The sequence below is a fragment of the Labrus mixtus genome, chromosome 16, assembly GCF_963584025.1.
Source record: "Labrus mixtus chromosome 16, fLabMix1.1, whole genome shotgun sequence".
NCBI lineage: Eukaryota > Metazoa > Chordata > Actinopteri > Labriformes > Labridae > Labrus > Labrus mixtus.
Window position 1 is genome coordinate 16,010,827 of NC_083627.1, and position 144,179 is coordinate 16,155,005.

The 144,179-nt window shown below is 39.8% G+C and overlaps 2 long non-coding RNA genes across 3 annotated transcripts; one reads left to right on the top strand and one right to left on the bottom strand.

Annotated features, from left to right (window-relative positions):
- Nucleotides 1-786: 786 nt before the first annotated feature.
- On the top strand, nucleotides 787-46,719 carry LOC132990713 (uncharacterized). The gene is made up of 3 exons (XR_009676091.1): nucleotides 787-915; nucleotides 45,933-45,982; nucleotides 46,278-46,719. It is a non-coding gene; the product is annotated as an uncharacterized LOC132990713 (long non-coding RNA).
- Nucleotides 46,720-57,243: 10,524 nt separating this feature from the next.
- LOC132991580 (uncharacterized) lies at nucleotides 57,244-59,382 on the bottom strand. 2 transcript variants are annotated; one of them, XR_009676203.1, is made up of 3 exons: nucleotides 58,952-59,382; nucleotides 57,881-58,149; nucleotides 57,244-57,571 (listed from the first exon to the last, which is right to left on the bottom strand). It is a non-coding gene; the product is annotated as an uncharacterized LOC132991580 (long non-coding RNA). The 2 variants fall into 2 exon arrangements; XR_009676204.1 differs by lacking the exon at nucleotides 58,952-59,382 and adding an exon at nucleotides 58,808-58,896 and having other exon boundaries at nucleotides 57,881-58,145.
- Nucleotides 59,383-144,179: the final 84,797 nt, after the last annotated feature.

A 144,179-nucleotide genomic window follows, 5' to 3' on the forward strand; every position in this document is an offset into this window, starting at 1 on the left:
CATACAGATAAAGCAGTGGTTATTTTTGACGTCTGTAACCATCACATCAGGTCAGTGTCAGACAAGGCCGAGCAATGGCTGGAAGTGCCTGTATTTACAAAGATGCACTATGAGTAGTTTGAAGACAGCAGGAAAATTAATCTTCTTATGGCAGCTTCACACAAGCTGTGTGAGCAGTGGTGACAACTGAAGAACCTCTTCATGTTCATTTCAGCTTGCGTGTTAACAGATAACCACCTTCACACTGCTTACATTAGTAGTGCAGCTCACGTGCCAAAAACAAAGAGAATAGAAAGAGTCTTGCTGTGTAGAGAGCCATTATAGAGACCTTATACAATGTGTTGAAGGAATATTAAAAATCCATTTTGTTAACACTTCAGGCAAGTTTTTCTCAATCAGTCATTTCTGTGGAGAGACTCCACTTGTTTGAGCATGATGCTGCTATATGTAACACACAAATTGCTTATTGAATGAAGTCAACTGCAGGGCTTCTTATTGTAGTCCCTGCCTTTTTCTTGTTACCTTTTTGTTATATTATTTGATTTAAAAAAAAAAAAAAAAGTGGTAAGCTTCTTACATTAGCATTAAATGCATCTTGGCTTCTCCTAATAGTTAACTGTTGTTGGAAGTGTGTTGCCATGACCACAGAGTTAATATTTTCTGGCTTTGCGTGGATTTTTTTGTGTAGGAACCTACATATTTTAAAAAGCACACTCATTACCCATCCTGGCATGGCAGAGTCAGTAATTGAAAGAGCTCCTTCATATTTGGATATTTTTCCAGAGGAGTTGGTCTTTAGGAGTAATGCAGCATGGTCATGTGTTCCTGAACCTTGTACAGGGCTCCATGCAGGCAGGTCATTGCTTTTCCATCCATAGTACCCACCGCTGGACAAATGATGGACAATCTTCAATGGTAAGACTGAAATTACATCTGACATGCTGAGTTTTTAACGTGATGTCTAATGTTAACAGGCTGCTGGTTAGGTATTTGTTATAACACTTTGTTGGTGTCTTTTTTCGGGATTTTAGTTGGCTATCGTAATCTGAAAATTTATAGTATGTAGGTATGTAAAGCTAAGGGCTGTAAGTGCAACTGACTGTATGTGTGTTAGGATCAACTGATCACACATTGCATAATATTTGTTTGTTTAAAGGACAAATGTGTGACATTTTGATCTAGTAGATGTCGCCCCTTGAGCACCAGCATTAAACCAAAACAAACTTCTGTTTGGCAACACCGCCGCTATTCTGAAGCCTCCGCTCTCCTCCAGCGACACACCTCCAACCCCTCTCCAATCGCGTTCGCACAAAGGAGCTATGAATTAGAACGCACCATAATTAAGCACCGTTAAGTGGAAGTGGCTCATTGGCCTTTGCTCGAGCTGAAATTGCCTGTTGCCTGCACTGTTGTGTTGGCAAGTTAATGTTAGCACACTTTAGTTCACGTGTAGCTTCATATTGCACATAAATTCATCTAAAGACACGTACGTGACATCCAAATAAGCAGTGAGTAGGCTGTGTCACTCTTCTTTTTTCTAGTCCTTGACTAAAACAGCTTTATACCCAAGGCAGTTCCGACCATGTTAACATCATGTGAACTCAATGTAGACAGTCATGAATCAGAGAGACATTTACAGAGGATTTACTTGATTTCTGCTGTATCCAGTTTAAAATGTTGCACATACTTCCTTTAAACAATGCTCCAGTTTACCCTTACGAAGAGGGTGTGAAAGCAGCCCCACTCTCCAATCCTGATTACAAACCCTGACAGCAGTAATCTGCACGCCTCAACAGATCTGCATGTAAAAGGAGAATGTTATCCTTTTTCCAACTGCAGCAGTGAAATAGCCAAAATGATATTTCTTACATACTTTGCTGACTTAGACAGCTCAAGATAGCAGGGGATAGCTTCCACCACAATCCAAACATCAAGCCAGTAGTTGCTAAATCCTCCATTTTAGACTTTTCACAGCTTCCACTCCACACCCTTTCAAGAATAAGGCCAGCCAGCACAGCAACAGTTCAATTACCTAGGGTTAAAAAAAGTTATTCATATTTCCATATTTTACTGATTCATTGTCTTTTTCTAATAATAAAGTTTGTATTTTTAATTCATTGTTTTGGAATTGGATGTGAGAGATCGCAAAAAGAGACTTTTTGTGAAATTTTGTGTGCTCAAGTTATTATCATGTGTGCACTGTTACCTGCTTTCTTGGACCAATCTGGTATTTGCTCAGCAGTGTCACCTTGACTCAGGCAGGGTCTATCTCCCCTCACCCGGAGTCAAACGATACTGGTGATATAGCAAAAATAGTTTTTTTTAAAAAAAGGGACACTTGTGGCCCTGTGGTTAGTTTGCACGCCCCATAAAGAGAAGGCGTTGTCCTTGAAGAAGGCAGGCTGGGTTCATATCCAACTTATGGCTCCATGTAATTCCCTACTCACTAAATAGAAATAACTAATTCTCAAAGGAAGATTGTATTAAAATACCAGGTTACTTAAACATTGAGAGTGAGTGACAGAGAGGACTGTGCACCTTTAAAACTGCCTACAGTAAATTAAAAAAATTGATTTAAGATTGTTTACAATTTGACAAAGACAGTTGGCTTCATGATATAAAGAGTACCAATCTGACTACAGGGGTCGTTAAAATGAACACAGAGTTCCTTACAGTAGCTTAGACCTTTCATTTGAAGTAAGATTTCAGAAAAAGGTCAGTTTTTCTTCAGTGACCTTTGATGTCTGAATGAATCTGAGGCAATCTACTAGACCTTCTTGTGCAACAAATCTAGTGAAGGGAATGATGTGACTTTGCTTGGGGTTAGTTTAAGGCTTTATGAAATAACCAATATCGTACCAGTGCAACCAAGCAGTACGCGTAAAGAAACACTGCTGGGTGTAGCTTAGTGACCTGTGACTTGACCCCTTCTATTGGCCTGCTACAGTCATTCCGAATATCGATAAGCAATGGAAGTCTTCATTAGGTTGAAATACTCAAATGTTGATCTTGAAAAATTAGCCAGTTTGGAGCAGTGATCTGACGTTTGTTCTATGTCCTGTTTAAGGTCAAAATATGAATGCATGGAAACAGTGACTGTTAGGAAACCTTGAAGTAGATTTCCAGCTGAAACATAAGTACTATTTTTTTTGTCTGATTTTAGCGAAACAAGATTTTCAAAACACAACAGGAGTCCAGCAATATGAATTCAAAAGCCCAAAATATCTGTAGTTAACTTACAAAATAACCTATTGTTGATCTCAATCATTATGTTCATGAAACAGTTGGAGCTTTCTGCATTTCATATTTGCACATTTCTTATATTCTGACAGTATCTGTACGCCTCCAGAACTACATTTCCAGTTGAATCAATAACACCAGCTACAAATGCCTTGCAGACCAATTTTGTAGAAGAACTCATAGCCTGCTGAGAAAATGCCTTGATGTTATCTTTTATACAGATATGGAGAAGTCCCTTGTTTCTTCTTCAGGTCATTTTTTTAATGGGTTTGTTTGATTAATCCAGTTCACCGTAGAAATGTCCTGTGTTGCAAAAAAAAAAAAAAACTGCCCGGTGGTTTCTAGAGAGCACTTTATAGCACACATAATATTTAATGACAACTCCTGCTGGTGCAAGGGAGTGAGTGTCCGTGTGTGTGTTTTTGGCTGTGTGTCGCCAAGGTAAGAGCCTTTTCTTGATTGATTAAATCAACAGCCATACATGGGTCATTAGTCACTCCTGTTCTCGACCAGGTTTCCCACGGTGATTAATCAAACCTTGTCAAGTTGCTGACCCCAGAGTGTTCCTTCACAGCCGCCTGTTAGCCCCTCCATCCTCAGGACCAGACTTGAAAAAATGTTCATGGCCTTAGTGTTTTTTGGTCGCAAGTCAATGTGGAGGATTAACATAATGGCCGCTCCACTTTATCACCAACTGACGATGCAGATCAAAAAGAAGCCATTGATTTTGTTTCCAGGCAGATAAATCAAACATGCTGCCATCTAATGAACTCAAGGCGTTCTCTATGATTGCCTCCTCATCAGATTAAAATCAGATTCTGCTCAATTTGCACTGAATAATGGTTTATCCTCATCAGAGGGTCATTTTTAATACCAAGTGGAATGCTGTGTTTGGTTTCTCTCTGCGTTAGGTCTTGAACTGCTTAAAAGAGGCTTGCTGATCCAGCTCACTGAGCAATCTCTTTATGTGCATCGTTGCTTCTGTGAATTCCGGTAAATTCTCCGATCAGATTGCAGATACTCCATCATTGCGCCCATGAGTCGATGTGATAGCAAGCTAATTTTTCTTAACTAAATCTGAGTCGCTCGTATTTTCCCAGCCAGTGTAACGTCAACATCAGTTTTACTCCTGTTCTCCTCTACTCTGCCACCCAAATGTCTCCCTCAGGCCTTTTTAATATCAAAGGGGAGAAGTTCTGAAGAAAGGATGGAAGAGAAGAGCTTTTTTACAGGTCTCTGGAGTTTCTTTGAGCTTGAGGATTCGAGACGACAATTAGCTTTGTCACTTTTATCACCATGCAGTCTGACACATCACACTGACAGCTGAACGCTCAGCCGTCTTTACCTCAAATGACAGCTTTCCCCAATTACCAAGGTGTCCGGCAGCCATGTTCCTGCTTTTGATAATGAAGAAGCTTACTACGCTGCAGAAAAAAAATCAGTATGGAACAGCTTATTGCAAAGATCATTTGGGACTAACCATGTCCCCATCTCAATTTAGTTTATGAGCAAACAATTTCCTGGACTTTCTGTCAGAGAGGCAGTGTGCATTGAGAAATACGAGATGTAGTCATTACACGTTGAGCAGGTTGATGTGGTGTTAAATCAGGAAAAATATGAATGTCTTGGTTTTTGCTTTTTGCAAGAATGCTCCTGTTTGTGTGTTACTCATAAGGGTAGTATCCCGCACTTAATACATTTATTTTTATCATAACCCAGAGATTAGATTGAATTGTTTTTTTTACCCCTTGAGTAATTACTGCCCCTGTATGTGTTGGTAGCAAGGTCAGAAGGGTAACTCTTTTGGATCACTCCACTCAATTGCATGCTGTTCCTTGTTTTACTGTGTCAAGCTGGGATATTTGAGGAGACATCAAAGCAAGAGGTTTACCCTCGCAAATCCCCCCAGTGTACTGGCCTGGGCCTTGGCTAATATCTGGCAAAATCCACCCTCTGCTGTCCCAGAAGACCTTGGACCAAGGATGAAGGGATTGAATGATGAGAGGAAGTGTATATTTGCTCTGTCAGTTGAATTTGTCAGCAGGGGGCTGGCTTACTTACTTCAGTGGAAGCACCACAGAAAGGCCAGCTCACTATAATTATGGGAAAATATCACAGGGGTTTCTTTAGGACATGCTCTTTAGCCTGCAGGAATTCTGTTTTTTTATGAGCCATGCAAAAATGGAGATACACTCAAATCAACATAAAATTATTCCATGCATCTTCGTTTTAAGTCATGACACTTCTTAAATTTCAAACTTGTACTGATAAAAAAACAAAATTAAGAGTGCTAATCCCTTCAGCCCGTCTTTATGCTTTTATAAACCAAGAAAGCAAAGAAATAACAGACTGATAATGTCCTTTGAGTCTCAGAATGAGGAAAAAAAACTTCTCATTATCTTACATAATGGATGAGTAAAAAGAAAATCCAAGCTCTGTGATAACGATCAACTGTGAATCTCCAATTACTGCCGTGCTTGGCTCATAACAATGGGACAATAACTAATAGGGAACTGTCAGGGCTCTGTGGCATGATGGGATAATAATAACCAGCGCTCATCAGGAGGAGATGCACAAGCGTAGAAACCGAATCAGAGTCAACACTTCCTCTTTCCCTATTACTCCTTTTGTAGTCGACTTGAATGGATCAAGCAGGCTTCCCATGTGTGACTGTCAAATTGATTAATTAGCACATTTGTGTTTTTATTTGGGTAATTAATAACAAATCAGTGGACAAGGAGTCGCTGATGAGGCAGTGAAATGTTTATATTTTCATTATTTCATACTAAACATATTTTGAACAGGCATTTATATTTTCATGTCTGATATATGCAGTCCTTCTGTTGTCCTTGTTCTATCATACTTTAAGTTTTACATTGGGGGACTGAGGTCCAACAGTGGAAAAAAATGTAAGCCTCATGTCACACCCCTCAAAGCATAATAGTTGTTCATATTAATAGGGTATCAAATGTGGTGGTGAAGAACCAAATCATCATCATATCTACAGCTCTGCTTCTGTTTCAGCTTGTTTTAACTGACTAGCTCACAACTCTGTTTATTTCTCATCACTCTCTAACCGTTATTCTGCACTCGGCAATTTTCTAGCATAAAAATAAAGAAATAAAAGCTCTGGGGAACACACGGTAGACTTTGTGCAATAGCATAGTGAATGAAATATAGCTTTAAGCAGCTAAAGGGCCAGATATGTCACTCAATATAATACGGACCCAAAATAGGACTTCAGACTAATTCTTGAAAAGGGTTTATTTTTTTTTACAGCAAATGCTGATATTTCAAATAGCAAGAGGTGACATTTTTCCCTAACTTAGTGACACATTTGCAACTTTAAGTCTTCTTTTTTAGTAGATACCAATTATTAAAGGAGATCAGCCTAATACAGAGCCACTGAAATATGCCTGATCTAGAACTGACTGACGCGCCATCAAAGCAGGTAGCAGACAACATTAGATAGGCTGCCAGAATGATTTGCATTCAAAATAGTTAATTTTATTCATCTCCCAATGTCAACAATGTCTTCAACAATGACAGGGAATAAACATAAAACTGCCCATTACCTATACACCTCGCGCTTTGTGGTCAGAAACCTTTCGCTGGATCACACACCTGACCTGGACAGTGATATAACTGAGCTTCATTCATACAGCGACACCTATCAATAGACAGTACCAAAACAAATGACACTTAAATGGTCATATACAAGACTGAACATTTTGGCTCCCACATACCAGCCCCTAGTTGTGCATGTCAGGGCAGACATGACAATTTATTACACAGAGAAAAGTGTCAAAATATTGTCACCATTTAAGGGCAAAGTTCAACATTTAAATCCATGTACCAAACAGTTTTGTAACTGGCCTTTCCATGATGCTTCATTTAGTTGAGATATCTGTGGTCGTGTCCCAAAATGGTGGTCATGTGTTGTTTTTAAATCTAAAATGAAAGACGTGGAATCAGATTCTATAGGATGTCGATGTTTTAGCTTGGCTGTTTGAACAACTGAGTCCCAGATATGACTCATGGATGGTTCTATTTTAATCCAAAATGTTGTGCTTTGTAAATTGTACTGTGTCTCTCTTTGTATTTCCGTCTGTAACTTTGTGTTTTTGCTGCTGCCTGTCTTGGCCAGGTCTCCCGTAGGTTTTTAATCTCAATGGGACCAACCTGGTTAAATAAAGGTTGAATAAAAAAAAAAACTGTGAGAGAGGATCAAAGATGACTGATCTCACATTCATGCGACTGCATGTTCAATGATATCAACTTAGGAAGATTATCTCACAATGTGAAATATTTGACGATCTATGACAACTACCAACCAATACAAATGCAGCATGAATCGATGCACCAATCAGAGCAACTGCACAGGCACCAAAGCTGTCGAAAATGTATGCTAACAATAACGTTACTTCAAGCTCTCTTTGCAACACTGGACCCTTTTTCTTAACCAAAACCATGTCCGCATTTTCTCTTGCTCCTCTTTTTTTATTTTTTTATTTGCACATGAACGCCACTATGGCCCGAGCTCGCTTTCTGCTGACCACCATGGCAACCTCAGGCTCACACTGATGATGCTAATGACACAGTGTGTTCCTTGCAGCATGCAGTTCACAGGCATGTACATGCCTGCTGTATCAAACATTATGATATTTCTGTTGCACAGTTTGGCTTGCAATAATCTTAGAAGATTGCAACAATTGCATAGTCTGTAGGAGGCATAAAACAGGCTTTACTAAAGGGCGTGATTAGCAATTTTAAGGAGTGCAGACCCATTTAGACAGTTTCTTCAATCAACTGTTGATTTTGAAGCACCATCAGGCTTGTAAGAACTTGTTTTCATTATGTTTATTTGCTAATTTTGGGGAGAACTTACCAAGTTATCCCATCAGCAGCCACTCTGGTAAGTCTTTTTATGTTTATGATTGATCCCTGGTCTTGGGACTACACTTATCAGTAAAAATAATTCACCATATATGACCCTCCTGAGTGTTTGAGTTGATCTCATAAGTTCCACAATATATACTTAGTTTTAAAGAAATGTATCTTAAGACAGAAATGTTATGGTGTTGTACTGTGGTTTTGACTCAAAGTAGTCATAATGTTTAGTCCACATCCATCCTTAGCTGTTCTCCTTTTAGCGTTGAGACCCAAGCAGCAGGTTTCAAACCCTCTTATGGCTCATCCTGCCCAGGATGCATAGTTAGCCAACGGGATGTGGCTCTGTCCTAGATCTATCATCTCTAACTGGTGGAGTCAGTCCTTGGACAGGGCACCTTTGGCACTGTCACAAAAATGTAAATGTACAGTTGCAAAGATAGTTTCCATCAAGGAATTGTATTAAAGCCTGCAATTCTAATGGATTCTTCACGTGGATAAAATACAAATTGAAACCTGCTCCTTGTCATGTCTCCCCAGGTGAACTCCCTATTGAAACGTTCTGTGCTTGACCTGGACAAGGGCAACTTATTTTGATGGCACAAAGCTTTTTTTGACAGGGTATATTTTTGACTGGAGTTGAACATCTGGACAAAAGTTGTTTTTTTTACTCCATGATGGAAAGATATTTCCAACCTTGTTTCCTTCTGCAGGAGATTAGACCATTGTCCAGCAGGTATGTTGATATAAACTTATGAAAATCTTAAAGGCTTTATTATTTTTTTGATCCAGCAGATGTCGCTCTTAAGCACCAGCATGAAACCAAAACAACTCACGGTGCATTGTTGTGTTAGCATGCTAATGCTAGCAATCTTTATCATGCTCGTATCTTCACACTGCATGTAAATTTACCCGAAATGACTGTGATCTGGAGACACAGTTAAGCAGTGAGTACAGTATGTTATTCTTATTTTCTCTAGTCCCTCAATTAAACAACTTTTATACGCGAGGGGATGAGCTGGCCGGCCGTCCTGGCGATGTCAACAAACTGAAGATAGGACTCGGAAAGCATCATAGACAGTGGGACTCAGGTGTCACACCCATTGTAGACAGTCATGACTCAGAGTTATTGTTAAAATATAATACTCAAATAACTTTTCAGCTCACCAACACACTGGATCCATTGAAGACTGTTGGTGTGATAAAGCTCGATTTGTAGAACATAAACCCCAACCGTATTTGATGTTTGTATTGGAGGCTTAACCAGACCCACTGTCTTTGTGAGAGGATTTAATGTTAGCCAAGGCAAGGTACAGCAAGTTTATTTATGTAGAACATTTCAGCAACAAGGAAATTCAAAGTGCTTCACACAAGACATCTCAAGCATCATGAAAAAGTATAACTGGAGTAGTTGTAGAGCTTCTGAGTGATGCAGATACCTGTCAAAATATTTGAAATTGTCTTTGAGGTTTTGTTATCATGGATGTTTGTCCTCTCCCAGGTCTACAGAGATTGAATTGGGGCTTCTGTATAAAGTGGTCTCTGGGTTGCATTGTGGCTTCGTTTATCTCGGCAGTCTACTCCATCCTGGCAGGAGTAAATAAGATATGGTACTTGAAGTTTGCTATTTATTGTTTACTAAGTATTGCATTTCATGTTTATTAAATATATATTGATTTACTTGTACTAGTACATAGTTATACAATTATATTCAACATCTTGTATTTCATAGTTCCAAATGTGTCTCTCTTAACAAAGGTCAGGATGATATTTAATGGTCATGGTAAGCATGGTTTAAAATAGTATATCAATTATTCACTTGAATTCATGTACTGTACATGGACTCCGAGTGTTACTTATTGTGTTGCATCTTCAGATGAGGTACATCGTAGATACTCAGGGTTCAGCAACCAGACAGTCTGCTCCACCAAGGACTCATGACACACTGTCTTTTTTTCTTCTTCCAGAAACTCTACACCCTCTAAACAGTCTCTGAGTCTCTGGACAATCAGGGTGCGTACCATTTCACTTTCACGCACCCACACGTTACCAAGCACGCATGTGTATGTGTGAGCATACAAACGGTATACATGCATGAGCACATAGCTTGAAATTATTGAAGTGAATTGCAAAGTGTGTGACTGTTCTTATCCCTGCTATTCATGACATCTCTCGTAGCTTTTAGCACTCCATTCATCCACCTTTAAAGCACTGCAAAACATACACAGTAATCTTGAAATATTTGTTCAATAGGTTTTTTTTTTTTTACCAATATTTTAATTCGAAATCAAATGTTTCAATATAATGTTTTAGTGTATAAGATAAAACATGTAAAATATACAGACAAAAGAGGGAATTGTTTGCTGATTAATCCATCTCAAGTAGCAACCATTAGTTGGTTAATCCACAGTAGATTGTTCAGCAACCACTGTGATAATAATTTCATAATTTGTGTCATTTTTATAGTCTTATAGTTTTATAGTCTTAAAATGCTAAAAACTGAATGTTCCAAGGTTGTGGAGTGATGCTTGGGAAACAAGTTATATTAAATTGTTGTGAAGGCAGTTTAGGTGTCATGTAACCAGAAAGAGGATGATGTGTCAATATTGACTCACAACATCTACAACTCAGTTTTGACATTAGCCAAAATGCATTGGGGATGCCCGTCGCCTAGTGGTTAGTCAACCGCCCCATGTACAGAGGCCTTGGTCCTCCAAGTGCGCTGCCTGGGTTCAAATCCGACCTGTGGCTACTTTCCAGCATGTTATTCCACGCTCACTCTCCCAAATTCTGAGTCTATCCACTGCCGTGTCTATAAATAAATGCACAAGAAGCCCAAAAATCAACATTTAAAAAATAAATTGATAAAGTGCATGAATGCAATGGATCACTAATTGATACAGATATTGTAACATTTGTCTTGCTATTCTCACACATAGAACAGTTAATAGCATCACAAACCGTCAGATGTTGCAGAGCTAACAGGGACATGTCAACATTACAGGAAACTTTTGGACAGGTTCATTGTTGTCATCAAATGGCCTGACCCAGCAGCTACACTACTTGTGACTTTTCTGACATAGTGAGGGCCTGTTCAGTCAGTCAGGTAAAAAAAAAAACGCTCGACAGGGAGGCTCCACTACAAACTGCTACACCCCACTTCACAGCCAGATTGGAAAAGAGCTCTGCAAACAACCCTGTTTCTAAAGACACGTTGCCATGGCAACAGGAGCACTCTGCTCCCTAATTTTAACCCTGAGTGGTTAACAAACTTTTATTCTGCCATGCCCCTCTTTGCGAGAGGAATATACTTTGCACCCCTTAATCTGAACAACATGATGACTAATGGTGCCAGATTTAACAGGGCATCTTGGTTAATGGCATTAAAAGTGATCAATTTGCTGTTTAATAGTCGCCCCCACCAGGTTAGACCAGGGGGGTCTGAAAGTCACCCCAGAACATTTTTAAAACCAAACATTTACTTTCCTGCATTTGGTTCAATTATTATGCACCAATTTGTGCTTTTCTGCACAACCTTGATTATGGAGCTAGACTTTTTTGTCCCTTTTGTCATTTTCAAATCTCTTTTAGTGTTGATCACACAAGAATAGTGTGCCCGCAGTTTTCTGCATATTCTACAAGTACACTATAGCTGTGCCGAATGTCTTAAGCTGTAGCTTTGTTTTTACACTGGTAACAGGGAAAAACCATAAAAAATGTAAACAGTTACTGGGTCTTAAACTTAAACAAGAGGGTCGTAATAGTTCAATACACTGAACAAGAGAGATAGCGCTGATATGCTGCAACTGACATCGTCCTCAATATTCTGTTATATAACTCTGATTTTTTAATAGTATCAGCCGAAGTATGGATCTCATTGAGCTCACAGATTTGTTAATGATTTCCTTGCCCACAGATTGCATATCTGCATGGATTTTGCAAACCGTGGATTTCGGATTTTCAAACTTACTTGTATTTTTTTTTCTAAACTGAGCCTTCAATGGCTTTGTACAACACAGCAATTATCACATCATGTGCTTGTTATCAAGATACAGCAAAACCAGGAGCAGACATCTCTCTCTTTTTCTCTCTCTTTCTGGTCACCTGCAGAGTATACAGACCTGTAACATGTATGTGAGGGTACAGAGCGAGGGACAAATCGATCACCTACTGGTTCATTGGTTTTAAATGCTGATCATGCTGGGAAATTACAAGGGCGGGTGGATAATATACTGTATACCAGGGCAGTCCGTCTAGCTGAGAAACACTGCGTTCTACAGTACATGTTGGCCACACATCTGTAATGCCTCTGTGCTCCCCCAGGGGGGCCTTCCCCATACTTTGAGAAGTACTTGGCTAAATGAACAATAAACCAAAACAAATTCTGCTTACATTTTATGCAAAATCAGATTAAGTTTCAGTTTAAATCCAAAGTGACCCTTTCTTCCTTCACACTCTGTCACTGGAGGCTCTCTGAATTAAATCATATAACAAAATGATTGGCTCTAATGATATGCCCCTTGTACACAGCCTGTTCAAGACAGGACTTTTTCCCAGTCTTTACGAAAAGGTACAGAGGTTGAATGGTTTGGTAGCAATCTCAGAACCCATCAGCATTCATTGTCTGACGACGATATAGTCCTCTGGAAACAGATACCAACATCTTGTGAATTCTGGAGTAGCTCTGGGTTAGCATTAAATTACTTCTAGCAAATACTTCCTTTCCCATGTAGCATTAACATTGCAGACGTATATACGCTGTCATCTCTTGTTCCAAAACATCCCCCATTGTAGCATCCTTCATCATTTTATCATGAGTCTTAGTTTAACATGTCTCTTTTGCTTGTACCACTGGGGAATGTCGCATGAAATCACACACGGGAACAGCATATCAGGCAATCATGGGTTTAAGTTTAGAAATACATATGGTCAGTAGTGTAACTAGGGCTAAAGGCTATCTTATCTTTATCAGTACATATATTTATTTAAATATTGGACTATGCACTGTATCTACATGCTAATCTACTCTTGTCTAGGAGAAGTTACATTTGCTTACACATTTCCTAAGCAGACTTTAACTTTGTCAAACTCTAACTCAAACTGATATTTATGCTTTATTTAAGCTCTAGAATTTAAACACAAAACCCTAACTATAAATGTATTACTTTAACATGCACCTTGAACCCAATCATTTAAAAACACCTGCTATTGTCTCCTGCTCAGTTTGAACTTATAACCCTATAATTTCAGTTAGAATTCAGCTCATGTTTTTTCCACACAGTACACGACTTAGAGGAAATGAGACGGCGTCCAAGGGAAGTAATCAGCTTTGTGTGAGGTCAATAACATGACAGATGAGCCCATTGTTAATTCTTGATGAGGATTTTCAGTACTTGTTATCCCTCCCTCCCTCCCTTGAAGTTGGGGGGCAGATAAATTATAAATAAGGAATCCATAAAACATGCACTTATTTATGGAGATTAGGGTATATTTAAGACATCTTTAATTAAATTCAGCTGATCCAAGGTATTTTGCCAGAAATCCCTGTAGCTAAGTCTTATTTGAGTTATTGTAATGAAAGAACAGTGGGGAGAGACTCAAAAAGTAGCACAAAAAAAAGGTTTCATGTAAAAAACATGTTGGCCCCTGGTGGTATCAAAGACCCCTTTAACCCCAATGCAGAATTAGTTATTTTGCCTTCATTCATTTTGACTATCAAGGTCAATATCAACTGACATTTTTTCCTCGGGTTGCTGTCCATCACTAGGATTCCCTCCAAGGAACAATTCAATGAACGTACAGTTTTGAGAATGCTTTCAGGCAGACTATATTGATTTGTTTTTCATGAATATTTTCGCATGTATTGGCATTTCTTGCAATGTGAGACTTTATCGCCATTGTTCAATAATAATGTGAGGTAATTAATTGTGCTTGTCCATGTATTCACCATGTTTGCTCTTACATTTTTTTTTATCGGGAACTGTATGTTTTTCAGTACTGTACACAGTGTGCTCATCCATTAATCTTTAAAAGCAAAGTGGAGAAACACTGCGGGGCTTGCTCCCTGTCAAAGACATAGATGGTGAAGTGTAACAGAGACACCAGATGTTCTTTGGGCGAGGGTGGCGGTAACTCAGTCTGTACGGACTTGGGTTGGGAGCTAGAGAGTCGCCTGTCCCTGACAGACCAAGCATGGAATTGGGACTTGAGGCTGTAGAGGTTCAGGTTCACACCCGGGTTACTGCCAAATTACCATCGAGCAATGCACTGAACCCCAAATTCCTTGGGCGCCATTCTCTGTGAAGCCCCTTCATTGTGACATGAATGCAGGTCCTGTCTGTGCTTTCAGGCCTATGTGTTTGTGAACTGTGTCTCAAAATGAATCTGAGTAAGGAGATTGAACATGTTTTATGACCTGCAATTTCAAGATTTAGCTTAAATGCAAACCGAGGAACCTCAATATGCAGCTGAACTGTCCTCCATTCTCTCATTTCCTGTCTGAATTTGCACTCTGGCGTATATTACATTTGATAAGCAGAAGTAGTAACTTAGAGAGACGCAGCTCGATGTGTTCACACTGCTCTCACATGGCCATAGCCACATCAATAAAGCCATACATTTGATTTCTCAATTGCCTTCAAACTGTGATTACTTGTCTCTCTCTTCGCTGCTCTGGCATCTAAATGTTGATGACAGATTGAGTGCAGTCCAGACACTACTGAGAGATGTTAGATGTTAGAGAAATACTTTAAAGTTTTTTATAAGTAGGTCTTAAAAAGTAGATGGTTGGTTCGAGATTTTGAAATGTTCCGTCTCAAAATTGATAGGCTTTAGGGAGACTTGTAGCAGCATCTAGTGTTGGCTATGAGGCGATGACTACAGTTCCATTTAGGCACTTCAGAGAGTGCTGGAGAAAATGCAATCAACTACACTCTCTTTAATGAAATAGCTCCCAGCCAGCTGTTTTTTTTTTTTTTTTTGCACTGGTCAAATAAACACGCAACACCAATCCCAGAGGGTTTGACGCCCGCTGGATTCAGTGCTTTGTTCAGCTTCTCAGACATTTGTAAAATCAAACTATTCGTCATTCCACTTCAATCACACCAGTCAGCCCCAGAGTGGATGAAGCAGCAGCAGCAGCAGCACACCCACTCAAATTCGGCACAAGTGTGAGTGAACACCCCTTCAATCCACCCAGTTGCCTCAGGCACGTTTTAAGAGTATGGTCTACTCCTGCTCTATATGAAAAGTGCCCTGGGATAACTTCTGCTATGATTTGGGGCTCTATAAATAAAATTGACTTGACAAGACTTGACATTTCATCATTATTTTCCCTAAATGAAATTGTAGGTCTGCAGAAAGGATAGGCACAGAGGCGGTCAGGATTTCCAGTAGCAGAAAAGTCTTGTTTTTTTTTCCTTCTAGACATTGCTCAACACTTGCTCAATATTTAATCAGAGAATCTTAGCCAACAGAAAAAAAATTATAAGAAACTCTATCTTTGTTCCATTTTGTTTCTGGCTTAATGAGTACCAGAGCAGCAACAAAATTGTAATTGATAAAGGTTCTTTGTTTACGTTACTTGCCATGTTCGTTGCTATTTTTGCATGAAGCATTAAGACAGCTTTAAAAAAAAACAAGAGATAATGACGTATTTGAGGCACTATGCATGAAGGAAAGAAATAATCCTACTCACCTGTTAAAGTCGCAGTTTAATTGTGGTGGCATAAAATGAATCCACACAGTATTTTATTGTGCTCGTGAAATGATTGCGGACCGTCAGTTGATTTACTCCACAGCACCTCTTGAAACACTTAAACCTGATGAGCCAACAGCTTTGCTTTCCAAGCCTTTTTATTGTACTGTATAATTGTAAGGCTACATGACACCCCTCTGTGATATTCTAATTAAAGCTAGTGGTCAGTGACTGCTTCTTAATCTGCTAGGAAAAAAATTCCAACCAGGCTCAGGGAAGAAAAGTTTTTAAATGCAGCAGCATCTCTTTCTCATGAAACTTTAGCTACTATAGTTTCCCAATCAAAAGTCGTCACCCAGAGGACACTAATGTAGTTGATTATTTTACTACCCGCCACACTGCGAGATTTAATAATGCATTAAAAGAGACTGGGAAGGGGAAGATTATAGAGCAACCTTTTATATAGAACATGTGGGTCACATATTTTACCACTAAAAGACTACACATGCAAACCAAACATTTTATACAATAATCAATAAATATATTTCTAACCACCTACAATCTTGACCTTTGACTTCAATGATCCTACAGAGTGTGGGCAAATACAGCCAGCTTTGTGGCCAAGATGAGGAATTTATAGCACTTCGGAGTCCACTGCTCCAGAAAAAAAAAAAAATATATATATATATATGTTTAAGGTGGCATCATTTCTAACTTTTGGATCAAGCTCTGCACTGGTTTATTGTTGCATTATAAATATTACACAATGGGTGCTTTTCGTGTCTCTTAAGTAGCATCCTCGTTTCCTCCACTTGCTTCTTGGTCCCTCCCACCAGGGATACATGGAGAGACACGAGGAAACGAAGCAGAGGAGAGAGGAAATATGTTTTAAGAGACATTCGACCACCGTTTTTGAGGATGCCATCAGCTGATCATCGCTCAGCTGTTGTGTCCATTTATTGTCTTTTTAATGTCCGTCTCTTCTCCGTTATTATACTCCTCTAATGTAGATACATTTTACTGAAGTACGATCGGCTGCATCGTCCAATCAATGATTGATATTCGATAGAGGGGCATTTCTATCAGTAAAAATACTTACAGGAAGGCTGATGTCATGTTTCCTCGATCCTCGCTCCTCAGAGCTGAGACTTGAGACGTCCTTCAACATGGTGGAATGGAACGACACCTCTTTGAAGCGAGGATCCAGGAGTGAGGAATCGATAATAAGACACATGAGGAGCAGCCCATGAGTAAACAATGAAAAATATATTGGTTGTCAAAATGGTCAAAGACTAAAGGTTTATATTACGTAATGAGAACAACTATCTATGATTGCTCATTGAGGTCAAAGGCTCAGCTAAGTCCATTTCATCTATTTCATCATTCACCAGCTTTTCCTTCAAACTGTACATAACACTCAGCTTGTAATGGCCTCTGGAGTTTATGTTATAAAAAAAGGTGTTGGGTGAGTTATGTGAATAATCACAGAGTAAAAGACCAGACTGCTCTTTAATCTTAGTCTTTACTTTAGACCATGGTTCTCCAACCTTTTTTCATCTGAGAGCTACTTTCAAAAAATGAAAGTGGCCAAGGGCTACTTGCATCAAATCGCTTGCATTTATTTACACAGCTCAGCTGAATTAAGCTACTGTTTGTACATGTGTGAAATTGCAATAAGCCAATGCTTATCAATAATCTTAAATTCACATCAATGTCCAAGAAAGCATTAGTACTTCATACTTGTTTTTATGGGCCAAATATATGAATAGTGGGAAGAGGTGCATTTACCGTCGTCAGATTTTTATTTTTATTTTTAACACAGTCGGTCAACCTATAGGCGAGCTACTGAAAACCTGCCCGCGAGCTACCAGTAGCTCCCGAGCTACCTGTTGGAGACCCCTGCTTTAGACTGATGTATTCACTGTTGTATTCTACTGTACATGTAGCAAAGCTGTGCAGATAATGAAGTATCCCTGCTCAGAGGTGCTACGCTAAATAGAAGTTTGGTGACATTTACCTTTTGGTAAACAAGAAACTTTAAATCAACACACTTTGTTATAAACATATGAAAATCGTTGACTTTGAACATGTCGGAATTAGCTTTTCTTTCATCTTAGTCTGTAGGCAGTTCTTTAAAAGTTTATAGGTACGCGTTTGTGCCCGCTAGCAGAGAGCAGATAGAACACAACAGTCAAACACACACAATGAAAGAAGTAATTGCAGCCGTTCTTCCTCCTCCTCCTCTCTTCACTCCTCTCCTGGAGGCTTCCAGCTTCCTGTGGTGCTGAGGGTTTCCTTGTCCTGCTCTCGGGAGCTCCCTCACTGAGTTGAAACCACAGACTTGCCTAAGGCCTGTGTCATCTCCAACTGTTCAGTGTCTACTCCTCCACGGATGACAAAGGCAACCAACAGAGAAAATACTGGGAGTAAGCAATGTGAAAGCTATACGCTGGACCACTTAACCAAATCAGCCCACAACAGAACAGATTAGTCCCTCAGAAAGCCAGAGTTGAAACTACAGTTTGGAAAGCATGTATTCATTAAAAAGGTGTCAGAGACCAACGCTTTCCCGCCACCATAACTATCTCATAAAGACAAACTAAACACTTTATGTGCCTGCACAGAATGCAACTGCCTGAATAGTGTCATCTTAACCTTCCTCAGCAGTATAAATCACTGAACAAAACTGTGTGTGGTTACGTTTAAAGTTGGTTAAAGTCTACTTTAGATGCAGGGGGTATCAACCCTGTAAGTATCAAAAAACTGAACCTGACATTGTTGACTATACCCTTTGATGCTTTCCTGAACTATAAGCATGTCATTTTCTCTGTGCCTTAACCTAACAAACACATACTTACATACAGACTGGAAGAAAACAGACACTTTTATGTGCATATGTATGACACTGTCCAAACCTAAATCACAAAGATGCAAAATGGTTGTGACAAATCATTGGTAATTGATGATTTGAGATAAAAACCCATTAAATTGCACTGGCAAAGGCTGGCTCAAAGTATGGCCGTACAAAACCTAAAAGGAAACCTGTGAAGTACGAGGAAATAAATCACATACTCTTTTGATTGAACTAAACCCTCGTGGTTCACTGCCTGTCCGATGAACTTGGAGTTCCCTGAAACCCCACATCACTCTTGAGGGTGAAGTCATCATCGAGAGATTGCATATGGGATGGCTTGGACAAGAGGTCAACATAAGGTTGGCACCTTACATAGCAGCCTTTGCCATCAGTATACGAGTGTGTGCATATAGTGTAAGGTGCTATGAGTGGAAATAAGACTAGAAAGGTAATGTTAAAGTGCAGTCTGCTTACCTATTAGTAGGGCTGTCAAACAATTATAATTTTGAATCTGGATTGATTGCTACATTTCAATAGTTAATTGTGATTTAGCACATTTTTAATGGCATGTCTGAAATTCCATTATTTCACATTTAAAAGTAAAACTTGTTATGCTTTTATTTTGAAATAGAGAAAGGACCTTCTGATAGATTGAAGGTTAAGTCATTAACTAAACCATGAAAAGGGAACTCGTTACAGATCAAAAACTAAATGAAAATAGCTCAACGACTGATTAAAAAAGGATTTGTCTGATGTCATAAGGTGGATATTACCTATATAACTATAAAGTGTTTTTTAAATGAAATGAGACATTCAAAGATGAAGCAGTGTCGTTCTTTCCCATCACTGTCTACATGGAGACATTGCAATGGCTTACCCATGATGCACCTTAAGGGACAAAATAGCATCAATCATGATTAAAAAATGAATGCATTAATTTCTGATGTTCACGATACGAACTAGTCAATGCTGACATCGCTACTTATCAGCCAAGGAAGCAAAATCAGTGAGTAAGTAAATGTCCCATTTCTGCTTCTGGTGGTCCTTGCTGATTTTGCAAGGTCAGTCGTGTTCACTGGCGAGGCTGGGATCTGTAAGAGTACAAGATGTTCTTTATGTTAATATTTAGGCTAATTTTAGCTACTTGACGGATGGAGCTTTTAGTACATTGCAGTTTGGTGAAGGCCATGTAGCCCTGTAGGTGCTCAAGAGTTCAGGTTGGTTGAGTGTTGAAAGGGCAATCTGTTCCAAGTTTTACAGATTAGCTTTAGTGGATACATGCTGTGATAGTTTTTTTTTCTGGCTTCATTATGCTTTTGTAAAGACTTTTTGTATTCAGTCTTTATCTGCTTATTTTATCTTTTTAGATGTCAACCTGTTGAAACACTGACAACAGCTGTTTTCTTGGCTGCTTCTGGAATCTGATCTGCCACCTGTCCTTCAAGACAGAATCCATAAAAAGCCTCTGTCCACTGAGGTTCAAGAATCAAACTGATAGATGCTCCTTTTATGTCAACACACTTCACATCTCCTCCAATGCCCTTTTCCCATCTTCTCCTGTGATATGGTCGCCATTGTCAAGCCCCCCCTCTTCAATCTCAGAGCGCCTATATATTTCTGACCTGTCTCCTAAAGGTACAAAATGTTGCATTCCTGCCTTCCATTTCACCTCCCTGTTTTCCTCGTCTAAGATCAGCATCTCATGCGATTGTCTCACCCCTTCCTCTCTGTGCCACCATTTCTTATCATCTTTGGCCTCTAGATTAGATTTCCCACCTATTGGGATGCCATGGATGCCAGAGGGGAGCATTTAGATGAAACTCGGATAGCTCTGACACACACATATATTCTGAAGACACACAGATACACACAAACCTGTCATTTTTTTTACACAGACATCCTTTGCCAGGAATAAATGCGTCATCCATGTCTCACTATGCTGCCAGGGGCCAAACTGTTTAGGTGCCTTAGCTCTGCACTTCGTCTGGGAATCTGACACTCTCAAACACAAAAACACACACCGTGTATGCATTCTCACACACACTCACTTCCATGGCCTTTATCTTCCATTCCTCCTTCAAATTGTCTTTCAAAACTTAAAAGTGTCCCAGCTATAAAAGAATCAATCACAATGATGAAACCTGGTTGTAACACCTCGATCAGTGTGGCTGTTGTCATTCAACAAAGCAGACAATAATTAGGTTTTTGTCCTTCCTTTTATCAGTCTTGTACGCTAACAGCAGTTACTTTTATCTGAAGCCGCGGCACAAATGGACAAAAGACCAAACCGGCAGAGCTATAACAAATATTGTACTCAAACATGCAAGCGGAGGAAACTAATTCCACCAAAAATCCCCAGATGGACCAAGTTCGGTTGGCATAACTTTGGAATACGGTGCAAAATGACATTGTGAAGGTGTAGCTGGATGTGGAGCTGGTTGGTGATGAGGTAGCCCGACTCCATGTGAACCAAATGTTTCATTTCACAGTAAGGATTCATTTGGCAAGTGTGGAGCTGCTATGCATGAGTCCATCCCCAGCTGCTCTGCAGAGCATCAGAGGGAAGGAGCCACATCAGTCTCTCAGGTGATAGATTGGAAATCAAAGTTTTAATCATACACTCTGGGCTGTTGCCTGGCAACAAGACCTCTCCTCACTGAACTTGTCTGTTGGCTGAAGAGACACAAAGATGAGAAGACGATGGTGAGGCGAAAGGGAGGGAAGTGTTAACTGAAGGGGCACGCACATATTAAATGAGACACAGTTGATATGTTTCCTATTTAATTAGCAACAAACCTTAAAGTACAATTAACAAACATGCAGCTCTACCTTTCTTTTATATGTATGAGGATCATGTGACATCCAGTTAACTCCCTCCTCAGCACTACTTTAATTTTTCTTATTATTTTATAGAAAGGATACTTTAAGAGTCATCATTTTACCATTTCAGAGGAGAGCAGCTAAAAAGCATTACCTCTGTGAACAATAGAGAGCTGTGCTTGGAACAGCGTCTTAGAAACTGCACATCAGCAGCACAAGCCAAACACAGAGCCGTGCATTAATATGCATAATGCTGCCAACGTATTTCTGTGCATATTTCCTTCTGTCTGTTTAACTAATAAAGTGAGCAGCTAACTGCGCACACTGCACAGTCCATCTGTGAAGTGAAATCACAAATAAGTAGAGTGAAAACATCTGCTAACCTTTGAAACCAATAGTTGAGACAAAGGTTCTCTCCTACCTTTCATATGTTGTACATCTTTTATCGGTAGCGATTTGTAGTATTAATTAAATGCATGGGTTGTTGTTATTTTATGTGTCGCACCCTTTGCCAAAGTGGCCCAGCTGTCTCATGATCATTAATCCTCATCACTGGAACAAGAGCTGTCAGGGAAGACATCATCTTGGGGATGCTTTTGAAGCAGTTACTTCATTTCTTGCTTGATCAGTGAATAAGGATATAGTCTCTTATTTTGCTGCAGACTTCCCTTCTACAACGAGAAGAGACTGTCTCACTAATATTTCATTTTGATGCGGATGTACTGTTTGATGTATTATGGAGGATTGTAGTTAAAAAAAAAAGCTGTTTACTGCTTTGATTTGCATTTCAGACATGTTTTTGATGATGGGCAGGGATCCTGATAGCAGGGCCTTTTTTGACAGCTAAGTCAGTTTTAATGGATGTGTGTTTTCTGACAGGAAATTGAACATTTATTAAAATATGTACCTGATATGTATTTGCTGCACTGATTGTCCAGCCTAAGAAAGGTGATATCAATGAATGTCAGTTTAGTCAGTTTGTCCTTACAACATTCTCTCTGGAGCATGATGTCCATACAATTACATTAAAGAGTATAATTAAGTTTGGGTATTCATGGTCTCTTGCATGAAACCTAATGCTTTCAGACCCATTGATCCTTTATGCACCACCGTCAGGTAAAATTTTGCAACTCTTTCATTTTCGGTTTGGTTTTATCCATAAAGATTCACTTCACTTGCCTACTATCTACAAACATTTTGAAAAGGAGGTTTCCTGAGAACTTTTTTTTTTTGGCTTCAGTAAAAGCGTCTTGAGTAAAAGTTGTTTTTGGCCTTTTATGTGGGATGCTTTTTTTGTTGGATGTTCGTTTAGTTCTACATAATCCAACAGGATTAACAGCCAGTCATAATATGAGCAATACCGACCTACTTACCAAGTGTGACAATACTTTCAATTCAATCACTGAATTATTCAATGACAATGATTTTAACAAATCACTGCCAACTCTTTTTTGCTACATTCCTCCTGCAACAACACGCCTGAGGGTAATGCATGTGGTTAAATTGTCGGATTGAGTTTAGGAAAGAACTGGAGCATATTTGAGGAAGTCAGCTACTTCACTTTTGCTACAGCAGAAAAATCCCATGTTACCTTGTTTGACTTCAAATGTTCTTAGTTATTGTCAATCATATAAAGCAGCTTTCTAATTGTATAGGAACTTTAACCAGTCTTTGGATCATACGCCATGCATTACATGACAGCCAACATTAGTGATGAATGTTACACCTTTGTCCCTTTGTTTGGCCTTGACCAGCTTGTTTGTGTGAAATGTTTCCAAATAGCACAATAATGGCATAGGCAGATCATTTACAAAGATTTTCATTTGTGATTCAGTCTTGTCAATTTGGTAATTATTCTGAAACACCTTTTTGACTTTCCATTTGAAGCTGAGATCCTAATAGAATTCTTGTCAGACATGAGTTTTCAAAACTATTTTTCATTTCTAAGGGGTCTCTAACCCTTGAATTGGTTTGATCGCCTTGATAATAAAGACACTTTCTAGCTGCGTGCCTCAAACCAAAGGAAAAGGATAAAGATCTGATCATGAATGATAATTCCATGTCCATTTATAAACCATTGCCTTAGCTTGCCTATAGTTCTGATCAATACATGCGTTTCGATATCCTAGCGGTTATGCTGCGCGCCCCATGTACAAAAGAGTTTGGTCATCTTTGCAGCAACCTTGGTTCAACTCCGACCTTGGCCCTGTGCTGCTTGTCATCCCCCACTCTCTCCCTACACTTCCTGTCTTCAGCTGTCTGATCTAATAAAAGCAAAAACATATCTTAAACAATAAAATAAATAAATACATGCTGTTCATGTGGATAAGCAATTCACGTTCCCCTGACACGCGAGATGTTCCTTTCCCGACTACTTAAAAAAACATATATATATATATATCCTGCTTCTAATTTAGTTCAGGCTCCTTTCTGTAATATTTTACTCTGCACTTGCAGTTAAAGTCAACCACTGTCATTATGGAGAGGTTGAAGGATGAGCAGCTCGACGTTGGAGCCTGTAATGTGCTCTGCAAATGGGTTCGTGTGGACACAGACGGATGTCGGTACGACCCAAATGGAGAGTCGACACCTGCAGTGAAGACTCGAGCAGTTTTGAAGAACGGCGGATCTCTGCATCTGTGTTGCATTCAAAACACCCCCGAAATGACTGTCAAGAGTTCATGCAAAGTGTTTATGGCCTTCAAAATATGAGTCATCTTCAGAATTGTCTGTCTTGGCTACACAAAAGCTGAACTCACATCTACTCCCTGAGAAAAACAGCAGCTCCCAAAGTAGTCAGGGAGTGTGTTGAGGGCAAAGACGGATCAATGTTTCTTTGAACACGATAACAAACAGCCTGTTTTCATTGCTTACTAGTTGTTATTTCTGACAACAAAACATCTCGATATGTGCATCAGTAAGAGTTCAGCCTTTCTATACTTACTACAACAGATTTTTATTCAGTAATTTAGATTTAAATTCTGATGTTTTGATAATCTTATACTAATGTCCGCTACATTGTAATGTAACAACTGCCCTATACTTAATTATCAGCAAATAATGCGAAATATTTGGCTCTGACTGCTCTGTCTATGAAGTATTACACAGCAGAGATGCTGGATGACTCAGGCCTGAGAAGTTAGACCTGTCGTCGGCCCTGTTTTTTTGCACACATCCCTTACATCGACAGAAAACTGACAGGATTGGAAAAGGGGCTGTAGATGAAAGTGCAGATGCAGCAGCCGGAGTTGACGTCCTCATTTCTTCTCCCCCAGTCTGTTTGATTACAGTGGTGTCAGGGCTGAGCCTTCTTAATTGTATTCAAGATCACCATGTCACCCTTTGATGATGTGAATGTAGGAAACAGAGGGAGAATCAATCACAGGGCACCCTGCTCGCTCTCTGCCATCCGAAAAGGCAAAAACACAAACCCTGTCTCTGCATCATATTCTCCCTTTTTTCATTCTGCCTCTACCTCACATGTGATCACACACACACACACACACACACACACACACTCTCATATTTACAGCTGTCCCAATCTCATCCCTGGCATGATGTGAGCAGAGAGCTTGAATTCATCCGCCATAAGTACCCCTCCCTACCTCCTGTTTTTCCACACACCATCCAGTAAACATGTATTATGTGTCTGTTTTTTTCCAGTTTGAGCCACAGTGGAAATGAATCAGCTGTGCTGACATGCTCCATCTTCTTTGTGTTCAAGTGAGGCATGTGTCAAATGTGAAGTCTTCTGCTTGAGGAAAAAAAAAAAAAGGTAATGAAGGTGGCCCTGCCGGCAGTAAAAAGGATTCAGTGCAGGGAGGAGGCACAGATTCAATTAGCTTTGTGGGCGCCATGAAATGGTGATAATACAGGCTGGTAATGTCAACAAGCATCAAATCTTTCTTCTTCTTTTTTTTTTTTTTCAGAGTGAGCGCTCCTCTCTCCCTCTTCACTTTTTTTTCCTGCAGCCTGCATGCTTTGTCCTTCAAGTATGGTGATAGTTAGGGTCACTGAGGCTGTAAATCGCTGGTAGCGGGACACGCAGCCAATGCCATTCATCAATGTAATTAGCGTTGGGCATACGACCCTGCTGCTACGGACATGGCTGCCTGCCTCCTGACAGGCTACTCTACCAGTCCCTCATCCTCCCACTCCTTTTTCTTTCCTTCCATCTCTCAGTTTGAAGCCAAAAAAAGAGGTGTGTGTATCTGTCAAAGCTTTCACCTGCTCTGCCTTCTGTCAATACAACTTGGTATGTTTGGATAGGAGAGAGAGAGAGAGGGAGAGAGAGAGAGAGGGAAAGAGAGAGAGGACTTTTTGGCCCTTGTGTGTGTGTTTGTGTGAAAGGCTGGTTGAGCAAAGAGGGAGTGAGCAGGCCGTGGTTTTGTGACGCTTGTTCATTTGTCATTTCGCTTGAGTGGCGCAGTAATTACTGCCACCGGGGTCTCGCTCTCTTGTTTGGGGCTCAACTGGGGAGCAAAGAGCGCTGTCAACAGGGAAAACTTCAGCAGGAGGTTTCAATAGAACGCAGGGTCCCTGGAGGAGCAGCTTTGATTACTTCCCCAGCGTCGAAAAGCTTGAGAAGTTGCCAAAATTACAACATGTTTTAGCATATATTAAGGTGAAATTTGAATCTGTGTCTCTCCTATTTGTAATGCATTAGGCAGGCTTATTCTCGGATGCCCACACGAATCCAAATCAACACAGTGCATGTGGTAACACGCAGAGAATTGCACAAAGATGGAAATCAAGGAAGACAAAAAGGGGAACAAAAGCTGCGGAGGATTAGAGCACAGGCACACAGGGACATAGTATCAATTCTTCCCATGCTCTCCTTCCACAAAGCCCCTTTTATAAGGTTGCATAATGACATGACGCTTGTTCCCTCATTCATCCATTTCCTCCCACGTCCTCATCCATTACCTCTTTCTTCTTCTAAGTAGGTGCTTGTTAATTGCCTCTGGTCTTGGCTGGAGAGGTTACGAGTGTTCCAGCCCTCTGCTGTGAATATGTGTGGCTTGTTGACTCCAAATCGTGCTAGAGTGTGCATTCAGAATACCAGAATGCCAAGTCCATTAAAGTGAGAAGGGTTCATTTGTCACAGTTTCCATTGGTGATGCTGTAATGACCAGGTATGTGGCTGATGAATGGCCTGACCTTTTCCTCCCCCTTATCAAGTGGTCCTGGTGGATTCCCATGCTTAATTGTGGATGCCAGGGGGATGCTCACATAGTCCAGTAGGCACTGCTAAGAGAAAGAAAACAAATACACTGTAGGTGTGAAGATCATGCTAACTATAAAAAAAGCTTTGTTCATTAAAATACCTGATGTCTTTGTTCCTAATAGGGATTTGGTGACAAAGAACAGAAAGTCGAACTAATGGCCCATTTCTTTGTATTCCGTTGGAGCTTTAGTTTAGCAAAAGTAAGAAAAAAAAAAATGAAAGCATGGGTCTTACTGCCTATTTTAGTTGTCTTTAAAAAATATTAAATAATAGCAAATGTTTAAAGAAATGGACCAAGTGTTCCCTGTCCTAACAAAAGCAATAACTTCAGCATTTATTCGACCACACTTGCTACTTTTGGTCGTCATCAGGTACAATAATGAAGAATAGAAGCATTGGATAAGCCAGAGGTACATTATCTTTCTACAGTCTGTGTCTAATACATCAACTGCTTGGAGTTAGTCATCGATGCTATTAAAAAGCCACGTATAATCTTCCATTCAAACTTCTTTCATGATTCATCATTAGCTCATCGCTCCATTTCTCAAAGCCCTTTCTATTCTCAAGGTAAACCTCCCTGTTAAAAATATTTATGTTACCTCGAAGTTGCTTGCAAAAGAACATTTTCCTATTGTTCTCATCCAAACAAAGATTAGACTGTTTACATTTTCATTTAAATAATTCTGTACTGAAAGACTACCCAGGGCTAATTGACTAGCGCTAACCTGCGAAATGACAACACTGTATGCTTCTTCAATTACGCCTACATACTACATGCTGAAAATGAACTGATGAGGATACTGCTGTTTTGTTTGGGCAATCAATCTTCAGGGTAATTCTTTTAGCCTGATTCTTACATGTAGCCCTCCCTTGCTCTTACAGCCTGGACATAGCAAGAAGAAGATGAAGTGACTTTCTCTAAACACAGTATTGCAGAACAATTAACCCATAATACAAATTTGCAAAAGTTGCCTTTTGTGGTATAGTTTTATGTTTGTACTTTTGAGAACTTTTGAATCAGGTAAGGCAATAGGATTTCATTTGTGTTGAGCCCAGGCAATTTTGGTTGTGACTATTGATTTAAGGAGTTAAAACTATTTACCATCGAGGTGCTGGATAGCCTCGCGTTTACAGAATGTTGCACACCTCATGTACTGAGGCATGTTGTACGGAGTTTGGTTGTTGTTTTTTTTGCATTTATTGATCCATAGTCTCATTTGAGTTTAATCTCATCCTTAAATTATTTGTATTCTGATATTGGAATATATTTTTGTCTATGATAAGTCATTGTTTTTCTCACTCATTAAGTCTGCATTAATGTGAGCTTTTAACAATATTACACTTGTCCAAAACAGCAGGCACACACACTAAAAGCCCAGTTTGTGCAGGTCAGACCACCGACAAACAAACATCTTCTAAAGTGCCATTTAAAGATTAACCGAACTCTCATGAAAATAATAATCCACCAAAATTAGTCTCCACGGTTTCAATCCAGTGAAAGATTTAATCCAAACACATTACATCCATAAAGTTCCACGACTCTGTTGAAAAAACTTCACTACTCTGCTGACCTTTTGATGACAGCCTATAACAGCCAATGAGAGCTTTTGCTGAAAGGAGGCCCCCTGTTCTGGCGTAAAAAATTGCACCCAACTGTGCCAATGAAATGCTCTTAACATGGATAACTGCTTCTATCAATACTTCTTCATGCACACACTTAAGAGATAGATTTTGAGTATGAGTTGTTTTCACTACTGCATTTAAAGTATTAGTAAGGTGATATTTCTACCAAGATAGGCTATGAGCCTTGAATCATTTGGATAAAACTGGCAAATCTTTATAAAATTAGACATTAAACACCCCCATGTAGCTGGAATGGAATGATCCTTGTGATCGACTATGAGACTGGCAGTCAAGTTTATTTCCTGCTGGTGTTGACCAATTATACATCCAACACTGTCTTTTTTGTTTTATTCATCATTAAAAAAAAGGACATTTTTTGTAATGATCAGGATAAATTATTATTCAATCACATCGATCAGATTGCTCGTTGCTGGTCAAGCTACACTGACTTATAATTAGAGAGAAGGAGAGAGAGAGAGAGAAAGCAATGTAATATCCCAGGCTCAGAAGAGCCTCACATGAACCCACACCTGTTTGATATGCAGGACATATTCCATATTGTTTTTACTCAAAGACATTAACAAATTAGATGAATGTAGCTATACTTTTGTTCTGAGCACTTCTCCCAGTATTGAAACAAGGGCTTTTATGATAATACATTCAAAGAAAGCTTTTAAGAATGTGTTAACGCTCACTATTTATTTTTTTCTTTCTTGAAAAGCTGCTTGAAACATTTAGAAAATGCTTTCATGCTGTGTGTGTTAACTCCAGGAAGACGTCTGTGTATACACGAGCTGTGTCTTCGGCTTTTTAGCTTGAGCTCTCAGATCTGATGTTAATATCAGCAGCACAAACGCATGAAAGAGGAGCATGAAACAGTTTCTCATTACTACAGTGCACAAGTCATGCATCACCTCTACATCGCTCCATCACTGACCCATGTTATACAGTATATCGATTCTGCAGCTGTGCATGACTTGCAGTGATGGTTGAACCAGTCAGTGCATGTTATGGAGTAAGTTATGCTGGCAGTTACCAAGGTGGAGGAGAGCTGCCATGCAAAAGAGGGTAAACAAACAGAAATAGCTAGGGGGTGAAAAGTAAGTTTCAGTAGCATCTGAAGACACACACTCCATGTTTTTCAAAGTTACGAGGCTTCTCCTCTGCCCTGCAGACACTGTGGTGTGCCATGTTCCTCTTCAATTCTGTCTTTCAGACAAGCTGAAAGCAAAACATGCAGAATTTTGCCCCCGTGTTTGATTGAAAACGAGTAAAAAACAAAACAAGGATTCAGCATGTGTACTGGCTGAATCCTTGTTTTGGGACGAAAAGAACTTGGCAACAGCACAAAAATGAATGATATCACCCAAAAAAAAATCATGAGCGAGGAGTGTCCGTCGATGCGATAAGGGTCTGCAGGAGAAAGTGGAAATCAAGAGGACATAATAGAGTCCATCCTTCTCTTTGCATTTAAATGTAGGTAATCTCTCTGACTGTGACACTGCGATGAGGTTCACGTCAGTCCAACCTGTTCTGTTTTTTGTGTTTGTTTAATCTTAAATGCACAGACACAGCACATACAGAGACATGCACACAGTGGTGGGGGTGGGGGGGGCAAGGAAAGAGGCAGGAGAATGTGCTGACAGGTTTGGGTGAGATAAGGAAAGAGGAGGGAGGAGTACTGAAAATTGAAGAGACAAAAATAGGACAATGGAAGGTGTACACAAAACTAAGATTCTCTTCTCCTCATAAAAAGAGCTGACTCAAAATCTTTTTTCCAAGCGCTCAATGCTAGGAGAAGAAAAAACTATTTGCATTTCATTTCAATAATATCTTGAAAGCTTTCCCATACTAAGTTATGCCGAGGCACTCATAAATAATTAAATCATTACACTAATGACTTCAAATACTTCAGATAGCATTCATCTTTTCTCTACTTGCTTTACGAATAATTAGAACGGAGCACAAATATTTCTTTTTTATATGTCTTTTTTTCTTTTCATTAAAATAAGAATGCAGGGCAGCTAAAGGGAACTTCAAGAGGAGTAACGCTGAATCTCTAATAACATCAAAACAGACCTGTTAAAACTTCACAAGGTGCTCATTATCATGGGCCGAGAGCCAAACAATATGACTTTGCAACGTGCTTTTCAAATGTCATTTATTCCTGTGCTGTGATGTGAATAGCTAAAGCATGGATCCAATTTCAGACAAAGCACCGCTACTTCCCACGTCAACCCTCTCTCAACCTCTTATGAAACACACACACACACACACACTTCCACACATACACACCTTCTTGCAGATATTGTACAGCAGAGCAGGTGACCTGCTGATTTGCTCCCAAGTGCATACAGAGGGCTGAAATGAGTTGCAGAAACATGTCTATTAATAATCAGAGAACTGTTTCTAGCAAAATCATATTATTTCTTAAACAGTAATTACTCAAAGGAGACGTTCCAGGTCAGTCAATTATCATTAAGGGAAGTTATACGGAAAGCCTTTCATTTGGAGAAACAGGCTGCACATGTAGAAACTATGCACGTTTAAAAACACATGTAAATGTCAAATACAAATGCAATGGCTGAAATGACTGCAACAAAAGCATGCTGCAAAATGCTGAAACACATGCCAGAACCGCATGAATAATGTAATGTTGAAAAAAAAAAAAAAAAACACTTGCAAAGGTAAAATTCTTCAAATCCAGTCATCACAGTGAAAGGGATTCATGTAATGGTGCTCAGTATAAAATGTTATTATTGACGGGAGACACTGGAAGAAGATGTGGGGAATTTATTGATTGATTTATTGATTATTAAATTACATAATAGTAGACGCCACTGAAGATTTACCGAGGGCCGTGAACACACACGTTTTCCACTTAATGCTCATTCAGGCCTGGAACACCTCCATTATGATGGCTGGATTTGAAGAGTTTTTCTTTGCATGTGTGTTTTTTCTCTCTGGAAGCCTTTCGCGGGAAGAACGCTGCAGAGTTACCGTGACAGGGCGGCTCTCCAGTGCTATAAAAAGAGCTTCTGTAAACAGCTTCAAAGACGTAGAGTCTTGAAGCTGTCTCGTGAAATTCTGTCTTTCATATCAGGGACCTTGTGTGATTTTTCCGGACAAGCCTGGCTAGCACACTCAGACTTTCCCTGGCATTACTCCAATATACATTTACCTCATGAGCTGAAACATTGCCCATATTTAAGTATCCAGCATTGTAACACTAAAAGTGAGTCTTAAAATGGGGATCAGCATGATAGGTCAACTTTTATTTATTTGTTTTGGCTTTCTCTCCAAGTTGCAGCATGCTTACAGCATTGCATTTTTTCTCGAATTTTCAAGTTGAATTTACTGCCGACTTCTCCTAATGGAAATTATTTCAGCTGTTGCACTTGTAGGCCACCGTAGCGTTTGACTTACTGGTAGTCGTTTAGGGGAGTCGTTTATGTGTTGGTCAGTGAGTATATCTGAACAGATGGAATGAGCATTTTGCACAGACATCAACCATACAAAAAGGGTAAACCTACTCAGTGTGACAATATCCAAAGATCTGCCTCTCATGCTCCAAACAGTTTGACATTTTAGGCTTTTAGTGACCAGTAAATCATTACAAATATTGGACTGCTGCCAATAAAGATGTGGACGATGAACTCTTCATTTTGTTGAATACTTCTACTTGTGTGGCATAATAGCTGTAGAACTCAAAGAGCCCTAACTACAGGCTAGGTAACTATAAAGACACAGATGATGCTGGAATATGTGAACTTTTCTGCTTTATGCTGCATCATTGTCCAAAGACCATTGCACAGATCATGAAAAACAGCATGGCATGCTGTTACCTTTTAAAATCTTTAAAATTACAATTCTAATTCAATTATAAAGAAATTGTGGTATACAATGTCATTATTCGAAGCCATTAGAGTTGTGTGACAGGAGATGCTGTTGCTAGCTCTATTCCAGAGCCTGAGTTCTTTTGTCAGGTTCAGTTTTCATTGTAGTTGTTGTTTCTACCTAGAGGTGAGATATCCAGAGTGGTCTTCTTTAACAAAACAAACCCATGTGATCTTTTAAACTAGTTAAAAAAAGAAGCTGTTATAAATCAGTTTCACTGGAACTCTTCAGTAGGGCTTTTATCTGTTTAAATAGTTGAAAAAATAGGAACACAAGCATCTTGATGCAGACTTTGTTGCTTCCCCCCCCCCCCCAGCCCCCCCCCCGTCTGACAGTCATCATCTCCAGCTGTGTGGAGCATATGTGAACAGCCAGGCTGGGAGAATATCCGGAGCAGTCCTCCTGTAATTATCTAGATATTTTCCGGTGAAAACGGCCTGTGATTGCATTGTCATGAACTGGTTGCCATGCTAACATTAACATCTTGCTAAAGGCAACACTTTGCTAAAGACCAACCTGTGCTGTCTGGCAACTAGCGTGGCTGAATACACTTATTCAAACATCCCTCAAAATATATATTTTTCATCCTCTTTTTTAACTGATGTGAAATAAATTCAATGTTCTCTGTTGCAGCCTCTAGCTTTCCATATCACCACATTTCCTTTCCTTTCACGTTTCTTTTTCCTTTGCCAAAGCAAGCAGAGGTTTGGATATGGTACTGACTTGCCGCAGGGCACTTACCACACATGCTGACCTCTGCTATCCATGCTCCACAGGCTGCTTTGCCAAGCCCTTGTGACCCCACACAGAGACCCCCCACTCTAGGGGAGGAAAGGGGCTAGCTCTCTGGCTCTCTCGACCTGGCAATGCAAAGCTGGCACAGAAGGACAGGGGAGGGTTGGGGGCCTGGACAGACCTTGGTCCACCATTTTGCCCATCTGCTGTTTCAAAGTCCATGATAGCAGATCAGCATATAAATGTCTGTCCTCAGTGGTATGCATTCACCTGCTTGCAGTTTTAAAATTATGAGCAACAAATCATAGAATGAGGAACTAAAAATGTAGAAAACACACAAACTATGGTAGTTTTGTGAATATGAAACTTTAATTAAACAGTAGATATTGATTATAGAAAGTTTCCTTGGTTGACGCAGCGTAAACAAACCAATATTATTAAATAAATTATATCCTGAACAAAAATAATTGTATACTACTTTGTTATACAGTTGAAGCGTAAGGTCTGACTTACTTAAAGTCTCAGGTCTTCAAGATGATGAAAATGACCTTCTCTTTAAGAAATAAACACCATTAATTTGTTATAAAGCAAGATGTTTCCAGACAAAAGTAAAGAGGATTTATTTTCACATTACTCGTGCAGGTTTGACCTCTCTTTTTTCAAAATCAAGTTACAAAGTGCTTTACAAGGACAATTATAACAAAACAAACATACAATAAAACAGGCAGGAAATACAAATCATAGGCATGAGCAGAAAATAAAATTCAGGATAACATTAAACTAAAATCAGGAAAGGCTTGCCGGTAAAATAATGTCTCATAAAGGGACACAAGATTCACATGTGCTTATTTGTGTTTTATAAATACAACCTCAGAGAATGCCCCTGCAGGTATATTTGAAAACTAAAAGCCTATACATGTTTGTGTTCATTACATAATTCTGAGTTGAACACATCTTGGTCTATTTCTCTGCCTTTTCTATAGATCAGGTCAGGTCAGGTCAGATTAACTGTCTTCCTGCAAGGCCAAGCAAACGTTTTGTCTAGAACTTTGATGTGTACATCCCAAACACAAAATAGGCCCAGCTTTCTGTCAGAATACACAGTAACACGTTCCAATAACTTGGATTAATATATATTGCTAATATCATAATTGTAAACTTTTACCCATTCATTTCAAATTCCTAATGTCATTTCAGTGAATATTTGTTTTCTGTTTTTAAAGGCATATTTTTTTGTATTTCTGCAGTACTGTATGCTAAGCTATGCTAACCACCTTCTCTCTATAGCATGATTCCAAAGAGACAGACCCAAAGTAGTTATGTTCTCCTCATCTAATTTCCTGCAAAAGTACAAGTGATGTTTTAAAATGCCTTTTATCAACCTAAACAACCAGCATGACCTAAGCGATGTCTCTCAGACATCAAGGTGATCGGGGAAACTTGAACTGATGATTATGTTGGACTAAAGTATTAAAAATCATGAACGTTTAAACTTTCTGTACATTGTGTTTTTATCCTTTACCTGTTGATATACTTTCACCTGTATGAATCTGTATACATCGAGTAAACATCTGTTGTTGAATTTCACACTCCCTGAATAGCATTTACATTATAATTAATAGGCCTACATGTATTCTGTATTAACACCCAACAAAAACAAACAATGCTACACCATACTGTACATAACATTTATATCTGCTCTCTGTTTATTTAACATTTAAGTTACGTCTCTGTGTTCATGTCAAAGTGAGTCCCATGCTCTCAGGTCTGTCACAGCACAATAAGAGACTGGGCAAAGGGAAAATAAGACAAAGTAGAATTTGCATTACACGAGTCATACATTAAATATTCATATGGAGAAGCTTTATGGACCCAGAGCATATAGCTGCTTGTAGGGGATTTGTTGAAGGGTGTGTGTGTGTGTGTGTGTGTGTGTGTGTGTGTGTGTGTGTGGGGGGGGGGGGGTTACATGCAATTGCCTTCCTCCCATGTAATGCATTTTCATAAAAATCTATTGTGTCGTCTTATTATCTTCTGGAGGTACATTTGATGCATAAACGAGCATTTAAAACATGAAGTACCGGGGTTCAATTGGCCTTGTCCCATTGGTGATGGTGGAGAATCACTCTGCAATGTACTGTTCAAGATACGCTGCCTCCATTCACTCACACACACACACACACACACACACACATTTACATGCTGGTCACTGAAGTAAAGGCTGACACAGGAATAAAACGCGTCATGTTCGAGAGCATTTAAATGTAACAATGACTCAATGGGCTTTCAAATAGCTGTTAACCTGCTGGCATACCATAAAAGGCTTTTGCAGAGAGTGTCTCTGGTGCCTTTTAAAAGCAGCCAGCAGGAAAATCATGGCACACCATAAAACTCAGAGATACTTGCTGAATCATTAGACTATTTATTAGTTTAATTAATGACTATAAATGAAACCACTGTGAGTATCGGGATCTGCATTAGAGAAGAAGAAGTCTGATCAATTTTAGAAATTGCTTCCTCTAACTTAGGCTTCATTTCTATTATAAGCTTTACAGTATTTATGATAGAGACAGCACAACAGTGTTTAACATAAACAACCATTAGGAGCCAGACATTTGATTTGCTGTACAATGTTATTTTTGTATTGTAAAACCCACAAACCTAAATGAAATGAGTAACAGCTATTTTACTATCAAATTCAGGAGAAATTACTGTGAAAAATTGCTTTGGTATAATTGTCACCTTTCACAATTCGAGAGGTAAGCGTTGCAGTATTTTTCTTAAAAATCAACAACTTTAATACCTCCAATACTTCTCCATATAATAATTATCTTAGCTCCACAGACACCAATAACTTTTTTTCTGTGCCCGTGTGCAAGTGTTCAATGTGTGTGTAAATGTGTGTATGTGTGCGTAATACCTCGCCCTTCAGTAGCAGGTGTGTTTTAGCAAGCTAATCAAACTGTGTCCACCTGTTTTTAATTCGAGCGAGACATATCTGAAAGGCCTGTGGGCAGCTGGTAAAGGCCGAGGATTACAATCAGCAACTGTAGAACACATGGCTACGCCACGGCGGACGCACACCGACTCATACCCACAGATGTGCACAAGTAGACACACGAGCAGTATAATTGTTTTTGCATTACGCTGCAATCCAGCAGGTTCACAGGGGCTGTAATAAGCTGAGCTGTTGCTTTAGGAATGCTAATCACTATTTATTTTTGAATAACTGACTTTTCTTCCGAGTATTTTGATCCAAAATATGCATCGAATTAGGAGGCCTGAATATAAAAAGGCAAATCATGATCAAACTTCTTCATTATCACAACAGCAAAAGTTTTTCAGTTTGCTTGAAGCAGAAATGCATTTGGCAGTGGCATTAAAAATACATTTGCTGAATTGTTATTCATTCGGCAATGCTCATCACGACCTTGTCATTCAGGGTGTGTGCTGTCAGATGTACTGAGGTTCCATTCATCGTAATTACGTTGAACAGTCTGTGCATTTGGAATCTGCCATGTTCATTTTTTAAATGAAGGCAGCCTCTGATAGTTGACATTGAAGAGCTCTAAAATTAGAAATCAGTTAAGAAATGTCTTTCATTCAAGCCATTAGAGATGCATTTCCTGCTGATATTTAATTTTTTTCATATTTCAAAAGCTCACTTTGCTGCATTTGCAGTATTTGATGTATTTTTTATAATGATATACATGGGTTTGATTGTTTGGACAGGCTTGCCCATCATGTAATTCAGTGTTGCTGCTCTGCCAAGCCATCTCTTTCTGTCTACGGTATTGATTCATTCATTTCTTTTGCACTTGTTCCTCCATTCTTCCTGCCCTCCTTCTTGGCCAACCCATTCTTATTATTTTAATGATGACAGACTTATGCATTGCCCTGGCGCATGTAGAGTAATTATGGGGAAATGAACCTGCGGGATGCATGGGCCATTGACCAGCATATTGACTTTGACTGCCACCACAAGCAATTAAACTTAAGATGCTCTGCGTCCATAGAAGCCCCCACCTTTCTTTATTACCAACCTCCTCCACACACAGTCACACAAACACACCGAAACTAGATGCAAGGTCGCCAGGGAACAGTTAGTCAGCATGTTTTCTTTCCAGGGTTCTAAACAAAAAAGATTTTGCTTTCTAAGAATAAAAAAGCAACATCAATCGCATGCAGAAGTTTGAGTCGTCCTGTCTCTTTTCTCTCAACGCCTCAAGTGAATGCACAAAATTCCTTTTCCATGCATGACACAGCATCAAGGCTGACATGATCCTGCCATCACCCTTCCCTGTGTGGAAGTCTTATTCTAAGAACTTTAAAGCTGTTTTAACATGCCGTTATCAAATACTTCTGCCATTTGGCCGGAAGCGCGACCCTGCAACATGGACATAATCCATCTGTCGAGCAATCTGAGTCACACACTGCTCATCCTTTGAGATGGGGATGAGTCTGAAACCATGGTTGTTGTCTTGAATTAGTCTTAGGAGCTGAGTTGTTTAGAAGTGAGTCAACCTTAAACTGGAGGCACTGAATGTTGAAAATGGTGGTAAAAAAGGGGCAAACAACAAAGTGGAAGAGCTCAACAGTGGACACCAGCGATGAAGGGAAAATCAGACTTAAGAAGGAGGCCTTTCAAGTTTGTTGAGCGGTGGAAGGAACACTTTGACGAACTCCTGAACCCAAACAACGATTTTGGAGGCAGAGTCTGATGACCCAAGGGAGGCCTCACCAAATCCTTGGCAGAGGTTGCTGAGGTGGTCAAAAGTCTCCTCAGTGGCAGAGTAACAGGTGTAGATGAGATTTGCCCTGAGATGCTTAAGACATTGGGGGGCTGTCGTGGCTGACATGCCTTTTCAGTGACTTTGCTTTGCTTTCTGCAGATGGTGTTGTCTTTTGTCAGGCTGCGACCTCTGGCAGGCAAGAGAAGTGTGCATCTGAGTGCGAAGCGGTTGAGATTAGGGTCAGCACCTCCAAGTCCGAGGTCACGGTTCTCTGGTAATAAAACGATGGATTGCTCCTTCTCGGATGGAGAGTGAGTCCCTGACTAAAGAGAAGGAGTTCTAGGGGGTCTTAGAATGGAGTCTGAGATGTAGAGACAGATTGGTGCAGCCTCAGAAGTATTGAGGGCATTGTGCCGGACCATCATGGGGAAGAGGGAGCTAAGTCCAAAGACAAAGCTTTCAGTTTACCTGTCGTTATATGTTCCAACCCAATGACCTTTTGGTAGTGACCAAAAGAGTTAGATACCGGATACAAGCAGTTGAAATTAGTTTTCTCTCAAGGGTGGCTGGGCTCAGCCTGAGAGAAAGTGTGAGGAGCTCAGACATCGGAGGGAGCTCAGAGGAGAGCCACTTCTGCAGATTATGTTCTTCTGTTGTCTTCTTCAGACTTGTACTTCCAGCGGTCATCGGGGTAGTTTGCAGACAAGTCCAAAGTGGTCAGGATGATTGTTAGCACCTCCAAGTCCAATGCCATGGTTCTCTGCCAGGAAAACTATGGATTGCTCCCTCTGGATTGTGAATGAGTCCCTGCCTGAAGTATAGTTCAAGTATCAAGGGGTTTTAAAATATAGTGTGAGACGTACAGACAGATTGGTGCAGCATTAGCAGTATTCACAGGGTTGTGCTGAACTTGGGGAAGAGGGAGCTAAGTCCAAAGGCAAAGCTTTCAATTTTCAACCCTCACCTACAGTATGGTTGTGAACTTTGGGTAGCGACCAAAATAATGAGATCACAGATACAAGTAGATGAAATGAGTTTTCCTCCAAAGCGTGGCTGGGCTCAGCCTGAGAGATAGGATGAGGAGCTCAGACATCGAAAAGGAGATCTGAGAAGTGCTGCTGCTCCCTCACATCGAAAGGAGCCAGTTGAGGTGGTTTGTGCATCTGATTGGGATGCCTCCTGGTCACCTGCCTTTGGAGGTCTTCTGTTTAGACCTCACTCTACTCACTGGAGGGATTATATGTCCCTTCTGGCCTAGAAACTACTTGGGATCCCCCAGGAGGAGCTAGAAAAAGTTGCTTGGGAGGGGGGCGTCTGGTTCAACTGGCTTAGCCTGCTGCTACCATGACCCAACCCTGGATAAGCAGAAGAAAATGGATGGTCGATGGATGGATTGAGATTCAACGGATTCACTTAACCATTTGCACAATTTATCTATATTAACTGATTTTCCGTGTTTTTTTTAATTGTGTTCTCCTTTTTTTATAGAATACTTATCTGTAATGCATGGTAGGAAAAGGTGTTCATAACAACTGTAAGTAGTTAAATTAACTAAGTATTTTGTTGCATAATACATCTTATACATGAATTGCTTAAGATGCTTCAGACTCAGGGTATTAGGTGTGTTGGCTTGGGGTAATGGCTTACTGAGACACTTGGAAATGTGTAAAGATATTGTTCATGTTTGAAGGGAATATCTGAGCTGTGCATAGTAATTTATTTGAAATGTGCTTGGAGTACTGTTTGACAAGAACCTTCCTGAAAAAGCAGGCGAATGTCATTATGTGCCACATTCCCATTCTTATCATACTTACTTCATTTCCAATTATCTTCTGTTTTGGCTCTCAAGAATTGTGCCATAGAGCTTCATTTAATTTACCGAATGGAAGCAACATTTCCTGTGGTTTAGTGGACAATCATGCCATTCTTTCATGTCTTTGGTAAAAAAATAAAAAGGCTATTCCCCCTGCTGGGTTTGCATAAAAGATGTAAAATGCATGAAAATCTGGACTGTCGCGTCATTTTTGTGTTCGCAATTATCAGATATGACAGCTGACAGGGAGCTTTAGAAATCTGAAAGCTCAAAATCAAAGCCCCCTGTTCCGCTCTCTCTGTTTCATCCATCCAACTGGGCATCAAAACATAATGTTTATTTAATACCTACACATTATGTGTTGTCAAGATGTTTGTGTGTGTTTGTGTATGGGTCTGTATGTACAAGTGGCGACATGTTTTCGCATTGGTACATGTGTTTCTGATAAAAAATAGCATCTCAGTGGAACAATATGTGTGCAGGGTTGCATATTTTTTCCAAGTACGCCCTCCAGCCATTTCTATCCCTCTCCCCTTCTGAGAGGGTTTCAGAGCAGTGGATTAGTGTTGGGTTGACTGTCAAACAAACAGGCGCTCTGCTAGACCGGCGTTGTGGCTGTAACAGACCTCCTCTGTGCCGTGGGGACTGTGAGCACATATTGACTAAATACCTGTAGGCTGAGATTTTAAATGGCTTCTGACACTGTGGGAGAGGATTTTAGGCTTTTGCAGCACCCGCATGTGAGCTGCGGTGCAGGGTCTGCCAATCAAAAAATTATTTATGGCAGTGATTACTTTCAAGTTTTTGTGTCCCTATTTTGAAGCATTTCAGTCACTAAAAATGGTTATGGCAAAGAGTTAATAAATGTTTACATCTCTAATGTAAAACAAATGTAATTTAAAGACAAAGAACTTCAACAGTAAATAATAATATATTTTATTTATAAAGGGCTTTTACTCAAAAAAAACGTTACATTAAAAAAGATATAGATCATAACAACATAGAGTTAAAATTCTGAAATTCTTAACCCAAAGGATATTTTCCTCATCAGAGGATCCAAAGTTCCAGAACTTCAGACAGATTCTGAGAAAGCTTTCTCACTTAACAACAATACCAGTGAGGAGCACAAACCTCTGACTTTCTAATTCTAATGGGTGTGTTAGCTTTCACTTTATCAGAGTAATTCTAGTTTGGCCTTCTCCTATTGTGTGGAATAATTGTCTTTGATACATCTTTAAGGCAGCCCATTTATATTGATATGTTTTCTCTGGGCTTTTTGTTGTGTTCTGGTTTACCTGGTCTTGATTGAACTCTCTTCTTCCCCATTCCCCTTTGAGTTGAACATTTTCTTCTCAGTTTTTGTATGGCAGGAGGCGTGGCTGGCTCGCTCTCTCCTCTGAAGCTGCAGCACAGGAACACCTATTCTCAATCACCAATGATCACCCGTTCCATAAAGGCCTGGTCAAGACTCCACCACTCTGCCAAATAATTTAGTCTTGCTTGGCTGTGCTTTTTACTAGTTCCATAGATTTCTAGTGCTTTTTTTCCAGCATGTTTTTTGATGTTCAGTTTTGCAGTTACTTGCAGTGTGGTGTGCCTAGCTGCCACTCTGGACTTCCTTCCTATAATTTTTCCCTTTTTGCCTTTTTGTTGTCATTCATATTTTTGCCTGCTTTTTTATTAAATACATAAAACTGCTTTTTTTTTGTCTGTCTCCTGCTCCAGTAGTCAAAACTGACAGAGCCATCACACCCGAAAGTATGGATTCTTAGTAACAACATGCACTTTATGAGAATGACCAAGCCAAAGACAGCTTAAATTAGTTGGATTTGCTTTCTGATAAAGGCACTTGGAAATCATTTTTCACATTAGTTAATTAATAATAATATTAATATTAAAAATAATTCATTTTATGTGTAAAACACTTTACATTTGAAGCAAATCTCAAAGTGCTAGAGTTGAAAAAAGAAGCACAAAAACTATTTAGTGGGTCAGGAAAGGCATTCCACAGGTGTGGGGCAACAGAGTGGAAGGACTGATCTCCTATTGTGCAAAGCTTAGTCCTGGGGGTGTGGAGACAAGCGGCATAAGCATGAGTTTCTTGTGGCAGTTTGTGATGTTCCTTTGAGGATAATACAGTTTTTTTTTTTACTCAATCTTGAGTGAGATGGCAAGCCAGTGAAGTGAATGTAGGCAGGGTGAGTGTTATGTGTTCATTCTGGACTCTCACCAGGATCCTAGCAGGGTTTTTTTTGGATTTACTGGACCTTCAAGTTATAGGGAAGTTTTTCCGATGAGAACAGTTTCAAATCAATGTAGCTGTCGTTGTTAGCTGAGCTCATGAATACCTAAATTCTCGCTGTGTTGTTGCTATCATTAATAATAAATAGAATGTTACAGCATGCTGTTATTGCGGAGAAGTACCCAACGTTGAAAAAATATCGCCATTATTGCCATATTGAATTTTTGGGGTCTTCTCGCTGGTTCCAGCCTCCAAAAGCCAGCTATTCCATATGGCTAATATTATATCTATTTCTAGGACTGAGGTAGCATGTCAGAGAATAATCACATTTGAAGAGTAATTAAAGTTGAGTCCTGGGCTAAAAGCACTTATAATTGATTACCCTGGATTTTCTCTGAAATAGGTTAAATACTCCCCTAAAATGAGTTCCATTAGTCTTCCGCTCACTATTTATATTCTCTCGCTCCTCTCTTATTACCCAGCCAAAATGGCTGTGATTAAATTGCCCCATGCTGTACCTCCCTTAGACTGTGCATCTCTCTCCTCTCCTTTTAGCTCATATCCCCTCACGCTCTCGCTCTCTCCCTCCTCTGCTTGATGTAGCCCATTGATCAGATACCGAGAGTCATAGAGTCTCCCTCTTTCATGTATTACTCTGATGATAATACAGTTGCTGTAATGTGTTGGCTGGCTGAGTCCATGTCTGCAGCACAAGTTACCGCATCATGTACTGATGACTATGAACGAGGACCTTCACTGCTTTGTGCTCACTGTGGTAAGTCCTGATCTGCTTATTGACTCTTTTCCCGACAGGCCCACTTCTTTTCTTGCTTTTATGTAAGAAATGACTCATGATTTGTCGAACCAACTCTGGTACACACTGGTCCTAACTTTAAAGCAAGTCCAACAATCCAATAAAAGCCAATACTTAAATATCAACCGACCCTATAGGCATCCATTTCCAATTTGCCATTGGCAGCCCTTTTTGGAGGAATTTATTTCTATCGTTCTACTCGTACCTGGCACTGTTACCAGCATAAAATTCCCATTCATCATAATAACCAGTGTTGAGTGTCCATTTATCAAGCCCTGAATGCCAGTACTTTACTGTTGCAAGTTGAGCCAGGGGGATTTACCTTCTAATGACCGTTAGAAAACCTTGCAGTTATGAGACAAATTAGACGACAAAGGAGGGGATAACAAGATCGCCGGTAAACAAAAAATCCACCTCCAACTCCCCTGTGGGAATTTCAGAAAGCCTTGAACAGTATTCCTAACAAGCAAGGCGCTGCTTTTCTGCACTTGATTGCCATACATTCATATCAGACAATCTCTCCAAAGAGAAAAGGTTCACAAATCAGCACGTTTGAAATTCTCTGAATCAATTTATTCTATCTAAAATTGCCTTTTATTCTTCTCCAACAAGCATTCATAGATCCTTGGTAGATTTTCTTCTTCTGTTCATCTTCTGTATTCCTTCTATCATTTCATCACCACCAATGCAGTATCTGTCTTTCTTTCTTTCTTTCTCTTTTCAGACCTTGTGATGGGAGTAATATATTAATGCCATGAGCCCCTGGTGAGGCACATCCACCAGAAGACTAATCTGTAACGCAAGGCTGTTTGAGCTTTATGCAAGCCAACATGATTTTGCCCAAAATATGATTAATACAATCTCTGTATCCCACAAGGTACCTTTGATGAATTAACAAATCGGGTGTGAATGTCTCCCGTTTAATCACCCTGAGAGATGAAATGCTGGACTAGTGAGGCAGGCTGGTTGAGTGTATCCACACTAATCTTTTTCCATCCATAACCCGGCTTAGATGAAGAGGAAGCGATGACTCAACACTTACTTCCGCTTGATGGAAATCCAAACAGTGAAGGTCTAGAGAAAATCATAATGAACTGCAAAATGTTCAAACGTCTGTCCTGAACGTGGTAATCTGTTTTCTGCCAAGCTCAAGAACTGTGTTACTGTCAGTCTGTACTTTTACACATACAGGAGAGTTGGTTATGCGGTACATGAAAGGAAACATTTATTATCACAAGATTTGCATTGGTTCAGAGCTTGTTTTATTGGGACTTGAGATGGAAAAGGGAAACAGGAATTTAATGCTATTTGTGGTGGATATTTTTTTTAGTTATAGATACATTAGACGTTTAATTGACCAAAGTAATGGGAAAAAAAGGGAATAGGAGATGCTGAAGAAATTGAGTTCAAACTATATAGTAATAAGGGTGGATAGATGGGATGCAAGTGGAAGTATTGAAAGAGCCTAGCTCGAGAACAAAAATTAAAAGTGCATGAAATACTAATTTAGTTTTAAGTCGAGGGTCAACAAGAATTTGAAGAGTAAGATCCCAAACTATACAGTATGGTGGAAATACTGAAAAAGAGGTGATAAAAGTAACGCAAGAGGAAGTACATTAGAAAATGAAAAGAGGAGTTGGAAACGAACAAGTAGTAGAAGGAAAAAGAAACAGACTAAAGTTCTTGGAATAGTTTGAAGGTAGGGACTTTGAAGAGATGATGGAAGCAGAACGTATTAGAAAGTGATCATGAGGAAAATGAAATGAAGACAAGTACCAAGTAAGAGCAGAAAAGACAAAATGGTGAAACCGAAGTGAAGGGAGAAGAGAAGGAAAACAGAAGGTGGAAGTGGGAGATGAACAAGATGTGCTGGAAGAATGTCCTTTAACCAATCACACAGTGGCTAGTGGGTAGAGTCGGCCATCTCTTAACCAGAAGGTCGGGGAACGATCCCCAGCTCCTGCAGCTTTATGTTAACATGTCCTTGGGCAAATTGCTCCTTCCGCTAAATCAGCAGTGTGTGAATGAGTATGAATAAGGATTAGTTAATACTATTTAACATTGCAGTCTCCATCAGTATTGATTCTAAATAATTGATTGATGCTAATGATTATATGGGCAGCGTCACTTTCAAGAACTCTAAAAAAAAGTGTAATTCAGTCTAACCTCACATGGCACTATAAAAGTTTTTCAAGTAAGCTGCCGTGACATTCCCCAAATGTGTGTGAGCAAGTGAAAAATGTAATTTATTTGGAGAAGAGAGTAAGTATCCAAGTTCATCCTCCCTTTTACTCGCAGCTCCTCTCTAACAAGCTCCATGCAACTAAAGGTTATGTGTCTACAATAGCTGGAGCCCCCTGAGTTAGCATGGGGAAAGACATCCCAATTAGTTTGTGTGTGTGTGTGTGTGTGTGTGTGTGTGTGTGTGTGAGAGTGTGTGTCCTAGTATTGTGTGTTCAGAGGGGGACAGACCTCCCTCCCAGGATCTAAGCTGTGTTGAAGTAGCAGGAAACTTGTTGACTCCTTCTGTAGCTTTAACAAATCATCCTCTGCCGTTTCTCTGGATGGTGTAATGTTATCACTCTTTTTCTTTGTATTCCTTGAAAATAACTTTACAAAGACTAACGGCGCGGTCACACTGGCAGTCTGTACCGTGCCGTACTCAAGCCTGATTGCCAGTGTGACCACGCCCTAAGATACAATCTAAAAGAACACAAGGCAGCAGAGAGACTTGTGGTACACGAAACATGCTCAGGACTCAAATGTTTGGCTTTGAAAATCCACCATTTTTATTCATAGTCATTAGATGTTGCAGGCTAGCTAAACTAGTGTAGCTAGAAGAAGTGCAAACCCAAGCGAAAACCGATGGTACTAAAAGATCAACACAGCTGAACAGAAAGTGCACGTTGTTGTCCTTAGAACAAACAGGAAGACAGTTTAAACCTTTTTTCTTTTTGGGAAACCCCCCAAAACAGGCTCCGTCTTATTTACTGGTGCGATATTCTGGATTTCACGGTAGAATCAAGGACACTGCACATTGCTGGTTTTATTCAATCTTTAAGAGGGAACTTTTGTAGTCACACTGGGTAATCACTTATCTTCAACCGCCACTATTGCCTGTGGTGTACCACAAGGTTCAGTTTGATTTTATTCTTTATTAAATGCTGCCCCTCTCCAAAATATTACAGCACTAAAATGTCTCCTGATTGTACGGTGATAACTTTAGCAGCTGAAATTGTTAAGAATGAACCTAAAACACGCATTTTTCTTTGTTAAGATACTGTCTAAAACTTTGGGCTAAAATACTGCAGAGATCAAACTCAATTTCCCTGTTTCTGCTTGCTTCAGGAAAGGTAACCTAGTCACGACCAAATCATCTAAATGGAACGGCTCTCAAAGTGAGTATATCTGTAATTTATTCAGTAGCCTCTCTCATGTCTCATATACTCTTGTATATGTTCTTGCACATTTGTTACATTTTACACCAATTATTTTAGTGTGTGTTTGTCACTGCATGATAAATTAGGGCCCTATTCTGTGGAAATACAATTTTCTATTACTGGCTTTCAAAGCAGATTAATATTAATAATGTATCCATACAGAGCTGCTTTAACTATGAATATATTCAATCTGTTTCTGTATAGAATAGTATCTCTGCTTGAGTGTATTGGGATCTTTCTTTCCTTTTCTTAGATGTCTGTGGTTGGAATTAAAGGAGTCTGTGCGCTGTTGGCTGCTCGCGGTAGATACTTCTCCTAATGCTTGGCTATCTCTCCACACACTATGGGTATTTTTAGTGGCCCTTATCTCTTTATGAAACATGAGGCGCACTGCAGAGGCTTACGTTACACACCTTGGATGCTTTGGCTTAGGATAATGCAGGCATGTGGAGTGTGTGTGTGTGTGTGTGTGTGAGTGAGTGGAGGGGTTTGGTGAACTAAGAAGAAAGAAATAGAATTATTTCCTCCCTTTTCCGGAGAGATTTTGGCTGAGTCAAATCCAGAGTTTTTTTGTTTTTTTCCCCCATCAAACTGTTTCAACTGGCTGTGAAAGAGGGGTGAAGTGTGAATGGGCACTGTGGCAGTGGAAATGGTGAGGAAGAGGAGAGCAGTTGAAAGGGAAGGAAAGGTGGACAGATGGACAGGGAGGTTGGATCTTTGCAAAAGAAAAGCATCCAGGGCAGACTCAACTGACACCTGTGGTGTTCCAAACTGGAGCTCAGCGCTTTATTCATCAAGGCAAAGTTTTTTCAAACTTTAACAGCTTAAGATCAAATTTAAACTTGCTGCACAAACTGTTACTGTACTAAAAATTATATAGAGTATACAGTATGCATATTCCGGTTGTTACTGCTGTTTTATTCCACACTAAATGGAAAATGTGCCTGCCTTGGCTACATGCAAAACTAAGGCTGTGAAGATAGTGTACTGAAAGTTTCTATGATTCAGATGCTTGTAAAATGCCTTGCAGTTTAAGGCTGATATATCCGAAAGCAGCATAAAGAACGCAAGCTTATTATTTATAAATACTCATATCTGAGAACCAAAAATCCTGTGGAGCCTTTCAGAATAAAAGATTCCCTCAATAACCCCATCCCATAATCAGCGTGCGTCGCCTGACCTCGTGTCTCTTGCACAGTGTGGGCTGATATCTGAACTGACTTTCTTTACCCAAGATTTTAGAAGATTGATCCGTCTAATTACAGTCTGTTGTGAGTCAAGCTACTATCTTTGAGGAATTCTGATCTGTTTTAAAATACTTTCACAGTCTGCCCTCCAAAGAGTGACCAACAACCTTCTTTAAGCAGCAGATGTGCATGCTGCATTTTGATTATGTTAGATGCCACAGCAGTAGGATTTGTTAGAATGGACTGATGGAGAAGCAGCGGTTGTTGCTGTGAAAGCTTTTCTTTTTTCCTCTCTCATTTAAAAAAAAAAAATAGTTATTTGACAGAAAGCCTCACACAACTATACATATTAAAATATTGCTGCATAACAAAAAAGCTGGAGTACAAAGACTTGTGACCGGGAAAGAACATTTTCCATCTCACTCTTAATGTAATGTTTTATGGATGTGTTGAATGTATTAAGCTGACATTTATTGCAGGTATTAAATTAAGTCAATGTCATTGGAAGGTCAGACTAAAATATGATGTATATGTCTCTAAATTTTAAAGGAAAGTAACTTTTCAAATAGAAGAAATTCTAATGAATGAGGTGACTTTTCCTCTCACACTAAGTTTGAAATTAGCAAATGATAACATGCTAACATCCTTAGCCAAGACAGTGAAAGTATGTTAGTATTAGCATAGCATAGGGCCACTAGCATGGTTATTTACACAGCAGATTTCAGCCATTTTTCTTCAGTAGACTGGACTTTGTGTCACTGTCAGTTGGGAGTTTTTGTCCTGTGCAAGGCTGGAGAAAGAATATGAGGTGATGTTAGCGTGGGAGCAGGCAGCATCAAACATGTCGCCTGTCATCACTGAAATGGATACACAATGCCAAAAGCTGTACAATAATGTCAGAACACTGCAGGAATAGAAGGTTGTCCTCTCCCAGTCCACTGCGCTATCAATTGTCTTAGCTTGACTGCATATCAGCAAATACAAAGGTTTTATGTGAGGTGTGGGAGCGCTACCATGCATCCTTATGCATGTTTCAAACAAAGAAATGGGAACCCACTTACTTAAACCCCATCAGGAAAATGTACCCTCTAATTATAGACTACTGCAACAATGATATTATACCTTTTTTTTGTTTGTCAATTGCACATTTGCTCTTTGCTGCATTAAAATAATAAGCTAAGTTTTCTTCTTGGACTATGTTGGCAACTGGTTTCTCAATGACAACTGCATTGGTACAAAAATAGTAATAACGTGTACTGTGCAATGCTGTGCACAGATTTGTGCAGATTGTAAGAAAAGGCCATTAGTCTCTTTTTAGATTAGCAAGTGGAGCTACTGTTTTATTAGCATACTTTCGAAAACTGTATGTCTTAAGGAACCTACCCAACACACAACACAAACAGCAAAGTGTTTTTATTCTTTTGATCTATTATAGAACCAGCAAAACAGATACTGAATAATTTGCCTTTTAATGGTCTAGCATAATTAGTATCATGATCAGATTAAATTTAACTCTCAAAATTATACATTTTAGTTAACAATATTAAGTGAAATAGATCATTTCAGAGGTCAAGAGATGCTAGGATACTTCCTTCGCATCATTACAGTCTTTTATGCTACAGTTTTGCAGTTGAAAATCAGTGGCCTGGTGGCGGTGCCATGACACCTGTCACTTATTTACACCACAGACGTGACTGGAGGAGGATGCTACATCTCTTGGGCTATAAAAAAAAAGAAGCCCAGATATATTTCGTTTTTTCTTGTAACTATTCAGTTCGGTTGCTACTCAAGGATGAGGCTTATCTAACACAAAAAAACTGGGACCACTGCCTCTTTCTTCCAGCAGTAGCACAATTTATTTTTCATCAACCTGAAGAAAGGAACAACACTTCTGGCCAAATTTTCCACTACTAGTGGGGCTTATTTTTACGGTTTCATCTCAGATGTGATCTGCCCACCCTTATTCGGCATGCACATCTACGCTGCAGGAAGCCAAATGAGGCAGTGAGCAGGGCTCCCTGCTGTCTCCTTTTGGCAGTGCCGTTGATGCAGCTGAGCTGAAGAGGACCCTGGGGCAGACCAGGACACACTGGAGAGAGAACATCTTTCAGCTGACCTGGAAGAGCTTGGCTGTCCCCCAGGAGGAAGCCACTGTGCAGAAGGAAAGGATGTGTGTGTTTCTCAGCTTACCCTGTTAGCATTGCAGCTCATTGCTAAATAAGCAGGTAGAAAAGGGATTGGTTGCAGGATGAATTACTCTCTGTAGTTGCAAAATCCCACAAAATCTCTCCTATATGATCTTTTAAGAGAGATTTTATCAGTTTCTAGTGATGATTTCCATTCACATGTTGAATGAGATGTACAATAAACTGAATCTAAAAAGATGTAATCTGAATTTTTGCATTTATGCGCTTAAACAAATACAACTAAAATAACAAAAGTTGTGCATGAAGGTCTTTTCTTTACCCTCAAAACACCTATTTGAGAAAAGAGAATTCTCAACAAAAGAGCCAAAAGCTTATTTCCAAAGCTTCTAACCAAATCTCATGGAGATAAAACAACTAAAAGATTAGGGCTAGTCACATTTATCAAACTGAAGCAACTTAAAAAGTTGGAACCACCTCAATAAGAATAACTTGATTTAAAGTAGTAGCTGCAGTGAACGGTTTTTGGGTCTGTGTTTTGTTAGCACATGCATGAAGAGGCAACAAATTCAATTCACACTCTTGCCAATCACTTCAACCAGAGTGTTGAAAAACCCTTACAGGCAGCTGCAGAAAGAGGCCGTGATGGAAAAGATGAAGCTTCATGCAATGAAAAACTCAAGATTTCCTTTCAAGGACTTATTTTTCATGACAAGAAATTAATTTGACATGGTAATATATTGATTTTGGTTGAACCACTCAATGTATAAATACAGTAAATCCTGTTACATTACAAGAAGAATGACGGTAAGAACCTTATCTTATCTGAATAATAATCTGATGTCAATACATATTTGTTTAATGCCCAGTTTGTTTTTAATTTAAACTTTATTTAAGCAGGTAATTAACCCATTGAGATCAAGATCTCTTTCACAAGGGTGACCTGGCAAAGCGGGCAACAGCACACGTCATAATAAATATTACATGATTAAGAAACGGTTTACGAACAATAAGTTAAGAGAAAAAAACAATTTGCAATTTGGTTCACAGATTAAGTGCAGAGTCATGATCACAGATCACAATTCAGAAACATGGGCACTGTCCAATTGTCTTGCATTGTTTGGCTTTTAAAGACAAAAAACTGCATTGCAGTTACCATTGGAGCTATGCCACTTTATTTCCACCTCTTGCCTTATAATAAAGTGAAGCTTAATTTTAGAAATGAAAGCCCCTCTGAGGGATGAGCTCTCGGCAGGTGGATGGATGGACAGGTCAACACATGATGTGCCATTTAACCATTTCAGATAAGTATTTCCCTTCTCATTCAAAAAAGTTTTTCTTCTCCAAAATACAATGTTTTCATTATAACCAACACGATTTGTGTCTGAAATTAAATAAATGAATAAATAAATAAAAAGCTGTTTTGTTTGGAATAAATTGAAACACATTGTCCCTTTGCCGATAACGGTGTCAGCTCAAAGAACATTCATATTTTGTCATGCAAGGAATTGACAAATGACTTGTTTTCTTCTTCACCTTGTAGTTCTTTGAAGGTGCGCGCATGTTCTTAGTTGTTTCTTCAAGGGCAGCAGATATTCGAAGGTAGATTTTGTACAGTATAGTTAATGTTTTTATAAAGTAAATAACTGTACAAAGGGCACTTTTTTGGAAAAAAATATACACTTTTCTTAAAATAAATTACCCTTGTGTTTATCATTAGTGATGTTATGTTCTTCCTGCCCCATACCGCACTTTGACTTCATTATTTAAAGCCACTATAAGGTTGACTGTTAATCAGGGTTTTGAGTCCACATTCCCCTTTCAAGTGGAGGGCAAAGAGTCCCGTAGTAGGAGCAGCTTAACTGCTCCTCAAAGACCTGGATGTTTGGGCTAGGAGGCAGGAGATCAATGGTGTAAAATAGGAGAGAATTAACAATGGTTTCAGAGCGAGGGGAGGACAGGCTGCTTTGACCTGTTGTGTGATTAGACGAAAAAGCATCACCCTGTCGCCCTGATTATCGCTCCACTGGAGAGTGATAAGGCCAAACAAGAATGGGCTGTGATAAAGTAAATGTGTCTCAAGAATCCAAGAAAAGCTACGGTTATTATTAGTACTTTTTAAAATTATGTGAGACACCAATCTATTGCTTAAAGGAAAGCCTTAGACAAGGTGTTTTTTTTTTTTTTTTTTGTAACCAATTAAATAAGTTAGTTGTAATAACTTTCTTTCTTTTATGATCAATTAACAGCTGAACTTCCTATGCAAGCTCTTCTTTCTGCTCTGTCTGCTTCTGACTTGCTTTCTTCTCTTTTTTCCCCCTCCAACTCCTTCATTAGATTAACATTGATATTCATTAACACCTGATCTACCCTGCGCGCCTGTGCATCAGGTCTGGCACTGTGCCTTCATAGGAAATCAATGGTATTTTCATTCATCCAGATGGGGGGGCCTAGGTCTCTTTGCTTCCACATGCAGTGCCAGCAGTAGTGATTAACAGGCCAGTAAAGGAGAGTATACAGTGATTCTTAAGTAAAAACTTTGACTGTGGGATTTAGGACTCCTCAAACATCCATGCTGTGATGAGTGAACATACCTAAAATTAATACAGAAGGGTTTTAATCTAAGGATTGGTGAAGGGGGAAAGAAGAAGGGATGACATGAGAGGGAGACAGATCATCATCTCTCATCTCTCCTCTCTTACATTATGGATCAGGGAGTGAAGGATGGTGACAAGTTGGCCAATTTCCCCAAACTCCCAGTGGATGCCCTTGAAAGTGACAAATTGCCAGGTTAATTGTGTTGGGGTCATGGCCATTCAGAGGGAATGAGCCACTTTATTTGGTGCAAAAATCCATAAAGGGACTTCGTTCCCAATCTACACTGTCTCCGTGTGGATCCTGTGAGATATGGCCCCAGTCCTCATGGGACGGGTCCTAAACCATCCCAGAGTATGGTAGAAATGACTAGCAGGTTAGCTGAGAAGTCAAGTTAATTTCCTGCAATCTAGATCCATGACAACAGCACTTCCTGCCAGCTGCCTGATGAGAAAGATGCAATGTTTAGCGCTAACTATCTACCCAAGGGATCGGTTGCACTTACATTTCTGTCTGATGGAATGGGCACGGGTCATGTCCACTTGAGGACTCTTGACTTTCCTGTAACAGCACTCATTCCTGAATGCAACAACCTGCTACTCCCTATTTTCTCTCAAATCCACCTCTTAGCAGCCTGGTGCAATTCCAGGAATCTCTTTCAAAAGTGCTGAAGGGAAGCCAGACAAAACAAATTATATTTTACATCTCAATGAGAACAAGCAAGGGTCAGACACGACCGATAAACGGGACATCATTGAGCTGGAGGGAAGCAGATGTTGGCATACTGTCAGTGGTAACCATGAGTAGAGATTTTTTCTAGGCAGAGGCAAATGAGAGGGGGTCTGTGTATCTGAGCAAAGCCAGCTCCAGCCTCTCTGCCACGCTGAGATTAAGGGAGAAGAGGAGGCTTTCATATAACTGACTCTCCCCGTGGTACGACTGCAGAGAGAGGAGGCAGAAAAGCAGGAAGTCAGCCTGGCGTCTGCTTGGAAGGTGGAGGCAAGGGGTTTAAGAGAACAACATGGGAACCAGTGCAAAGGAAGAAACTGAGAGTGGGCTTTCTTTTTTTGTCTCAAACTGTACAGAGAGAGGCATGTATTGGGGGTAAGAGCATCCTCCAGGACTCCGCTAATAGGTTGTGGAGAGCTGACAGACCTCATTCTCTACCTCCGCCCATTCCCTATCTGTGTTCCTTTTCTCCCCCCCCCCCCCCCCCCCGTCTCTTTCTTGCTCACTCACCCTCTCTTGCCCTCTTTCTATTTATCTAGCTCAGTTTCTATGGGAGCAGCCAGCCAGAGGAGCCTTGAAGTCGATGGAAAGGAGGAAGTAAAGCCAGGTGTGCAAGGGAGGAACATGACGGGCCCCAAGGTTGGGCTGAGAGGTGAGGGACAGACACCGGAGTGTGTGACAAAAGGATGAGCTTCACTGCTAATGACTCCCACAGGGGAGACCAGCTGCTCGGTTTGCAAAGGCTTGACACATGCACGGCTACCAAGTAGGATTGCCACTGTTGTGTGATGGGGCGTGCACACAAGAAGACAAACTTCACAAGACTTGGACATCGGAAAACATGCACACACATAGTCACATATCACTATTTATTTTGTGCATCCACATACACACTAATGACTTTCCTGAAAAACAATCCTTCCCTTTGTTCTTTTCAACCTACTTTCCCCATATTCAAAATTCTTCAAAAATTCTGGGAAATCCTCCGCCTGAGCAAGTGATGTCCTCAATTTGCACTCTGGTGTCATGAGACTTGATGCAGTGTTGCTTATGAATTCAGATGTAACGTTCTATTTTCTCAGCAGTTTTTTGTCCGTGAATAGAAAAGGGATGTTTGGGCACAATAAAGTGTAATCAATAATACATTGGACAGTCGTCTGTGTGATAGCGGGAGATTTCTAACAACCTCCCCAAATGCTGAAACATAGAGGAGCTCTATTGAATGGCAATGCATGTGAGCCCTCTAGTGTTAAGCTGTCTAGTTTCATGTACTTGGAGGACGAGAAAATAAAAGCTGCTAAGAAGGGCTTAGTGCCACACTCATGGGCTTTTTTTCATACATTGTACATGCATGTGTTTAAATGAAGAGTGTCCCATACAATCCCTGTAGATGTTACTTTCAATGCTAGACACAATTTGCAAAACAAAATTTTAATCATCTAGGATGATATCTTTTGAAGTGAAACCTCAAGGCAAAAAACACACATTTCTTTCCATTCATTCAGCACTCTGAGAAGGATGCTTGAAATGGCACAAAGTCCATGATGTTCAATATACAAATTACCATTCAGGTGGCATTTTCTGCAGATTTTCATGGGAGGGAATTATTCTCCGCTTTGGAAGGCTTGAAAAACATTTAAAGGGCCGCACTCTATCTGGTGAATAATGTGATATTAAATAGATGTGACATTTTAAAAGAGGCTTTAAAATCCGAGCATTGATCAAATGCAGGGTGACAAGCATCATAGCTCAGTTAATGGCTCTCTCCACGAGACTTTCCAAAGGTTCACTTATGAACTGACGATATTTCATGGCAAGCTGCCATGGATTTCTCTATATCTTTACTCACATGAAGAATTAGTGGACCCTAATTTAGCTATTTATTGTCGTGTTTGTATTGCGGGAACATGAGCAATGGCCCAACACATTGTAAACAAATCACCCTTGCCCTTATTGCTAAGGGTCAAAGCAATGTATCAACAGTCCCATAGCTAATGTCCTCTCTGACAAAACAGTTTACTCTATAATAATGGGCTTATGATGGATCTGACTGCTGTGATTATTCAAAGGGAAGCTCTTCAAAAGAGGAGGCATGAACTATTATCTTGATGTTAAACAACTGACCTTGGTTTCACGCACTGTGTCCACCCTACATATTAAAGTTACCTGTTGTTTTGTGCAGCACTTACCATCTTTGCATTCATCTGATTAATGTGTTGATTCAACACATTTTACTGGTATTTGAATGAATGAATCAAAGTACAAGCTTTGCTTGTTTAAAGCTTTATACTTAGTTAACCTTGTGGGCTGCTGTGTTTCCTTGGCAGTGCCACCTTCTCATTTTACTCTTGGCACTAAAGTAATAACAAAAATATGGAATAGTTTCTTTATTCAGAGCAGTTAAAGACTGAGTCAGTTGAGAATGATATATTATTTAAGTCTCATTTAGAAACGTATTTTATCAGAGTAAAAAGATTTGTGTAGCTAGGGCTACATGTTGAATGTTTGCTAACTCATGCAGAAGACAAATCATTTTTTTCCGTGTAATGCTGCATTATTTCAACTCCTATCCCAAAATGTTTAAAGAGTACATGGTTATGTTCCAAATTTGGTTTGTCAGATTATCATTTTAAATGTAACTTGTTGCTCACTGATGTCAAATAATGTTAAAATCAGAGTTCAAGTTATTCTACCATGTTTCACGCTACAGTTGGTAGAACATTTTACAACAAGGCCGTTTTGGCAGACATTCTTACAAATATTCTCATGAGCGTGCCATTGTGTTTGCACACATGCATAAAGCCATGTGGGGGGGTGGGGGGATCAGTCCTAGTTAGAAAAGCAGCCTTTACAAGAGTGATCCCACCGAGACCTGATCATCAATCTATGTTTATGAGAATGTATAGATGTGCATGTATAGATTAGCTAGTACCTGCCTGCAAAAATGTGTTTTTCTCTGTGCATAGACTGAGGTTTTTTTTTTTTTTTACTGCAGTCAGTATAAATGAGTTTAAAAACAGGAATGTAATTGATGGACTGGACAAAAGGTCAGAATACAAGGGTATGCTGGAAGTGCGCCGGAAAAAGACAGTTTCACCTCTCAATGTCTCTGCTGCTGACATACAAATCGATCAATATGACAAAATGCTAAAATGCATGATTAATCAGGGTCTCCCACATAACAAGGATGCAGACAATTTATTATGTTTTTTAATACAATTTTAAGATTGAAGGGTTGTTAAATTAAATCCAATATGACCAGTGTATGTAAAATATATTGCATTTTTGGATAAATAGGATTGACTAGGAATGATTGACTTTTACATTAAAGATAGATAGATAGATTTACCTTTTTGATCCCAAACTGGGAAATTGTGGCATTACAGCAGCAGGTTATCAAACACACAATATTAGAAAATAAAACAAATTGATATTAAATACAAAGTAAATAAGCACTAAAACCAAGAAGAAATATATACATCCAGGATTTAAGTCAACATAACTTCTAGTTTAAAATATGAAAAATTAATTTAACAAAAATGACTTCCATGCAAGAAGACAACACTTACAACACTTAAGATATCTGTTTATAGAACAGTATTGTGGACCCTTCATGTTCATCTACTTTTGATCCCTGTCTGAAGTTCCTGGTTGGAGGTGTTTCTTGTGGGGTTTGGAGTTTTAAGCTCCGATCGTGTTGGCATCCATCTAAAGAGCTGGCCAACTGACCACAATTAGTGGCATGTCCAGACCTCCTGCTCTGATTGGTTGGCTGGCAAATAAAACATTTTGTGTGTGCTAAAAAGCCTAATGAGAGACACCGAGGAAAACTGCAATGTGTGGGAGGAGGGAGGGCAACTTGAAATAATCCCCAACTGTGAAATCAACCAATCTTTTGATAATCTGAATTTTGAAAGGAGATGCCCTCCCGTGCAATATATCTTCATACCAAATGTGGAGGCTCTCGTGCAGTTTTTGTAAAATAAAATGGAGAATTCTGCAGCTAGCTGAGTGTGTTTGACTCTCTGGACAGTTTGTCTGGCCAGGCTGTGTTGTGTGAGCATTGTCCTAGAGCTGCTGTGGGCCTCTGCTGCCCACATCTTTCTCCATTGAGACAGGCCTCCTCTTTGCTTCCTTGGACCGTTGCTGGCAGCCGGTCTGAGCGCTCAGTGGATGTGGAGAGAGACATAACAGGCAGCAATTCCCCAACTCCCACCAGGAAAGTCACTCTAAGATTAATGAGTGTTGTGATGTCTGCCGGCTACATGCTTGGCCATCAAAAACTTGTAGCAATGGGCAAGAGATAACTTCAGGGGACGTGTAGGGGCTTGTTGAAGTTTTTCGGATGGACTTTTTCAATCTGTGTGTACTTTTTCCATTCCTTATTTGGTTATCATTAAAACAAATGTGTTTTAGTCACATAATGTCAATAATATATTGAAGAACAGTGACAACCAGGGTCAGTTGGAGGACACAATATCTCAGCGAAAGCCTAACACAGGGCAGATGGGGTAAAGAAATAATGAGCAGGCTGAATTTGCTAGAAGAACAGGGCTGTCATTGATCAGTTTGCTGGTTTATTTCTTTCCCTGAAACAATCTTGTAGATATGACTTTTCTTTTTTTTTGTATTCCTCATTAGGGAATCAAGGCAAAAGAAACACATTTCCTTTTCACAAGAAGACACCCGACAAGTGTCTGGCAGGAAATGAAATAAATATGGAAGGAGTGGCAGCAGTGGGTGGCTTAGCTGACATTTACTGTCATTTGAGTTTGTAGTGCCGAGTGCATTTCTGTCATCTTTTCACACGCAATCTTTGTCTTTTCTTCCACAGTGATCTCTCACGTTCAACTTTACATGCCGCATGTAGATGTCCGTGACCTTTTGCTTTCCTGGATGAAAAATAATGATAGAAGAAAGGAAAGAAAACTCATCGAAGAACACAGGTGCAGCACAAATAAGCAGGACTGGGTAATATACCGGGGCTGGTGCCAGCTGTGACTATTTCTAAATGCAGCCAAAATAGGTGGAAAAAAGTACTTTTTATATAGTGGAATTTAGCTGCCTAACTGGGATACAATTTACTTAATGTGGACTCATGAATTTGAAAACAGTGAAAAAAAGTCCTTAAAGAGGCCATCTACATGAATTATGTGAATTTGAGTCTCTCCACATCTGCATAACTGTGCCTTCTCACACACCTGCTTGCTGTTCAGTCTGCAGGTTTGAAGCACACCGTGAACCCTTTCGCTCTCCTCCAGAAAACATCCAGAGTTCCCCTCGATCAAGGGCATAATGGTGCGATCGGTCGACTGATAATGTTGGTGGGATCCACAGGTCGGCCGGCCCGGCGCCAGAGCAGAACAGCCTCTCTCATGGCCCATTACTGTCTGCTTAATGACCACACTGATGACCCAAACTCTGCAGCAGGCTGTCCTCACGCTGCCTGTTTAAAACAACATTTCACTCCCTGGGCAGACACAAAATGGTGAATTTGGTTTGTTCCCTTCAGCTGCTATCACAGTATTCTAAAACCCCATATTCCTTTGTTTTTCTCGTACAAACGTATCTCTATAATTGTAGGAAGCAACAAGTGACTATTGGTGCTTAAAAAGCAATTTGGATATGTACATATGTGTGATTTTATGTTAATGCCATGTTATATATGAATGCAACAAGGCAGGACTCGCACACAGAGAACAAAGCAGTACAGACTGGCGGCTTGACTGAAATATTCAAATCATAATAGGGCATAAAGGTACAATATTTGAAATTTTATGATAATGTTTACATTAAAATATGGACAGTAAATTAATTTAAAATGGACTAAACCTATTTCAGTAATTACATTACCTCAAATATTTCCAACAGTTATCAAAGCCAGAGAAATACTTAATTTTAAAGTCTCAACATGTTTATCGTTACCAAGGAAACACCTGATGTTACAGCAAAGACCGATGCATGGAAGTGGGAATTGCTACAGAAAGCTGCCGTAATGGTGCTTATTGAGAGGCCCCCTTTTGGTGGAAATCACACACTGTGCATTTAACAGACAAAAACATATATTGCAAGCATTTCAGAAGATCTTTTTTTTCTTTCTTCACTGCAAAGAGAAGCATGCATGGAACCTATCTGCAATCAGTGTCTGTCGACGATATTTGTTTCTAGGATTTGATGCCAATTTCTACGTAATTCTGGTGAAGCCATTGGTAAATGACTTCCATGAGGTCTTCACATCTGAAACGTTAGTGGCATCACCCTGGCTCACTTACCTGGTATTAGCCCGAAAAAAAAACATTTCTTGCAACATCATGATGCTGATTGGTAAGAAGTAAAACACCAATCTTAGTCAGGTCTGTTCTCAAGAGGAGAAGAAAACAACTTTGAGTGTGTTTGTTTGTTGAATAGGGGTCTAATGAATCACTCCTGAAGCGTTTCAGGTAATAAGAGAATCTAAACGCTTTTGTGATGTAATGTCAAGCAAATGTGTGGTGCAAAGTGAAGTGTTTGAAAGTTAAGTGATTGTTAGCTGCACTTTTCTGCAGATCTATTATAGAGAGAAATAATTCATTGTTAGAAAAGAGTTTAGAATAGTTTTTTTGTCCTGCATTCACCAAAGCTTGCTGATACGCAGTCGATCAATACAGCTCTGACTACAAATGGAAACAAGAGCACATATCATGCTGACACATGACTTGACAATAAAGTGCCATAGTGTTGGAAGGCTGCATTGCACAGGTGCTCAATCAAGTCCCTAATCAGTGATCAGATGCACCTGTGGAGTAATCCACATGTAGAAGAACTTTACATGCACGCTTCACTTTGCACTGAAGAAGGTCCATCGTTGACTGAAATGTCTGAAATATATATATTTTGTTTGTCAGGGGAGCCCTGTTATGATGCAAAATGAGTATATCATTCAAAACTCTTCAGAAGTGCTTCAGAAGAAGACAAATATGGAGGACAATCTTGGTTGTTGGCTGGCTGTCCAGCTGTATGTTCTGTTTTGCAGCACAAAAACTGAAAATGAGAAAAACAATATGGATGCAATCCTGGCTGAGAAGACAGATTTTGTGCGTCTTTGTACAATTTGCAGCGCGATCTGAGGGTGAGTTGCCTAAACAATATAAAAGAAAGCTATCAACTCAAAAATAAAGAGCTCCACCATCTCTCCAAAATACAAATTCACACTATTGGAAAGGAAAACAAATCCATACTTTGAATATGGGCAAAAATGAAATAAAATCTGTTGCTTAATTAGAATGTTATTTTTTTAACTGAAAAGAAAGTAATCATTGGTTAAATATATTTTAAGTGTTAAACCCTTCAAAGAAGACCCATACTAACAATGTACAGACTCAGTGACCAGAAATTAGAAATTAAACATAGGCTGTCATAAAAATTGGAGAAGAAAATTTTTTAATAAATGTAAATTAGAAGAAGTAGAAACAGAGGTTCACTTTCTCGTCTGCCTGCTGTATGAAGCTGTCAGAATGAGCTTCCTTGACCAGGTAACATCAGCAGAGCCACACGAGGATGTAATAAGGACCATAATTTACGCTTTCAGTTGCACAATTGTAAATGATCGCCACTTTTTAAGAAAAACAGGTAGTTAGTTCACTCTTGTTATTTTAGTAATAATATAATTGTAATTGATTGTATTATATTGAATGTGTTTTTGCATAGATGTATCTATTCAAAATGTATATAATAATATATAACATAATTGTCAAATGTTTTACATGTTATATTTTTGTTGATTGTTTTGGTCATAGCGGTTGTTAGCATTCATGCCAATAAAGCATCCTGAACTATGAACCATGTCAGAGTATGCAACGTCAGGCTACCAAGTGTGCTCACTCTCATTGGCTGCTGTGGGTATTCTGTCGGAGGCAGTCCAACCAGGAATAGATTTATGATTTTATTTATTTATTTTTTTTTTTACTCACCTCACTTCTGCTGCTCATTTCTAGCTGGCCATGCCCATCTAATAAGCAAACTCAGTTCACATGTATATTCCTACTGTATGTCCAATCAAGCCAGTATTCTCTCACTCTTTGCCAGATTTTCCTCAACATCCACATTCAAGACTTTCCAGCGTTTGTCTTTTGACTCGACCCTGCCTGCGCTTGTCAAGTTTGTCCATGTCATAATCCTGGAAATCAGCTCATCCCTCTGTCCCAGCCATGAGTCTCATGTGCTGTATGGTGCGCCCCATGGCAGCATTTCTGAGTGAGTAACCATATTTCCCTAAAACCTGTATCTCTGAGACCTTCACTGTGAAGCCAACGTGTGAACACTTACCTGTTGGCCCACTGACCCTTCTGCCTGCTCCTGCCTCACTTTCTTCCTTATACCCTCTCTGGACTGTTTGTTGTACAGGTCCCTTACTTTGCTCTGGGACAGCAGCCACCTGCACTGTTCCAAGAGTCTGTTGTCAAACCTGGAAACTGAATCTGAATTTCTCATCTATTTATTCCTGTACTTGCTGAACTTAAAATTAAAAAAAATATTATGGGGCCGTGGCCTACATGGGCTTTCTCACACTAATATCTGATTTCCCTGATAAAATGACTATGTTGATTAATATGTCCCTGAGTCTTCTTGTGGCCAATTACCTATGGTCTTTGATTCTTGAGGCCCGTAAGGCCAGAGGAAGAGCATATCAGGAAAAATAGTTTCTATAACGTCCAATCCTATTTCCCGTCTCAATATGCTGCTGTCAACCTTGAATGACACAAGTGGTTGTTAAGGTTCCATTGACTTCCATCTGAGCTTCTGCTCAGATGGAAGTCAATGGCAGCTAAAGTGCGTTGTCCCTTGAATGAGGTTTTAAGGCCCTTGGATCTGAACTGATGCTAATTCTGCTTCTTGGGAGGACATTCTGCTCTATTCCTACACAGGTAGTCATTTTTCCCAACCACACACTGTCACTTCCACTGCTGCCCCGCTGATATGATGTCGCAGAGACATCAATGTCAAACTGCTGGCTGTCTTGGTGTGTGCGCACCAGATTACAGTGAACGCTCTGATCTCTTGACAGAGGCGGCTTCACTCAGTCAAGGCAGCAAATACAGACATAAATGCATGCACGACTGACGGATGTATGTTGATACTGTGTGTGCATTTCCAGACTTGGTATACACACACATATATATATATATATATATCCAAAATGGATGGTCATGGAGAGTGATGTACTCTGAGCACATCCTTCATGTCTGTGGAGACAGCTGTATTTCAGATAGTAGAGAGCAGAATGATATCAAGTCATTATGTCTAGGATGTGGGGGCTGACTGAGGCGCAGAGGATGTTAATAAAACATGCTGGATGTTTTCACACAGATTGGAATATGGCTTCATGTTGCATTTCAGACTCTGAAATCATAATTTCAAGAACAGTCCAATAACATGACATGACTTGTTAATTACTGGTGTTTCTTGGCATTCAATTGGAAAAAGAAATACTGTTTTTTTGTGACCCATATGTATTTTACCAGAATATTTTTTTCATTGGCTTTTAATCATCTTTTAAAATTATTACCTTAATTTGGAGGATGCAACAGTAGAGTGATCCTCAGATATGAATTCAATTTTCACTCTCTCTTGAAACATTTCCAATTTTTTCCTCACTCTTTTATCTCTCTGTCCCGCCTTCCTCCCTCTCTCATTCCAGGTCCGTCATGATATGCAGTCATGTTGTACGATGACTGGAAATGACGGATGATCACTCTGAATGAGTAATACAATCAGAGCTATGGGGCATTGAAGTGGAAAGAGAGGGGTGGGGGATAGATCAGTCTGAGATATGGGACTGAATCTGGGTGTCTTAATTTAGTGGGCCATAATTAAAAATCTGTTTCCCTTTTTTTTCCCTCTCCCTGCTCTGCGGTCCCGCCTCCCCTTGACAATTAAAGATTTAATCACCATCTGCAAAATAGGGGGGCTGGGAAAGTAGGTCTGACCCAAAACTTAAAATTCAAGATGATGCTGTTGAGGGATAACTTTCGGTTGGACTTGGACACTGTTCATTTGCTGTCCCTTCTCATCTGAATGGAAATTTGTTTACTGACAAAATTACTGGTGAAATGAGCTGCTGGAAGCCAACATCTGTGACAGCTCTTCATGTTTTAATTTGGTTACTTCCTGATGATAAGAGCACGATTTAAGACTTAGTAAAAAACTTGGAAAAACAATTAACTATTAAAAAATGACAGTTAAACCTGTGATTCACGTACATATTTAGTGTAAAACAATTATGTAATGGCTCTCTATTGAGAGTTAAGTCATAAAAGCCTGACATCATTCTTAATTTAAGGCTTACAAGCACATTCTGTGTCCAACAAAACAATCTGTCCACAAGCCCAACAACTAGAATATGAAATATGCTTAGTGTAGTTCGCACTGGGAACGCTGTGTTCCACATCCTGCTCCAATTTTATTTTTTTATTTTTCTAAAACATCTAGTCACTGAGTGCAAACCTGAAAATTTAACAACACACCAACACATACTTTTTCAGTCTCAGGTTTTCATGCAGATAATGATCATATCATGAGAGAAGTCTTTCTATCAAAATAAGTAAGAGCTTTATTATGTGTAGAGTATTGGAAGGGAAATCTGTTTCTTTCAGTCAGACATCTTCAATCTCATTGTGTCTTAATCTCAAGTACTTGTTTCTGTATGATCAACCTCCTGCTGTGTGTGTGTGTGTGTGTGTGTATGCAAGTGATGAATCTTTTTGGCAATTACATTTCCAAGGAGGAAATGGCTCTTCTGGATAAACATGTTCAACAACACAGCAGAAATCTTTTTAGTTTGAAAATCCTGTGATAGTACTTTGTATCCCTAAGCAGTGCTTCTGTATGATTGCTAAGAAACCCTAAAGAAAATAAAAGAAGAAAGAGAAAAACGAGAATATAGATATAGCAAAGTATGTTTCTGATGTTTGTAGGCAGTAGATTAGATGAAGTAAGAGCAACAAGGGGAGTTTTGAACATATACTGTCTTCTGCAGGGTTTTACTGGGAGAACACAGTTGTGATTTTTCTGTGCAAATAGGATACATTTTAGAATCAAGTGTTTATTTTCACCAAAAACGGGGTTTTAAAACTATGATCTTTGTCCCCTTTATGTTTTGTTGTCTCAGCATTAAACTGATTCAGATGCTCCACCACTAGGATTCAAACTGAAATATACGACTGGATGGGTTGTGAGAGAAAAAGCTGTCCCTAGTCCCAAAAGGATGAATTGAACCAACGTTGATAAAACCTTGACTCCTGAAACCACACAGGATTGACAACCTGATTGACACATTTTCATTTTTAGTCAGAGTTCAACAACTATATAATTTGATGCAAATAGCCATAATGCCCAGAGGAGTCATTCGTTTCTGCAGTTTGTACCTTTACAGCAACCAGCAGGTACTTAGATGTAGATATTCATGGTTTCAAGGGATTTGTCTTAAAGTTGAATTATAAACAAATTAGCGTCGGCATTCTGACAAAATCATAATTTTCAGGGAGGTTTTGGACCGTTTGAATGTACCTGATAAGATTTGCTTCACAATATAATACACATATTATGACTCAAGCTTTTCTTACTGTGGCATTGTGGGAAACGTATGTATTATTTATCAAGTTAGTGGATGACAAACTGGGATTATCATGGTCAATTTAAGAAAATGTTTTTTTTTCTTATCAAGGAAATTGAAAAAATCAATAGGTACGTTCAATATTTGCTCTGACCTATTTTGGTGCTTTAAGTCCAGGACAAAAGAAATCCCTCAGTACAAGCTGACTTTATCTCAGACTTACCACAGTCTGTAATTAAGTCACAAAGTAGAACTGTCTGGAGTTATCTATGGGGACAAGGTGGGCAGGGAAACTTTGAGACGGTGGCATATCATGAATTACAACTCAAGTCTATTTCCTTGCCAGCTCTTATCAGGTTCAGAGACCTGCTCCAAAGGGGAGCTTTAGTTTTGTGTATCAGGCCAGTACTTAATGGAATTGATGGCTCTGTATCAACTTTGGCCCGGCAGAGGAGGGTAGATTGGAACTGGTGGGAGCTGTGCCAAATAATCAGAAAGTCTCCTAAACCATTATGACAAAGGTGACTAATGTCAGTTATGGAGTAAAGTAGCTAAATTATGTGGTTTCTGAGTGTGTCATTAAACTGGAACATTACAGTTTAATCATAAACTGAATAGGGAATGTAGCCCAAGTAACATCACCAATTGGTTTGTTGATTTACTTTTTAAATGTACACTTTTTCAGGGCTATTATGTTGTTTTTCTGGAGCCAGAAGTAATCATATTTGGAGGACAGGGTGGTGCTTGAGAGAAGTGAGGGGTTGACAATGCCAATATATCAAAACTGCGCAGTCCATTTGGAAGCTTGTAAATAAGCTCATTAACAATCAAGTCATTACAGAATAAGGTTCTATATGTGGTGGTAGAAGAGCAGGGTTGTTTTTCAATTGTCTAAAGCCACTATAAATGTTCCAGAACACAGCAGACTTGCTGCTTGCGCCTCTCAATATCGGCCGGGCAGTAGTTGAAAGACACATACTGGGTAATGTTACGGCCTCCTTGACGTACATTAAATTAAAACATAAATGATTTGTAAAAAGAGGAGACCAGAACATGTAAAAAGGGACGCCACACAATGTTAACTGTTTGAACCTCAAGCTTTATTTAAAGGATCTTATGCCCCACCCGTCTGTAGACCTAAATAATCTAAATGAGAAAACAAACAAACAAAAAGGACTGGAGATCCGGCTAAACAGAACAAAAGATGGGAAAGTGCCGAGCCAACCACATAATGGGCCGTCGCTCTCGGCACCTCCCCCTAAACTACCTAATCACAAAACTACAAAATCTATAAGAAAGGAAGGAATCGAAAATAGGACTACCGGTCTCTCCAGCCCCAACTAAAATAACAAAACCCAGCAATCTAAACAAGCATGGATAAAAACAAAACAAGCCTGGTTGGGAGAAAGCAACAGGGAAATAATGAAACGAGAAGGTGTGGGTGTGGGTGCGTTCGAATTGTCACTGTTGCTTAGGAAGGTTCCTAAATGAGTGAAAGGACCCGGAAGCATTTAAGTGGCGGCCATGATAAGAGCCGTTCGAATTCTCTAAAACCTAAGGAAAGGTGGGTCAATGCTTCTTTTATAACGTCCTTTAGCATAGGATTACACTGGACCATACTTTCCGAAAGGAGATGAGATATGCCGCCCCACAATTCTTTTCGGCCGCAACATTTAAAGCGAGTCGCGCATCCGAAATGAAAGATGATCGTAAAGTGACACAGATCAAGGGATAAAAAAAATAAAATACATTTTTAGCCAGATGATGTTTTATTCAACGTATTTCATTCACTTAAGGATGCTATGTGCAGTTGTACATTTGTATGCTTAAAACATTATGTGTAGGCTATATTTTACATAAATGTAAGAATTAATTTCATACAATCATACTTAGTTTGATGTTGATTTCTGAGTGGACAGGAAGCTGATGATTTCACTTTTCTTACTTGTAGCCTGGTAGTCTATGTTGCTTTTATTTCAATCCCAACTTTGTGGTAATTAAGATTATTTCACCGGCAAGAAGGCACAGGGAAAGTTTTTTAGATGCGCTTTTTGTAGTCCATTTTTGGAAGATTGTAGTTTCAACACGGCGGACCAACGTCATTAACCTCCGCCGGCCCGTCGCATTTAATTACGTTGCCTAGTGGAAATGCGGTCGGATTGTCAGAGCAACGCGATCCCCTTTCCCTAAGTCCTTTATGAATTCTCCTAATATCTTTCCTTAACCTCATGACGTTTTCCCCGGGGGTTAAGGTAAAGTGGATAGTGAAAGGAGATAGGAGGGACAATTCGAACGCACCCTGTGTGTCTGCCAACCCCCGTTCTCCTCCACATGGCTCCCCTAAATCCCCCTCCTCCTCCCTGATCGCAGATTGATCTCAGCTGCGCCACAGGTAGGGGGAGGAGGGAGACCAGAAATGCACAGGGGGAGAGAACCAGGGCCGCACGTGACAGGTAACTTAAAACAACTGGTCTTCTCATCACCAACAATCCAACACCAATGGACTTGCCACCATAAATACCTTATTATTATATACACTGATACCAATACCAGTTTATTTGTTCTAACATATAACAGTTATGACACATTTTATTTCTCACTACAGAGGTGAGCTTAGGTGCCACCCATCGCCATATTGGAAATGCCATCTCAACCTAACCTTATATCAATCAAGCAACAAGCAAAGCAGTGTAGCTGAGGCGGGTCTTAAGCCTCCTGGCAAACAGCTTCATTGGCCCAATTGTCAGTTAACCCAGCTGCATTTCTAACTCATGATATAATCAAAATGGATGAGCTATAAAAAAAAATCATCAAACCTTTCTGCTGTAAAAGATAATCATTTTAAAATGAAAATCAATTTCTCATTCACTTGATGTTGCATGTAAAACATTGGCTTAAAATACAGCTATTTAGTCATGTATCTACATTTAAGAACTGAGACGATGAACAAAGATGGATTTAGTGGTGTATGCTTGGATAAAAACTAAAACTGAGAGTAGGCAATTAAAATTTTAAAGTGACAATGTCAACTATAGTGACCTGCTACTTTCTCTCACAGGAAGGAGGAAGTCAGATCGGGTAAAGAGAAGCAAATTATATCCCTGTACAGCCACAGGCTGGGGTCCTTCTGATGCCTTGCATAAAACTCTCATAAATGTTTCATTCTGTTTACTGGGGTAGCATAGCATTAAAAACAAGTCTCATCACTCTGACAAAAGGCTTGTTGCCTACCGAGAGCCTCGGGACAGGCTTCCAATAGCTCAGTTTTGACAAGAAGAATGAGGAGCAGTTGGAAAACACCATGAAGAATGATGGGAAGGAGGTTTTTGCTTGAACACCATTGTTTTTGAAAAGACAATATGAGTCTGGGAGTGAAGTAATCACATTCACAGATCAAACTGGAGAAGCTGGGGAATCCTAGCTTCAGGTAGTCTAGAAGAAGGCATTCTCGTCATTTGACCAAAAGTCTTGCATCAAAGGAACACAAAACATTGGCTGAAGAGAGGACTCATGTAGGACAATGAGAAGCTTTTCAAAACTTGGGAAGTCTTGTGCATTTTTCCCTAGGAGGCGAATATTTTGTATGAGAGGTAGATAAATTATACACAACATATGAAACATATTGGAAAATAGTTGTATTCATTTCATAGTGTTCTAACCTTAAGAAAAATGTCACAAGTGTTTCTCAATATAATTGACTTTCTAGCATCACCCATGCCACCTTCGCTGTTATTGTTTTACACTCTCACTTCTGTGCTTGTGTGAAATTCCAGACTCAACTGCTGGCGGCTACAAACAGTATGAAGTTCAAAAAAGTTGTACAACAAGATTTAATTGCAAGTCAAAACTGACACAGCGGAGACCCGATTCAGCTCCTCAGCAGCAGCGCCTTTGGGAAGGTTATTCTGTTGTACAGAGAAGGAGGTGAAACTATGCAAATAAATCAATAAAGTGAGTAGGAATGGTCAAATGCACAGAAAAATTTGAATAAAACATACAGTATTTACATCAATTCATTATAATTATTGATTTGAGGCAGGTCAGTACACTTGAATACTCAAGCAGTGATTAAGTACAACTAATTCTTCTCTAATAAACTTGGATAATTACCTTGCACCATAAAGGGATACATTTGTTACAGCAGTAACCTAAATAAAACTCAAGTTATTCCACTTGTCACTAAAACAGCTGTTATTATTGCTTTACTCATAATCATGTTCTAATTATATTGTTTTTATATTTACACTTAAAACAGAATCTGATGGATTTAGTGCCGATTAAAAACACATTTTTTAAACCAGAAAACATTTGTTTCCCAGCGTTCTTCTTTGTATTAAATTAAATGTACTTATTATCATTGTAACTCTCTCTTCTAATGCCGTCAGTTTCATGTGAAAATTACATTCACGTTTTCATCGGCACCACAAAAGAAATATAAAAGTGTTTTTTATTACATCAAGTCATTGTGATTATGAGTTCTAACCCCATTCAAACAAAAGCAAGACCTCGAAATTAGAACAAACTCTTAGAATAATTTGTCTATTGCCACTAGAGTTGTCCAACCTACTGCTGTGGTGGTGTTAAGGAGGCCGTTGTGTGTCTCTGGCTGTTTTTGCTGCAGCTGACCTTCAACATGGCCTTAGATTCTGCTGGGGCTTTCATTCATTGTCAGTGTCTGCATTCAATTTATCTAAGCTCTTTAAGGAGCACTTCTATTAGTCCTGTGTGTATTTTCTTCTGTCTAACATTAGTTAACCTGACTTGTTTCCCCACATTAGAACTTGAGAAGTTTAACCCCTTATGAATGACACACTGTGTGTGAAGACACAACAGTGCATGCCATGCAGACCATGGACTGTAAATATTAATGGATGAAGCCTCAGTGACGTCACCCATGTGTTACTGCAGGGGGCTTTGGAGTCCCATCGACCACAAAATGCTCAACCTAACTTTAACTTAAGCCAAGGGCAGGCTAAGAGCTGGAGCTGAGTTACATTGCGCCCGCCTGTTGATCAGGTCACCTACTCGCCTTATTGTGATTAAAGCCTCCTGCAGTGTGCGCTTATTGAGACATGGGCTAATCAGACCAATTTAGTTTTTTGAACCAAGCTGTAAACATGTGAATTTCTGCTGTTGCTAGAGCCATTCATGTACACTTTATAACATAGGATGCTATGTTTCCAATCACAATGTAAGAACGAGAAATTTTCAATGCAAAAAAATCTTAAAATATTTTCTGTGTCATTTACCAGAAGCAAAGCTGCTGTGCCTTAATCTAGTTGAAGTAGTCACATGTAGCAGACTCTTGACTATTTCATGCTAGCTTCAGTTACATCACACCTCCTGTCATTCACTGGGACTAGCATAGAAGGACAATTAAGGCCATGTCATTCTGATCTTTATACCAGTTGTCAGCTACTTGATGTTACACACATTACCATATCATGGCCCCAGTTGGATTAGTATGTGCTGTGTGAACGTATCATGGAAGCACATTACTGGGGTATCCGTAGGTGTCATGAATAAGTCGTCAGTAAAATGGGTAAAGATAGTACCATGGAAATAGGTGTTTGAGCAGTAAAAACAAATGTTAGTCATAGACTTCTATGTGCATTCCCAACAAGTATAGGCAGTATGAAAAATTAAACACAAGCACTTCAGCGACCTGAGCCAAGAAAGGACATTCAGTACAAGCCATTAAGCTTTCAGATTCTGCTGAAGATCGCACATAAGTCCGACTTAAGCAGACCACATGATCCAGTCCGCTGTGAATGTGTGGACGCCTCAATACTTATATGGGATGAGCCACTTTTTGGGCAGAACATTAGTTATTAAATGATAAAGTTGAAGATATGCCATAAGAGAATGAAAAAATATGATTACACTTACTCTGTGAGGCAAGTTGTACTGAAAGGCCTTTTTTTTTTTTTTTCTTTTTTCAAGGGGAGCACAGTGTCATGCCGTGCAGCACAAGACTCACTAGTGCGTGAAGAGATGGATATTGTCAAGTCTCCCATCATAACTCTCATGGTAGGCCAAGTGAAAGAGGTGACCAAGCAGTACAGCTGGAATGCAGTCAACAAGATAACGTTTCAAATGGACATGGATTGCTTTTGTTTGGGAGCCTTAAGGCACAGAGGCTCGGCCTGAGTTGAGTGTGTCAAACTCTGAATCCACTGAAACTGACATTTGTACGTGCATTGGAGTGGATTTAAAAAAAACAAAACACATAAAACATAGTCACAGCATGCCCTGCGTCTGTGTTTGGTACAGTGAAGTGGTAATTCATGACCTGTGATATCAGAAAAATGTAACCTCCCAAACAAACAGTCCCACAATGGTCCATAATAGTATTCGAACAGCAGCTGTATTGTTTATTTCCTCCAGCAAGGTTATTTTTTTTTTGTGTGTTTGTCAGTGGCGTTTTAATGGGAAAGTGAGGAGCACACAACATTTTTGTCCTGGTCTGGATGCTTTAATGACCATACAGAGTTTTTAGGATTTTGGGAAAAATATAAACCAATATGCAATGGACTGGGATAATAATTCAGGCCAGGAGTTTGACTCCATGCCAGTGTAACCTGTCCACATCCAATAATTGTGTAAGCCAACTCTCCTGCCCAATTATTTTCCAAAAAATAAAAATTTCAATATTACTACATGAAATATCCAAAAATCACAAGAACCAGCAATTATATGATGTTGGTGAATGTGTCATAACACTGCATTATAATGGCATTTTGTGCTGCAGAGTTGCTAAGGTTGTCAGTGTCCATTGAGAAGCAGCTGGTTGACAGGTGCTATGTGCGCTACAAAGGACGATATGACGTAATTTTTTTCTGACACTACGGCAACTCGCTGAGTACAACAAACCAACCATGAGAGTCGCCTTTAGGAAAATGCATGCATTCACATATTTCTGCTGCTCACATTGACAGCTCACAGCAGGCCAAATGCTCCAGATGTGCAATCTGCGCCTACAGTATCAATATAGTACTTACACATACTGACCATATTATAGAAGACTGGTATATTAGTCCCCTATCTGTTTCCACTCTTGTGAAACATTCTAGTCTTCTTCTGTCATAACCTATGCTAGTTTGACCCCAAGTATACCAATTTACCAGCTCCAACTAATTCACCCCAGACTTGAATATTTCAATGATTATTAGTTTAACTGTTTTAAAAAGAGGATTTTCTGGCACAAACTTCACCAACTGACAAGGTGCATGAAGAGTGAAAAGCTTAGAAGAGGTCAAAATGCTCCAGCAACACTTGTAGTAGGAAAATCAACTTTATTAACAATTTAGACCGACGCGTTTCGGCTTGTGGCCTTCATCAGCTTCATAGTTTAACTGTTTTGAAATAATTGGAGACATTCATTCATTCAGCAGGCCAATGTGCTCACTTATCCAGCGAAATATCCTGCTAGTTGTTAATTGAAGCAGGAGCAGAACATTAGTTCATTACAAACATTGGTAGAAACAATGCATCCTAAGGAATGGGGTCCTTGTATTCTGAAAAGACACTCCTAGTCATTCGGCAAATTGTCAGGAAGAGGGGGCCCCTGCCAGCAGTTAATGTTTTGACCTTAGGAATAAATTCATACTTATTCCAGGACTTAATGTACCACACACAGTAAACTTGAGAATTAAAACCAAGAGACTATCAGGAAAACTTGGCATGATCCAGAGAATAATAATAATAATAATAATAATCCTTGTGGCGACACTGGTACAGTTGTCTTTTATAATATTGGTGATGTTTTGTCTGTCTGTATGTGTATTTACCCTGTATTTTTATTTTGCTTGTTGTTTATGTCTTCTAATGGACTCCTGAGTCTGGCAATAAAGATGACGATGATGATGAATAAGGTGTAGAAAGATCAGTCAGAGGCTCAGCGGAACATAAACACAGGCATGCATCTGTTGCTAGCTCTATTGCTAACTACCTTGCAGCTCATGATCAGGTGATGGCTACTTGGCTTTGCCTGAGGGCCAAAATGTTCAGTTGACATTAAACACAATTTGATTTGCCTTATTCTGTCTGGAAACATTTTGATGTTAACACAAATTCTTTCTCGCCCTTTGTATGACCGTAAAACTATGGAACCCCCCTGAATTCTCAAAGATATATTTGAGTATTTATCTTTCTGATGACTAAAAATCCAATAGGTTGTTGACAAGCAGCAACTTAAAAGCTTACACAATGAAGTATGATCATGAACAGGTTGACATTATCCATGCTAAATACTCCAATCTCTAATTATTATCTGGAGACAATGTTACAGAGATTATTCAGCTTAAAGTACCATTATGTTTCAAAACAGGCTTGGACAGCTTTTAGCATGGCTGTAGCACTTTTTCCAAGGCTCAAGTTAGAAAACTGGGCTAACCTCAAAGTAGTGGGTGTCTTGCCACATAACACAACGTGGAGAGAGGGTCTGATCAGCTTTCAAACAGGGAACTCTGCTGCACCACAGGGTTTGTGCTGCCATCTTAGAGCTGAGGTATGTAGCCAAGGCTTGGGTTGGCAGAGAGAGTGCTGCCCCAAGTACACAGAGTTGTTGCTGTGTTGTTGTTTTTTTTTGCTGTTGACTCCTATCTCATTTCTTGTTTCAGGCACACATTGGAACTTGACAGTGTGGGCGCATGAGTCTGCAAATGATACCTTCAGGGGTTTGGACTGGAATATTGTCAATCACAGTGAGAGAGGAGGAGAAAAGCTATGGGGTGTTGTGTATGTGTTGTGCAGAACACATCTCCATGCCTGAGCTTGTAATATATTATGCATAGGGTGTATACTGTCCAAGTATCCATCTCTGTACTTGTGTATGTTTATACATGCAATATACATGTGGTGTATATGCAACTGTCAAGTTTAAAATATGGAGCATCTAATTGAGGAACCCAGTAGGACAAAGCAAGAGAAGAAGAGAGGAATAGCTTTGGCAATCTTACCTGGAATGATCCGTTGCCTCCTGTTGGGATTTCATTTCATGGTTGAATCTGAAAATAATGGACAGTCTTCAGTGTCCGTAACCCAAGCCTCCATTAGTCCCTGTAGCATTAAAAAAGAGCACTACCTTCCTTAAGCAGCATAGCAACAACAGCATGATTTTATGAAGGCTTGTTTTCCTCAAGACACAATTTATTAATTACTGAACTTCTTTAAACTCAAGTTTATGCTTTTATTTGATAAAATAACACAAAGTACTTGTGCCAGTTTTCAATACCAAGATCAATACAATGCTTTGTAGACATCCAAAATCTTTAATCTTGCTAAAAGTTTCTGGGTTTTATAGATTGCTGTTAAGTGCAAAACTAAAAAATAGACTATTTTGCTATGAGAACAGAGAAAAACAGTAATTGAGTACAAATATGATGTGAATAATCGTGAGGGATGCCTGTGAGACATTTCCAAAAATACAACAGCTCTAGGTTTATTTTTGTATCATTATACCTTAGATTTCCAAGAGCAATGTACAATGTATCCACACTTCTCATCTATAGGTTTTTAGATTGTATTAGTCTCCATGAGTAGTGGGCTGTTCCAGCTTTTTGAAAAGTACATTTTGGTTTACATGCTTGCCATTCTCATAACCTGTCTGTAGAAAATTATACAGCCAGTTGCTGGTTAGCTAAACTAAACCTCATGGCTGGAAACAGGGGTAAAGCACTAGACTAGCTCAGTCTGAAAGGTTAGCATACTTAATCCACAAGCAAAATAATGTTCATGCTATGGTATGACACCAAGTTTCTGTTTTCAGGTTTATAGCCTCCAGGGCTAGTTATGTACGTTAAGATGTGCTGCAGATCTCGTTTCCTTCAGACAAAGCTACAATAACTGTTAAACACCAAGCTAATCATGACAAACTGAATGAGACAACAGGAGAACAAAACTAAAAGGACAACACATAGCCTCAGACAGCACACACTCACTCTGCCATCTCTACAACCGTCTCCCCTCAGGCCACAGATACAGATCTCTCACTTTCCGGACTAATCGAGCCATGTCAAGCTTTGCTCCCACATCCATCAGGCTCATGAACAAATGATCTATTTCTTATTTATTTTTAAGACCACTCATTTAACCGCTCATAACAATTATTTATGACCTATCTATCATGCTTTTAATAGAGCCACTTGTATGTGTGTTTCATGCGTACTGATGCTCTTTTACACAAATGAAGTCCCTAACGGATAAAAAAAAATATTTGATTTGATTTGATTGAGAGTGATATCGATCTCATCTAGCTCTGCGACAGAGAACATATTCTTTTGAACTCCACCATTATTACAGATCAAAGTCAGTATACAAGTCTTTGGGAGAACTACTGCACATGTGCAGAGCCTTTGTGACTCCAGGGTGTCAAGTGTGTTAAATTGCCTCAAGTGATGTCAGATTTGTTTTACATCAAAAGTTATGGTTTTTGAGCAGCAACCAACTCTGCCTCAGAAGTTGGACAATAGTGAGCTTACTAGACATTTTTAGCTCTTTCGTCATTTCTGTTTGATGTTAGCACCATAAAGCTATACTTGCCGCTAATACCATGACACACCTAAATCTCACACGGTGTCAGCAGCTGAGTTTCATTTGAAAACATTTCCACACAACTTTTTTCTTTGACAAGAAACACAAGTTGCCAAAAAGGCAACAGTTCTGCTGACCTGTTATCCTGACCTAACCTGGACTAACGCATATAGCTAATATACCAAAATGTATTTATTTGTTATTTAACATAAATAGATCAATGTTTGATTCAGACAGACATATGGCTTGTAAAATCTAACATATTTCACCTTAAAGTGTATATTTCTGACCTATACAGACTCAATTGAGATGGTTACCAGCACAAAAGACCAGAACCTATAATAGACAATTAACATTCCTTGTCTGCAGCAAACTAAGAACACACTCAGCTACAGCTTCTCATAATTTTAAACCATCTGCTGTAGCCTATCTGTCATGATTTGGTTTCTTATTGTCAGAGTTTAGGTTTTCTTGTTGTTTTTAGTTCTCATTCTTCCCTGATGGTGTTGTTTCCCTTGTGTGTTTTCTACGTTAGTGTTTCATGTGTTATTTTGTAACTTCATATCCTAGTGTTTCTTTATGTTCTAGTGTGTTTTGTTTCATTCTTGAGTTCTGTGTGTCTTTAGTGTTTCATGATTTAGTTTTGTAGTTGTCCTCAGTGTTTCTTGTCTTGTGTTCATTCCTTCCTCTGTGTGTTTTCCTCCAGTGTGATTGCCTTCATTGTCTTCACCTGTGTCATTAGTCTCACCTGTGTTTGATTACCCCTGTGTCTATTTAGTCTCTGTGTTTCTTCCCTTCTGTGTCAGTTCATTATATGTTGTAAGTTGCCAGTGTTGTTTGTCGTATGTTGGAGTGTCAGTGTTTCCTAGTGTTTCTCAGTGCTTGTCAATTTTTGGATTTTCTCAGTTTGGACATTTTGATAGAAAGTTTTAGTTTTTGCCTTTTTGTTTAAATAAATAGTTTTATTAGTTTATTCTGCACTTGGGTCCACCTCCTTGTTATCCCACAGCCGTGACACTATCTGTTGTTCTGAATAAAGCCCTACTTTACCTTTTCTTCATGTGACACTTTGAACTCCATCAAAAGTTTACTTTTCTAAAATTCAAAATCCAGAGAGATATCCACATGCACGATCAAGGCTCAAGTCAGTTATCTTCCTTTATACCTTCTAGTTAGTTTTTGCTTTATTCATCCACCACTGACTGATAGCTTGACATGCTAAAACAACACATCAGATTGTCTTTGATGAACCTGACAAGCGCCCAAGGCAACAAATTGGTCTGAACGTGCCAATTGCCAAAAAAAAATCCAGTGAATACGCTTGGCCCACTTCCATCAAATTGCTTGACTGTAATATATTCACAAATTATGAAGGGAAAGCTCGGTAAGCACTTTGAGCTTCCCCACTGTGACTCGTCTAATCTCATCACATGCTGTAGTCACCCCCAGGTAGAACACATGTACAGTATCTGCTTTTTAAAGGAAAACTTAAAAGATTTATTCTCACGATTTTAATCAGCAAAGCGGGGCAGCATTTGTGCATTTAAATGAGCAATGCGATTGCAGAAATGGTTACAAGCAGCAATCAGTTACTGATATAGTTGCTTTGAGGGACGATGTGTTAGTGGTACACATACAATCCAGACATTGTCGGTGGAGAAAAAAGTTGGTAATAGTGTGATAAGTTAATAGACAGAGGCAGTGAAAGCTGTGGGCAAGAAAAAGGTTAATATGACAAACAATTGGAGAGTGCTACATCCAGAAGCAGTGTTATTAAATTGAATCAGTTGTGGATGTTGGTTAGATAAAAAAAAGAAGATGATGGGGTATTTTTTAAATGGATACCAAATACACAGCACTTTGTTTCAAGGGAACGGTAGGTATCTTGACCAAATAACTTCAGCAAGGGCTCTGGCATCTATTGTGCCTCGTGTTCCATTTCTTTCCCAACACGGTGAGAGCACTCCAGAGTATGAGAGGACAGGATCCTGAATTAGATATGGAGAATTAATAATTGATGGTGCCGCAGTCGCACACAGACACAGATGCCCGAAGCACACACTCCAACACTTGCATACGGTATCTTAAGTATTAAGGATCTGCATTCAAAAGGTCAAGAAGAAGTGAAGGTTTCCCTCTTGTCAGTTAGTCATGGTCAAATATAATCTTGAGTTTTGAGCGATTTTTCGTTTACTGCAGTCAGGACTAAATTGGCAACTCTCAAAGAAATGACATAACTGCTGGGTAACAGTCCTTCTGCATGATGACTAATACAACCCATATATTAAATCAATTTGAACATTTTAAGTTAACCAATAAGCAATTCAGGAGTGTGGAAAAGTTCAAATATGTTTTCAACACTGAGGCTTGGTACAGAACATTCCTGCATATGACGAATGCCACTCCAAGGCCTGGAGTTTATCCATCATACAGATCATAAATCCAGTGCCAGTTTGGAGTGCTGTGATTTAGTTGGCCATGGTTTACCCAGCTCTGCATATAATAACGTTCCTTAAAGAGCTTTAAGTAGACCACAGAAATCCAGCGAGAGCGCAGCCCGTCTCTCATCCTTGTCATCTCAGCCGGGACGAGGTGTGACTGATTGCGCAGACTTGATCGACTACTTTGCATGACGTACAATCAGATAAAATGGCCATCACTTGAGCTCTATCACGCCATAAATCACCACTGAGATATGGAGGAATATGTATTCTCTTTCTCCATAAATCATGGTTATCACTCATCTAAGAGTCAATTATCTAACGCGCAACAAATGGCTCGGCAATAACCTTGAAGATAGGGGATACATGCAGGGAGGCCAGCCTGCTGGGTTCTTGAATCTTTTATTTGCTGAAAGCATCAGCCATAACACTGTATTATCTAGGAACTTTTCAACAATGGATTTATGTCGAATGAGGAATCTTTTTATTTGAGATGATCTATCAAAGTCTGATAATTTACCAATAGATGTGTTTTACCCTGTGAGAAATGTATATCAGTAGTACTGGGTAAAAGCATGCTTTTTCATCCTTTATGATCCTGTAATGATGACTGGGTACTTTATTTTCTCAATAGGGAACTAACTTTGACATGAAGGCACACTTTGATCAGAAGCCACACTTGGACATCACTGCAGATCTTGTACTTCAAAGACAAACACATTATCTTATGTAAACCAGCCTTGTCTGTTGTTAGTGGAGTACAGAAGAGAAACAAGTTATATCACAGTATATATGTGTCTGCCTCTGTGATCCGTATAATTGCAAATACATAAAAGGAGTCACAGGAAAAGAGATTGTCTTTGCTCTGTTACACCACATTTGTTTCATTTGAACTTTGCAGCATATTAGAAGTCCACTGACGGTCCCTGGCAATAATTGGGTGCTTGGGCTGAGGAACTTCATACAGGCTGGAAACCAATGTAACAAAAAGGAAAAAAAAAAAAAAACATACTGTCAACAGTTGTGTTACAGGAGTTGCTACACACAATTATTCTAGTCCAGTTGCCTGGAGATTTTTCAGTGCAGAGAAAAGCTTTTTTTTTTTTTTTGCTCTGACAATCCGACCACATTTTCCACTAGGCGACGTCATTAAATGCGACGGCCCGGCGGAGGTTAATGACGTGAGTCTGCCGTGTTGAAACTACAATGTTCCGAAAATGGACTACAAAAAACGCATCTAAAAAACTTTCCCCTGTGCCTTCTTACCGGTGAAATAATCTTAATTACCACAAGGTTGGGATTGAAATAAAAGCAATATAGACTACCAGGCTACAAGTAAGAAAAGTAAAATCATCAGCTTCCTGTCCACTCAGAAATCAACATCAACATAAATATGATTGTATGAAATTAATTGTTACATTAATGTAAGATATAACCTACACATGATGTTTTAAGCATACAAATGTACAACTGCACAAAGCATTCTTAAGTGAATTAAATATGTTGAATAAAACATCATCTGGATAAAAATGTCTCTTATCTTTTATCCCTTACATGATCTGTGTCACTTTACGATCATCGTTGATGCGCAAAGCGTTGCGCAACTCGCTTTAAATGTTGCGGCCGCAAGGAATTGTGGGGCGGCATATCTCATCTCCTTTGGTAAAGGATGGTCCAGTGTAATCCTATGCTAAAGGACGTTATAAAAGAAGCATTGACCCACCTTTCCTTAACTTTTAGAGAATTCGAACGGCTCTTATCATGGCCGCCTCTTAAATGCTTCCGGGGTTAAGGTAAAGTGGATAGTGAAAGGAGATAGGAGGGACAATTCGAACGCACCCCATGTTCTGAGATCAGCCAACGACTTTGAACACAGCTTAGATTACAAAGAGGCTGCTGGGAACTTTGACGAAAGGATTTATAGATTGTAATTGTCAAAAGGTTTACTCACTCATGACGAATTGGTAAATGACTGGTGAGTCTGACCAACAGAGTCTACTGCAGGTCAGGAGAAGATTTGGGAGAATACCATCTCAGCAACATTTGATTATTCTCAGTACAGACACAATTTTTTTTCTGACCATCTCGTGTCTCTCTTTAAGGGATTGAAATATATTTTATTCTGTTTTCCTCTTATTCCGGTAGGCACTGCGCGCCGCTCTCAAGCCCATTCATTGTCAATGTGTTGCGCAGCGCTGAAAGTCACAACAATTTCAACTTGGGCGCACTGCTCCATGACGACAGCTCACCGCGTCCAGTAGGAGGGAAGAACATCACAAAAAATGATGTCCCACTTTCCTGAGCTCTTGTTTAAAAGATCTACCGGGACATCAGCAAGAGAGCTCTAGTTTGAAAATACATTTCCAACAGTTTGGGCGTAACAGATGTGTTTAAAAAAGCAGCAGTAATGTGTGTCGTGCTTGTGAGACGGGCATTATTGAGCTGCAGCTCCTGGATGAACCTAAACTCTTACCAATCCCGTTGTTCCCTTAAGATTTAATGAACTCACACCATCTTCTTTACTGCTCGTCTCCTCCTCCACTGCAGAAGACAGACCAGGACTTTCTACTGAATAGTGGACAGACATACATTGTGCATCCAAAAAGTAGCTGTTTTCACTACTATTGTTTCAGTCACCTAGCAACTTGAGCCGATGATCTGCGGATGTGCGCCCTACTCTCCGGCTCTGCGCCCAACCCTGCGGCGACTGCAGCGCACATTGCATGCTATCTGAAAGGCCCTTTACTCTGCAGCAACAGAGCAGTTTTTGAAATTAAAATGCTGTGGTATTTTTTTAAATAGCATTAAGCCCCTGATTTAAATGACAAGGACATTGAGATGATATATGGTACAAAAACCTAAATACTGGTCATTGGTGTTTAGCTTAGACTTGAAAGACAGGCAGCTGAATAGTCCTACAGTTGGTCTAATTCACATGGTGGCAGATATTTATTTTTTTAACTGAGGTTTTCCTCCTCCATTCAAAAAAAATAATCCCGTCCAAACACGGTAAATTCTTAAAAACATCTTTATCCACATGAATGACACCAAACAGAGAAGAAACCCCCACAAAGTGTAAAGTTATGTCCTAAAAACTCTGTTTTCCCCGTCTACACATAAACACCTGAAACTAAGTTTCTAAAAAATCTTCACTCTGAAAGGAGTTCTCCAAAAGGGGCCTTTTGCATTCATTAAAAAGCAGTTAGCATGTGAATGAAAGGGCAGGACGCACAGACAAACCTACATATTCAATAATACGATTAAGACTATTGTCTGATCTACTGTTAAGAAAGCTTTTGGTGTGTCAATGGAAAAGCAACACAATGCTTTTGTTGTCCACAACAATCAATACAGCTGAGATAGCACTATGCATGGGTCTGAAATCAGATTGATTTGTTGAGATATCTTTAAATTAGCTGATTTCCTCTGATTGTTTTTGTTTTTTTTGCTAGACAGAGAAGTTTGAGTATTGGGTAACATCTATAAGGATTGCTGTTGTTTGCTTCCTTCCTTGGCAGTATGTGCTACTGTCAAGATTTTGCTGAATTTGAATAAGAACACTGAATTTAACGTTTTGGTATGGATTGTGTGCCTCTGTCCGCTAAATCCAATGTTCAAGTTAAGCCAATGGGATGGGTTTCCCTGGGAATCTAGCAAGACACCTTGCTCTCTTGCTTGATTTGAATAGATTTGATAGTTGGGGGAACCAAGGATGTAACCTGTCTTTTATTCTGAGCTTTCTGAAAGGTGCATGTTTTTTTTCTCAATTGCAAGAAAGTTCTTTGACAGTATTCAAATGCCATGTCAACACCAAGGATTTATAAGTAGATTTATAAATGTAGAATGTCACTATGATAAAGGTCAGTAATAAATGCTGATTCATTCAAGGGTTTTGTAATCATTTTGTAAAAAAAATCTTAATGGCCTTTTCTACTTATCAGAAAAACATCCGAAGTAACAGTTTCACTGCCTCTCTTGATCAGGAAACGTTATATTTATATGGATCTGTTTGGATGTTTTGGACGGGGGGCTGGTAGGCTCAGTGATCGCAAGTGATATGTTCAGATTACTGCATAATTCTGAAGATGTTCAGAGGCATATCTATCTAATCAAGAATAAAGTCACCAAGGATGATCATTTCTGGGTAAGCATAATCATGAAAGTTGCTCATACTGGAGGCATGAAGAATACTAAAACAACATTAAAATTACTTTGATATTCAGGGAAAGGTGAGAAATATTAGATTAAAAAAGTAGGCTGAAATTGAAAAGTTTGTTGAGTCTTTGTCATGGGATTATTTTTGGATTATTTTTCAATGGTCAACCCTCATTTTTATTTAGTATCTTGGAAACAGCGTCATCCCAAGTTTCTGATACATAGTCCTTAGTTACAGGTTGAATCATTTCAATAGAGAAGTGTTTTTCCATTACCTTTTTTATAGGACTTTTTTTCCCCTCCACTTGCACTCGTCTGAATTTATCAGTCACCATCTCTACTTCTCTAATGGAGATTTATGACCGGTTCAAAACTGTTTTCCGGTCATAATGTCAGGATCATCTGAGGTCAACATTCCATTTCGCCTCTGGCTTTCTATTTGGGGAATTCAGCAAAACAAGTTGCTCCTTCAGAATATGGTTTACTGGGCAAGTTGTGGCGTCATTAAGAGAGTTTTCTACCAAAATCTTGTATAGGTGAGTTCTAATAATTTAACACACTTGCAGAAGACATCTACAGAGTACTGTGGAGACTTCCCCAGTCTTCAGTATATTTCCTTGTATTAAGTGCAGAATCCTTCCATTACAAATTATACCATTCTATGAACTTAATTCTGATCAGCAGTAAGGCATAATTAAGTCTAATGCACAAGTTACCCATTAGCCCAATGTGTGGGTGATGTTAACATTGTGGGCAGCAAAAGGCCATACAAAGTATTTACACAATCAATTCATCATACATGTTAACTCAGTACTCTGCGTTATATTATGTAGTATATTATGTAGTATATTATTATTATTTACAAAGATCCAACATTAATCCACCATGAGCAAAGCACTTAGCAAACACTGAGCAGAGTTACAATGGCAAGAAAATAGAAAAAAAAAACCTTTGCACATCCATTTCACAAGACAGGTGCGTAGGAGAGAATGTGTCAAACAAACATTTATTGGCAACGTTTTCTTACTAGACAGGTCGGGGGTTTACCTTACAGTGGCAAGAAAGCACTATCTTTAAGAGACAGAAACCTCAAACAGAATCAGACTCATGATGGACAGTCATCTGCCAAAACTGTGTTGGGCATGGAAAGTGGTGATAGAGGGAGATGCAGAAAGAGAGGGATGGATAGAGACAAACAGAGCAACAACAACACCTATGAATAAGAGTTATAGCTACAGTGTCAGTAATAATGGTAAGAGCAAGTGTTAGCAGTAACATCTTAAAATGGTAATCTATGATCTGTTTTATATTAACTTTAGCAACTGATATAGCAAACCAGTAGGTACATATATGAACCTCGCATTGATTTAAATGTCATAGAAAAAAACCTCAGACATTTATCTCCTGAGACAAGAAGGGAATATAGAAGAGTTTCTGTTTTGCAGTAATTTAGTGGCATGATTCAGAAGGCACAGGTCGCTGTTTTCTCATTTCCAACTGTAGTCCATTTTATCTCTCTCCTTTGTACATTGAAATAGATTTCTGTGACTCTTACTGGTGAACTGCCAACTAATGTCAGTGACCCTCCAATCAATTATGAATACCTGACTAAACGACTTCCTGTTGTGTTTTTTCTGTTGTTTTAGTCAGCCTTGACTGACGGGGAACGAGTACTGAAATGACACAGACTGATTTCCAGGACAACAAAGAAGTGTACTCTGTTGCACGGGTTACAGATGGATGGCGGCCAGAATGAGAGAAAACGGAGAAGCTGGGAAGTTGTAGAAGAGAGAAGGAGTTGGGTAGATTTGTTGTGCATCAGTGAGGTGAGAAATTGCAGAAGCTGCACAGATGGCGTGCTCTCACCTTCATCAAGCTCTTCCTCCATCAGTCTTCTCTGCCCTGGCACCAATGTCACATCACATGACCTACTACATGCACCCTTCAAATGAGCATCTATTGTTAATCTTTAGCATGTTTTGCTCTTCGAGTACATGCGCTCTCCGGGGTAAGATCTTTGTAAGATGATGTGGGTGAACAAAAGTTCAATATTTTTTCAAAGAAAGAAATACAGATCAGTTTGGTTCAGGTTCAAAAGGAGGACCCTTTTGACAAACACACTTGCCAAACCCATCACATCAGACACTGTCTACAGTGTATATTCAATGCAAAGAAAGCCATAGATTAGCTGGTTTCACTCGTCCTCCACTCTTGTCCTTCTCTCCTTCTCCCCAGGAGAAGAAACAGATGCGTTGGTGGCACTAAAGCAGCAGCTGATTGTATTTGTGATGTTTATCGCTCCCCTAGCTGTTGAAGATTTACAGTAAATATCTCTTTTATTGCTCACACAGGGCCCCGCATTTACACCGATGCACCAGCACCCCCACCCCCACCCTCACCCCGTATACCTTTGGCCACCCACAGTCGACTCGAGGCCCGTAACCACAGCTTGTATCCTCTGCCATATGCGGAGCTTGCATTTAACGAGGCCTCCTGCATATTTCGTCATATCATTAAACACGGAATCTCATAATGACTCGTAAAATTCACTGTAAATGTACACAGCAGTAAATACAGAAGCTTTTTTTTTTTTAATTAGTTTTTGCCTCCTGGGAACACATTTTAGAGGGAGAAAAATCAGGGAGAAAATCTTAAATTGTCATTTTGTTTTCCTTCATTTTTGAGGAAACCATCCCCTCAGATCTTGCTTGCATTAATCCACTACCATCAATAATGGTGTTTCTTCAAAATACTCTTATTTGTATTCTGGAGAGGAGGCACCTTTCACTACTATTTGCAAACAGAAATGGAATGCTTAAGTATCAAGGAGCACCGTAGAGCATGAAGAAGGTTGAAAAATGAGTCAGGCTTGTTTGCACGTGGGTTTCTATGTAAATATTGCTCTTAATTCTATATTTTGTATTCACACAGAGTATGTAAGGCAAGATGGACTTTGGAGAATAAATGATGTGCATGCTTTTGTGTGTCATTCCTACTTTGTGTCTAGAATGTTAATACACAGACTGCCAGCTATTTAAGGACAGGATCTCATAATCAGGGAAAAGTGGTGGAATTGAGGATTTTCTCAGAGAAACCAAGGTGCTCATTTATCTCTTGGCATCAGTTCCGAGATTGATTTCCTTCCGTGGATCATCCGTGTTTTCATTTCATGCTTGTGGTCATGCTTCCACTCACCATCACCCTCTCAGCCAGTCAGTTATCAAACCTTGTGGAGAGTAAGGGAGGGGGGGGTAAGGCAAGGAAGAGGGAGAGGGAGGGTTGTTCACATAAAGGTGAATGATACGGAAACTATCCGTCCCGAGCGGAAGAGAGATGGTAGGATTTGCTGATGAAGAAAAGGATGTAGGGTGATGGAGGGGTGATGGAGGGACGAAGCGATAAAAGAATGCAAGTTGGTCAGAGAGGGGCGGTGTGATGGAATGGCGGGACTCCTGGAGTCCGGGTCAAACGGTGAACTCTAAAAGCACCCGTTTGATCATGACATGTCAAGGATGTATGTAGAGAGAGAGAGAGAGCGAGGGACGGAGAAAGATGGCACAACAGGCAGAACAAAATGCTCATCGTTTGGCACCAGATTGAGTGATCCGTTTCAGGGGTGTGTGTGTGTGTGTGTGTGTGTGTGTGTGTGTGTGTGTGTTACCTTCATTTCATGCACTGTCTCGCGCCCATCACTCCTTAAGGGTAGGTGGCGTATTGCTTAGCCCACGGATTTGACGGACGGCACATCAGTGAGCCGCATCGACCTGGGAGGTTCGGTGGGAGGGCGGTGTTTGGCGGGGGGGGGGGGAGTTGGAGTTTGGTTGTCACAGACAGGGAGATGGAGGATAGTATCAGGCGTGCAATCTCGCAGCCGGGGACCCTGGCATGGAGGGATAGGTCGGGGCCATCTATCTCTCTGCATTACCCTCTGCCGCAAGGACATTAAGCCAGAGGGAAAAGGGTCTGTCTGGTGGTGTTTAAAGCTACGCCCGGTTATCTCTCTGCAGGGACCACACGCCTAGTACCAGGGCTACACCCAGCAGATGGACACTTGTCTCTGCATTGATGTGTCAAAGTATAGGAAAAGGAGGAAAGGTGGGCGATGCATGCTTACAAGGCTTTTTCAGTTTTTCCTCTGTTACTGTGGGATCTCCTATTCCCACTTTATGCTCAGATAACTCCAGAGTATATGTAAAGAGTCCCTCTTAAGAGAGATAACAAGCACTGATCTCTGGAGCTATGGCTATATGAATTACTCTATGCATTAAATATTTTATCTAAAAGATCTTACAGAGGAAAATGAGTGGTGATGGATTTGAACTTTTAAGTTCATGAAACTGCTGAGGATATGAGATGTATTGATGAGATGCAGACTGATTTCTGCTTGGCAGCTAATAAGACAATCTAGTCAAAAAGTGTCAGTTGAGGTATAAGAACTGTTGAAGTATAGTACGAGCTTTTTAACTTGAGATAAATCTACTGTTTCAAAATATATTAATATATGAATCTGAGACACTGCTTCTGACAATAGGATATATTCCAGTGCTTTTCTTTCACTTCTTTCACTCAAAGCTCATAGAACATTAAAGCTATGATTCCATATCACCCGTCTGCGCTGCGCCCTCTGACTCTGATTACGTCCATTCTAGTCAAACCTCGTGTTTCCACTGGACGTCCGTCTCAGGAGCGTCCCAGTGGGCAACCGCTCCACGATAAATACACACCTAGACAATGACAGATGCACATCCAGCAGGCACCAAGCTGAACAGAGCAGAAGTCAGACATGGAAACGGCTTAAAGTAAAAAGAACATGTGCAGACACTCAATCATGTATCTTATCACTAAACATATTAAACCTCAAAACCAGTGGCACCAGGCACTAGACTGTATACCACATGGAGGTTGTCGCAGTGAAGTCTCCCATTGGATTCTAAAGAGCCGTTGTTGGGCCACAGTAGCTGTTGCCATGTTGAAAATCCTGACCCCAACTTTAGCTTGTACATTCCAAACAGTGAAACCAACACAAACACATACGAGAAAGATTTAGCTAAAAGGAAGCCTAGCCTCCTGACTAACAGCTACAACAATTAAGTCAAATCAGCCACGCCCGTCATTGTCTTATTATGAAAACAGGAACTCTTAGCTTAATATTACCAACTCGAAAGAAGGAGAAAAATACCCTCGTATAGTGTTCACCAATAAAGAAATGGGCTGTAGAGACCAAGACTAGGTCTGCACTAGACATTAGACATGTTAAGTTCTGCTGTTAAATGGACATCTTAGCATTGGAACTATTGGGGATTTCCTCAAGTGGACACTTAATGAGCTGCAGTTTTTTGTGCTTCTGCAATGGATTCACTTTTCCAAACGGGAGTTTGCAGCTTGTTATTCTGCAAACCAATGCAGGTTTTTTTTTTTTTTTTTTAACTAATCCAAATAGCAGACTTCCTATTGAGTTTTGACTTTTTGTAACTCAAAAATACTTTAGGGCCTCCATACCTTTAGTAACTTTTTTTTGCTGACAACAAAAATAATTATGAGGTGAATGCAAATGAGCAGATTCAAAGTAGGGACACAAACACATTTTGTTCAACAAAGAAAAGCTCATCCTGTCACATGACTTCGATCAGGCAACTCCCATCTGCCAGCATTTAATAGCTGCCGACATGCAGCTCTCCCCAGCTGACAAAGACTGTGCAGACAAACGGATGATCAAGTAAAACTGTGTGGTGTCCTTGGCACAAAGGAGTCTGAGGCCAGTCTGGTGAGATAAAAAAAAAAGCCACCACTGATGGGGCCTTCAGGACCCTAAATGAGACAGAGATACAAGTGTGATATGCACATTGTTAAAGACTGTCTGTCGATCCGTGCTGTCTGGCTGGACACTCCCCTGGTGACATAGTGTGGGACATCTCCGATCATTATTCCATGCTATCCGGCTTGGTTTTTACTGAATAACAGACACACAGAATACAGCCACCTGCATTACTTTAAAAAAAAAATCCTTGTCAATCTAAGAGAAAGGCTGAAAGAAACAGATTTTTCTTTTAATGACTCTCAAATGCATCTCATCAGTTACAGGAGTTGCATGTTGGTGTTTCCTACCATGCGTTTAAATTGCTGTGTACAGCAGACACTATATATATATATTTTACAATTAACTTTCTTTTAAAGATTTTATTTTTGTGCTTTTGTGTCTTTATTGGAGTGATAGGACAGTGGATAGAGCCAGAAATCAGGTAGAGAGAAAGTGGGGAATGACATGCAGGAAAGGAGCCAAGAGTTGGATTCGAACCTGGGCCACCCGCTTGGAGAACTAATAGCCTCAATACATGGGATGCATACACTAACCACTGTTCCACCAGTGCCTCTACAATGAGTATTTTATACAAATATAGGGGTACATGTTAATATTGGCACATCAATATCAGGTCATGATTTTCCATCAGTATCGTCCCCCCAAAAAATGTTCTGCCAATACCACGGTTGAGTAAGATGACACTTAATGATGCCTAACTATGATCATTTAATAATTTTACCAATCAGATGACTCTCAGTTCCATTAGAGTTTCTTTATGTCACACAGCCAACATTTGCATTTCTGTTTTCAAGACAGTGTACTGTGTAATTTGTTCTGTAGTTGCTTACATTACTGCATGTACAAAACGATGCTTGAAACACATGTGCATCTAGTTACCACTGAAGAACTAGTGGTTTATTTAATTGAGTCTACTCTGCATTATGGAGCATACAATACCAGTCAATCATTTTTTAAATTATAACTGTTGTTTAAGTAAATTTATGAACTTTTTCCATTTGCAAATCTTGTTTCTCAGACTTTTAAACATCATGATTAACCTCCCATTGTCACTACAACCTACTGAGAATGTTAAGACATCCATAATAACCAGCAGATGTTGATTCAGTTTTAATTGTGATGATACAAGTTACAATGGCACACAGGCAACAGCTGATCATTTTTATTTAGCTAACAATAAAAAAAAAATGAATTCATCTACATGTGGTTCGCCTGAGTGGCTGAGATGATACTCTTAAGCTTGGTAACATTTTTCAACAGATTGAATTCCTTTTCAAAACCCAGCTGCTAACAGATGGGTTAGGAGACTGTTCCGTCATCTTTTCTGTTGAGTCAGTCAAATGTGCTTTGCAAAGGTTTGTGTGTATCTCAGAGGCATTTTTTTTTGTAAGACTCAGAATGAAATCATTAGACATGTCTGAATGCTAAACTTTCATATTTTCTGTTGTTTTGGCAGCAACACAGAGCAGCTTGAAAATATGTGTTCTCTCTAAGTTGTGAAAAACATCCCTTTCACAGCGCCATCCCCGACACTGTCATGTTTTTCAGATACACACATACGCAAGCCCACCCCCCCCCCCCCCCCCCCCTCCCAACATGAATGAGTACACTCCCCATTCATTCACACACACTGGCTGCATGCACACACGGTGAGACCAACGAGTGGAACAGCAGCCCATCCATTTCATTTCACGGTGAATTCTTCTTGCTGTGAAAGGCACTGAGTGTTCACCCTTGTAAGTACTTTATGTGCAATTTTGTGGGTTTTTTGTCCTTGCAGCAAGTTTGTGTGTGTGCCTGCTGGGCGCATTTACTTACATCACACAGTCTCAGAATGTATATGTTCACACAGCTGCCTGTATTGCACTGCTCAGCTCTGTGTGATTCAACATGCAGCTTCATATTTTTAATATTCTTTCAGAACAACACAAGGGGATAGTTGGCTGTCAGGAGACCCACACAAAGCCGGCAGCAGACCTCCTCGGTAGGTGGATGTGTTGTTTGAATAAAGCAGACAGCCACTGCATCCTTCAAAAAAAAAATGTGTGTCTGCATATTCATGTGCAAGTTCTTCTGTTTGCCCTCACAGCGGCAAGGATCTCTGCCATGTCAATAACAATGAGAGGAGCCAAGATTTTAATGGGAATATAATCTCCTGCCTATTTGTTCTTTCTTTGGCACTCAATATATTTAGCTTGCCTGCTGTGATTCAGTGCGCAGAGGAGCAGGGAAGAAAAAAAAGTAGCGCTATGAATTCGATCAACTCCTGACCTGCTTATAGGTGGGAAATTCAGAAGTAGGGAAAAGAAAGAAGGGTAAAATCAAAGAAAAGGGCATGACAAGGAGCCAGATATATAAAAGAGACAAGCAAGGAGTTAGAGGGGAAAAAAATCTCACACATTTAAAAGGTTCTACAGGTTATCTCTGGCTCTCTTGACGTTGTATTTCATCCTAGTCCAGCCCTTCAGCTTTCCACTTGCGCTTTATATAATGGAATCACACCATTCCTTTTCAGACACTCAGATGACACACACAACCAGAACCAATGATCCTTCCCTTGGCCTCTGTGAGACCAAAGACCTCTCTGCGAGGAGATAACGAGTTCCTCTCCAGGAGTGAGCGAGACAGGGTGGAAGTGAGATACAGAGAGATGAGGCCACTGATAGGAGGGAAAGAAATAACAGTCGCCAGTGCATGACTCGCCCAGGTTTCCTGTGACTAATAATGTTGTCCTTAAGGTGGCAGGGGGTATTCTTCCTTGAGCTCGTCTTCCCTCCTTTCTACCTTTTTTGACCTTTGGACACATCCAGCATATACCTGTGCTCAAGAGTGTGCATAATAGTGTGTGTGTGTGTTTGCAGAAGTGATCACTCCCATCATGGCAGGTCTGTAGGAGTACAACCTTCAATGAAGTAATCAAATCAAAAATAACTGAAAAGTGCATATAAGGAGTGTGACCCTCCAGATAGCAATCCTATAACTTAGAGCTGAAAGAGTTGATGTAGTTATAGATTAGTATAGAGTGAAGTTAGTCTTGCTAATTGATAAATGATGTTTTGTTGTTGACTTTAATATTGTCAGGGACTTCCAAAAAAACTCAGCAGATTATACACATAGTGAATTCAAAAGACACCAAAAATGATATGGTGTACTCTGTCATTATGCAAATGTTTTTAATGACTTTGTGTAACTGTTTATGAAACCATGGTTACAGAAAGTAACCTCCTGTTTCCACAGAAGTGAAGGGGATCGTGTTGCTGAATCTAATCCCTCTACCTTAATGAAGGGTGCTCCATCCAGCTCTGACTGGGTCTTGAAATGGAGTTCACTCCGTGACAGAGTGGAGGTAGGTGCAGTTTGAGAACGGCCCAAGGGTCCCTTAGGTGTTCCCTTCTTTTCCAATCAGCACATAGTTGAAGGTGTTTGCTTTTTTTTTTCTTCTAGTTAGATAGCTCTACCTGTTTCCTTGAGCCACTGCTGCCTGTACCAGCCTGCCTCTGGAAATACAGGGACTTAAATTTTGTGATAAAATCATTGATCTAAACCGGCCTATGCTACATTGTCTGCTTCTGAGTCCTTATCCTGTGTCCAGCATATAGCAGCATGACAGGCTTGAGCTCTGGAAATATGAAGGACATTCACAATGTTCTTAAAATGTGTAAAAATAACAACTAAACTCATAAAAAAACAGGCAACCATTTTACACCTTTTCAAAGCACTTGAAAGTAGCAGCTCCACAGAGCATTTTTACCAACATTTGCAAACTTTGAAACCGTCCAATCAGGAGAGATTGGAACAGAGCACTTTCTTAAAATAGTACTTGATTAACAAAAACAACAATCCTCAAAAAGCAACAAGAAAAAATCTATTTTCTTCCACTGTATTTACCAGCAACATATAACTGCAGAAAATAACATATAACAACCATATATACTGTAGCAGGAATGAACCCTCTGCTTGTTTAAATTCTCAGCAGTGAAACCCAGACGCACATGAAGTCTGATTTGGCTCTGATGTTATAAAATCTGCAGTAATCAATGTCTTCTGCTTGTACAGTATATACTATGGAATCAGTCTGTGTGTCTGAAGTGTCATCCTCAACTCTGCTAGTGGACTGAGCCGATGTGATTCTCCTGATTAAGGATCCCATGGAGCCACAGACTGGAATACAAAACATGCGTCTCAATGTGGGGGGATTCTGTCAGCAGCTTGCAGCAAAATTTACAGAAGACATAAACTTGTCCTGCTGCAGTGATACAGAGCAGAAACAAGTGGATGATCAGTCAGCCGTCAAATACATTGGCTTTTATTTATACTACCCTCACATGCATGTTTTCGCGTGGGACTTTATGTTCACTCCTTTACACTCATTAATCTCCTCAAATAGTTAAACGTGTGCAATTGTACTGGAGAAGCCTGATTCCATATAAAGGTGTAGTTAATTTGGTGCTGTTGATCTGGGAACAGTTGTTTAATCGATAGTTAGCTTTAATAATATAATTAAATTCATAGCTTTCAGTCGCGTGAGTAGCGCTGAGGCTTGGAGGGAAAAAGAAGCTGAGGAAAGCGGCAGCCACCATTGAACATACTGTTGAGCTACAGCACGGGCTTGTTAATTTACCCTCTCTTCAAAACGGTGCATGTTTATATCACCCAACAACCACAGAAAAACAGAGATGTTAAGATAAACTGCAAGTTTTGGGCACTTGAGAGCCCTTTTCACCACCTCTAATTTTTCTTTAGTGGTGAAACCTTCCCCGTTATACACTGTAGGATGAAAGTCTGCAATGGTGCTGAGTAAAAGGGTTTTCAATAGTGCTGACAGCATTTTGTGTTTTTGATATGGCTAAGTCAATAATGCTGCCGTTTGAGAAATGAAGGGCAAGAAATTCTTCATCACCAAAGCATAAGTGAGTGCCTATTGGCTAGATAACATTATGCCCTACTAATAAGTTACATAACCTACCTTATGGCCCTTAGCTTTCACCGCAACCAAAACAGCATTGCCAGCTTCAACAAACTCAGGCTTAGTTTATACACGCTAACCAGGTAGTGAAGTCAAATACATTACGTTCCCTACAACATGACCCCTTCTTGCTCCCATAACTCATGTGTAGACCGATGGGCTGCCAAGGCACTGACATCACTGGGTTGTCAAGTGGAAACCTCCCTTCACCTGTGTCCTAAACCTCGGTGAAGCCTGCCACGGAGCTCCGGTGTCCTAGAGTCACCTCCCTCCATGCTAGCTCTCACCGCCCACCATACCCACGCGCATGACTTCTATATAAGGTTAGAGCAACTTAAAACAACGAGTTTGTTAAAACACTCGTTCAGGTTGTAATGAAGACATTACCAAGGGGGGTCAAAATGTTAATGGCACAGGAGCTCATCTCGAACATCAGCTGAACATCTGTATCTGCAGTGTCAGATACAAGTGTCTCTTTTTTTCTTGGTAGAGACTGTGAATCACTCTGTGATGCGGATGAAGTGTTTTCATGCACTGAGGAAAGGTCGCTTTAAACCATCAATAGATCCCTTGTATCAGAATCATTGCAGTAAAGCTTTCAAGCATCAGTCACATTTCCTTTCATATGCTGAGTCATTGTAGACATTTTCTTAAGGCACCTCAGGAAAATGAACTGAATATTATACTGATTCGTCATATCACAGCTGAATCAGTGCATTTACACAAATATATGACTGCGGTGTTTGCAATATGATGGCACAAAAAAACACTCAGAAAAGTCATAATAAAGTATAATATCACAAGATATTCGTCATGATATAAACTACCCTCCTCATTAGCTACACATATACAATCTAATGTTGTCGAGTACAACACCTCTAATATAGATGCTGCCAAGAGAAATAATAAGCGATGCAGTTTGGGTTAATATCTTCAGTTATAGTTAATAATGTATTAATATCAGGGTTGTAGTTTGTAGTTGTATTAAATATTGAGAGCTGTTCTAAACATCTTTCCCAACTTGTTTACACACATCAGAGTGGGAATTCTAGTAAAAAATAAATAAATCACCCATTACAGCCTTTATTATGATCATTACAAAAATCATTATAACCTGAGAATATTAATACAATAATAATAATAATAATTGATTACTGGAATTAACTGTAGACCTGTTTAATAAATCACAAAAGTACCTTCTGAAGTTGCCAGTAAGTGTTCTTATGCCAAAGTTACAATATGAAATGTACATGAGGTCATATAGTAGAGCTTTTCCCTTTATGACATCACAAAGGGCAGTAACCCCTCCCCCAGATTGGTACCGCTCCCACAGCTAGGTGTTTGTTCTGCCCTTTGAGTCTGCCTTCTGACTTTAAACAATAGGGCATGGTGCGAGAAAGCCCAACACACCCAAGCCCTTCCAGAGAGGGGCGTGGTTGAACACAGCTCTCTTACATTTAAAGCTACAGACACAGAAACAGCCTGTTCTGAGCAGGGCTGAAATAGAGGGGTTTATAGGCATGACAAATAAAGGATCAGAGTGGATGTCTGATAAGAAACTTAACAGATATGTTTTGGGAGACTTATTTAAACTGGTGGAAAAGGAGGATAATATGTGTCCTTTAAGGGGAACCATAGTCGACACCTGATATTGCGTCAGCAGCGGAATAAGAGCTCTGCCAACAGATGAGACTAGAACAATGAAGGAGTGAAATTTAAATGTTCCACCCACAGCTCAGATAGGATGATTCAGATGCATATTTTTATATGCAGTAAATATTAATGCATGGCTGGAGTTAGCAGTTTCAGGCAGAACAAAAATACAGAATTAGAAAAGATCCAGCCTGCTGCGTGGGCACATGGCTCAAAACGGACGTGGAATTTGCAGCTTTAAGGGGTTTTAAACTTGTAAATGCTCACTCTGTGCTACAGATTAATCAGAGTCGTGATAAGCCGAGTTGTAACTTTTAAAATAATTAAAATCCTTGGGATTGCGAGGCTCATCCCTGAGAAATGTAAAACCTTGATTTATATCTGAATATGAGGTCACTACGTCCTATCACGCTCTTCTTTCAAGCATCTGCTGCACTTCAGGGGGGGAAATGACTGCATCTATTATTAGTCCTTGGGGGTGAATAAAGTTAGTTGTAAGTGATATTGCACAGATATTAAACCTCTTTTCTTACCCTAAAGTTAGATTTTATATTCTTACCTCCTTATTTGTAGAGTCTCAGCTGCACACTTCTAGTTTTCAGGGGGTCACACCTTGGGCTGGGCCTTCGGGAACTGAGTTTTCCTTTTGTCTTTGTTATGATGGTTGCTATTTTTTTCGGGTTCTAAAATTATCTACACCTCCGAGATAGCAGGACCGAGGGAAATCAAATTCTGTGGATAATTTCAAATCTCCCTCACTCCTCAGGCAAAAAGATTACATAGATCAGCCAGATGGTAGCACTAGAAGAAAAAGTGTGAAAAAAAACCCAAAAAACGAGACAAGGTGACCATTTTTATGGTGTTAATACAGACTAGCATGGACATGGAGCAATTCTCAAAGTAAATCTTAAGCTTCGGAGAGTTGTTGAGAAATGCAGGGTCAAAGTCACAGAATCCCAGAGGCATGAATCTACACCTCTTCCAATTTATAGTGTTTCTGAAAGTGGTCCGAACTTTAAACCTCTTATAGAACTCAAGAGGGACTGTTTCAGACTGAAAACAAGCTATGCCATCAGGATCAGGTGTTCTGTTATTTGTAGATTAACAGGTTTTGTATCTAAGGGTCATTTGAGGTTGGATAAGGCAGTGAGATTCCAACAGCATGTGGAAAATGAACTTCAGTCCGAAGGTCAACAGCTTCATGAGCTTGAAGCTGAGCTGTTTTGGGCTTTTTAATGAGAAACCAGAGAGAAACATTTAGTATTTAATGTGTATTATTTTTTAATTAAACTCCTTAAACATCCTAAGGACCAGAGCTGCCACATCCTTTCCACACAGTTGTTAACCTTAGTGCCCCGTAGATCGACTGTTTAGCACCACCTGGGAACTCCTTGGTCTACGAGATCTTGTGGTAATGATATTCTGGCATTTAGCTCACTTATTGCATCTAAATTAAATTTGGAGAGTGTAAGGGAGTGCAGGAAACTGAGAATATAAACTTCATTTACGGAGCTCCGAGTGGTGAACATAGTTCTTCAGTATTTCCTCAAGCAATCACTCATTTTAATTGGGTAACTATAGGCCTTAATGAGCTTTTCATGTTGGGAATGGCTGTGCTGGCTCGAGCACCTCTCAGCTGTCATGCGAGCACGGAGAAGGGTTTATCTCCCTCTTCAAACTGTTTATGTCACCTTCAGAGAGGTTGCATTTTCACACGTTAAGTCACAGTGTGTACTAGCTGCTGTGCTGATATTATATACATACTCTCCCAAATATATTGATTTTCTTTAAAAAGTAGAGCTGTTCTGTTACCCTTTTTCTTTCTTGTTACAGATTCAGATATTTAGAGTTAAGTTATGGCTGATTAGAAATACTCCTCTAATTCCAGTGCAGAGTTTCCAACACACAGACTATACCAGGGCGGGATGCACAGGTATGTTTAACCCTGCCAGAGTACATTTGCCAACCATAAAAGCTTTTTTTCTCCGATCAACTACGTTGTCCAAAGCTTGCATACTTGTCTTTTGTATACCTTATGCCAATTTGAGTTATCAGTGAGAGGGACAGCATGTCCCTCCTGTTAAACACTGATGAGGGTCTTATCTTATGATTGGAATCAATAAATCAATCAATCAATCAATCTTAATTTGTATAGCGTCAATTCATAGCAAGTGTTATCTCAAGACGCTTTACAAAAAGCAGGTAAAAGACCTTACTGGTTGCTATATTACAAAGACCCAGCTTAATCCATCATGAGCGTAGCACTTTAGCAACATTTAGCAAAAGTTACAGTGGTAAGAAAAAATATGAACCTTCATATGCTGTTTAATAGTTTAATAGGATGCTGCCAGTGTTATTGTGCACCATCTTAAGTGCAGACACACACAGACAGCCTCTTGTGGACACTCAAGGAACTGCAGGTTTTTTTTAGTTCAACAAACAAGCTGCAGGATAAAGGTGTTCACAGCTTTAAGCCACACCTTTGCACCAATCAGATGAAATCAATATGTGTGTAATCCTTCAGTGTAAAAATCTGTGCAATGTTCGGTTAAATTCAATAATAAAAATATACTAAATCAAACTAAGGCAGTGAATTGTTTGTGTGTTGGAGCTTGAGTCATCATTCTATAAAAAAAAACCTTCATTTTTTTAAAGGAAATTAAAATTGGCTGATTGTTATGTTTGGAAGGTTTGTTTATAGGGTGATGTGCTTCTTGAAATGATGTCACAATATGACACCTCTCTTTTCCCTGATAGATCACTGTACCAGGTACACCGTCATTTTGTTGTGGTTAGGTTGCGCGCCCCATGCACAGGGACTATATTCCTCCAAGCGAGCAGTCTGGGTTTGAATCTGACCTGTGGATGTCATTCCCCACTCTCTCTCTCCCTGATTTCCAGGGGGCAGGGACTCTCTGTGTGGAGTTTGCATGTACTCCTGCCCACAGTCCAAAGACATGCTCATCAGGTCAATTGGTGACTCTAAATTGCCCATTGGAGTGAATGTTGGTGTGGATGGTCATCTGTCTGTATATGTAAGTCCTGTGATTGCTAGCGAACAGTCCAGGGTGTACCCCGACTGTCGCCCAATGACAGCTGGGATTGGCTCCAATCCCCCCACAACCCCGAATGGGAAAAGTGGTGTAGATAATGGATGGATGGATGATTTACACTAACTCTGCTCACAGCAAACTGTGTTTCTTGTGTTGTCAGATTTACCCAAAACCAGTTGATTATTTGGGGTGCCTATTATTTTAGGTAGCATACAAAGCATTTGTTGCCATACTCACCAATACCAATACCTCACATTTTATGCAGTATCAGAGGCTGATACAGAAACTGATAATTGTTATAGTGTCCTAATAACTCTAATCAAGGGATGGCATGTTCTGCTTTGACTGCTGTAAAAATCCGATGTGACATGATCATTCACGAAACGTGAAACCTATAAGTGAAGGTTCAGCTTGTAGAAAACAGTGCATCAGCACAGATTGTATCTTAAAACACAAAAGTTTGGGATGCTGCAGGAAGCTGGTGTACAACACTGTAGCACCATCATACTGATGTACTTTTTAGTTACTTACACTGATTTGAAAGTATTTAATTAAATCAGATAAACCCTGTCTGTCGTTTAAAGCTGCATACTTGGTGATCAAGGTTAACTACTTTTGGTCATTATACAGATTGGGGCTAAATCACGAAATTTAATTTAATGGCCCCATTTCCATTAGATTTAAGTAGCTGTCATCACTGGATTTAAATATGAAATTTAAATGTTCTGATATTTGTAGAAGGTCAACCCTAATGTTACCTCTGAATCAGAGTATAACTTTGAGTGGGTGGAAGTGAGCAGCCAGAGACCAAAGCGCCTGCGGCTGCTGATGAATCGTTTGGCTAGACTGCAATTTTCCATCAGCACAGTATGTCATGCTTTAGCAACCTATTTCTATTTTAAACTGTGACGGTCCCTACTCTCAACTGAGCTGTTTCAACATCATCCAGTCTGAATTTACTCAACATGGGTGGGTATTTAAAGAGGTGACATTTGGATTGCTCCCCGAGTTCCACTAAGAGTTGCTCAGTAGCTCCAACATTCCTAGTAAGGTGTAGTTATGTCAACCTTTGTATGGATTTAAATGCGAAACAGCAGGGCTAAGGGATATTATGAAAGAGAGTAAAACATTTATTGTTTCAAATTGTACTCAATTATTTATTTTGTTATATTGTAAATCAAACGAACAGGAGAAGTACTCAAACCCTCCAATTAAAAACAAGGAGATTTGTACCCATGAGAATAACTTTTTTTTTTTGCCTGGACATGATTAGGGTGTAGTTTGACCAGAAAACTGTACTGCCAAAAAGCAAGCGGCGACTTCCGGTCTTGAAAAATGAAGCCAATACGGAAATGCAAAATCCTGAAGTTCGTTGAGTGTCCGCTTGAGGCTGGCTCCAGGAACCCCAGAAGTCGCATACACACCACGGCCAAAAAAGTCTGTTTTTACAGCAGAAAGTTACATGTTCACAGTTTTTTGTTGTTGTATCGTGCGGCCCTATTTAGCAGCAAAAAGATGTGTTGACTTTGTCATTGAGGTGAGACTACGATAGAAATTACTTGTGTGAGCATTGAATGATTTTAGCACATTTTTCCCCTGCCATTTTTTAATATGCATGAGAGAAATAGATCAAATCAACAGGAGTGAAGTTTTGCAGGGCTGGTTTCGTTCACTGAAGACATGCAGAATGTGCTTCCATAGCAACCACTGCCGTCTGCTGCAGACTTCGGCTGAATGCTTTCAAAGCTTTATGGGCAGTGTCACCATTTGAGATATTTTTGGCCAGAACATCCACTTAAAATGAAGAGCTGTGGTAATTTAGAGAACAAATTTTTGCTCTGTGTGAGTGACCCAAGACTATGGTAAAGCATTGTGTTAATGCTTGCCAAACGCCAAACTCGAACTGTTGTTATTTAGTATTAAAGTAATACTTCCAAATAAAAGATGAACTTCTCATAGATTTTTGACTCACAAACAAATCCAGAGCAACTCTTTTCTTTCAGGAAATCACATGTCCCAAATGAATAAATCCTGAATCTCAATTTCATTGAACATATTCACATTTTACACTTATCTTAAATACATATAGCTTATCTCCCCAAATATTGCTTAGGTCTGTCACCTAAAAACACTTGGGGTCAATATTTTAAGACCCCACTTGCAATAGTAATTAATCACCTTCTTGCTTACATTTAACCAAAATAACATTTTAAATGTACTTCTCTGACTACAAAATTATGTTGGGAAGATATAAGACTTGCATGTTAAAATATTCTCATCATTTACATGAGAATAATTTTCATGTCATCCAAACAATATGGCCATCTCTATGAAAAAAAGGACCCATAATGCAAACAAAAAAAAAAATCTAAAAGGAGGATATTGGGGGAGAGATTAAGACCCATATGGATTCACTCGAGGTATTTAGACTTTCCCTCCCTCTCAAATTGTTTGATCCCAGCTATGTTCTTTGCACCATGTACGTGATGTGCAATCCCAATCTGAGAGTCGTTTTGTTAATAAAGGAGGAAGTGCTGTGTCGGCACAGGCCTTTGATACTAGCTGAAGGCAACTCCATCTCCTGGGTGACGCATTAATAATATAGAGGAAGATCCAAGAGGAGAGGGAGCTGTGTGTCACTGTTTAAGCTTTGAGGAGATCTGTGGTGATACCACCCACTGCACTGCAACCTACTGACTGTACCCCTGTCTCTGAGCAGCCCCAGTCCAGCCCTTAATCTCTATCTCTCTGTGCTCTCAGAACAGTTTGAAGTTATAAAATGTGTATTCTTTTGAGACTATGTGTCAGGAAATCCCAATTTGCTTTGCAACTTTTTGGAAAAATATGCTCAAGTCTTTGGTTTTAAAGAGACAGTCTGTTTGCACAGTTTCCCATGCAACTGTTTTAAAAAATATGAGGACTTGAACCAGCTCTATAGGGGAAAAAATCTTTCCAGTTATTCATTTAAGTCATTACATATTGTCTGAATAATTCAGTCGTGACTTAAACATTGATTTGAAAGGGGTCATAGTAGGGATTTCAGAGGTCGAAATCATACTTATTTGTAGACTACCCAGAGTCACTGACTTAATAATGATGTTGGTACATCAAAGCCACTTTGTGTAAACATGTCCTAAACTGTGTTTGTAAAAGGAGTCATTTTAATCATGCTGATGTGCTGTTAGACAACTGTTTGTGTACACATCCCCACTGTGGGAGATTTGAACAGCTTTCAGTTGAACTCATGGATAATACCCGCTTCCCTTGAAAATGTGACACTGCAGGACCTCTGATTTTTTCGGCCTTCATTTAGTAGTGCATGGTCTCTTTCTTCCTCCAATATCTTACCTCCCAGCTTGCTTCATTCATCTTTCAGGAATCAAAGGCTTCTTGGTTACCTAAGGCCCTGTGTCCACCTAGCATTTCTTTTTCTCAGCGCCAGCGTCTTCTTTCAGTTGTTTTCAATGGGTAGAGAGTGTTCGCAGCAGAAAGCAGCCGCCTGTGGTCGGCTCGTATTTTAGCCTCCTACGTACCGTATCTTGTACTCACTTCCTCTTTGCTCCGTGTCTGCAGGGTTAAAAAACGATCTCAAACATAAAACATGCAGTAAAAAACAATGGAGCTGTGTCGGTCATACAGCGGCCGTTGTCAACAAACTGTTGTCATAGAGACAGGACGGACGTCCAGCGTTTTTCTTCTAAGAGCCGCACGCTTCATGCAAACACTTCCGAGCGCACAGCCGGCGCTTTTCTGCCCGGAAAAGCCTAAGGCTCATTCATTCTTTTGACTTAGGTTTTATAACTCTTTGTGATCATCTGACATACAAGAAGACAACTGATGGAAGATGTGAAGTGCAAAGACTGACAGGGATGGGAAATAAATGTCTAGTATTTTTTAGTCGGAATGTGCAGATAACTTTACTCTGCAACAGAAAAATGAGAATATAGACCTACAAAGCATTTTATGTTTTCAAAGAAAGGTGGAGGTATATTTGTGTATTGAGCCAAGAAGAAGGAAAAAAAATATTCCTGCCTGTGATTCTTATTCCCTTTTTTAACCTGTATATTATGATGTCTTTGAACATATATACTCTTTCCTAATTGTAGATCCTGTCAATGCCATTTCATCTTTGAAATTGTGTTTTGCATTTCTTTAAGTCTTTTCTCAGAAGTTCAACATTAGGAGCTGAAACACAGAATGATATTTTGGTGAGGCTTTGGAAAAGCAAAAGCTTGGAATATGTCACAGATTCCTCAAATGTCTAAAGCTGCAGTTTGCATGTTTTTCATCTGTGTGTGTGTGTGTTCCTGATTGTGGACCTCACCCCTGCTTCATATTGGTACATGCTAAATCAGTGTTATACCGGTGCAGCTGTGTCGTATGTGCCTGCTGATATGCCAGTCATGGGTGTGATAGTAAGAGAACTTCAAAGTGGCTGAAAGTAGCTCAGAGTCAGCCTCAGTCTTACGGCAGGCAGGTTCAGGTTTACCTGACAAGCTTCTTAAAACACTTAATCCTGTTAATTCACAATGTAAGTCTGTTTGCTCGAACGTTCTCATCCACGACCAGGAGCTGAGCCCCGACTGAGTTTGTCTGAGACAAGTTAAGCTGGAAAGTCTTCACAAAGAACATTACCAGTGTGTGTCAGTGTGAGTACCTGAATATATGCGGGGAGGGAAAGGGTTATTTACGGACAGTTATATTCTTGGATCTGGTTTTGTGTGCTTTTCAATTAAGATGCTGCATGACACAAAGGCTGAGGTCAAAGAGGGAACTGTCAGCTTTGCTTTAAGTCTTTTGAAGCTACCTTTAATAAATAGTGAAAACACTTTATAAATTGTTCTTCTAAAATGGCTCATTTAAACACAAGATTAAGTTAAAAGTTATAACAGGAAAAACAACTGTCAGTCCTTGATTTTTTACTTTGGTGTTTTTCTTTAAAAAATGTTAGTATTTATAAAAGAAATCATGAGCAACGTCTGTTCTAGCTTTAATTGAGCATGCATCCTCCAAAGAACTTCATCAAGGTTATTGGAAGCAAACACAAAGACCAAGTGTTTATCTCCTCACCTCCTAGTCTTGTTCAATTGGCACACTGATGTGGAAAAAAAAAACACTCATAGTAGAAACAAAAACATGTGCGTGCTTGTATTTTTTTTATGTGCCAACATGTTTTCTTTACTTCTTTTCACCTCCGATGCAGTTTTGCCTCTCTCCACCATAGGGTACTTGGTAACTGTATCACAGCTGGCCCTGCCATGAGTTATGGCGCTCTGTGATTCATTGAGCGATTCTGATGAGGTTATGAGCGAGCCAAGGACAAAGTTATCTCTCCTCTGCCCAACAGAAACACTGAGTTTATTACCTAAGCAATAGACCTTTTTCTTTTTTCTTTTATCTAATCCTTCCTTCGTACATCACAAAGGCACTTCATGCACTACATGCATTGGTTGGCAGATTACATAGCACTGTAGTCAGGCAGGGGGAAGAAAAAAAATTGTAAGAGGTAAAAATCCATTACACCGCTGCCTTGACTCATGGAGCCTATATATAGTGTAATTCATCCTGAAGCTTGTTCAACTCGAAATGGCCTTATTTACAGAGTTCCATTACAACAATAAGAGGGACGGGAGAGAGAGAACTGGGATTGAGAGAGCAAAGATTGTGTGTTGGTATGTGTGTGTGTGTGTGTGTGTGTGTGTGTTTGAGATTTGTAGGGAATCATGTCCAGGACATGTAATCTAATAACAGGATTGATGTGCTCCTCCTGTATTCCAGCTGAACCAAAGGGCAGACAGGAAGAATCAAACATGTCTGATGGATGGGTGATTGATGCAAAGTAATACATGTCTGGAATCTGGTTGTAGAGGTGGGATCAGTTTACAGTATATGCAGACATGATTTTGCAGCCTCTCCTCAACAAGTATGTATCAAAGACTTTGGGAGGGGAATCAATCTTTTCCTCACTAATCAAATAAAAACTCTGGTGATAAATTGAATACGTGGCTGTGATTATTAGATGTTTATTAGAACTCTCTTCTTAACAACATTTGGTTTGAGGAAGTTTTTATTAGCAATATTACTTTATTATCTTCAGTTTTTGTTCATGCTGGCTGTAATTCTCCTTGCCCATCCTTTTCTCTTATTGTGTCCATCCAACTTCCTCGCTCTGTCTCTCCTTCTATCCACAGCAAGTCCAGTCACGGCAGATAACCTGTTCACCACTGAGTCTATTTCTGTTCAAGTATCTGCCTGTTAAAAGACATTTTTTTGTTGTCAGTATATAATATTAGAAATAAAATTGTCCAACGACAAAGGTCTCATGTGTTAACTTTGGTTATAGGTTTGCGCTATATGAATGAAAATGTATTCATTGATAAGTTTACTTGGACCAACTTTTAGTTGATGAATCAAGTGGCAATCTCAGAAGTTAAAAAAATGAAGTCAATGCAAAACTGTTGTTCATTGAGTGTCCAGGCTCATTGAGGCTGGCTGTAAAAGCCAAGGAAACACCCTTGGGTCCCATGTTTGCTATGGCCATTTCTTTAATTATGGAGGTTGGGGGGGGGGGGGTGTTTCATTCATTTTGATTTAGTTTAGCCAAAGAGTAATTCATTAATTTGTGTAATTAGGGGCGTGGCTGAGTTGACTGACAGGTAAAGACCTGCCTCAGCTCTCCGTCTTGCCTCATTCTCGATGATCGAAAGTACGGTGGCGTTGGCATTTCTAATGTGGAGACTGCTATATTTGGACTTCTATGAATTTCCTTAACAAATAAATGGGTGATGTCACTGAGACTACGTCCATGTTTAAATTGGTCTATGCGATAATTAGAGTTCTTTTTTTATTTGTTATCATTGAAGTTAAAGTCATTGTTTCCATTTTTTTTTAGCTTGGATTTCTAATAATTGTTCTCTTTGAGTTCAACTTCCTGGTTAAGTCTGGTGCTTTCATGAACACGCGCACATGAATGCCCCTTGCTCCAACACGTTGGCAATGTGGACTGTACCAAGTGGGATTTTGAGATGGGGGGAGGTTACAATGATTTGTGTTTTTGTGCTTCATTTCAAAGCAGCAAAATTAACTTCAGCTTAAATACTTCAGTATGTTTGGAGTCATTGTTAATTTGAATGCCAAAATGGCCCGATACTACTAACATTTCCAAAAGCTTTCAAAATGTTTTCCCTTTCCCCTTTCTAGAGGCAATGTGGTTTAATCAGGATGTATTTAAAGCTACAGTTTGATCCACTTCTTTGTCTCTCGGCCGGGGACCCTCATTTCATGTGAGTTTGATTTTTTTTTAATAGTGATGTTTTTTGTGATGAAATGTAAAATGCAACACATCAGTTCGGCAGAGCTCTGAATCAAGTTTCTGGACTTAATCCATCCATCCATTTTCTTTTAGCGCTTTTTCACGTTCGGGTCGCAGGGAGCTGGAGCCGAGCTGTCATTGGAGTGAGAGGCGCGGTACACCCTGGACACAACGGTTTGGCAGAGCTCTTAACCAAGTTTCTGAAGTGTTTTGTTTATTTTGGCTCTCCAAAACTCCTTGCTGGTGTAAACCCTGATTAATAGGGTTTGAAGTCTTGACACCAAAAAAGTTTTTGTAGCTCTGCTACAGTCTTTCTATCCAACATGTGTGAGTCTGCTGGCTGGCTTTAACTTGAGGGTAACTACTGGACTCATTCGTGTGGCCTGGGATGGAGTTTTTGCAGAGGAGAGAGGGAACTGAACTGGACAGAATATGAAGTGTTGCTGCTTTGTTCATAGCTGGTCACACATTTTTTCCTCCAGGCAAAAGTGTTTTCTCTCTCTTTCCATATCAAGTGCATTTCCTTGAGGTTATAATAATGGCCAGGTCAGTAATCATTATCTGACATGTCCAACTATCAGATGATACATAGGCCAGGCATTATTTTTTAATCAAGCATAATTTCCCCCAAGGCAAGCAGTACAGGAGGCAGAGACAGCTGAGCATACAGAGGTTGTAGGTAGGTAGGATGGGCGGGGGCCTTGGAGCTTTGCTCTAGCAAACCGGTGTAAAACAAAGCAGGTCCCAAAAAAAGAAGGAAGCAAGTATGTTTGACAAGAGGAAGTTGTAAGGTTTACAAAGGGGCTGTGGCTCAGGCTAAAAAGGGACAAAGGATGAATTGGGAATGTGCAGAGAAAAGAGAGCTTAGTCGGAGGGACCTGTAGTATGGAGGACTCTTGATAGGGGATACTTCCGATGTGCTGCCATCACCCCAGAACGTAAAACATTGGGAAGAGAGGGATCCCCATCATGCCCATTGTTCCCAGGTACCTACTTTAAAACATTGTATGTAAGGCTTGTAAGATTAGTCTCTAATAAGGTCAGTATACATGGTTTGGAAAAGCTTAGAGGCAGGAATTGAAAGCAGAAGACGACAGGTGAGTTCAGGATGTAATCAGGAAAGTAACGTTGCTGTTCAGTTTGTCTGTGAGGAAGAGAAATGCAATGGAGGTAGATAAAACCACACCATTTAAAAAGTGCTCATGAGTGGGAAATGCAGGTTTGGAAGGAAAATGTGTCGTGCCATAGAAAATAGTTTGCACTAACCTGAGGCCTGACATTGTGTTATGGTCTGCGAGTCAGCGGATAGTTTATCTATTTTATCAACGTTGTCACTACCAGGAGCTTGTATTGGTCTGTTAAAGGTTGCAATGTTGTGGTGGCAACTATGGTCCATGAGGTAGGTTATATAACTTCGGGAATAGGGGCTTTATTGGGATGAGGGTTCTTTACACTTATTGCTTATCCTAACATAAGGGCACAAGTATATTGTGTTTATTTCAAAATATGGCAATTTTTTTGTCATCTCCATCACTTTTTGAGAGAGCTTTAACTTAGTGTGTTTGTGGCATTCAATTGTTGCTGTATGCTTTTAGAAAAGCACTTCAAGTACTGGAATCTAACTTTTCTTTTTCACATTTTCTCACCTTGATAATACTTCTGATCTAGATATATAATGCATCATAAAACATAGATATTAAGTTATGGAATCTAGCAGATACATTAAGCTAAAAAGAATCCCTCCTCAATGTTTAGCATGCATTTAAGCACATATTACTAAGACATTGAAACTATTACATTTAAATGCGGTTGTAACTTTTTGAGTGAATCATGCCCTTCATTTTGTTGCAGAATTGAAGTGAAAAGAAGGAGAAGCAGGATGCCATCCTGGTTGTGCAATGATTGCTTCAGGTTGTGTTCATGGAAAGAGGACATGCTGAATCCAAATAAAAGATGCTCATCTCAAAAAGTCGCTGTGCTTAGTTTAAGTGAGCCAGTGCACCTCTTAATAAGTAATGGCAGGGGTCGAGAAGAACTGTTGTACTTAATGGAGTGTAATCTGTCAGCCCGCTTGCAACGACCGTGTAATTATCAGTTGACTACACAAACAACATTGTCAGCTACAGGGCAAAAGCCAAGGCCGCTTAGTTGACAAAAAATTATAGGCAATTATGTTCACACATATGATTTGATCCCTCTTTTCTTGTCTTATCCAGCTCCCTTTACTTGAGTTGACACGTTGTGATATCGATGCACTTTTTGCGGAATCTGCCATATTTGCAGGCTATGATTACTGTCATCAAGCGTGTGTGTGTGTGTGTGTGTGTGTGTGTGTGTGTGTGTGTGTGTGTGTGTGTGTGTAGATTCTGCGTACGAAGTGCTTCACAGGCTTATTCCAGATTGGTCAGGGTAAAGATCTATAGGCAGAAAAAGCTTTCAGAAAAGAAGAACTTGAGAGCATCCTGCAATATTTCTTTGTCTTCATATGTTTTACAGTTCTGAATATTCTAATTATTTGGCTTGCAGCAGCTCTATGCCGAAAATATGGTTGTAGTTCTGTATTCTTCATTAAGTCTGTAGTTTTTGATTCTATCAAATGCAATGGGAAGATCTACTGTATCATTTCAAAAATGTACCTTTTTTGTGATTGGTTGCATCCCTACAGGCATTATACCTACTAGTCATAACTCAAACTTAAATTGAACAGCTTTAATGTTTGAAAAATGTTCTCATTGCACAAGACAGCTATAGGTGCTCCCAACTACAACAGGGAGAGTTTCCCAACATTAATTTAAAGGAGCAGTATGTAACTCTGACACTTAGTGTTTACAATTGGTACTGCAGTCCAAATTCAAAACATTGGAGAGAGCGGCCTCCTAGTTTTACCACGTCTCTGGTTCTTGAGCTTATTGGAAAAATGTCAATGCTTTTTTGTATTATTTTTTTTAGGTCAGGCTCAATTCTATCTGAACCAGTTTGCTTGCCCACAACCATCGCTACAACATCCGATGTTATGCTGTTGCCTGGCAAACCAAGAGGTGCCAAAACGTCCATTTGGGGGTGCCACCTACTTCACTTCTTCTGGACTGGAATCTAAATTTAGAAGGAATACATAATGTCTGCTGCATTGTTGACTTAGAAGCCAACACTTCAACATAGCATGTTGCTTTAATGTCGGACGATAAAGTAATGTAATTTTATTATTTAATTTAGTAGATATCTTATATATTGGTCCTTTAAATATATATAAAAAAGAATGAATCCTTTATCAATTAGAAAGTTTGCCATTCAGCTTTAAAGTTAGTGCATTGGATGTTTTAAAGACCTGTTCCGTCGGTGCATTAACCTCAGAGTAAGAGAACAAGTAGTCGTTAATTAAATTGTCACATCATGCTGGTTACAGTGCAGTGTGCTGACAAATCCACAAAACCACGTCGCCCTATAGAGGAAAGCAAGAGAGCATTGAGTGTGTGTGGATGAACACACCCGCATGTCAACAGTCAGATACAAACACGAAGTGAATTTACGAAGTGGAAATGATTAATCACTCAACTATTTCACTCCTCATTGGGGATACAGTCAGACTGGAGACATCACTCTCTCTCTCACACACACAAACACACACACACACACACACACACACACACACACACACACACACACGCACACGCACGCATGTGCATACAACTCACTCTCAGACACATTCTCACACTCACACATTCGCCTGTTCGCCTCAGGAAACAGACTGTCCTCCACTGTCTGTATATGAACTCATCTGTTTTTTTTCTGCAGACAGGCTGGAGATGAGGACATTTATAGCATGTTGCAGTATGGCCGTGTATTCCACACAATTAATGCACTTGTCTTATTTGCCCTCAGGAACTCCCAGCACACCTTGTCATCTTTGTACAGCCATTTGACGACATATTATTCTAAAACTGTTGGGCGGTCGCAGACATCATCTTTGAAGTTCTCAAGAGGTGTTTTTGTCCATATATTTGTTTCTTTAGCGTGAGTACCTAGGCACTGAGGTGTCAGATGTTGTTTGGTTCATAATTGACTAAAATAGAACCTTATTATGCAGGGTTACATAGAGGACTTGTAGCTTGGAATAACCCTCCAAAAAGTTTCTCTTTTAGACCAAAAACAATTGAACAGTAAGCGAACAAACCCTGTGCGCTTCTTTTTGTGCACAAGCAGACTGATGTGTCTGCGTACTTGTGTGTTTTGTTATCAGTATGGTCTTCCTGACTCCACCCAAAGAAATCTTCACTTTTCATCCCGATGGCAGCCAGGGATCAATAATGCATCAGCCGAACAGATGGGTGACTGTCCCTCCTATCATTAGCTGCCTCTCCCGATCAGTTCTCCGGCCAAAATAAGGTGAATGAGGGGAAACAAAGACAGGATGAAAGAGGAGACAAATAAAGAAAAGGGGAGAGAGGATGACTCCACTGCATCTCCGCAACTACTTCTTCAAAGGCTGGAACAAAAATGAGACGTTTTATTAGAAGAAGGGAATGTCATGGTTTGTCAGTGTTGGTATGGAGTTAAATGATTCACTGAAAGGTTTGAATATTTCTTTTAAGATCTTGTTTTTTGCTTCATTCATGTTTCATTATTCGCTTTTCTTTATTTTTTTTCCTCAGAATTATTTCAGCACACAAGCAGTGCTCAAAAGAGATTCATGGAGAGTATAAAAATGACAGTATTAAAAGGAAAAGCTCAAACTCTCAGTACGCGTTAAGAGGGAATTCTCAAAGCTATAAATCTGGAGACATTTGCGAAAAGATCCGACACTGCCCAGCGTGTAAAAGTGCTTTGCTGAGTGGAGGATGTTAAAAGTCTACACAGTGAATTGATAGTTTTCATACATACCACTCATCCACGATGTCAACCACTGGCCATCCCTCAGGAAATCATGGTACATCTTCAAACATCCCAGATACCAGCTGCAGTGTTTGCAGCCCTGTGCAATAACAGAGACAAGTTTATATGGGAATATGAAGGAAGGCATCAAACTTGGAGATATTTTCAGCTGCAGCCAACATTAGAGAAGCTCACTAATCCTCACTGGGTCTTATTTATTTGCTCTTCAACATTTCCGTGATAAGGAAGGAAAAGCATGTCTTTACTTTACAACTTGTAAAAAAATGTTTGCCTCCTTTACAGGGCGAACTATGAACAGTTATGAGTACGGTAAATGGAGAACAGCACTTTGTAAGTTATTCTGTCCATCTCTGTAAAGATTGCAGCCATTTAGTTAACCCATCTCCTCACAAATAGGTTATTTTTTAACCTTTCCTCCTCACGTCACATCCTCGAGTCTTGGCTCCTCCCAGCGATTATTTGAATGACAGACCTGAGGAAAAAACAAAAGGATGCGCATCATACTGTTAAAATGTCTATGGATCAGCACTGTGAGAGTTAACCATGTAATTGAAGAATAATTGGGGCAGACAAAAGCTACAGGGACCATTTCCTTTTAATTTTTAGTAAGATGCCACTGTTTATACATTCATGGTATAAAAACAAAAAAATATACAAAACAATAACCACATGAATGCATTAAGAACTATCATCAACACATTAACCATAGCTTACTGCTACCGGAATTTCAATTAAATCAAAATATCTTTTCACTTTACATATATGTTAAAATGTAATGATGCCATTGCACTTTATAGACATTATAGCCTTGTACTACAGCCTACATTGTATTTTAGCCAGTAGCCTATCACCTGCTCTGCTCACGAGGCATGCACATTACATCTTAGAAATGTATCGTACACGGCTTTCAAAAGCATCCTCAACGGTGTTAACAAATTTTCACATTTAAACAGCAAATGAGATGCACATCTCTCCCTGAGGACATCAGGCCAGGTGTTACATCTTCAACAAAGCCACCTCTTGAAAGTGCTAAAACAAAGCATAATCACACAGCCTGGGGAAAGACAAGTGGAAACCTTTGGTGTTGAAAAATGAAGCCAATGCAGAAGTACAAAAAACTGCAGTACCTTGAATGTCCACTTGAGGCTGATTCCAAAAGCTCAGGAATCCCATTAACTCCCATATCCACCCAGAAAAAATGTTTTATTAACACTAAGAGTTGTGCATAATTAGGGGCGTAGCTTATCCTACTTACAGGTGGAAGAATTTTACTGTAGCTGTTTCCCGGGAGGCTTAATGCCAGTCTAAGCTCCACCTTTTTGACTGTCACTAGGTTGACCAAAAGATAGAGACAGATTTTCCAATATGGCATCTACCATCGTTGGGCTTCAAAACTTTTTAGAATGCAGTGGGTGACGTTACTGAAACTACCGCCATGCTATTAACAGTCTATGGGCAATACACATTGAAAATTAATTAACAAAAGTAATGTTTTAGCCAGAGCTTCTTAATTTCCCAGATTCAGCTCCAGCTCATAAGTCCATGACCCTACATTTCCCATAATGCAAGTCTACTCTGTCTTCGGTTTGAGGTCATTTCCTCAGACTTGAGAGAGTTGCCCCCACGGTCACCGAAGAATTTAACCAAATATCTCAGAGGATTGAGACTGACTCCCTCTAATGAGTGAAACCAAGTGTGTGTGTGTTTAAACTGATACAGTGAGCCTTTAAGTTGTCAAACAAAGACGTCTTTACTACAGTCATTTATAATATTTGAGATGAGATATTAAAGCATCAAACTGAGCTCCAAAGCTGTGGCATATAAATAGTTTCCTCTCTTCAGTCAGTATAACTGTAATCACATATGATTGGCACCATAGCTAAACATGCAAAGCCCTGCTATTTGAGTTCAATATGAGAAGTGCTGCATGAATAAGCCCTCAGCACTTGCAGCACTAATTAGCAATCGACATCATTGGATTTCTTTAAATGTATGAAAATATTCAAACGGCTTGAATGTGAGTCTGTTGATGCCTCAATCTTGAAGATGTTTTCCTAATTCATTGATACAGCTCAATGCTCTGGCACAGTTTTCTATTCCTTGTGTTCTCTTGTCGTTTTATGATAGCCAGGCAGTTGTAAAGATGACATAGTCTTCAGCCTGTTTATGAGAATTGTCCATAATGAATGAACATGCACCTACAGTGAAATCAACCAGTGTTTTCTGCAATTACAGAAAAATGCTAGGTTGGAAACATAAAGACTGGCAATTTGCAGTGTTGACATCATGCGTCGCTGTTGCACGCCTCTTTAAATGTCGGTAACTCTTGTCAAACTTTTTTTTTTGCAATTGCTGAGCCAAGGGCAGTCAGTATGTTGATTGAGCTGGAATTGTCAACACATACACCTGCCAGCGGCCCAACTGGCTTATTTTCCTGATACAGGAAGTGTGCATGGCTGTGGAAAATTAAACATTGATACATTCATGTCCCTATCCTAATAAAGAGTTAAAAAAAGATTCTTAGGCAAGAGGTCAAGCTCATGTCTGTCTCTTTATGGGAGGGAGAGGTCCACTTTAATATGAACTGAAGTTATAAATCAGTAGGTGAGACAGTGAGCCGATCACCCACAGGGATTTCCTCTACCATGTTGCCCACAAGGGGTTTTCCTATAGACTCTCAAATGCATTTCATGGATCTGCCAGTGGCGCTGTCAATCATCCATGAGTGGATCAGAATGAGCGTGTAAGTCGTGTTGCACTCTCCTGTCTCTTATCAGTTTTCTTTTACGGGGGACTTATGCTATTCTACCTATTTCACTCCTCGATCTTGCTCTGAATATCTCTTTCTCTCTTTCTCTCTGTTGATCTTACTCCCTCTCTTTTCCCTTAAGTCCCCAGAAGGTAAAGCTAGTGCATTCCAGATACTGCTGCCAGTTGGTGAATCTGACTGCTTTACCATGTCAAAGGTGCTGTGCAGAAAGAAAGCGCCTCATTATTTTCATGGCCAACATCAAGCAACTTCGTATTCTGTAAACCACGAGGGGTGGAGGGTGAGGGGGGGTGGGGGGTCTTTGTGGGGTATATCAACACATCTAAGCAACAGAATTTGAAAAAATTATGCATTGCTTTTGATCGCAGAAAAAACCCAAGAATACTTTTTTCACAGAAATCTCCCTTTTTCATTGATTACATATGGCTCGTGGACTCTTCAAAACTTTATTTCAACATCTCCTCGGACCTCGATGTGCGCACATTCCTGAATTTGTCCTTTTCATTTTTCGTCGGTTCCATTCACTCTGGCTTGCAACACTGCTTGAATTTTCTGTCACGCTTCGTTGTGACTTTTTCTGTCTCTCTCTGCTCCTGTCGTGATTCATTAGCTGTGCTTTGTGAAATGTTTGGAATACATTTTTAATTTTATTTTTTGAAGGCTTTGTAGAGAAAAAAATCTTTACTTGATCAGACAAACAATATAGCTTAATGAAATGAAAATTTGGCAAGAAAGGAGAACCTTGCTCATACTTTGATTCAGTAATGTTCTGTATATTCATCAAATGTATCATTATGTATCTAACAGCCGCACACAGACATTGTTGTCTTTCACATTGTATAGCTTACCTGTTGACTGCTTGCTCGCATGGTGTCAGTGTATTCAGCTTCACAGAGACCTAGTTTAGGCATTGTCTAATTAAGTCCATGATGCCTTATGTAATCTTGTTGAAAAATGTGTTCAGGGCTATATGTTTCAGATTACACTTAATGGGGCATGGCCTGAGGTTGTGTCTATAACTGCAAGTTAACGGAGGATAGCTAGCCACACATCAATGTGCATCAACCCCCCCCCCCCCCCCCCCCTCCCCCCCCACACACACACACACACACACAGTCTTGCTGTGATGTGAACAATCTGCACAGGCATACGATATGCTTCTTCACACCCCCACAGGCCATGCCATTTGGTAATATTAGTTCAAAACCTAGAAACACACAGTTCAGGCATCTGCTAATGTTACTTGGAGCCAATTTGACGGCAAGTTGCGCATATGGCCCAACCCCCCATGCCTTTCAATTTGACTGTTGTTTAAAAGGCAACAGAATGATAGTACGGCGAAACGTGACTTGGAGTGAGAAAGTGGTACAATCACAGTGCTTGAGAGATGACTGATAATGCAACAGCACCATTAAATGAGAGAGGATGGAAGGAAAGGAAAGACAAGTGCTCGGATTAAATTTAGCTGTTTATCATATAAATGAAAGGTCGTGTTCGGCTGAGCCAGGGATAACAATCAATCGTTTGGCATGCAGCTCTGTCTCCATTTCCTTGCCGTTGCCAGCCATCCAAATAATTCTGCTGTATCACATGGAAGTCTGCCTGCATCTATTTGCTCTGCTTATGTCCCTTGTTTAATTTTATCACATCTGGCATGCTCCGTAAAGGAGGTGCTTTCCTTGCACAAGTCCCTGCTCTTGAAAACACATTTCAATTTCATGCAGACATTTGAATGATTAGAGAGCAGAGGCACAAGTATAAGTTAAGTTAAATTAAGAAGGCAAAATTCCATCTCATTTTATAGTTGATTATGGGAGTGGATGATGTAAAATGGACAATTTTTCAGTGCAAATCCCATTTCTTGTGTACGCTGGGCCTTTATTGCTGCTCCTCGATATTGCCATTCAGTGTATATTGGATTAAGAATGAGTACAGAGCATTCAAATGAACGCTGGTTACCTTAAAGTGATTTTTGCTGTCCATGCAATATATGGTTAAGAAATGTGATTTGTTTGGGCGATGATGGATTAAGTGAAATATACAGCACAGCCACCTCTATGACCGTAATGGCTTTACAAACGGCAATCATCTGTCCATTTACACCGTTTTCTGGTTCGTGATAGTAAAGCCTACATGTCCTCCTGCCTAGCCACATCCTACGTGTTATACTGCTACATCCCATTTTCCGGCTGGAAAGGATATGTTTTCCCTACCGGTGCTTCTTGGTCTGCCCCAAGGTCTAGTGTGATGACATCCTGATCTGATGCTCCTGAAACATTAGTTGGCTTCTTTTTGTGAGGAGGAACAACACCAATAATCTACACCCACCTGCCTTGTATTTCCATGCTCCCAACCATGTGGCGTGAAAATTAAAGTAGAGTTTTTTTATGGGCCCAGATGTTGGACTGGATCTGCATTGGACCTGTATTAAACCAATACAAACCTGGCAACCATAGATACAATATCAAAAGAGAGGCCCTTTGGATGGAAAACCAAAAGGGTAGTTGAACCCAATTCCAGCATAAACTATACCCATCCCAAATGCTTGTCTGCCAATACTGGCCCAGATAGAAATAGAATCAAACAAGGAAGTGAAATGTTTATTGTAATATCGACTGCAGCTGGAAGAGTAGCAATGATACTAAGATGTTTAAAGGAAGTACATGTAGTACAGTAAGTTAGCTGAACCATTGCAAATGATTACTATAACTAGTAATAACCTGAACGTTTTTACAGAAGCTAATGGTGTCCTGGAAATTTTTTTTTCCATGGTTACTTCAACCTACAACATGATCATAAGTGATTCTTAATTAGCTCTTATCAATACAGATCCAGCCTGGTTGGTTATTAAACATTCTAGATTCCTGTCTAGAGTCTTTATCAATTTAATAAGACCCTATAAAACCAGATTAGTCATTTTCATTATTTTTTTTGGACCCTAACTGACTCACCTTCGGGATTTTTTTTAACAGAGTTTACCAGTGGGGACCTCTATAGAAAAACTCATGACTACTTTATGCACATCCTACACTGGGCCCAGACTAGCACTTTTTGATGCGTCGGGTAAGATATACACAGAAAGACAGATGGCCTGATCAATAGCTATCCAACATTTCATTGTTTGGCAGGCAGAAACCAAGGTGGGTTGAATAACAAGTTTCATTGTTTTGAGTTTGCACACAGGCCGCCAGTATTCCTCTGCATGACTTGCATCATGAAATATCTCTAAAAGAATAAAGTTTCCTGGGCCTCTGATATTCCTGCAAGGGAAACCAGCTCCAGTTGCAGCGCCTGAGCTGACAAAATAGACCCCTTCTTTTTTTGCATGGTAGCCCTTACATCTGCTACATTTCAATCATTTGCAGCAAACATCCTTTTCCCTGCTGATGCCGATCATGTCTCATTTGTCTTTTGTCTGCCTGAACTGCTCCAACAAACTTTTTTGTCTAATCCTGCTTTTGGCACGCTTTTACTGTGGAGGCTTAACAATTACAAATCATCTTATAAGTGCCACAGAGGGGATTTTATTGAAGATGAATTCAATAGGAATTTCTTTTAAACTTAACCAAGGCAAGGATAGAGGGATTAGTAACAAGGGATGCTAATGATGTTCGTTAGGGAAGACCCTCCGTTGTTATGTGACCTCTACAGTGATTTAAAAAAAAAATCCTACGCATTAGCTTCCAGGTATTAAAGAGGATACATACTACACTCCCACTACATGTGTTTTAATAAAAATAGGAATGTCAGCTTTGCATCAACAGTGCTTCCTTTGATTGATGGACGTGTGTAGACACACAGCATCTCTCTGACTCTACACAACCCAACCAAAAACCCAGCTCCCTTCAGATGCGCTAAGCTACAAGAAAAGGTATATTTTGTGACTTTGCCATCTGCTGAATATAAAGTGAAGTGATTACATGGAGACCTCCCGCTGCTTTCTGCAAACTGCTGCTTCTGTAACTCACACTGGCATGGCGGCTTGACACAGGCTCTGCCTGGGTATTCTGGCCCCCCCTGAGCTGCCATTAGCATACAGCCCGGGTCTCACTGACTGCCAGCCTTTAGGCAGTGATTCCATCTTGTCGTGGGATGGAGTGAGGGAGTGGGGTAAAGCTGCACCACTGCCAGGAGTGACGGCTACAAAATTGCAGGAAGGCTGTGAACAGGAAAATGGAGAACAAGAAAAAAAGAATTACAACCTGACTGGCAGAATGTCGAGAGAAAAAAAGGTGACTGAAATGAACTCACAGAGGAGCTCCTTCACCTTATATTTTCTCTGTTGGTGTTGTTGGAAGTTATTGATGTAATTGACCAGCCTAAGGACAAGGGAAAAATCTATAGTGGGAGAAGATTTTCTTTTTCTCCAAAATGGAGGCATCAGTGAAGGCAGCCAAGTTCCACTCATGTGTTGTAGGTCATCTTATTGATTGTGAGTTAACAGTAATTGAATGAGACTGCGCTCAGTTGTTAAGAAGAGACATGGCCCTTAGGTTTCTGGCCCGCTTGTCCCAAAGGTAGTCCTTCTCCTCTTGTGTATCAGGACTACAGAAATGAGAACTGGTTTCTGTCCAGCACCAGCCCCTTATCAAAACTTTCTCTTTCTTTTTTCTCTTTCTCAACCTTCTGTGCTATTTTTTTACTTTTTCTAGAGGCAAACAACATTTAGCAAACGGATCGCCAGCAAGCCCCATTTGAAGTCTTTAACCCTGCCTGAGGGCAAGTTGTGTTACCTTCATAAAAGAGCAGTTTTCCAGCCAGATAAGCCTTGATCATCGAGAACACTTTCAAGATGCTGCGCTTAAATGTACTAATTATCGGACCACGTGTTGAGAAGAAGTTAAAAAAAAAAATCCATGAGGATTCAAGCAGCCCCTGAACTTCCAACTGAAACCTTTTATCTCAAATAATTAGCATCTCTAAGATACCATAACCTTCAAGAGACAAGGAGCCAATGCAAAAATAAAATACACAATCCTCTATCTTCTGAAGTACTTGTGTCCTTCTCACCACATTGCTTAACAAGAAAAGGTTGCAGACAGAAATCATCTACTAACATGATCGCTTAGTTCTTTTTCCTGTCGTCTCTGTTATTAGGCAAAATTTATGATTCAGATAGCATTTCAAGCCTTAGAATGAAATTTACAAAACGTTTTAAGGAATTCAAATGTATGTTACCTCAAGGACTTGGTCAAATAAAACTTTTCTTAATTCTTAGAAAATGATCAGTGTAACATTTGGGGTAAAGATCAATCAATGAACCATCAAAGCACTGTCTGTCCTGAATCTTTTTTTCTAACAATAATGTCAAGCATGAGTCAGAGCAAACTACAGTTATGACAAATGAAAAGTACGGAGTCTGAGTTTTTAAAATGTGACAAACGGGGTCACAGGTAGCGTAGTGGTTAGTGTGCACACCCCATGGACGGAGGCTGTCATCATCCCCTACTATCTCTCTCCCTGATTTCTGACTCTATCCACTGTCCTATCTTTACAATGAAAGCCCCAAATTGCACTGACCACCGAGGCAGTAATAGCAAAGCCAGTTTTGACATTTAATATCATCCTGACATGTTACCAACCTAAACTTCCAGTTGCCTCATGTACTGTATAATGTATTGGTCTACACTTTTCCATCAGCTATAGCTCCAGCCTTGTCATAGATTATCAAAATGAGCTCTGAATTTGACCAAACTTTGATCAAACACGGCTGCCACCGAGCCAAATTAGCAACTGTAAAATGATAGGAGTTGGACTCCTTTGACTAACTGATAAAAGGCAGCTTCTTTCAGATCCCAATCCCTCTGTCAAAAGTAATTCCTGATCACAGTCCATCCATGAATTTAGAAACAAGATGACTCACCACCTTCTCTTTGCCAACTAAAATCAGTTCTTGTCTACACACACACACACCTACACACACACACACACACACACACACACACAGACACACACACACACACACACACACACACACACACACACACACCCACACAGACACACATGCATATAAGGACAATTTCTATCCTTTGACTTCCCTGACAGATCAGAGTAACACGGAGTGGTATTCACATTCTCCCTTTCAATAATGCAACAAGTTATCTTAAGCTTATGCACTACCTCTTATGGAGCACTTAGAGAAATAATCTGCTCTTGAATTGCTGCCTGTGCCGAGAAAAGGGGAAAATAATATCTCTTACCCTGTTATTATTTTCTGTTTCCATTCTCCTTCTCCGTAATGGCTTTGCCATCTCTCTTGCCTTGAGTATCAGTCATTGGCTTTTTTTTTTTTTTTTTACTCTACTCATGTCATCATACCTCCAAAGCACTAGACTGTTTTAATATACTAGAAAATAAGATCTTCTATTTTTTGTTTTGTTTTAGTGTTGTTTTTTTCTGTAACATCACCATGAGCATGTCTTTATAAGAGAGAAAGTAGAGAACAGTAATCGTAACATCTAAACTCTGTTCCATATTAGTTCAAAGCCGAGTAACAACATCATGGAAATGGTCACAACTGAGGGTCTGACAGATTTTTAAAGTTAATGAGTTAACCTGAAAGAGAAATGGAATTAGTTTAGTCCATTGGTGCTCTGTAACAAAAATGATGCAGGTATGTAGCTGATATTCAACTTCAATGTAAAGATAAACAATGTTGTTATGACAGACTATTATGCAGGATTGGGTATCGGCTAGTACGCCAGTCAAAACACATATCCAATACTATTATTTTGAAGCCTGAAAATAAATACTCTTTTGTAATGAAAACCAATTCTTCTTGAGCCTGTGAGCTGAGCTGTAGCTATATTTAGCAGAGCTTCATTGTCTGATAACTTCAATGAAAAAAATAACGGTCAGCATGGCTCCTGTTGGGAGAAGCCAGGTTATGAACTTACATGGAAGCTTAAGCTATGTATGCACTGCTGTTGGCGGGGTCATGGGAAACACAAACTTAAAAAAGTCTGTGTCAATCAGTTTACATGTTTCATTACTTCAACTCAACACGAGACAGGCTTTTCCTTCACCATGATGATTTTTATCTGCAAAACTGTGCTATATGCCAGCTGTTTGGGTCAAAGGATACCGTGCAAAAAGAAAAGTATTGAAAAAAATATTTAAAAAATATATATCATAAACTTAAACAGAAATGTAATATTCAAGTCAAGTTTATTTATGTAGCACATTTCAACAGCAAGGCAATTCGAAGTGCTTCACACACATCAAAAGCATCAAGACGGCTGGTAGCCTATAGTGGTTAGTGCTCCCGCCCCATGTACGGAGACCATAGTCCTCAAAGGGGGCGGCCCAGGTTGGAATCCAACATGTGGCTCCTTTCCCACATGTCATTCTCCACTCTCTCTCTCTCTCTCTCTCTCTCTCTCTCTCTCCCTGATTTCTAACTCTATTCAATATCCTATCTCTACAATAAAGGCACAAACAGCCCACCCAAAAAATAAAAAAACATCAAGATAAAGGGGGAAAATAATCATTAAAATTGAACCTTTTACACTTAAACAAACAATTAACAATCACAAAGAAGATTAAATTTTAAAAAAAAAGGTTCGAGAAAAATAGTTAAATATGACATTAGGCTATAAGTCCCTGATTTCAAAATCTTTATCTTTCTGACTCCGTCCAAAGTGGTACATAGCTTAGCTTTCGTTATACTCTGACCAGCTTCTCCGAACAGACAGCGGGCTGACTGTTACGTACAGTTAGGAGGTGCACTCCCCATTGATAAGTTTATGACTCCACTTAAAACAAATTGAACCATTTCTTTAAACTAATTAGCCGAATCCATGAAGTTATAAAAGTGATGAGACTTAAAAAAAAGTTAGATAGTAGTCTGGAAGAATCCTACTATCTGAGTGTCCAATCCATTTGTGGAAGAAAAGTAATAATACTTGTTACACTCTTAAAAAGATTCACAAGACGATGACTATTCTTAAACAAAACATAAAGACCATTTGTGCATGTTTAAATACTTTGACACCGTGCTACCACATCTTCATACTGTGTTGAGATATGTGGTTGGGTGTAAAGCATTGACAGATGTTCCGAATCTTGAGAAGAATATCTATCTGTTTCCACTTGTTCCCAGGGAAACAGAGACAAGGTTTTCATGGCCCATTGGCCTGATCTAATTTGGTGGAAGAGAACTCTCTATGTCTAAATTTGTCACTTCGGCCGCCAAGGTTGGCACCAAAGGATAGATCACTGAACAGCACCCTTGTCTTTCTTATCACTTTCAAACAGAACCCTAAAAATACTCGCAGTTTTACCCAGGAACAAGAGGCTACTGTCAGTTCCCATATGTTCTGACCCCCAGGTGTCACCTGGATGAGAATTTGTCGAATGCCAGAGTGTCCTGAGGGGCTGGAACACGTGGGGAAAACACTTAAATGTCACTGGCTATACCATACGTCTAACATATACTGCATATATCACATTAGAATCCATCACGTGTCATCTGAGCTTAAAAAAGCACTCAATTATCCTTTAACCTTTTTATTTCCAGTCCACCACTATTAAATCAAGCAGGAGCCTTCAAATTCATAGCTCTGTCACGTCTGCTTGCTTTGAGACTTTGCTTGGTGCGTACTGTACTTAAAAAAAAAAATAAAGACCAATTATGTTAGCACCTACAAGCACCAATGGATGCCCAATCCTTTCTTCTGTCAGCTGTCTTGAAAGCATTTCAGGGCTGTCAAATCCACCCGCTAATAAGCTAATAACACCAACAATTGGTAATTAGGCATCCCCAGAGTAAGCAATTAATTATCGGTTCACAACGTGCCTTCCCACCCCTAATAGTTTGGTAAAAAAAAAAAACAAGACAGCCCGCTTGATGTTATGTTTAATAGTCATAAACTTTTATTGCCTCTCAAACATGAAGAGTCAATTACGTAGGCGAGTGAAGATGCCTGCTGCAGGCCCTGCTGGGGGGAGAGGTTGATTAAGGGTGTTAAAGGCCCTGTAGCTTTAAAGGGATGGATGGAGAGTAAATAAATGAGGGGAGATAATTAGGGATTGGCAGAAAACAAGCTCTATGTTCTGCTTCTCCTTCTTTCCTCTCTTTCCATCGTTCTCTTCTTGTCTATATTTAGGGGTTTTATTATATTTTGGGTTTACTGCTCATCGGTAATGGTCTGGTTGATGGCTACATCAGATCAATGTTTATCCTCTGAGCTTTTTAATGGACTTATCATAAAACTCAAAAATGCTATGCCTCTTTATTAGCAGAATTTGATGCGCTCATATATACTCATTTAGCAATGGGTGTCTGAAATTAGGCTGCAACATATAACCGTATTTCTTCATTTTAGAACTGCTCACATCCATATATTTACTGTATCCCCAATTAACCACCTCTAATTCTTTCCTCACCTCAACCTTATCATAAATATGCATTTTATTGTAGCTCAGTTAGCTTTCTAGTTCTGGTTAAGTTTTCCTTCTGGTGTCTCATTTAGCTTCAGTCATTATCGCTAAAAGAAGGGAAGAGGACAAGGAACAGACCTAGTGCAGTGATAATACAGGCAGATATTAGACTCCTTTTCTCCTCCTGCACCATTTTTGCTTAGGAGATCCAATTTTTGAATAGTGATCAAAAACATGCAATATTGAAGGAATCTGACTCTTGAAAATGAAAAAAAAAACGGAAATTTACAACTCTCTCATGTTTTCGAGCATTTTAGCTTTCCTCCTTGCTCTATCTCTAAACTTCAATAAAAACTATAAGTATCTGTATTAATAACTGGGTTACATTACCCTGTGCTAGTTGTAAGCAAGTGTTCAGAATCAGCATCAGCTCTATCGGCCAGTTATGCTTACACACACAAGGAATTTGTCTCAGGTGAACTGTGCTCTCTAAACAGTTGCCAGTTGATCTTCACACAACAAGGATAAAAGGAACTCATTGCAAAATTTTCAAATCTTTATATTTTTCTTACCAAGTTGCTACACTTTTATTGAAGAAAAAAAATGGGCAATTTCTGTTACTTAAGCCTGGGTAGGGATTAATGCAGATAAAGTAACACCGATTGACAAAGCAAATTTTCGGCTGCTCTAAACAACACTCAGTGATACCTTCTGCAGTACCCTATCAGGAGAGGTCTCCTCATTGGAGAGATGTGATTACTCAGTAAGAACTGAATCCCTGGTATTTAATTTTGCTGAAAACGTCCAGTTCCCACATTGAACACCACAGAATCTAGGTGCCAGGTTGAGGAAACTCTGCAAAGTTCAGCACTGAATAAATATTTCATTAAGTATTCAACATTAACCCTGTGAAATAATGCATCCCCATGCCAAGTTTAGGGCAAGAGGTTTTCTACACTCTGATGTGTCTGCAGTGGAACAAACACAACCACACAGACACACAGATGACCTGTCTTTATTCAGGGTCAGTCAGTTGCCATTTGCTTTCAGGCCTGAAGCAGATGAAAGGATTGGCAAAAAAATGGGGTTCTTGTAGAGTGTTGTGGCACTCCTGTTCTGCCATTTATATTGAACAATCCTTAGCTTCCTGCAACAAAGATATGGAGAAGCATGCAGAGGCGCTGCTTGTCAACAGGCAAGGCAGGCAACTGCTTGGGGCCCCAGACCAGTAGGTGGCCCAAAAGCAGCGGCTTAAAACGTGCAAATTTGGCAATGACGGTAGGAACCCTCCCTAAGGGGGCCCCATCTGACAGTATTCATTCTCTTTGCCCTGCTGAATGTTGGTTGGAGGGCCCCCCTGTCGATTTTTGCCTAGGGTCCCAACAGGCTCTAGAATCGCCACTGGAAGCATTGGAAGCACTATTTACTAGATTTTTTTTGCATTTGTTTAGAAGCTGCAACATAATCAAAGTGTCACGTAGTTTGAATTTCAAGTGTGAGTCTCGCAGAAAGAAACATTTTCTACTTTAAAGTCAGCGGTCCAGATTGACAGCTTCTGTCTTTGGTAAGTTTGTATTTTCTTTCAATGTACTAACTTTCAAAACATTTTACCTACTGGCAGTATGCGGGCTGTAGAAACTCTTCTCAAGATTAGTCCTGTGAGTATCATGAAGCGTTTGCACCCTTTAGCCTTTTTTTCTTTCCTTTGCAGAAAGTGTTACTTTAGCTTTCCTTACTTATGTTAGAGAGTATTACTTTGGATGTTGCATCAAAGTTCATTTAATTTGTTGTCCCTATTTCCCTTGCAGCTATCGGTCAATCATTGGGAAACTTGTTTCAGGAGAGCTGTAAACATGACGGAGAAAATGAGTCAGGACAGGCATGCCCAAAAAAAACACACCGTAGGTGATTGAAGTGAATGAGACAAAGGCAGAAATCAGGCTGGAAGAATCAGAGTGAAGCAGAAATTGAGATGGAGGGAGAAAAAGAGGAGAAGGTAGGTGAGCTATGAGCAAGCTGACCTTGCTGTCGGAGTAGACTAAACCAAGCAGCCCCTTACCCCTGTAGCTGGACCTGAGTGCCAGTCCATCAGCTGTCCCATTAACATGTCAGAACAAAACAAACTAAACACAAAACACAAAGTGCAGGCGTGCAAGAGGACGGATGGATGGATGCCTTAGCTTGGAGGAATCCGGGCTGCATGGCTGTGTAGTGAGAGATGTACTGCTGAGCATTGTGGATCTGTCATCAGTCATTTCTCCCTGTCTCGCTTTTTTTTCTTCTTCTTATATTGCTTGCAAACAATGGCACAGTCATGCACCAGCGCTTCCAAGCCAGTCACGGAAAGGTTTGGGGTCGAATCTACCCACGTGCATGGAATTTTGTTCAAGATTTATACAAATAAGAGTCTATACTGAAATATTAGCTGCACGGTGCATCTTTGAGTCAGCACAGCATTGAAGTCGGTCACATTTTGTGATTTAATAAGCAGCCCTAAATTATGCTCCCAACACTCTACCGCGTCTCATTTGTGGCTCACAAGGTGCAGAAAAAGATGGAGAGGGATGAGACTGAGCACGAGACTGTGCAAGCCGGGATGCAGATTGTCTATTTGTTTATATGTTTGGACTTTTAATCTTGTCAAGTGGGTTATAGAGCACAGCTGTCGGTATACAAAACCAGTGGGGTGGCTGATCTAATACATTGAGCTCTTTTTACCTCCCCGCATGCCCCCTACTCTGTATGCTCAATCTGCCTGTCTCTGTAACATAGATCTACAGTGGCTCCTGGTGGAGCACCAAGGTACTGTGCAAGAAAGATCAGGCATGCTGTGGATGTGTGAAATCCTTGACCTAGTTCTGCTACTTGTCAACGTTGCAAAGTCTCTTGTTAATCATTTCCATGTTTTAAAAAAAACAAACTGGTGGACCTTTCTTGAAATGAACAGCAAACGAAGGAGGCCAGAGCAGCCGCCTCAGTTCGACAGATTAGCCAAGATCCATCGATTCAGCGTGAGGGAGCAGCCTTGTACTGAGCACGACTGCTTTCATGGATTATGGCAACAGGGTGAAGGTTTATGTCATACGAAAAAAATCTATGAAAAGCTGTTGTGAATTTTGAAAAATTCTATCCAGAAGGTATTTTCTTGTTCACAGCTCTACATGTAACAAATACTGTGGACACCAAGTTTTTCATGTTTTGAGTTTCATCTCTTAAGGGACAACTGTGGGATATGTATTACTCTTATAATAAGTCCACGGTGAATGCAGTCCCGTTAGAGACTTCTCTTTTCTCACATACAGTATTGATTAAATCAGTCTACAGACATTGTTCCAATAAAGAACAGTTTGTCCTTTAAGGCATACATTAAGTAACGCTTATGGTACATTTCAGGTAGAGAGTGCACAGCAAGCCCTCATGTTTTCAGCTGAGACGCATTTCACTCTCCTCATTTTCTCCTCTCCTGTCTATCTCTGCTGGCCAGAGGTGGTCTGGGGAATTTTGCACTGCCTTGTGGAAGGTATACACAGCAGTGAGAATTATTTGACTGGACAAACACAAGGTCCTTGTTTATGCTTCTGGTATTCAGCCCAGTGTCTGAACTGTGGTTTACTTCTGCCTTACTTGTCTTATCTTCCAATTTTTCTGCTGCATTGCACACAAGTTTGTCCTCCTATTAATTGTTAGCCTCTTCTCTTTCTATTACCTAGAGTGAGTGAGTGAGTGAGTCAATCAAATGAGTTAGTCATTTTGGCTTAACAGGTTGTTCCCTTGATTGAGAATAATCACATCTGTAGGCCTACAGTCAATCTGAAGCCATCATGTAGTTAGATAATGGACATCATGACGTTGCCCTTTGGTTCATCAACTGTCTTTTTGAAGCCATAGGTGTGGCATCTTAGCCAGCATCATGATTTTTTTTCTGGGCCAGAAGTGAAATCATTTGGCAGAGAGGATAGAGCTGGAGAGTACAGCAAAGGGTTGTCAAAAGCCAAGTTATCAAAGCTGTGTGCCCGTGGCTAATTTATTAGCTGGCAGCAAACTACCACTGTGTATCACGCGGAATTAGATTATTTTTATGATGACTGCCTGACTCCTGCTTGCTTGCTTGCTCACATGGATATTGGGATGGCCTGACATCATCCATGCTTCAAAAAGCAAAACAACTTTAACACCCATGCACAGGCTATCTCAAATACATAATTGTCTGACTAACAAAGTAAGAAGACAGGTATAGTGAGGGCAGCAGATATGCTAATTAAATATCATTAAATACTGAGTTTTGACCTTCTGTAAAAGCTGGACTGGAGACAGTTCATAGACCACACTGCACCTCACAGTATTTGAAGCAGACAGTTAGCAGCATTCATCTGCCTATTTATGCATTGTGTTAAGCCTAAGCACACCTTAAAATGGTGAGTTCAACGCTAACTGTTTAAAGGCTGTAAATGTGTTAATTTATTCTCTTAGGTATGACATTTTAATATGGGGCCTTCATCTGCTTTTGGATCCAGCCAAAAGTGGCCATTAGTGGAACTTTATTCTTGCAGCCAAACATTTACTCTCTTTCTAATTTCTACATGTTGTTGCTTTGAACAGATGTTAGAATGATGTGGTATAGAATTGTGATATTTCTCAAAATGTCAAACTGTTGTAACCTAACTCAAAATTCTGAAGGGTAAACATCTCTCAGAGATTCTTTGTGATCCCAAGAACTACTACAACCAAATTCCTTACGTCGCCCAGAACAAAAAAGTTTCCATTAATAAATAAGAAGTTGAAACCTTATTTCAGCATTCTGAAGATGGAACACCCTTCTGATATAGCATTGGGAGGGGTCAAGGCAGCACCATATTTGGCTGGGAGGTTGATGAAGAGCCTGCAGCTCTCTGACAACTTATTTTCGTTGGGTTTATCCGTCAACCATGTTGATTCCATTAGCTGGGACCTGACAGCGAGTGGCTGTGCTCCAAACTCTATCAGTCCCACATCACAAGCTAGCCAGTGAAAGAGAGATGGAGAAATAGGGAGACAAAGATGGAGAGATAGAAGGAGAAAAGATTATTTTACTGTGAGACTCTTTTTTTTCCTAAACCCAATCAGTTTCAAAAAGCATGACGCAGTATCACACACGACTCATAAACAGTCATAAAATTAATAGCAGCCAAATAATCCCCGGGCAAGTTTCCCTCATGAATATGACTACAATGACAGTGAGAATAAGGTTGACAAAGATGATGACTAGACCATTATGGCAGCGCGAGAGACCAGCAGCAATATTCTGGCTCTGCTTGAAGTGGGTCAAAACCCTAATGCTTTCTTTGTGGATGTGACAAAGTGTAAAGCGACTGCCGCCGCCACCGCCTTGTTATACCCTTTTCCCACGCACAGCCACATGAATCTCCTCCTCATTTACTGCTCACACTATTGAAATTCAATTCCCAAAGAAACTGGTTCTAAAAAGACATTTTAGGTCCATCAAGTTATCAGTTTAGGCAATACCATCCCCATTTAGGCCTAGCTGAATTAGATTTGGAGTAAAGGAAATGAGGTCAGGCCACCATATTTCCTCTTTAAACCAAAGCTCATATTTTGTCTGGGTTTCATGAAGGCATTTGATGGTCAAATGTACTCCAACTCCGAATTTACCCTTTTAACGTTTCGCCTTTCCAAGCTCCAAGTCTAATAACTTTGACTTGTAATACAATTTTCACCCAAAATGTGCCAGGGACAGATTATCCATTATAATGATGTAAGAAGTCACACCAAACAGGAAGGGGTGCCTGTAAAGGGGAAGAAAGGCAGCCTAAACTATGAGAAATAAAAGGGTGCAGAATGTCTTAGAAGAATGAAACATTACTCATTTGGGAGCTAATGAATTTGAACATGATTAAAAGTCCTTTAGTCTGTCGATCTCACACCCAAACCATCCAAGAACTGGCTCAAAGTCAGGCTTTGACAGAACAATTTGTATGATGCCTGAGAACTCATTAGCTTGAGAAAGCTAATTAAAGCTTTCTGAATGGTTCCTTGACCTGTGAAATCTGCCAGCCAGGCAACCGTGAGAGAAGACAGAGCAGAGTAGAAATCTTGATTAAAACTCAATAGGAACTCACTACTGGAATTGATTGTTTAAGCTCATTCCAAGTCATGTGGTTTGGACATTGAAGGACATAACTGTAGTTTGAGCAGCAGCACATGAGAGAGGCAAGGAGAAAAAAACACGTGTTACATCTGTGAGCTCTGACTAATCGATTATTCCAAATTAGCGCACAGCAGGAGGGCATATCATTGGCCAAGAGCATGAAAAAAAAATTATATTTCAATTTAATCTCGAGAGATTGAACCTCTTGCCACTCAGAAAAAAAAACATCCTGTTATCAGAGTGAAGTGGTCGATGTCAACAGCTGTTACTGTTGTTAAATGTGACTATGTTTAAACACATTTACTGGTTTCAATTGTTTGATCCTCTAATTACATGAAAAGAGACTGCAGTTTTATTATAAGATTAAAACAGTAAAATTGCTTCAACAAAATACAATTGAAAAATATTTAAATTCATCCTAGAACTATCATATGGAAATGATCAGCTATACTAATACAGTCTTCTTTCATTTGCTTCCTTTCATTTTTTAATTAATTTTTCAGACTTTTGTTGGATATTAACTAATATGATCAAACAGCCCTATAACATTTTTGGTCTTTTTGTGCCTTTATTGCAGAGGAGAGGATAGTGGATAGATTTGGACTACAGTCTCTGAATATGTGACATGCATCCTAACCACTAGGCCAACTGGCACCTCTATTTGGCTTTGATCTATTGGTTTTGATTGAGGTTTTAACAAATTCATACTATAGCTATGTCCCAATTAAGGGGCTATACCCTTCCAGTGGCACATTTGAAGAGTGATTACATCACAGAGGTGCATTGAAACTGTTCAATTTGGAAAGCTCCTTCAATCGCATTTAACAAATATGTCCTAGTTTTCCTGGCAAGCACAGGATCAATCCAGGGCAAACTTTTTGGGCCAATATACCCTGAAAATATTTGTATGCCAATTCAATCAAGCTGGCAGACTCTGAAGCGATGTTTATATGTGTATGCATACATATTTATATCTTGCATAAGATCAACAGACTAAGGGTATGCAAGGCAGCTATTAGTCACACGTAAAATTTTAATGCACACATATAAAGGAAAGTTTATCTAAAGTCTCAAGAGATTGCTTTGAGGTCAACCACCTGGGTAAATGGGGTTTTCCCCTGTGAAGTTTTAGTTGTACTCGAATAGTTAAAATGAGCACAACAGATATTTGAGACAAGTTGAGAGAAGTTCAACCTATTCCCCAAAATATATCTCTATACTCAAAAACAATCTTCTGAGAACACAAAGGCTGTGTGATCTGTAATCTCTTTCTTGCATTGTTGTAATTGCCTGTGATAGAATGAATTTTTAGTCAATGGAAGGGTCGGTCACTTTTTTCGAGCTGACGTGTCATGAGAATTTATTTTTAAAGAGTTCACTTCGAGGTAAATCTTTCCAGAGTCTGCATGAGACTACTAATGTTTTATTCATGGACCTTCTGCTCCAACATTTAAAAAACAGAAGAAAGTGTGTATGTATGAAGTAGAATAAATGCATGGGTGGACCTTCCAAACATATCCATACTTTGAGTTTCTGCATGACAATTCGGTTTGAGACATGAAATCAAAGCCAGCAGGGCAAACTGGGAAATGGGAGTGCCGTCAAAAATCTCCTTGACCCTGGCTAAATAGGGGTGGAAAAGAGGGACAAGGGAAGTGAAGAATTGGAAAGTACAATTGGTGTTTTTTTCCCTCTCAAAGGGTGAATCCCACAGGTGTTCCTCCTGTCTGACCTCCACAAAATGAAAGAAAATGGGCTAAACTCATCTCAGTGCCTTTAGGAAATTCAAGTCGGAGACAGAGAGTAGAAGAGGGAAAAGGAGGTCAGTGCCCTCAGTGGAATTAAAGGCAGTGTTCCCCTGACTGAGGGGCTTTGGAAGACACAAGCGTTCACACAGGGGATTGTCTGGCAAAGAACAGGATCATGATCTAAGGTACTGTGATGCATAAAAGATTCCATTTGCTGCTGTTTTGGTATTATTTCATTCACACAAGCTGTGTCAGTTACAGAACTTTTGTTTTTGGTTATGTAAAACTTGAGCAAGCAATACTTCTACCAGGTCCAATTCTTGGTGTGGACAGTACATTTTCAATACCTGGCAATCAACAATGTTTGACAAATGATATCAAAAATATGTCAGTACAGAGCAGGTTTACAGTACTACTTTATATTTATAAAGCCCCAGCATTAATCCATCCCAAGCAACCACAACCAGACTCATTGGTGAAAGGATATCGCCAAGACTGGACGGGATCAATCTCGAAACCATCAGCTAACATTTAAAAACACTGTAGCCTTCAAGAGCGATGGTAAACCCTTTGGGGTTACTAGTGTAGCCAGCAGTTAGCAATATTTCTGGACTTCCTTTGGTGTGTAGTATTTGTTTACAGACAGACAGGCAACTGGAGAAGGGAGGAATGGTGTTGGCTTTGAGAGACGATGTATGTGCCATCATTGTTTTCTGTATTTGCATGCAGGTGTTTGTAAGTAGACATTATTTCAGCTATATTAGTTTTGAATGGCTGCCAGTTGGTTACAGGATTGCAATAGCAGACTGTGTTTCCGCCACGTTTTTCTGCATGAAGACATAGCGGGATGAAACGCTTGTTTGACGATACCAATCCAACTCCAATGGGAACCAAAACAACTTCAAAACCAAAATGTGATCTGACGTTTACAGATTCTCCATTATTCATTACTATGCATCATTATTTAATATAGATTAGGATGGGATAAATCAATAGCTGTAAGAAACGTATAGATATAACTTGGGGAAAAGATACTTTGTCAGACCAAGTCTGGAAATTGGACTGGTAGCTGGGGAGGTGCCAGTCCACCTTCTGTGTACTGTCGAGGTGCCCTTGAGCAAGGTACTGACTGAACAACCCCCCCCCCCCCCCCAGCTCAGGAGCGCTCGCCCTCACTGTGAGACCTCACAAGTATAAATTAAGTTACTGTTGAAAGGTGGATGGGCCCGAAGAATTCCATAACCTGTTGAGTCAGAGGTCAGTGTTTTATATGCTCGTCTTTTTGCAATCAGCCTTCTTTAATCAATTTTCTCATCTGCTTATTTTGTCCTTATCATATTTTGTATACTGTTTTTATTCCACCTCTGTTCCCCTTTTTCTAGCACACACTCACAACTCACCACGCAAAGAGTCCGACATGATCTTTCATTCTGGCCGGCAGCTGAGCTTAATGTGGTCCTGTGCTCCTGAGTTGCCTTCAAATGAGTTTTTCTATAATGCTTCTTCTCTGCATCCACTGCGGGGCTATTCCCTCACAGCCATGTGGACTAGTATGAATACTCAGCTGCCAACAGTGAGTGTAAAGCATCAGTATGTGTGAAGACTAGACGATTCCATGCTACTGTAATACAAATAACTCGCTTGGTTCTTTTATTCTGCAGAACTATACTTCTTTTACTGTGCTTGTTTCTTACTTGTTCTCTCTAACAACCGAGCACAAGGTCTGGAACGCCCCTTGAACAAGAGAGATGAATCCCTGGAGCACAGCACATTGGAACAAATCACATTCATTGATCATCTTCCCTCTTTATCCTCTCTCTCTCTGATAGCGTGTACAGATCCCCATCCTGTTGCTCTGCTCATTAGCATCTCTGCAACCAAGCAACTGGCTCCCCAAAGCTGAAAGCACTGCGGTGCACCCTGGTATTGATCATAGGTCTAAATTAAAGAAACTCAAAGGCATTCTGATATGCACATATTTAAAACTAGAGCATGCATATACATACCTTCCTTCAGGCATACCAAATTACTTTGCATACGTTTTCTGGAAGGTTAATGAAATCAGTATCTCTTCATTTAATTGTTTCAGGATCAATAACTGGACAATCAAATGAATACTTGAGACTATTTTTTGTGTTTATTCTGTTTTCCTCCTCTGCAGATTTTGAAAGGGTAGGGTATTCTTAAATATTCTTAAAACAGCAGTTATCTTTATAGAGGATCGACCGCTGATGCTGTAAAGCTCTCCAGCATGACAAATTATCTGCGTGAGGGCAGAATCATCCACACAAACAAGCTGCTTCACAAATCTAACTCGTAGTACTAAAGAGTGCTAAAATGTGTCATCCCAGATAAATTTAAAGTCCATAAGCCTATATTTGGCAAGATTTTCTCTTATCATTATCATCTCCTGATCCTCCCTCACAGTATTTAACGTCATTATACAATCTGAGACAGTGTGTCACAAACAGAATGACTAAGTACAGGGAGACTGTGGTAATAAGTGTGTGTGTGTGTGTGTGTGCAGTCGGGACATGTGAGCAAGCATTACAGAAGGGTAAAAAGATATGCCAAGTGTGGAATAATGGTTTGGCGTGTGTGAAAATGAACACAGTGATTGGGATTAATGACCTTATGGGAAGCTAAAGTGGGCATAATGAGCTGGAAAAGGCATATTCTAGATAAACCCGCTGGAATTGTAATGGAACAAACTGCTGGAGTCAGGCCTCGGTGTACGCTGATGTCGATGTTAGATTTAGACCTGATGGATTTCATTTCTGCCCACCTTAGGGTGATGTAAGCAGTGCTCTGATGTTCATTAAAGCAACCTTTCCAAATACTCTTTTAGCACCTTAAAGCGGTATTTCTGTGTTTTTAAAGTGGAGTTGAATGAGATGCTTGTCAACAGTAAGTGTATCGGCCACAGGAGCTGCCAGCCATCTCGATCTCTTTAATTGAGAAACTGATCAGAGTGTAGAAAACTCTCCTACTAAGTGTTCTGGTACAAACTGTGAGTGTTAAGCAAATATTTGTAATTTCATTGTGTACCTCTCCAAGCTGAACATTCTACAAGATGTGAGAATACTTGTTTCATTTTTTTTTTTTTTTTAGACAAACCAAATTTATAATAACCATTTTTAATTTGCAATCCATTCCTTAGCACTGACATCCCCAATGGAAGCCCTTCTTACACATGCACGACAGTCATGAAACATTTTCTTTAAATTGTCAGAGTGCGCCGCATGTGTGAATTCACATGGACACATTCTTCACCCCGACTTCATGTAGATCAGTTTCTACCAGCCCCCTTGTAAAAAGTGCTCAAGATATTAGGCTGAGCGATGTGTGAACTTAAGTGTTGCAACGAGTGAGAGGGCAACAATGATGGCATCATACATTCAATTGCATGTAGCATTGATATGAAGGCAAAAAACTGTCATGATAATGTTGAACTCTGTTTCCTTGTCTGCAATCTTGGATAATAATAAACATTATTATATTGCAACGTCCAGGGCTACATCATGGCCAGTCCCCTGAACCCACTTGGAGTGCCACTATAGATCATTGCAGCATGGGATGTGATTGAAATCTAACCACTGGTGTCAATATTAAAAGCAGGGCCAGTCCATAACCTTGTTAAGCACAACTACATTTTAAGTCAAGCTTAAACAAGTAAAAAAACAAATGTAAGTCTCTATGTTAAGTCCCTTTGCTTTCTAGACCTCACCTCTATTAATTATTGTTGAACAAAACCACACTTATTTAATTGTGAATAAACATCCTTAAAATATATTTTTAAGATGATATTGCTTTCTGAAAATTACGGTAATATGGCCTATAAATGTAGTGTTCTGTAAGTTGTAATGTAGTTTTTCCAACTTGTTGCTATGCTGTACAATCCTGTCCAACTTGTCTGAGTAGGATTTGAGAAATCTTTTTCTTCAGCTGCCCCTGGCTTCTTTCCATCTCCTCTCCCTTGGACTTGGACTCTTCATTGAGGGTTCATCCTCCTGTTCATGCTGCCTGCTTTAGGGGCAGATGTCTCTGGTTGTCACTCACAGAGTTAGTTTCAGTCAAGTTTCAGAAAGCTAGAGGAAGAAGCAGCATGGACTGTGAGTAAAAACCTGCCTTCTGGGTGGATCACCTGTTCAGAAAAGGGTCGGTGGGGGCTACAGGAGAAAGTAGAAGACGAGGGAGTTAAATGAAGGGTGAGGAGGAGTGAAATCAAGCATAGAGGAGGGGGTTTGGTAAACGTGTCATACACAGCTGCTGTCCTGTTGCATGCTAGTATTGCCTTAGGCTTTTGAACACTGCAATCCAGAGGTGGTGAGCGGAAGGAAGGAAGACAATGATTCAGTGGTGGTACTCTTGGTATAACCATTGACAGAAACATCAGTAAAAGAGCCTCTATGGTGTAATACAGTCTCTGACCAATAAACAAACTTAACCCAATGCGTTAAAGTAATTACCATTGTTGGTCATTTTCAAAAATTAGCATGATTTTGAAAGTAGCATTCCCTCAGTGCTCCGTCTACACACACCCCGCAAAGGGTAGCGAATGAGCAGGGAGACAGGGGAGGCATGATTGGTTCATAAAATTGGTACCTCCTGGCAGACATTGGCCAACGTTTTACAGGCTTACAACTGCTACAGATTACAGATTTTCTTTGTTCCTTTTTCAGAATTCATGAATTATTCATTTCTGTCAGGACCTAAAGACAATTTCAACCAAAATCTTAAAAAGTGTACCTGGAGTAAATTACAGACCCTGCCTTTAAGGTATGCCTAAATGAATGGCTAAGAGTTTTCAAACCAGAAAAATTGAGATATAATCCTTGGAGTACATCAATAATTGGCTTAATCAGTATGACAATACCGTACAAAAGGTACTGTAGTTTGATCCTGGTTTGAGAATGTCCTGAAAAAGAAACAATTGCTCCAAAGTCCTCATATAAAAAAATGCAGCTTCCTACTTTACAGCAATTAATGATAAGTCCACAGCATGCAGTGTTCCAAGGATGTCAAGGATATAAACGATATTCTCTGATGTTTTATACAACATCACCCACCAAGGCCTTTTTTTATAACGAGGGAGTGACTTAGGTATTGTACAAAATGATACACTCACTGAATTTGCACAAAAAAAGTGGAAGTAAAGTTTGAGGTCGCTGAAATGTACATGGATTTATTGAACCTGTGATGATTGTTGAGAACATCACCACTTTTGAGGGACTGATAATTGAAGGTTGCAAGGGCTAGAAAATAAAGCATAGGGAATGTTACTTGTTCATAATGTTCCCTCTCACATTCCACAATCAAACATATCTACCAAACGTCCCATCGGAATATTAGTCTATGATAACTTTTGCTTTTCCAAGGCCCATCAGCATTATGGGTCTGCTGGGACCTTGCCTGGGGATTTATGGGGCCAGGTTAGTGAGTTGTAAAGGAGATGAGTCTGGGAATGAATACAGGGCTGTTTGGGCAAAGCGTTAGTTGCTCTCCCAAAGGTCCTTTTGGTCATCACACTTGCCCCTCTGGGACTATGACTCAGTTCAGTGCTCCCTCTGCTCCTGTCACACGCTCGTCACCTCCCCGCTGGGGGGGGGGGGGGGGGGGGGGGGGAGGGGGAGCACACTTCCTCTCCCCATATGTGATTTTCCTTTGACATTTGGATCGGTTCCCGTCTGTCTTGTGCATCATGTTGGTAAATGGCCGAGCGTGGTTGTGTGTGCTTTTGCACATGTGTTTATATGCCATATGTCTTACACTGTTGGTAAATGGCCCCAACAGCCCTCCAGGGCCTGGTTCCACTCTGACAGAGAAATGAGCATCCTGACTGTGAGGATAAACCAATAGTTCTACAGATGGATGTCCGCACTCTGGGTGATGAAAGGACTCCATGACCTACGTCTAAAACAGCAGTGAAATGGGAGGAGGCTTTAGTCCATTTCACACAGCCACAATACCCTCACAAGTATACTTCACAACATCGGACATCTCAGGTTGTGAAATTCTAAGATCAATGTATAAAAACAGTCAAATAAATACATATTTATTGATAAATTCAATGACTAGCTAGATCAGTGATACTCAACCCGAGGCTCTCAAGCCACATGTGGCTCATTTGGGACTAGTTGTGGCTCTTTTAGATCCTACTTGGAAAAAAAAAATCCAAAGTAATTATTTAAAAAAGGGAAACAATGTCAGCAGAAATTATTCTTTGCAAGTCATGTCACTGTGTTTCCCACACATATTTTAGGAATGAAAAAGGTTTTTTGATTGTGGCTCTTGCAGAAATATTTTTTGGTCAATGTGGCTCTTAAGTCTTAACAGGGCAAACTAACACTGAGCTAATGTCAGACCTAATGCTAACTAGCATGCAATAAATATCTGCAAAAAACAGTCTCAAAATAGCTGCAGGAAAAGTTAAATTTTAGATAGATAGATGGGAAATTGTGCAACGTGAAGAAATACTACTTTAATATTTTCGTATAGTGTGTGTTTTTACTTCGATTAAATATGAATTTAAGTATTTACCTATACATAATAGAGTGTTGACTGTCTTTGTCTGTTAGGATAACTTAATTACAATATTTTGCTGGAAAAGGAGTAATCGTTTCTAATGAACATGTTGTCACCCCTAACAATATCTCTAAAATAGTTTGATCGTTGGCTTTCTTTGTATTAACCTTTGTCAAATTGTCATTATTAAAGCCATATACAGTATAATAGGTATGTATTTTAAATTCACTGCACATTTTTAACTTTATTCGGCTGACAGTTTATTTTGTTGCATACAGAGTGATGTTTTTTTTTCCCAGTGACATGTTAGTTCCATGCAGTTGTTGAAGTTGTATGACACTTTTGGAATAGAACTCATTTACACATCCCATAATTTTTTTTTTAAATTAGTGCAAAGATGTTCTGTAAATGAAGTGAATTATATGAAATCCATGTGCTGATTTTTTCCCACTGTACTCAGCTAATTCCCTTCATTTTTAGCCTTCTGTATTTGCATAAATCATTTTCTCTGTCATGCAGTAGTTAATGCAGTAATGTCAACAGCCCATTCAATTACCATACTAATTAACATGTTAACAATTCTATTCAGGTCTGCGCTTCTTCTTTGGGACTACAATTCAAGTAGTTTGTCATGAGTTTGCTACTGCAGTCAGTGTTTCCCGTTTTACAGAGAGTCAGGGCTTAGAACATTTGAGCAGTAAACTCTAAGGAATTGCTGTAAATTTACAAGGAAATTTCAACAGTATGATCCTGTTATGTTTAAATACAGGACATTACTGTATTATAACGGTTTATAACAATATTTTACTGTATTATTGCTTGAAGGAAACAAAACAGTACTTTACCGTAGTTTTTGCAATGCATTTTGGGAAAAAGAAGTTGAGACCACATGGTTGAAAGTACAGTGGAGCTGGCTTTGCTCGATTGTCATCAATCTCCATCCTGACAATTAAGAGGTGAGTGCCTTACTGCTTTGCTAGTTAGAATAGGAAAAAACCATCACTTACTAAGATTGAAGTCATTTGTGGGATTAACGTTAGCTAGATTTGGAAATTACACAGAAACACTGCAGGCAGACACACACGCAGTGAGTGAATTCTTTGCCAGCTAACATTAGCTTCAAATACAGATCTTAACAGTTGCTAAATGGGAACAAAACAAAACATTTTCTTGTAATGTGGTTAACTAAGTGGGCTATAATGAACTTGACTTGCTTGCCTGGTGGTACTAGAATGGTAAGGTTAGCTAACATCAACAAGCTAACATTTCTTTGTTTCAGCTTCAGCTTACACTGACTATTGATTAAATATTGAATTAGAAATGGTGATAAGCTGGGCCTACTAGGTAATATGTAGTATAAATAGTACAATATACAGTATTTGAAAATGTATAAAAGGAAACTTCTGTCAGAATGGACCTGAAGCATGTTTTTTTTGTTTTTTTTACTATTTTAACACATAAAGCTGCTACAATACATCCCGAATTCATGTGCTTAAAGTAATTCCAGGACTTATTTTTATTCATACTAGTTCTACTTCATACTTTTACTTTACTTCTTTGTATATGGAGAATATTCAGAAAGGATTGTCCATATGATAATGTTCACTGTTCAGCTGGAGCTGCTTTTGTTCTAATGTTGATTTTTCCCTTTACAGAATCCTTGTGGCAGTTTCAGTCTGGAAGGAGAAATCAGAGGGAGGTGCAGGTCCAGGGACCCAGGTTCCCTCAGAGGACAGGTTGTTTATTCAGTTATGAAACTATAACAGATTTTTTTTCACTTCTCTGTTTAAAATGTATCTACCAAAACTCTTTTATGCACTTTTTATACATTGGAAATGGCCTTTGCTAAATGTAAATATCTGTGCGAGATTTTTTTGCCTATTTAACCTTCATGTTCTTAAAGTGTATTTTCTTTGTTTTTGTCACAGTTTCAATAAAGACAGATGTGGTTTGAGAAGACAGTTTGAAGTTTTATTATTTGTGTGAACATTTTAAGTTGCAATTTTAAAGGCACTGTTTATTTATTATTTTAAAACATAACCTGACATGCAAGGAATCATTTATCAAATCACTAGGTTTAGAAAATAAATATATTGTGTCCATTTTGGTAGAAGGAAATTAATCTATAGCTAGGTGTAGTATTTACAATTCACAGTAAAAATCTGCAAATATACCTCTTGTGAAGAATTGTAAATAAACAGTATTAAACAGTTAATCCTTTCAACAGTATTTTCCTGTTAACATTTAAAATAACAGCTTTTTGCAGTATTTACAAAAACGGTAGAAAACTGTAAATTTCAGCAACAGCAATATACCGTTAATTTTACAGTAACTTCCTGGCAACCCTACTGCCAGTTGTTTACCGTTTTTTAACAGGGGGAATTTCTAAGAGTGTACATTTTCAGCCCTGAGTAAAAGGAGTTACACTTGATAGAACTGGTACAGCAATCAATATTCAGCAAAAGCTCTTGGTCATACCTAAGCGGCAACCTCTGATCTTGAAGTCCTGCAGTTTATCGAGTGTCCGCTTGAGGATGGCTCCAGGAACACCCGAAGTCATACAAGCGGCAAGAAAGCTATTTTTACAGTATAAATTAACATATTCACAGCCTGGTACAAAAAACAAAATAGGTCTGATTAGTTATTGTCATCATGGGCACACACTGCACGGGGGTGAATTAAAAAAAAAAAAACAGCTTAGTTTTTGTTTTGAAAACGATCCGCAGTTAGGCACATAGCTGACAAGATTGGCAGGTGGACTCAATGTAACAGTATGTCAAGAGGCTTAAAACCCGATCTAACTCTCAGCCTGTTGTTAGGTTGACTGAAAGTTAGGCTGAGACAGAATTTCCAGCATGGCGGCTCCTGATGAGCCTCCGGAGCCCCCTACTGACGACACTCAGGCTCTGTCCATTAATATTTACACTCCCACAGCTAGGTGTTTGCCCTCTGAGTCCACCTTTCCACCCTAAACAACTGGGCATAGAGCGAGAAAGCCCAAGAAACAAACCCTACCAGAGGGGAGTGGTCAAACACAGCTAATTTACATATAAAGCTAGGAACACAGAAACAGCCTGTTCTGAGCAGGGCTGAAATAGAGGGGTTGCTTAAACACAGGATCATATTGGGTTTTTACCAAGAAACTTCACAGACATGTTTTGGGGACCACTGAGACTTATTTAAACTTGCAGTAAAATATGTGAACTTTAAATGTTGACACCATGATTGGATCTCAAAGGTTTTAGAAACAAATAAATGCAATTAGTCCCAGATTATCTAAAATAATTAGGGAAAAAGTAAATATTTATCTAACCAAAATAATCTAAAATAAAATAAAAATAGAGGTATTCTCTTTAACGACAGCAGCACTTTATCAAAATGATTGTATATGTATAATGGCTGAATAAAAATATCAAATATTATATGAAAATGAAAATAATCATTGACAAAATCAGACATCCAATGAGGATCTTAACTTATATCCTTTCTAAAATGGATGCACAGCTCAGTGCTTCCAAAGTATGTTCATCAAATAGCCTCATGCAGAGTGTGTTGACAAGCCTGATTGGATTCACATCACTGAGTCAACAGGTAGTCCCCGATAAACACACCATGTTTGTCTTTGCCCCTCTGCTCAGTGTCATCAGCCCTCTGACAAAGAAGAGATCTCCTCCAGACTCAGACAAACCCAATGCTTGATCTATGCACACACTGACACACAAACGGTGCAGTTTGGCAAATGGCATGCACTGTGTGTGTGTGTGTGTGTGTGTGTGTGTGTGTGTGTGTGTGTGTGTGTGTGTGTGTGTGTGTGTGTGTGTGTGTGTGTGTGTGTGTGTGTGTGTGTGTGTGTGTGTGTGTGTGTGTGTGTGTGTTTATGTTTGTGTGTGTGAGAGAGAGAGAGAGAGTTGGGGTTTGTTGACCCACTTTCCCACAGCGAGAGAGAGGTAGAGCTGCAAAAGTTTTCCCAATTCCTTCCTCTGCTCGTCTTCCTCTCATTTTACTCTGCCCTGGAATCCTGGGGATGCGGTGGTGTCCATGGCAACACTGCAGAAGTGACTAAAGACTTATTTTTCTATTGCTTCTTCTTCTCCTCACTCGCTGCTTTTCCCCCTCTCCTTATCTCTATCAGTTTTGTTTTTTCACTTTATCATCTCAAGACTGTGTCAAGGGTTCTGCATAGATGTTGTCTTTGTAATGACAAAGATTCTTATCTTGTGATCTAATAGGCATGCCTTCATTTTGGTATATTTGTTAGCATTGAGCTTCTCTTCTAGCCTTATTTGCATCAAATCCCACTGGATGCTAATAAAAGTTAGCTCAAACGTTGAACACCTATGGAATTAAAACATCAAAAGGCCCACCCTGAGGGGGTTCACATCATAGCTGGTGACATCAGTCAAGCTTGCTTAAAGACTGTGTTTCCCAAGTTCACGCAAAGGAAGTAATACACTTGGTCATGAGTATACAAACATTAAGCATGCCTACAGAGCTGTGCCCCTTTCTCATCTGAAAGAGTCAGACCACCCGTCGTGGCTGCTTGGACCAGCCTATACCCCCTCAGGAGGAAAACAAGGGAGGACACCCTCACCATAGCTCTCCAAACAGCACTCAATCACCTGGAACACAGAGGTAGCTACGTACGGATGCTCTTTATAGATCAAAGCTCAGCAGATGTCATACCTGACATTCTGATCAGCAATCTGCCTTACCTTACCCCCACCCATCAAGGAGCAGGGTATCAACAGACCACCACCCCAAACAGATAATCCTGGGGGAAACACTGACTCACTCTACACTCATAACTGTAAACCAATCCACACCAATAACTCCACCATCAAATTTGCAGACGAAACCACTGTGGTTGGGCTCATTTCAGGAGGTGAGGAGTCAGCCTACAGAGTTGAATCCAGAGGCTGCTCAGAAAACAACCTGAGCCCCTCCCAATCATAAATGGAGACTGTGTGGCGAGAATTCACAGCGTCAAATTCCTGAGGATATCAGACAATCTATCCTGGTCCACCAACGCCACAAAAGGCACAGTAGTGCCTGCCTTCTTTGAAAGTCCTCAGGAGATGCAACCTCAACCAAAGTCTACATGTGAACTTTTACCGCTCTACAATAGAGAATGTGCTGACATGCTGCCTTATGGGTAGGCTGGCTGCTCAGTGTCTGATAAAAAAAAACCCTCACACAGGGTCATCAGCACAGCACAAATAAATCATCGGCTGCCCTCTTCACCCACTCCATGACAACTGGTAAATGGTAAATGGACTTGAGCTCGTAAATGGACACTTTGACTTATGGAAACTTCAATGACTCTGGTGTTGGTGTTCATTATGTTTCTTTTTGCCATTTTTCCTATACTCTGCCAATCCTGGTACACAGTGCCTATAGGAGCTGAATTCATAGCGTTTTATCCCTTTTTTTTATACTGTAGCTTCAGATATCTAATAAAACAAAACCTGTCGGGAAGCTTATGACCTTATGACTGCACCCAGTCGGTAGGGGGAGCTCCAGATGTTTTGGCGTCACTTCAGGGGAGATGTCACGTCAAACATCTTTTAATACAGTCTATGCGTCTTTCTCAGCCCCCTCTTCCTACACACATCCACTCTCATGGATGGCCCACCACATTGAGTGTCGTCCAAAACCTCTGGGTCTGGAATGGGAGTTGGTTATTAAAACCCTCCAAAAGAAGGTCTGCACCAATCCTGACTCAATGAACTGGTGTTACACTGTTAATTGTTAGTCATGGGAAACATTGTGTACATGAAAGTTATGTTATCACCTGCACAGACTAAACATAGAGTACTTCATTCAGTTGGGGGCATAGTGTCAAATGAAGGTTGATCTGAGTGTGAGCGTGGATATATCCATTTGAGAAAGGTCTTGCGCCACACACAGGAAGTTTCAGGTGACATATATACAGTTTGACATAAGTGTCTGTTTGTTTGCTGTAATATCAGCCACTAGAGAAGGATCCAGGGGACTCTTGGCATGCTGTCCTGAGCATCCTGTTGATGTTTTAGGATCCTGTTGTTGTGCTGTGAACACTCTTTTCAGCTTAATCCTGATTCCTAGATAACACCTCCTCTGGTACTGTTCTCTGCTTTGCTACCCATACGTGTGTGTGTGTGTGTGTGTGTGTGTGTGTGTGTCTGTGTGTCTGTGTGTCTGTGTGCCTTCCATCTCTTTGGCACAGTCCCATCGCCCCTGCCCGGCAGTTTGAAGCTGAGGACTCCTGGCAAAGACAGAAGGGCTTTTGGGACCTGCAGCCGTATGAATTTTTCATTCACTTCCCTCAGCCATCACTCGCCCCCCTCTCTCTCCCTCGCCTTCTCATTGACGTGTATTGTCTCTCACTCCATTTTGTGATAGAACACCTGCTATCCCTCCAAGCAAAGGGAGTCAACACAAAAGTGTGCACAGAGAAAGACACACACACACTCAACTCACTCAAACACAGCATGCTGCCTGCAGACAGAGTAAACAGCTCTCGGACAACAGCGTTTGGTTTTCTGCTCTCCACTGTTCCCCCCCCCCCCCCCCCCCCCCCCCGTTCTTTCACTTCCTCTTCTTTAGTCGTTTCAGGGGTTGAGCATGTGGAGAGAAAGGGCACAGGAATGCAGAGGAATCCTTCCTGCAGGAGACAATACACACAGCAATTGCACATGTTTAAAACAAGACAGGGGGGAGCACAGGGGAACACCCAGCAGCAGTGCGTCAACAAACACCTTTTAGACAATACTCAAAAGCCTCCTGCCTCTGTGGAGCACTAGCAGTTACTTTATGGTCACCTCTTCCCTTTCTCACCAATTGTTCTATATTAGTTCATTTCAATAAAAGTTAGCTCTTGAGAATTGCTTCCCCTTCATATCTGGGATTTGCTTAATATTGCATAACAGTTCACCTCTAAGAATGTAAAAAGTTGGTCAACACATAACCATGAGCAAGCTGCAGTCATTTTTTGTTAGTTGCAAGAAGACACATGTTTTTTTATTTGTTTGGTAACACTTTAAATGAATGTCACAATATTCACCAGTTGCTTATTAGCATGCTAATTAGCAGAAAACCTTGGCTTCGAAAACCACATCCAAAAAGTTAAGTTACGTTTGTCAAGTTTTTAATGTATCAGAAACTCCCTATCATCTGTTGCAGGTTAAATACTGTATATTTCCATTCAATGATTCCCTCTCATGTCACCTATTTTCTGTATCGTTGGTCAAAGCTCTAAAACCACTGAAATCATGATACAAACAATCACTCAAACCATTCAGTTTTCATCATTGCCATATCCTAAAGAAGTAAAGTCTATTTAGCTCTGAAAACCTTACCAGATGAGGAGGATTTTTAAATGAAACTAGAGCTTACTGTATAACTGTCTTGTGAGTATAAAATGTCAACGGGAGTATTCCTCTTGACCATCCAAGGTTTGTGCTCCGTATATTTACCTGTAGCCCTGCCCCCTCTCTTCAGATTATATGGACAGATAAAGATATAACAAAGAGTAAAGGTTTTCTACTTTATGCATCACATCCACACACACAAAGCACAGAAACAATGATGCTGAGAGACAACCTGACATGTCCCCATCATTGGTAAAAAAAAACAAAGCTGTCAAGTGGTGGCGGCGCAGCCGAGCCATTGAACCCGGACAGATCAGAAAGCAGTTGAACCCTGAGGCCATGACATTTAAATTTCCAGCTCTTGAGACATTTAAGATCTCAGACGGAGACATATTGTATATGACATGGCAGGACTCACAGCTTCAGGTAATGTCAGACATGCAGAGATGTTTTTTGTGTTATGATTGTGGACTTGATTTGGTTTGTGGGGTGCCTGTCTGTTCGACGGAGGCTCCTCTGTTGCTTGGTTTGTGGGAGAAAGTGAATATAGTTGCCTGCACACGATGAGCACACTCTTTGAACAGACAGAAGATTCACTTGATCAATTATTGATCAAAGACATTACAAAGCTCTGCGAAAAGGAGTCACGAGTGTGTTGTGATTCCTGGTGTCTGTGTGTATGGGAGTGTGTTTCTATTGTGAAGCAGAGAAAGAGAACGGTACAAACTGAGGGTCATACGGATAGAAAAGATAGAGAAATGATGGAGAAACACAAGAGGTAGTCGAGGAAAGCTAAATCTGATGACCTAATTGTCTTCCCAACCAAATAATTTTTGTTCTTAATACCCACTTAGAGTTTTCAAGATGATTTTGACTAAAGTTTTCTTATGTAGGAACACTCAACCCTATTCACAATATACATTTGAGCACTGATATATTCCGACTCGTGCACTATGATTGTTTATTGTGTTTTTCTTGATCCTACCCCTGTATATTGTTATTTCTGTGGCTGCACACAGCCCTGCAGTTTTATGCCCTTATATGGGCATTGAAGGGGTGTTTACCTTTGCGTATTAAGAATAATTGGACCAAGCTCTACTTTAAGATTGAATGGCATTTATTAATTCGAGAACTCAGGTATACAAACAATTCTGCACTTTAAGAACAGGTT